At 39.6% G+C, this 144,179-nt stretch overlaps 7 protein-coding genes and 2 pseudogenes across 7 annotated transcripts; 7 read left to right on the top strand and 2 right to left on the bottom strand.

Moving 5' to 3' along the window:
- Positions 1-16,356: 16,356 nt before the first annotated feature.
- On the top strand, positions 16,357-18,388 carry LOC122661237 (clavaminate synthase-like protein At3g21360). The gene is made up of 3 exons (XM_043856580.1): positions 16,357-16,384; positions 17,267-17,522; positions 18,242-18,388. The coding sequence occupies exons 1-3, from the start codon at positions 16,376-16,378 to the stop codon at positions 18,316-18,318; spliced, it is 342 nt and encodes a 113-aa protein (XP_043712515.1). The 5' UTR covers positions 16,357-16,375; the 3' UTR covers positions 18,319-18,388.
- A 2,512-nt stretch (positions 18,389-20,900) lies between these two features.
- On the top strand, positions 20,901-23,930 carry LOC122661236 (clavaminate synthase-like protein At3g21360). Its single transcript, XM_043856579.1, has 3 exons — positions 20,901-21,305; positions 22,366-22,619; positions 23,573-23,930. Exons 1-3 carry the CDS (start codon positions 20,937-20,939, stop codon positions 23,907-23,909), a joined length of 960 nt encoding a protein of 319 aa, XP_043712514.1. The 5' UTR covers positions 20,901-20,936; the 3' UTR covers positions 23,910-23,930.
- Positions 23,931-25,621: 1,691 nt separating this feature from the next.
- LOC122661235 (glycoprotein 3-alpha-L-fucosyltransferase A-like) lies at positions 25,622-52,315 on the top strand. The gene is made up of 8 exons (XM_043856578.1): positions 25,622-25,762; positions 25,820-26,247; positions 27,872-28,038; positions 28,803-29,044; positions 50,664-50,768; positions 51,090-51,246; positions 51,474-51,692; positions 51,897-52,315. The coding sequence occupies exons 2-8, from the start codon at positions 25,822-25,824 to the stop codon at positions 52,150-52,152; spliced, it is 1,572 nt and encodes a 523-aa protein (XP_043712513.1). The 5' UTR covers positions 25,622-25,762; positions 25,820-25,821; the 3' UTR covers positions 52,153-52,315.
- An 18,304-nt stretch (positions 52,316-70,619) lies between these two features.
- Positions 70,620-74,633, top strand: LOC122663118 (ferredoxin--nitrite reductase, chloroplastic). The gene is made up of 4 exons (XM_043858818.1): positions 70,620-71,019; positions 71,887-72,241; positions 72,336-72,624; positions 73,886-74,633. Exons 1-4 carry the CDS (start codon positions 70,620-70,622, stop codon positions 74,621-74,623), a joined length of 1,782 nt encoding a protein of 593 aa, XP_043714753.1. The 3' UTR covers positions 74,624-74,633.
- Positions 74,634-82,346: 7,713 nt separating this feature from the next.
- Positions 82,347-83,612, top strand: LOC122663117. The gene is made up of 5 exons (XM_043858817.1): positions 82,347-82,437; positions 82,568-82,728; positions 82,814-82,889; positions 82,990-83,505; positions 83,563-83,612. Exons 1-5 carry the CDS (start codon positions 82,347-82,349, stop codon positions 83,610-83,612), a joined length of 894 nt encoding a protein of 297 aa, XP_043714752.1.
- A 12,816-nt stretch (positions 83,613-96,428) lies between these two features.
- Positions 96,429-117,880, bottom strand: LOC122662249 (annotated as a pseudogene).
- On the top strand, positions 97,987-101,574 carry LOC122663116 (disease resistance protein RUN1-like). The gene is made up of 2 exons (XM_043858816.1): positions 97,987-98,481; positions 100,660-101,574. The coding sequence occupies exons 1-2, from the start codon at positions 97,987-97,989 to the stop codon at positions 101,572-101,574; spliced, it is 1,410 nt and encodes a 469-aa protein (XP_043714751.1).
- Positions 101,644-112,144, top strand: LOC122663113 (disease resistance protein RPV1-like). Its single transcript, XM_043858815.1, has 8 exons — positions 101,644-101,803; positions 102,025-102,315; positions 102,563-103,825; positions 104,031-104,645; positions 104,931-104,984; positions 109,256-109,441; positions 109,613-109,701; positions 111,949-112,144. The coding sequence occupies exons 1-8, from the start codon at positions 101,657-101,659 to the stop codon at positions 112,142-112,144; spliced, it is 2,841 nt and encodes a 946-aa protein (XP_043714750.1). The 5' UTR covers positions 101,644-101,656.
- An 8,354-nt stretch (positions 117,881-126,234) lies between the features above and the next one.
- LOC122663112 lies at positions 126,235-128,160 on the bottom strand (annotated as a pseudogene).
- Positions 128,161-144,179: the final 16,019 nt, after the last annotated feature.

The raw sequence follows: 144,179 nt of genomic DNA, 5'->3' as shown, positions 1-144,179 counted from the left end.
CTCTGGACAGTCCAACTTCAACTTGAGATATCTTGGGCTCCCCAACTCCGAATTGGATGAAATTTGGGTCTATTTTGTGTGATTTTTCGCAAGGAACACAATGGTGAGACCTATATAAGCACCCCATGCTCCACGTTTTCTGAAGGACAGAATGGGTATTTTATTTATTCTTAAAGGAATCCTAGTCATCACCCTTACTCTCTCTCTCCTCCAATTTCTCAAGGGCACTTCTGGAATTCTACTTGGGATAGATTTATATTTTCTCATCTATGGAAGGTTGAAAAATCAAAGATGCTTTGATTTTATTCCTTGGAGAAGATATCTACAAAGAAAAGGAAGCACTTGTTAGAATTGAAAGTTTATTTTTCTGAAATGAGAAGCTATGTAAACAATCTTCTCTTCTTCTTCTTTCTATTTTTTCTTTTTCTTAGGATTCAAGGCATTGTAAAGAGGAAAGAGAAGAGAATATTCTCTTTTCTTAGGGAATATTTCTCCTACACTTCCATCTTCTCTCTTCTCCTCTCTTCCACCTATAAATACCCCCTACCTCTCTTGTAAAAATTGGCTCATTCACTTAGTGAAATTTCTTCTCTTCTTCTCCTTCTAATTTGTGATTTTTGGCTTTTCTAAGTTCTAGTTTGCTTTTATAATTTTTAGTTAATGGTTATAATAGGTTTAGTTTATGCTTTAATTTCAATTTAAGTCTTCAATTGGGTTGTAATTTCTTAATTCTAGTTTAGGTTTTAAGCCTTCTAGTCTAAGTTCTTAAGTTGATGACAAGACTTGAAGATTTAGAAGAGGAGGCCATGGTAAGTTTATGCAAGTATTCAAGCTTTTCATTTACATTCATGCAAGCACATCTAGGTTTTACTATCTAAACTCTCAATCTCATTCTCCATCTCCTCTATCTCTCTCTATCTTCTTCTTCTTCCCCCTCTATTTCTTTTATTTTAATTTTATATGGTTGTGGTTTATGGTTGCATTTTTATTCCCTTATTTCTTTTTATGTGGTTAGTATGTGTGGCTTTTATTCCTTTCAATTCGCTTTAGTTTGATAGGTTAGATGCTCATGTGTTAGGACGCCGATTTAATCCCTTAATTTTGTTAGATGCTTATGAGTTAGGATGCATTGATTTTCGTTAGTTTAATTAGTTTAATTTAACACTTTAATTTGGTTAATTTTGCATTACTTTTAAGTTAGTTAAATAGAGTGGCGTATATCTCCTCGTGTTCGACCCGTAGCTACGATTGACCCGTACGCTTGCGGTTTTATTTTAACTCAAACACAAATGTACGGTTCATCAGAGTCGCCGAGATGCCCACCAAGAAGCTTAAGCCAGCGGCGATGATCTCCTTCACCGAGGCTAACCTCGAAGGTATAAGTTTGCCTCATGACGATGCTTTAGTGGTGTAGGTAGAAATTACGAAGAGATCCGTCTATCGAGTATTGGTCGATACCGGCGCATTCGTGGACCTTATGTCACTAGATCCGTACCGGCAATTTGGCTTCGGCGATGAAGCGCTCAAGCCGGAGGGCACCACACTTCACAGGTTCTCGGGAGCTGCCGCGACCATCAAGGGCTCAATCAACCTGCTAGTAACGATTGGACAAGCTCCATGCCAGGCGACGATCCAGGTCAAATTCATGGTAGTACGGTCGATATAGGCTTTCAACGCCATACTCGGCCGCCCATCATTGACTGCTCCATCATCTCATCGACGCACTTGAAGATGAAGTTCCCTACCGAGAATGGTATCGACGAAGTCCGAGGTGACCAAAAGAAGGCACGGGAGTGCTATGCTACTTTTGTCAAGCAAAATAAAGGCAAAGTCTGAGGAATGGCAATGTGCGTCGAGCACCTCCCCGAGGATCAACGGGATGAGCTCATCGAAAGGAGAGGATGACCCGTGGAAGACCTGACCCCATTCCCCCTCAGCGAGGAAGACCCAGCAAAGGTGGTCCAGCTCGGATCATTACTGAACGAAGATCCAAGGAATCAGCTCAAAATTTTCTTAAAGGCGAATGCCGATGTCTTAGCCTGGTTGGCTGCCGACATGTCGGGCATACCAAGGCATATAGCTAAGCACCGACTCCACGTAGATCCGAGCAGAAAGCCAATCCAGAAGAAGAGAAGGAACTATGCCCTTAATCGACAAACCGCGATCTAGGAAGAGGTGGAGAAGCTCCGTCGATCAGGGTTCATCCGAGAAGAAAAATTCCCGACCTGGTTGGCTAACGTCATCATGGTCCCCAAGCCGAATGGGAAGTGGAGAATGTGTGTCGACTACACCGACTTTAACAAGGCTTATCCAAAAGATGAGTACCCACTACCTCGGATCGACCTCATGATCGACGCCACGGCAGGTCACGAGATGCTGAGCTTCATGGACGCATATTTCGGCTACAACCAAATCATGATGCATGAGGAGGATGAGCCATACACGACATTCCAAACTGACCAAGAAAATTTTTGCTACAAGGTCATGCTGTTCGGATTGAAAAATGCCGGAGCGACATACCAGCGGCTCGTGAACTATATATTCCACGAGCTGATCGGAAGAAACATGGAAGTCTACGTGGACGACATGTTAGTGAAGAGCTTGAAGGCCGAACACCACTTGGCCGACCTGAAAGAAGCCTTTGGCGTATTGAGGAAGAACCAAATGAAGCTGACCCCGCCAAGTATGCATTCGGCGTGACCTCGGGAAGGTTCCTCGACTTCATGGTCTCTGTCAGAGGCATCGAAGCCAATCCAAAAAAAATTAGGGCCATCCAAGAGATGAGCCCTCTAAGGACAATCCGAGAAGTACAAACGCTAAACGGGCGAGTGGCGCCGTTAGCACGATTCATGTCAAGGTCGGGCGACAAGTGTCTGCCGTTCTTTAAGGCCCTCAAGAACATCCAGAACCCGAAGGACTTTGTCTAGTCGGATGAATGCTAGCAAGCTTTTGAAGAGCTGAAGAAATACTTGGAGAACCCGCCTCTTCTCAGCCGACCCGAGCCTAAAGAGGAGCTTCAAGTTTACTTAGCCGCTACCCCGGTGGCGGTCAGCAAGATGTTGGTTAGGGAAGAAAGCCGAGCTCAAAAACCCATATACTACATCAGCCATGTTCTTGTCGACGCCGAGACGAGATACTCCGGGTTCGAGAAAGTAGCATTCGCTCTGGTCACGGCTGCAAGAAAGCTAAGGTCGTACTTCTAAGCTCATCCGATCACGGTACTGACCGACCAGCCCCTCAAGAAGATATTGCAACAGCCCGACGTTTTGGGGCGACTGGTCACCTGGGCGGTCGAGCTGAGTGAGTACGATAAAAGCTATCATCCAAGGACGATGATAAAAGGACAAGCCCTTGCTGACTTCATCGTCGAGTGCACAGGGCCCGACCTCGAAGTCGGGGAAGAGAAGACAGTAGAAGAGGTTGGGGCTATGGCCGACCCAACCTGGACCATGAATGTCGACGGCTCAAGCAACTTCGGAGGAAGCGGAGCTGCCCTGATCCTGGTGAGCCCTGAGGGGTTTTGGATTCAATATGCCCTAAGGTTCAAGTTCCCCGCCTCGAACAATGAGGCCGAGTATGAAGCCCTCCTAGCTGGACTTCGAGTCAGCAAGGCAATGGGCATAAAGCAGTTGAAGGTGCGAGGAGACTCCCAACTCGTGGTCAACCAGGTCAACGGAGACTATGAGGCGAAAGACGAAAGGATGATAGCTTACCTGAGCCAAGCACGAGATCTGATCTCCGAACTCGAGCACTTTGAGATGACCCAAATACCAAGAAAAGAGAATGCGGCGGCTGACTCTCTGTCAAAGTTGGCCGAGGCCGATCTCCAATATCTGAGTCGATCAGTGTACATAGAGATCTTGGAGAAGCCATCCTTACAAGAAGAAAGCGTAAAGCACATTGAAGAGGATGGGCCGACCTGGTTGGACCCCATTGTCAACTACTTAGAGAATGACCAGCTCCCGGAGAACCGAGACGAAGCAAGAAAGGTCAAGATCTGAGCTGCCAAGTACACCATGATCGACGGAGTGCTCTACAAAAGAGCAATCTCGGCACCTCTTCTCCGATGCCTTGGACCGAAGGGAGGCGAGTACGCCTTGGCCGAGGTACATGAGGGAATATGCGAGAGTCACATGGATAGCCGAGCTCTTGCATACAAGATACTTCGGTAAGGATTCTATTGGCCAAGAATGCAAGAAGAGGCCATGAGGTATGTAAAGACGTGCAAGAAGTGCCAACTGTTTGCACCAATTCCGAGCCGACTAGCAACAAAGCTGACCTCAATGCTGAGCCCAATCCCTTTCGCTATTTGGGGAATGGATATTCTCAGAGATTTTACCCCGGCATTGGGAAATAGGAAGTACGTGGTGGTGGTGATCGATTACTTCACTAAGTGGGTCAAGGCCGAGCCCCTGACAACCATCACCGAGAAGAACATGGAGAAGTTCTTCCGAGATAAGGTCATCTACCGGTTTGGACTACCAAAAGTGCTCATCACAGATAATGGCATGTAATTCAACAACTCGGCCTTCCGAGAGTTCTGTGAATACTTCTACATTGACTTTCGACCCATCTCAGTACTCATCCACAAGCAAATGGACAAGTAAAAGTGTCCAACCGAACATTACTCGCCGGCATTAAGAGAAGGTTAGATGAGGCCAAAGGAAGATGGGTGGAAGATCTCCCAAGTGTCCTATAGGCATATAGGATGATGATAAGAACACCAACCAGGGAGAGCCCTTTTCGCCTCGCTTATGGGACTAAAGCCCTCGCCCCAGTCGAAATTATGGCATCGTTATACCGAGTGCTCAACTTCGATGAGAAGACCTATGAAGATGGGCTGAGAGCCAACCTTGGCTTCCTCGACGAAGTACGAGAAAATGCCCTACTCCGAAACACGGCATACCAACAGAGAACGGCAAAGTACTATGACTCAAGAGTAAAAGAGCGGCACTTCCGTCAAGGGGACCTCATCCTCAGAAAGCTCAGTGCATCCCAGCCAAGGCAGCAAGGAAAGTTCGCACCAAATTAGGAAGCCCTGTACATAGTCTCCAAGCAAATTCGCCCAGGGACGTATCGCTTGCAAACTCTGGGGGGCAAGAAGGTACTGAGACCTTGGAACTCAAAAAATTTGAAGAAATTTTTTCAGTAACTTCCTCAAGTATCCTGCTCGGCAAGGTTTATGACGAGCATACTTGTATTCGGCTTCAACCCCAACGTTTGATTCAATAAAACAAAGTCTTTCTCCACCACTTAACGTATTTACAAGCTCCAAAATCAAAGTCATAAGACTGGTTCTCATAGACCTGGCCGACCTCTAAGACCGACCCTCATAGGTCGGCAACCAAGTCATAAGACCGGTCCTCATAGACCTGGCCGACCTCAAAGATCGACCCTCATAGGTCGACAATCAAGTCATAAGACCAGCCCCCAAAGACTGGCTGACGTCTAAACCAACAGGAGCAAACTCTCCCCTTGGCTGAGCTGAACAAAGTCTAAAACTAAGCTAAGGCATTACGCTTAGCCAGGGAGGCTGCTCGGCTATGCAGCTGCTTATGTGGTAGCCGATTTGATCTGACCGCTAGGAACAGCGAATTAATTAACCAAGGTGAAAGTCATCCTGACCTCGGACATGGCATGGCCGAATCGACGACCCAGTAAAGCATGGCTACAAAATAGCCAAGTCCTTAAGCTCGACTAACGGAATGGGTCGTCAGCTCGGCCACAGCATCAAGTGGAACAACATACACAAGAGAAAGTAGGCTAAAATTGCCGAGCTAAAACACTTGGACAAATTTTGAGAAAAAGAGATTTTCATTCAGTATAAGCCGACTGCTCGGCATAGTTACAAGGTGGGCAGTTCGGCCCACAAAAAAAAAACAATAATTACATCTCAATCTCCTCGACAGTAGACTTGGAGGCGACCTCGGTGACATCCACGGTGGTATGCTCGGCAAGGAGGTCTTGGGGCTCAGCATCGAGGGCGAGGGGGTCGGCCTGCGTAGGGTCCTCAATTGGCAGAGCCTGTGTGAACTCGGCTCCCTCCTCATCTCCCAACTCTTCAGCAAAAGTAGTTGCATCATCGTCAAAACGTGAGAGATTGAGATCGGGATAGGCCGCCTTGATCTCGGCCAAGAGATCAGCCCGGCCTGCCTCAAAACCCTCGGCGTAAGGAGGCTTCCTGATCTCATGGCACACGTCAGCGTACTCCTTCAATTGGAGGTAGTCGCTGATCGCCTTGTCTCGAGCCAGGGCCAGATCTTCTTTGGCCTTCTCCCTCACCTCATCGAGCTGAGCCTGCAGAGCCTGGACCTTCTCCTTCTGCCTGGTCATCTCGGCCCTAGAGCTCTTCACCTCGGCCTCGGTTGTAGTAAGCTTCTCTTGAGTCTCCTGACGCCTCTAAACGGCATACTGAGCATCCTGGTAGGCTTTTTTCCACCAGACGCCCAAGGAGTGGTTCTCGGTCAAGAGCTGCTCAAAATGAAGCATGGTCTCCACTGCCTTGGCGAAGCCCTACAAGAAAGCATTAGAACAAAAGTCAGGTTGGGTTACACAGGTCGGATCTAATCACAAGAGCCAAACAGGAAACTTACCATATTAAAGTCCTGAAACAAGGTGGAGAGGAGCTCGGGGTCAGACAGCGCCTCGAGCTTCTCCCTGCCAGCCGGTGGCCGACCTACATCCAGCCATTCCTTGGCATGCGCGACTGACGTCAGTGCCGAGTCCCCTGGGAAGAGGCGCCAGGTCGGCCTCACCGAAACGTTGCTAGCTGAGGCCCTCCCCAAGACATATCGGGAGATGTTGGGGGGTGAGGCCACGGGCGAAAGGCCACCACTTGTCAAATTGATCGAGAGCTTCTGACGCTTGGTATCTCTCGGTGGGCTCCTCTCGCCTTTTCGACCCTTCCCTTTCCTTGGAGACCCCACTGGGTCCGTACTCTTTTCGGCCTCAAGGCTGACCACAGCGTCTGGCGGGCTCGACAGCACAGCCTTGCTCTTGGGGGCCTTGGAGGACTCACCCCGAGACTTCTTCTCGGTATTTTTCTTCCTTCGGTTCGCAATGGTCTTTGCTTTTAGGCGAGCTGTATCCATTGGGGGAATATGGCCGACCACTGCAAGAAATACAAAACGTTAGAAACAAACCAAAAAAAGAAAAGAAAAGAAGACTAAGTAAAGGGGTCAACTCGGGCGACAGAAACGGGCTCGGCTCGGGCTCCTACCAAAGGTCATATGCCACCTTTGAAGGAACCCCTCGCCCTGAAGCTGGAGGACATCGAGGGGCGGACGCTGGAGGATCAAGTCGAGCGAGATCAGCTCATTTTTGGTCAGGGGCAGTACCCTGTTGACGTAGTTCAAGTTGATCTCCTTCCACTCGGCTCGGAGAGGGCTGTTTGGAATGGAAGCAAAGAAAAAACGAGGCTTCCAATGCTTATTGAAGCTCGGCGTACCGACCAAAAACTTATGGCTGCCCAGGGCCACACTCTTCCCAGATTGGCAGATGAAATAGTACTACCCCTTCTCGGGAGACTTCTTCAAGAAAAAGAGCCGAGAGAAAAGCACCACGCTTGTACCTCGGCCCATCTCGCAAAATAGGGCGTAGAAGCCGTACACATCCAGCCAAGAGTTTGGCACCAGCTGACCTGGGGACTGGTGGAAGTGGTCCAAGATCTAGTCCACCAGGCCGAGGATGGGGAGCCTGAATGCATACTTGAAAGGCAGCTCGTACAAAGCCACCTCGTCGGGCCTGATGTAGCAGGCCATTTCCCCTGGGTTAGGAGCTCGAAGCTGGATGTCCTCGGGGATGGCATAGGTCGTCCTGAGATAGTTGAGGTTGGCATCCGTGATCGTGCTCAGAACGGTGCCGACACTCCCTTCTTCGAGCTCAGGGGCGTCAGCGGACGAGCTGACCGAATCGACCCCCAGTTCTGAAGAATCGCCCTCACTTGACTTCTCATCATCGGATGAGGATGATCCAGAGCTCTCGGTTCGGTCCTCGACAATTGGTTGGGCCGCGAGGCCGGACTCCATTGGCAACGGAGGCTCGGCAACGGAGGCCTGATAAGGCTCTACTACATCGGGCTCGTCCGAAGTCGAGCCCAACAAGTCTACTGTGGGAGAACAAGCGAGGAGCTCTCGACTTGGACTCGTGCGCTCTGCCGCCCCAGCGAGCAGTTCGCCCATGTGACTACTACCAACTGACATACTGGGCGGAGAGGACTTACTAGTTGAAGAAGAGCTAAAGACGAGATGAAGATGAGCAAAGCAAAAGCAGAGCTGATCACGAACCAGAAAGCACCGAGCACTGCAGAGCTAAGAAATCCGAGCTTGTCGAGAAGTCAATAATTTGGAACAGTGAAGAATGAACAGGGAGGAGTCGCCTATTTATAACTCTAGGGCTAAACTGATCCAACGACCAAGGAGAGCTCAGCACGATTTAACAGTCCATATAAAAGGACAATTCGAATTCCCAAACCTGCCATTATGACTTTGCTGACGTGGCACTGACGCCCAACTATCAAACCGTACAATGTCAAATCCCAGACAAAATGAGCTCAGCTCGGCCGCAAGAATCTTTTAGATGAGCAGACTAGGAAACTTCACTCATCAGTGCCGAGCCGATCCCTGATGAGTGGGGGGCCTGTGATAAGGCATAAACACCCCACCAATCAAAAGCTACCACATGGCCGAATTGAGCTCGGCGGGAGACCGGGCCGACTCAATCGTCGACGAACTTTACTGCTTAGTCGAGCTCGTCGGACACATCCAAGTCAACCGGACGCTAAGCCCAACTTGTTCGGGTCGGACGAGGCCGACCTAGTGGGCCGAGCTCTTCGTCCGATCTCTGGCCGCACGGCATGACAGACTAGTACCAACCCAGAGATCCCCCATCGCAGCTGAGCAGCAAGCCCGCCGACCCCACGGTCCGAGCCTACTCAGGTCGGTCTTGATTGGAGCACCATAGCGCGGCCAAGCTCACACAACTAGTGATGACCCTCAGGTCATACAGGCCGGGGCCGAGCTCCTAAGCCGAGCTCTGAGGCCAACCTCGTAGGCCAAGCCCTCATCCACAGAAGCCACCATAACGTCCCACCAGGGATCGCGGGGCCACGTCAGCACATCCCGGGAATAATGGGATAATGATTGAGCCACGATCCCGGCCCAATATGAAATCATACTTTACATCGACTCTTACCTTAATAAGAGCCCAGCCCCAAAAATAGCTCTCCACTCCGCTCTACGCGAGAGAGCCTTCCAAAGAAGGACTCCTACCATACTAGGACTCTCCCAACCGCCTCATCTCATCCTCACTCTATAAATACCCAGGTATGGAGCACCATTCCGCATCTCACTTTTTACTAGCTGTTACGCTGTTGCACTGGTGATCTAACTTGAGCATCAGAGAGTCCTAGGCCGGAGCCACACTGGCTCTCTTGTGCTCATCACTTGGTCTTTGCAGGCTCATCCATGGGCGAACTTAGCATCAGAGATTTCCACACGCAATAGTCTTCATTCTCCATATTTTTTAGATAGAATAGAAAAGTGATTTGAATTCTCCATATCTTGGCTGCTTTGATAGGAGTCTCTATATTTATAATTGTATATGCAGTTACAATTTGAATATTTGAAATACAAGAAGAGATAGAGATAGGATTTGTTACGGTCATGTTTGGTTCGGTGAACCAATTGGTGATGCACCAATAGATTCATGATTCCGAATTAAAAAAATCGTTTGGTCCAAAATGATGATGAACTGATCCAAGTTCATGAATCTACCTGATTCACATTTTTTCATGTAAATGTGAATTATATTTGAGGTGGACCCATATTTGATTCAAGGAAAATAAGCCTTAATATAAATACCCCTCTTATTTTGTGCACCAATCTTGATTCCTATCCATCGAGCTGAAGAACGAAAGCCGTGACAGTCGCTGTTCGTTGTTGCCGAAGGGAGAAGAAGGCTGAAGAATGAAAGCATCGACTCTCTGTTCGTCGTTGCCGAAGGGAGAAGAAGCTCGTCGTTGCCGAAGGGAGAAGAAGATCGTTTTGCCGAAGGAAGAAGAAGGTGAAGGGAGAAGAAGGCCGTGGACCCTGCAACTGGAACTTGCAACTGGAGAAGAAGGCAAAGGGAGAAGAAGGCTTTTTCTTGCGATCAAGTGGGGAAGAGGAGACCTGCAACTCCACAGGAGATTCAAGGTGATTTCTCTCATCTCTCCCATCTCTTTCATCTCTCTCTCTCTCTCTCTCTATGTTCGCAACCCTTACAACTGAAACCATTTACCTGCGATTTTGCAAACCTAGGTCCCCCTCTCGCCCTCTCCCTCCCTCCCCCGATTTGTACAAATTGATTTCAGGTTTAGGATCTGAAATCTATTCTAAATCCTAAAATCTCGGATGCCTATTTGCACCCTCTCGTTCGAGTTACGATGGGAACAGGAAAACCTAGACATGATGGGAGTGTGATGTCTCTTCTCAGTGGAAGTCTGAGGAACCCCATTTTTAGGTTGGCATATTTTAGACTTTGAAAATGTTGTTCTATTTGTCATTTGTAAGGGAAGGTATAAGTGTAGACTTTAGATTAAAAAAGGACTTTGTTTTGATTTGGTTCATCCTCTGTGATTGAGTGGGGATTATTGTTGCTACAATTGCAAAGCAGCTGCGTAATAGCCTCATATTCTTTCAAAAATTTTCCAATTTGAAGATTTTGGGAGATGGATGGGAATGTTTGTACATTTTACGGCCTGTGTATGTAAATAAAAGTTGATTAACTGCAGCTCTGTCTTTTCGATTTTCTATACCCTGCTTTAAATTTATTAGAATTCATGGAATGTAGCTTCATTTTGATCATCAATTTCCATAGGTTTGCTTGTGTTAATTAAAAATTGTAATTGAAATTTATTTGCAATCTTTCCTAACTACTCATCATCATCACCTACTTGGTCAAATAACAACCAATTTATCTTCATCACTAATGGGTAGGAATGACTTATTTAAGTGGTGAGTCAATGGCATGGACAGATCCATGCATGTCATCAGCTTATAACCCAATTCAAAACTAACAAAAATGTCGTTTGTAATACTTGTGTGGCTGATGAGATGGGATTTTCAGATTTGAAGAGGGCTCTCAGCTTTGGGATTCACTGTTCAAGCACTGCAATATTGTAGATAAGGTGGGCCACATTGCCTCCATTATTGTGTGGCTGATGAGATGGATTTCTCCTCTCAATCTCCTGTGTCCCCCAATAATGGTAGTTAGGTTACTATTTCTGGCTTATTATAAGTGGGATTATTATGATGGACTTCTTCAAGTTCCCTACTAATTTTGGGAAGTAAGTTTCAGTCTGCACATCTCTTTTCTACCCTTCCATCAATTAGGTTAGATTTGGACAAGGAGAACATCTACATCAAATAAATGAGTGTTGGAAATTTGGAATTGAATTCATGAGTCTGATTCTTAATGCCTCCTTTAACCCCCACGAATGTCTAGCTAAAAGTTTAAGCATTTGGGCTTTTGGCATAGTAATTCTTTATGAAAGGGAAAGAAACTAGACTAAACAAGAAATAATTACATGATAGATTTGATTGAGCTTATTGAGCAAGAGAGAGAGAGAGAGAGAGAGATAGATGTGGTTCCTTGTCTCCACTGCTTGAATGGTAGATGTAGGAAGGATTGGTTGATGAGATCTTGAGGTTGTTCGATCCATGCTAGAGATGTGGTTCTTTGTCTCAATGTGAATGTTAATATGAATTGATTATGTTAGTCAATGCGAATGTGAATGGGCGTATGCAGGGGGGAAGTATGTGAATGGATTATACTATTGTTTAACCTAATATTTGCAGGACAAGTCAATACTTTTCTTTATATTTTCTAACAAGTAAATGGGTGTGCTGCTCATTATGTACTTGAATCATTGTCCCATCATATTGTTATCTCAATTCATCTGTTGTGTGCTTCTTTGATCTGTTGTGTGCTTAGAACCTAAAGCCAAATAATTCAATCTGTTGTAAGCTTAGAACTTAAAGTGTTTTTTGCTAGTAATACCTTATGACAGCTATAACAATGGATCCATGCACCAAATCCTTTTGAGAAAGTTAATTGAGTGTTAGTATCTTTGTAGGCCTAGTTTAGTTTACTCAGCTAGAGACTCATTTGGACAAATGTATTTCCTTAGTTCATCTTAGCTGCTGAAATACCCTTTTGTCTCCACTGATTGAATACTACTTGATGGGTCTTTAGCTCAAATTGGTAGAGCACTTGGAACATGAGCATGTTCCAAGGGGATGGTGGTTCGAATCCACCAAGGCCCTTTTTATTCAAATGTTTATAGCATAGTTAGTTATGGCACTAATCCACACAAGAACCCAATTTTTAATGGCATCTTTGAAATTTGACATATTTTTATAATTACTTTAGTTATATTAATGAGATATTTTAATTTTATGCTAAGGTTGGTAAGAGAGAAAATGATTTTACAAGTATTTTTTGGTATAATTTAAAAGGACTCAGGGTTACCAAACAGTTTTTCATATAAATCCAAATAGAATCCAACTAACAGACTCAAGGTAACCAAACAGTTTTTCAGGATGATTCAACTAACAGACTCAGGGTAACCAAACAGTTTAATCTGTCAGGACAATGGATCCATTGGTGCAACACCAATTGGTTCCTCACCAATATCAATGCAACCACCAATTGGTTCACCGAACCAAACACGCCCTACAAGAGTTATCTTAACAACCAAGAGAGAAAAGAGGAGAGCACTTGGCGGACTGATGGACTAATTCAACTCCCATCTCTACAATTCAAATTTGAATTTGAATTTGAGTTGGTTACGTTAATATTTTTTCATGATTTTTTATATTTTATTTAGTTTCTTTAGGCTTCATTCAGCCCTAAGGGCATTTTTGTCATTTTCCAACAAATTTTTATAAATTTCTGTGACATTTTTTTTATGTTCTTAAATGTGTTGAAAGTGATTGCTTATCTTACTTTAATCTTTCTTGCATTTTTAGCATTTGTTTTACTATTTCCATCCATCATGTATATTATCATAGTTTTTGCATCTTAGTGGCATTTTCTATAAATATGCTTAATTTCATTTATATTTTATTTACTTTGAGTATACTACCTTTTCTTTGTAGTCACACGCATCGGGTATGTTGTCTTTAACCTTAATCTTGTTTTAATTTATTTTAGGTTTTGTATTTTATTTTATTTTTACCAAGCAAATAAAAAAACTTTTTTTTTTTTTTTTTTGTAGAATAAGAAAATCAATTTAACTAAGTGGACCAAGGTGCCTATGCCTTTCATTGGATGTATCCTGATTCCTGATCGACCTTTATCCTAGTCTTTTGATTTAACTGGTCCCGTTAGAGCCATCATAGGGTAATGTTTGTTTTTGTGGGCTTAGACCCTAATCTAGGTGTTGACTCCTTATCCGCCCCCCCCCCCCCCAACCCTAAGAGGTGACGATGATCTTCAGAACAGATCTCTGTTCTCATACATGATTAGCTAATCATAAGAGAGAGAGAGAGAGAGAGAGAGAGAGGGGTTGGCAAAATACTAACAAGACAAGGGGGGAGTCCAGGTCATCATATGCAGCCCGGTTTCCTCTCCTCTCCTCTGTTGACCTCTCTCTTCATTCTCTCATATTTCAGTCCCTCATCTCCAACTGGAGTTTTTGAACCCCTAATATGTAAGTGAGTGAAGGAGATTGTCTCCTCTTTCGTTCATGCAAGGATTTGTCGATGCGTTCATTGGGTAGGTTCCTTCGTTGTTAGACTACTTAAATAGCTAAGTTCCATAGGAGACATTGCGTGTGTAGTGCTTGAGGAAACTGTTCTCTCCTTCCGAATGAGATGGAAGTTTTTGAATATCCTATACCAACGTGAGGCATGATTTAAAATCTAATGAGATTAGATAATAAAAAAATGTTATTAATTTTATACTTTTGCTTTTTTATTTGACATGACTAATAAGCACATTTGAATATGATTGAGAGAAAATTATGGTGTTGGAAACTTCTATATGTTTCAAGAGTACCAATCATAAGATACCATTTCACTATTTTGATAAAAAAAAATCCTGAATTTTAAAATGGATGTCGTTTTCCAACTTTTTGTATTGCATTTTAATAAATATTTTTTCCCACTTCTAATCGTTGTGCAATTTTGTATTGATTATCAATAAATCCCATAAAATATTTTACTTCGAAAATAAAACAACATAAATGATCTCTTCCTTGTTTAACCACTTGAACCCATGGATAGCATGATTAACAAGCAGGCTTTTGTTGGGTTGGGCTCGATCTCTGATAATTACATGGGTTTTCGACGAATTCCAAATATCCTAACAAATGCAACCTAAATGAGAATTGTGTCAATCTGAGGTGGCTAAAGGGAGACATCCTATTAATGGAAAATCTAATTGTTTTTTTTTTTTTTTTGGATCTATCCTACTTAAGAATCCATAGGCCAACTACAAGCTAAGGGGACGGCTAAGACAAACCAACAATCTAAAACTATCGGGAAGGGGGGGGGGAGGGGGTGAGAGAGGAGTTGGTGGAAAATCTAATTGTTCAGCATATATATTTGGCGTCCAAGGATGACACTACGTAGTACTGTTGTTTATTTCCAACTAAAAGAAACCACCCTTGAGAACTTCTTTTCCTCCTTTTGTAATAGAAGTAAGTATGCCTTATGTTCTATGGAAGCTAGAAAGTTCTTTTTCTTGATTTCTTTGTTTTCTTTCTGATTCGTCGAAATTCAGAGTTAGTGATGTAGTTTAATATATGTTAAATTAGGTGATGATCATCATCATTCATTGCCATGAGATTTGTGTTTCTTATTTTCCAATACCAAATATGCAAATCTAAATTCATTAAGCTTTAATTACAAAACATAATAAACAATTAAATATAACAAAAGGTTTTATGCACGGTTGTGTATGTACATGGTCATTTTTTTTTTGTTTCTCTTTAGTTTTATAAATATATTCTTCCCCCTCCCCTTCCCAAAATACATAAACTCTGATTGTACCTTCAACCATTGGATGGGGGATAAATGGAGATGTGTAATTAGAATTCTACCCCATACTATTCTAACGGTTGAAAAGTAGGGATGTAAATGGATAACCGAAATCCGAATCCGAATTCGCATCCGTATTCGTTTAGGGGCATCCGTATTCGGTTAGAGATATCCGGAAAATAATCCGAATACTCCGATTAAAATCCGTCCGTAAAAAAATCCGAATACTTAATAATAAAAAATTAAGTAAATAATGATTTCAAGGGTTTTTGAAGATTAAATAAGTTCTAGAATATGATGAAAAGAGAATCATGATCTAAGAGATATGGATTGAGAGTGAATTGTATCCGCTAGGGGGAGGAAGGTCCGGGTTACACAAGGCAGAGATGTAAACGGATGGTAGAAAATTCGAATCCGATCCGCATCCGAATCCATTTAGAGGTATCCGTATTCGACCAGGGAATATCCGGCTCCGATCACAGCCAATCCGTATCCGATCCGTTTACATCCCTATTGAAAAGCACAACTGTGTATGTATTCGACCGTACATAAATACTTGATCCATGAAATATAATAGACAAAATGTCTCAAAACAATATAAATAATTGCAAAAGATTTTGGCCCAAATGAATCTCAAAATAGTATAAATAATCAAGGATGGTTTTGGACAGAATTGATAATTCAGTGTAGGATTTTCTGCATTTTCTCCTCCTAAATTCTAGTGGTTGGTCTAAGGTAGAAAATGGTAATCTGTTTTCCATATTGTTCTCTTGTACATACAAATTAACAACATAAACAACCCTTTTGTTCACTATAAAATGGTTAAGGGTTAAAATGGTCGAATCTATCATGATAGGCAACAAATGTCTGATTAGGACTGACGTTAGCCATGGGATCATTTAAGACACAATCAGCTAAAGTGGACATTAAAGCCTATGAAACAAAACATCAAATATATCAATCAAAGTCTCCTCAGTTGTCATGACCCACTTGAGGTGACCTGGGGGTGTTATTCCACATGGATCTCATTGATCATGGGTACTCATCCACTTTTGGTGTATGGGATTCATATTTCATGGACGGTAAAAATCATTTAGGTTAGGGTTTGGGAGTATTATAAATACTTTTAGTGAGAGTAGCTGCAGTCACTTTTCTCTTTTCTCTTTTCTCCACAAGAAAGAGAGCTCTAAGGGAGATTTGGAAACTATAGAAGATTCTCATCACGGCTGTATAAATTTGATCGTGGATTCGCAACTGTTCTTCATCAACATATGCAGGTGCAAGGTACACATCGGTTCTTTTCTCTTTATTTTGTTATATCGTGTTCTAAGCTTATCAACTTCCATCACGAGATGGCCCTGGTCAGCTCTCTCTCTCTCTCTCGAACTCATTCAAAGCCAAGGGCGTAACTCGGTTCAGGTCCGGTTATTCGGTTTAATTTTAATTCGGTCCAAAAGAGTGTTAATGTGAACCAAAATCGAATCGAGAACTAGTTCGATTTTAAAACTGTGTACTTAATTCGAACCGATGGTTTAATTAGGTTTGGTCTGTATTTAGTTCGGTTTTGAGTTCCAATATTTAGTTCATATGAATGTGATTCATTTTGTTCTGAAAAAATATTAGTGTTATAAAACATAATAATATATTAATAATGTATAGCCTAATTCGGTTCGATTTTGGTTTGAACTGATGGTTCCTAAACTAGAATCAAAACTAATTCGAATCACATTTGGAACGAATATATTAGATTCGGATCAATTTAATTTAAATCGAACCACCCTTACTCAACACAGCGAGTGGACTCGGTTTGGTTTTGATAAGATTTATGGACACACTCTCTCTTACACATAATACTGACAATGGCGGCCTGGCCCGGTCCTGCCCAATAAGCCCAGCCCAGGAGTTGTTGGACAGACCTAAGTTATATAGTTAACGTTTATAGTAGGCTGATGCCAGCCCACACCCATGAAAGCTCACTTAATTCAAGGCCGGGCATAGATTTGATAATTTCAAGCAGGCCCAGCCCAATATAATATTTACATTTAGTTGTCCGATATGTATTGGTAGATATGTTCAAAAATCTCATCAATATTGATGCCCTTGTGTGTGCTCTCATTGGCCAAGTGATAAGGCAGTGAACTCTTGCCAGTTAATTAAATATAATTTTATAACTACAATTCACTTCTAAAATATTTTTGCTAAATTTATTGGACACCTATATTTGAAAATTTGTTTAAACAAAGATCAAGCAATTCTCTTCCAAGATATTTTTCTTCTGTGCTCATCCATCCCCAGAAGGTGGCAAGACATCAATAGTGCCTAGCCATATTATTGTAGAAAAAATGGAAGAAAGAGCACCAGAATTTGTGACCAAGTTATTGGAAATGGGTTGTGTTATTTGGAGGGGTCTTCCCAAAGAAATTGGCAATGGTGTCATCACTAGCAAGACATGGAAATATTTTCTACAACTATGGAAGACAAAGATGAAGCAAAAAAGAGGTACATGAAGAGTTGTAATTATTAATTCATAAGGGTTTTTCTAGAGGGCTCAATTATCTATTATGTGGAACCTCATTGGCATTGGGAATAATCCTATATCGGCTAACTCTGTGATCTTGGATGACTTTATATATCAATTGGACCTCTCCACCTAATAGCTTAAGTTTTTGGGTTAGTATGGTAGCGGAGCATCAGACCCATCATGGCAGATTATCTAATGTTTTTTTTTTGGCAAAAATAAGGAGGGGCCGACTAAGATAGTCTCACATTGTTTGGGTATCGAGAGAGCTTGTCGACTATAAGTAGGGGCCAACCCCTTCCATGTAGACGCGTTTTAAAACCATGCAGGTATCGGCCCAAAGCGGACAATATCACATGGACACAACGCTCCTCTCGAACCTTCACATTGGCAGTGTCTGTGGGAACCCCGGGCCATACTCAACAAGCTCACTCGACAGGGGAGGCCTCTATTATGGTAAAAATAAGGAGGGGGTGACTAAGATAGTCTTACATCATTTGGGTATTGAGAGAGCCTGTGGCTTATAAGCATGCACCAACCCCTTCCATGTAGACTTGTTTTAAAACCGTGCGGTCCTCAGCCCAAAACAGACAATATCACATAGATGCAACACTTCTCTCAGACTTTAACGTCTGGACAAACTTTTTTCTCAAAAATTTCAATTTAGTTTGGATTCATTTTGTTGTGGGTTTTCCTATAGGGCTCAAGAAAGTCTACCTTGTGGCTCTATCAATTTCAACAAGGATGGGAGTGCAGAACTTGTATATGAACCCATGAATCCGATCCGAAGATTTGAAGAAAGGAAGGTCTGGTTTAATACCATCGTAGATTTTGAGGGAGAATTCTGTTTCACCTTTGGGGATAGAAATGCTATTCCATCTGAAGCCATGGATACTTACAGACAAATCTTGAATGAGAATTGTGTGGATATCAAGTGGCAAAAGGGAGATATCTTGTTATCTTGTTACTAGATAATGGTTAAGCTTCATAAATATGATAGCAGTTGATTTTGGCTCAAATGAATCTCAAAATAATATATAAAATCGTGGATGGATTTCGACAAAAATGATAATTCAATATTGATTTTCTCTTTATTTTCTCCTTTTGGATTCAAGTCTTGGTTTAAGGTAGAAGATGGTATTGTTCTATTGTACAGACAAATTAACAACATAAACAACCATAGAAATACTGGATTTTTCCACACTATTGTTAACTTGCCTTTGCAAAAAATTATGTTGGTCAATTTGTGATCAGCATAGGTTGTTGGTGACTAATATATACCTGTTAAGGCTAAAATTTTTGCATTTCATTTTCGATTTATTTATACTACTTCAATTAATCCTCCGGATCTTCAATTTGGATCCTCTACTGCCGAGCTGCCCGATAGGACCGTGCTGCCTAGACACGGCGAGACATGCAATGACCACCTTACCCCTGCCCAAGCGCCTTGCTCGAGTGGGGGTAAGGCGATCATTACACGCCTCACCATGTCTGGGCAGCACGATCCTGCCGGGCAGCTTGGCAATAGAGGATCTGAATCCCTAGATCTTCCTTTTAATTACAGTTTCTTTAATTAATTGTGTGGTCTTTGAAGATGACAATTATGCTTTGATCTCCCCTCCTTCAGATGATGAAACTAAAAGCATTTTGTTTAGCATTGGTGTTTGAGCCATTTTTTTTTTTATCATCAACACTAGAATCTTATAAACAAAAATGTTATTAGTTTTTGTTCATAAGTTTTTTAGACTGTCACCTTGCCTATTGGAGTTAACCATACTCGTCTAAGTTAATTCTAACAGTTATCCCATAAAAAGAAAAAGCTATTTTAGTAGATATTTTCGTCCAAATAGTCTTTGTACTGCCTCACCAACCACTCCCGATGCAAAGAGTTTATTTGTGTTATTGTGTGATATTTATAAGCAGATTTCTGATTTTCGATCTATTTGCATTGTTAAGAAGTCCATGAAGATAATATTAGTAGTTGATAAATTGGCTAAGGAATTAGTAGAATTTTTTATGATTAAAAAACAAAAACATTGTGTTAACTTTAAAATGGATGAGGGTTGAAATGCAGTAATCCTTCGATCTATCATGATAAGGCAACAAATTTCTGATTAGGACTGACGTCAGCCATGAGACCATCTAAGTCTTTTTGGTAGAATGGGACCATCTAAGTCACAATCAGCTAAAGAAGACATCAAAGCTTTACCAGATGAAACAAATATCAAATATATCAATAAAACTCTCCTCTTCATTTCCACGACCTTTTATAAGGATGAGAGGGGGGGGGGGGGGTGTGGGGTCCATATGGGTGTCAAAGTTCAGCTCGAACTACTTGGACTAATCAAAATCAATTAGTTCAGCTTAGGACAATCCAAATTGAATCCTTATCGATTTGGTTTTATATTGGATTTTATGAAATCGATTGAAAATAAAACCAAATTGGATCGATCGAAATCTATAAACAAACCAAATTCAATAAAAATTGAGACCAAATCGATAGTAATCTGATAAGAACCCCCCCCCCCCTCCGGAAGTAAAAAATTCTCCATTGATTTCCTTATGTATACATGTAGGATTGAAATTGGATTAGATCGAAAACCCAATAATAGTCTGATTACAAACCAATAAGAAATCGGATTAAACTGAGACCAAAGTTGTTATTGGTGAAGCCTAATTTTGGTCCAAAATATACAGTTGAGATCTTTGGAGGGCCATTTCAACCTCGAAACGATCTTGGATTACCGAAAAATGGCATACGTCCCTGTTGATTTGGCAATTTCTGGGTCTAGAGGTATTCTTGTACTTCTTTGGGTTAGAGCTTCTCCATATAATGTTCTTATCTCTGAGTGGACTGTAAGAGATTGTAACATTTCCAGAGAATAGCGAGATTCGTTCTGTTGCTCGATTGTAGATGTAGCTTCTATCTTGGGGGTGAACCACATAAATCTTGTATATTTGTATGTGCTTGTTTTTTCCTGTTTTTCGTATTTTTTCTGCAAATTATCATTTTTGGTGTTATTTTCTGAACAAAAATTTTGTTAACTGTTTGATTTCAAATTCAACCAATAACCGATTGAAATCAACTCAACCCAATTAAATCTGAACCAAACCGATTGATTGACACCCTTAGACGGAAAAACTAAAGAATCCAGAATTTTGCTACTAAGTTATCACAAAAATAAAAATAAAATAAAATAAAAAATTTGCTACTAACATAAAAAACAAAAATGACCCACCTGTGGTGATGGGTGTGATTGTTGGTGCAGTACACATGTTCTCCACCGAAGATCAAGATGCAAACAAGTACCCATGGAGCCCACTAGAGGTCTCTTTAAAAGCAAACAATTAGAGGAGAGAAAGAGAAAGGGAAGTGGGAGTTGTGAAGGAGAGAGATGGAGTTTGTGGAAGGTAAGATAGAGGAAGAGAAGGTGTTTGGGGATGGATTGGTGTTCCCAAAGACACTGAACCCTCCAAAGGATGGAATTGAGGGAGAGATTAATTATGGAGTGAATGAGTTGGTAGAGATGGTTAGAGAGAAACAAGAATGGCTGAGTGAGGTGCTGCAACGACACTCGGCGGTTCTGTTGAGGGGATTTGGAATTGGTTCGGCAGAAGAGTTTGGGAAAGTGGTGGAAGCGTTTGGATGGGAGGAGATGGAGTACGATGGGGTTACAACTCGCCTCAAGGTTGCTGATAGGGTTTACACCGCCAATGAAGCTCCTCTTCATAAGCTTATCAACTTCCATCACGAGATGGCTCTGGTCAGCTCTCTCTCTCTCTCTCTCTCTTCCTTCCCCTTGGTAGTTGTAGTTGCCCTTGGGGGATCTGAATAGACCCAAAATAAAAGTGTAAATCAGTTTGGTTTTGGTTCAATCCAAGAGTGTTAGTGTGAACCGAGAACCGATTCGTTTATAAAACTGTTCATTTTGGTTTTGCCTTTTATTTGTTAGGTTTCGGTTCATGTGCGGTTCAGTTTCGGTTCCAGTATTTGGTTCATATGCATGTGGTTTTTTTTTCTCTGAAAGTATAATTGGGGTTCTGTTCTCTGTACCGTAGTGTAATCTGCGTTCAGGCACACAAGGGTGAGCGTAATGACCACCTTACCCCCTGTACAGGCTGCCTATGTGCCGACAGGTCGTAGGCTACGCTGCGGCCCAAAGAACATTCTCCCTACTATAATATATTAGTATATTTATAAAATGGCCTAATTCGGTTCGATTCGATGGTGCCTAAGCTAGAATCGAATTGAATTGAATTTAAATTCTATATTCTATAACCAAATTTGGACCAAATTTATTCAGTACGATTTGGCTTGTTCAGTATGGTTTTTATTTTTTATTCTGATTCTAATTTGACACCCTTACATAAATGCAACCTGTCAACTCGGTTTGGTTTGGATAGACTCATGGCACTCTCTTACATGTAATACTTACAATCAGTGGCCTGATCTGGCCCTGCCCGAAAAGCCTAGCCTAGTCTGTGTTTGTGTAGACCTAAGTTATATTAGTTTTAGGACTAATTTTCCCTCCACCCATAGAGGACGGTTCACCTACCTTCTTAGGTCACAAATCCCTCCTATGGTTTTCGTATGTTCTAAAATGCCCTCCTGAATCCTGATACCCTTTTCCGCCCTCTCCCGCCCTGTGGTGAATGGGATCTCATTCACCGTGGATGGAGGAAAACTTGGTCCTTAGTTTTAATGTTTATAGTAGGCTAATGCCAGCCGAGTGATTAGATACAAGTTTATACTTACAATTCTCTTCTAAAATATTTTTGTTAAATTTATTTGACATCTATATTTGGAAATTTGTTTAAATAAAGATCAAGCAATTCCCTTCCAAGATATTTTTCTTCTGTGCTCAACCATCTCCAGAAGGTGGTGAGACATCAATAGTGCCTAGTCACATTATCGTGGAAAAGATGGAGGAAAAAGTGCCAAAATTCATGACCAAGTTATCGAAAATGGGTTATGTTACTCGGCGGAGTCTTCCCAAAGAAATCGACAATGGTGCCATCACTAGCAAGACATGGAAATGTTTTTTCCAAACGGAAGACAAAGATGAAGCTAAAAAGAGGTACGTTGCAATTATGCTTCATAAGGAAAAGAGAGTTTCTCCACATGGTCCACAATTAAAGGTTTTTCTAGAGGAAAAATATCTTCTTCGACTGCAACTCCTCTCAAACCACTCATCCAACGGCGGAGAGGATTTAGACATGCATAACCAGATGTTGACACCTCACATATCTGTTATATGGTACCTTATTGGTTTTGGGAATAATCCCACATCAACTAATTCTGAGACTATAGATAACTTCATATATTAGTTGGGCCTAAAGATGTAAATCAGTTTGGTTTTGATTTTTTTGTTCGATTTTGGTTCAGTTCAAGATACAACATGTGAGAATTAAAACCGAACCAAAATCGGATAAGAGCCTATTTTTCAAACCAGAACGAAACCGACTCAGTTCAATTTATGTTCGATTTTTATTTGGTTCTAACCTGACGTGTATTTTGTTTGGACCCGATTTTAGGTGTTTGGGCCAACTTTTTACGTTTTCAACCTAAAAAAATAAATTATTCGTTAGGACCATAATCTATCAAACTTTTTCCACATTAAAAGGGAATATAATTTATCATCCACATTGACTAGAACATTAAAAAAAAATAATTTATTAATTACCAAAAAAATAATAATAATAATAATTTATTCGGTTTGAAAATGGGTAATTCTGTTTGTTCAACGTTTTCATTTACAAAATCAAAATCGAACTGAGAAAAGATTCCACATTTTTAACTCAGCACCGAACTAATTTGTTTGGACCGGTTTTAAAGTCGTTTCGGTTTCGATTCTTTATTGACATCCTAGTTGTGCCTTTTTCACCCAATTGCTTAAGCTTTTAGGTTGGTCACTTCAATATAGTACCAGAGCATAATCCTATTATGGCAGCCTATTTGGAGATAACTTTTTTCTTTAAGATTTCAATGAATTTTGGATTCATTTTGTTTTTATTGGGGGTTTTCCTATAGGGCTCAAGAAAGGCTACCTTGTGGCTCTATCAATTTCAACAAGGATGGGAGTGCTGAACTTATATATGGACCAATGAATCCGGTCCGAAGATTTGGAGAAAGGAAGGTCTGGTTTAATACAATCTTAGGTTATGAGGATGACTTCAGTTTCACCTTTGGGGATGGAAGTGCTATTCCATCTGAAGCTATGGACACTTACAGACAAATCTTGAATGAGAATTGTGTGGATATCAAGTGGCAAAAGGGAGATATCTTGTTAATTGATAACCTATGTACTCAACATGCTAGGCGTCCTGGGAAACCGCCACGTCTTGTATTAGTGTCTGTATGCAAATAAAGTAGACTTGCATGATAATATTTCCTCTCTCCTCTCACTCTCAATTTATAGATGAGGTTTGAAGTGTGATAATGAAGGGTGGAACTTGTTATCACCAAATAGTGAACTAAGAATTTGTTATCTGCTTTTTTGTCTTGATAGTATTTATGTGAAATGACATGAACTATCCTCATTGGGTAAAAAAATGTGTTATCATAAAAGGGCAAAAAAGTAAAGTTATGATTTTCTTTTCACCAATCTTGGTTACAACAAGATTTTTCCTAGATGATTTGTAGATTAGGGCTTACTTCAGTAATCTTTTAGTTGAAATGAAGTTTTTAAGGTATTTCCATTTGATCTATAGACAGTTATTTGAATGGGCTGGACTGGGAGTAAATTACTTCTAGGCATGTTCATTAATTCATTCATTTTGGGTTTTGTTTAGCTTGTAAGGGTCAATTGCCCAACCCACAAATATTTGCCAAAACCCAACCGGCTGAAAAATGAAAGAGTAGTGGTAGGATAACCCCAGGTAAGGGTGTCAACGTGGGACAAAATCGAGAACCGTCCCTGAATGAACCGAGCCAAATAAAATTTAATTACAATCCGGAACTAAAATGTAGGAACTGAATTTGGTTCGCTTCAATTGGCGTTCCAGCATTGACTTTTTTTTTGTACAATTCTACCACAAAAAAAAAAAAGTTATACAAAACAAACAAGTTTACAAGAAAAGCAAGTGTAAAACAAATTCAACCTACTTGCTTTGTAATATTTTTTCTTTTCTAAAGTGAATCTAAATAATTTTTCCATTTTATTTATTCTGTGAACCATGTAAATATTGTAGAGTTGGGCTCACATTCACTTACTTGAATGGCTCAAAGTTGTTCAGAAGGAATCCACTCCATGTGAGTCCCACAGAGTGAATTCCATCTGAACGGTTGTGAGCCATTCTCGTACGTTCATGTACGTGAACGGTGATCCTGACTCATATATTGTACTGTCACACATAAAATCATTGGACGGGAGAAAATCCCCATCAAAATACCAAAACACCATCGGATCCGGCTCCTCTCTAGGGAGCTCAGGGCCCAAGGGGCATCCAAGGGTTGAGTTGTACCGCACACATCTCGATGCATGCCTAGAGATGTGTGCGACACAGCTCAACGGATGGATGCCCCCTTGCGCATGTTGGGCTCCCTGGAGAGAAGCTCAATCCAAACACCACCTTCCCCCTCATTTGGGATCTTTATCTTTTCCGGCCCAATTTCCCTATTCAGTTTCCCAGTTCCTCTAACAAGGGGGATTGGTCACCCTATCCGTGCCCAAATACTCTGTCCGGATGAGGTCCACCACATCCTTATTACAGAACTGAAAAACTGGACCGGACAGGAACTGGAGGAGATAATTTTCCACTCATTTGACGAATCGTAGTCAATGGACTTTAGTCCCGTGCATAAATCCCATGACCCTACTTACTTTATATGGAAATGAAAGAAAAACAATAATAAAGATTAAAGACCTGCTGTGTGAAAAATAGTATTCTGTTTAGAGTTTAAAGACTTGAGATTTTAATTATAGATACTGGGACTTTAGGCTTCAGGGAGGAGAACGACTTTTAAACACTCTCAAAGTTTCGTCTCCCATTCGTGGATGGTAGTAGCCCCATTCATCTCTCAGATCGATAAAGTAAGCGCCAGCCGATCAAACCCAGACTCAGAGCATCAACACAAACCCAAAACTCATACTCTCTTACGATCCAACCTGCAAATCTAGCTGAAAAACCCTTCAATTTCATCTCCATCTCTCTTGGGATTGTTTTTGTTGAAGCTTTTTAAATTTTCAAGGTCCAGAATCGAATGGTTTTCCTTTACTTGTATAGATAGCTATATTTGAATCAAATAGAGAAGAAATAGGAGTGGTACCCAACTCGTTGATGGGTTTCATACCGTGGCAGCGAGGGACAAGAACAACGACGGCTCGTGAGGGAGTTGGAGTTGGTGTTCAAACCCCTACCAACAAGAAAAGATGGTCGAATCTGATGCCCATCTTTGTCACAATCGTGGTTCTTGCCGAGATTGCCTTTTTGAGTCGCCTTGACATAGCTGAGAAAGCTGCCATTGTCCATACTTGGACCAACTCCTTCTATTCCTCTGATTCCACTCTGTTGTCGACCGTCTCTTATTCGTCTGTCCATGGGGCTGCCTCAGTTTTGCCATTGCCAACACAGGTAGAAGCTTCATCTGGTGCTGATAACAACGACGGGACTGAGAATTGCAAGGAATGGTTGGAGAGAGAAGATGCTGTGACCTATTCTCGAGACTTTCAGACTGAACCCATTTGGGTTTTGGATACAGAGCAGGTTAGTTCTTCTTCTTATTCTTCCTCTTTTTTATTTTTTTTTTATGTTTCTCCTTTTTAACTGTGATTGCTTTGATTAGATGTACTTGCTCTATAATTTTTACTGCAAATATTGTGGCTTTCTGATTATTGGTCAGATTAAAAATTCCAATGGGGTGGCTCAATTGGTGAGGACCAACACGTCACAATTAAGAGGGTAATTATCAATAAAAAAAAAAAAAAGTTGGTCAGATTCGTTTAATATACTGGAGTCAATTATCATAATAAAATACCTTAAAGAGTTTGAATTTAAACCTTCTAGAATCTATTCCAAGAGTGCATACCAAACACAACCATTCTTAGCAATATTGGTCTACTGCAGTGTTTTTTCTGTCATCACACGTATCAAGCAGTCTAAGAAAATTGATATATTTGTGCCTTAGGAGTTCTATCTCTTTGAAAGTTGAAAAAACCTAGCATTAGGTTGTACAATTATTGAATTTCAAGTTGTCAACTGTAAAGTTTGTGTCTTGAGGAAATGAGAGGAACCAATAACTAGCACACAGAAAATCTTTGAAAATCATATTCTGGAGATTGGCTATCTGAAAACATTTAGAAAATGTTTACCGAGGGGGACAAAAAACTTTCATTTGTTGCTTAAATTTTTACTTATTAAAGTAGGTATGAAGAATGAAATATGTTCAGTGCAAAGACAGAAATGATATACATTACAATGTGAAGTACTGAAGTGTGATACTCCCAAGGTAACCGCTGGGTTGCAAATGCAAGGTTGGTACAATTTATCCCCTAGGCTGTGTTTGGTTGCTTTCTTAGAGAAAAGAAAATGATAAGAAAGGAAAAGTGATAATTTCCTCCACCTATTGTTTGGTAGTACCAAGAAGATCAGAAAAATATATGAAGAATTCCATCATTGTTGTTTGGTTGTTCAAGAATTGTAGTTAGCCAGTTAGTTATTCCAACCTTTATGATAGAGGAAGGAGAAGCCAGGTATTACCAATTTTACCCCAACTTTATTTTCCCTGCTTTTTCCCACATAATGGGTGAGGCACAAAACTAGGGATAACGTTTCCCAAAAGTAGTTAATTTGTTGCCAGATCTTTTCTCACCTAAACAACCAAATGACCACATCTCTGTTTTTTCTTTTGCTTTTCTTTTCTCACTTCATGCGGAAAAGCAACCAAACACAGCACTATTGTTGGTCAGACTTGTGGAGAATCCTATCTCAGAACATGTTTAAGTTGAATAAAGCCATTACTTGGAACTTCAGCCTATGCCACAGAGATTCCTTAAGAAGCTTTGTTACGGATATAAACATTAATGAAAAGTTTCCCTCTTCATGGTAACTAACCTGATACCTTTCTTGTTGAAAATTATGAAAAGCTTATTCCTACTAATGTATGTTTTCTTACTTGTGCTGCTCTTTAGCCTACTTATTGCTTTTGTCATCCCTTTGGAAGTATGGCTTGATTTCCAGTTGTAATTTACTATTGCAATTGTGGTTGGTGTACCACATTCATCTTTTCAAACTTACTTAATTGCATATTTTGAGACTAAGTGTCCATTTGAATTGTCTTATCGTAAATATATCTGAAGACCTAGCTGTGATATAATGAAATTCTATCTAGGAGTGGAAGACTTGTGCTGTAAGATGTAAGTTTGGGATTGATCATCAGTCGAAAAAGAAGCCTGATGCTGCCTTTGGTTACCCTCAAGAGAGAGGGATAGCTAGTGTTCTTCGGTCTATGGAATCCTCTCAGTATTATCCAGACAACAATGTTGATCAGGCACGACGGTGGGTAAGCACACTCTGAAATGGCTTTTTCTGCATTTTGGGACTTGCCATACTTGTATAAATTTCATTTTCTGTGGCCATTTCTGGCTGCTTTTATGGAGTGAAAAGATCTTCACTATTGCATGTTGGTTTGTCTATTTGGGTTTACTGATACATGACTTTGACTATTTATAATATGCTAAAGTTGGGACTTTGATTGACCAAAAGTGTGTAAAAGAACTGGGTATGGTGAAAAGTACAAAATTTAGGGTAATATATGACATTTTATCTCATTGTTATCATTTCTGAACCTTTTGTGAACCCTTTTATAGTGCAAACATATTTTTTTTTGTTTGAGTTGGATTACCATGATGGTCTGAATGGAAGTAGATTAGAAAGATTATAAACAAGAACGTGGGACAAATTTCCCCTATGTAAATTACTTTCTAGTTATAAAGTTTTGGCGAAAAAGGCAACTGAATTTGTTGGTGGTTCCATGTATGAAGAGGACTCCTTTTGCAGGCAACTTACCAAATGACAAAGTGTTGGCCTAATATCTGGGGTTGGCTACATGAATCATGTTACTTGAGGGTTATTATCCTAAGACAACATTTAGGATCAATGTCTAAATGATTTGACAAAAATTTGGTGCCAATAGCGACACCTATGCAGGACGCCTTTATTATAAGTTTTAGGACTGGCATTGCATGACAAATCTGGATAGTTGCGAATTAAATGACAAGAAACTCAAGAAAACTAACATTTGATAAATTTTCTTGTCTTAGGAAAGGGTATAATGTTGTGATGACAACTAGTCTCTCTTCAGATGTTCCTGTTGGTTATTTCTCGTGGGCAGAGTATGACATCATGGCACCTTTGCAACCGAAGACCGAGAAAGCTCTTGCAGCTGCCTTCATTTCCAATTGTGGGGCTCACAACTTCCGTCTACAGGCTCTTCAGGGTTTAGAAACATTGAATATCAAGATAGACTCTTATGGTAGCTGTCGTAGGAACCGTAATGGAAGAGGTGCATATTTTGACTACAACTGATGTTGTTTTATTATTTTTTTGGTGGAAATATGTTGTTCTATTATTTTATTGTTGTTAATTATTATTATGATTGTCGTCATCATCATCATCGTCATTTATTATTATTATTATTATTATTATTATTATCACCATCATTATTCTGGTAACTTTTTTTAGTATTGTGAATTTATAAGTTTTTTGGTTTTGCATTGTCATTTATCTCTTTCGTTGTTTATTTATAGTAGGTCTTCAAATCCTTTTGGTTATGCATTTCTTCATGTTGAGATTTTTAACTGTGTCCATATTAATGGTTCTTGAGACATCTACTCTACCCAAATCTAATTAGAATGGGTAATTCTTCATATGATTTTTTCATTGACTTAATCATGAATGTGATGAAATGATTGCCACATTCTTGTGGGACATGAATGTGATGACCTGATTGCCGCATGGTTGTTTTTTAAGAGAAGGCATTCTACATGGTTACTATTTCATCAGTATTTTCCCCCAACTTTCTTGGGGAAGTCTGATGTTAGGCTAAAAATCTATTAATTTCTGTCCTTATTTGCTACTGCACATGTTAATAAGATTATAGTTTCAAAATCAAACGTGAACTTATATTTTGATGTTTTCTGTGACTGATTCAGATTTTCCACAACGTGTATGCGAAAGGTGCCTAGAAACAAATGACACATGTGCACACATAAAAGTTATCTTCTGCTAAAAGGTTAACTAGGAATATTTAATTTATCGATAGCTATGTTGCCATATGCAAACCAGATATCAACTGGAAACCAAGTACATGTGCTTGTGTAATATTAATTAGAAGTTACGACCACTAGTTTATTTACATTTCTAATCAATATGTTTGCAGTTAAGACAGTGATATTAATGCAAAAGTTGACCTCGAATCAGGGAAAACCAGCAAGAGATCGATTGCAGCTAGGATCAACACAATAATGAAGAACAAATTAACTAACTGAAACTGTTATTGCTTTTCATATGAAAGAAGAAGTACCAAAAAGGTTAAGAAGAAGAAGAAGAAGAAGAAGAGGATATAGAGAAGATAGAAGAAGAAGGGGGTAGGGGATGGCTTTCTCAGCCTGGGTCTCTCACCCACAACTATCCCAGCTGTTGAAACAAGGATATTCTCCCATAAATGATGGCAACATCGCCTGAAAATTCTATTATCCAAAATCTGTTTCTAATACAAGAGGGTCTGGCTATGTAATGGAATACGTTAGCTTACAAAATTTAGAAACTTAAGAAATAGTAACTTCTAAAAATAGAAACCTAATGAAAATAGAAACTAGGCTTTATAGTTCAACCAACATGCAAGGAACATAATTAGAAACTAGTAAATATAGTAAATACTGAAAAGAAAGAAACAAAATTAGAAACTAGTAGATACCTAGACTAAATAACTAAGAAAGTATTACAAAAATAGAAAATAAGTTAATACCAGCTTCTAATAGAATATTCCACCAACATCCAGCTGCTAATCTTCACACGAGCTGTCCATATCAGCCCCCAAATCACTGTTCAAGTGAACAGTAACTCGGGTACTGTTCATGTGAACAGTAATTTTTGTTTTTTAAAAAACAATTCTGTCTTAGTTTCTTATCTTCTTCTTGCCTCTCTCTGGGCTGGGGCTGCCTTAGGTGATGCTCCATCGAACCAACAAGAACTTGCCACATCATCAGACCAGGCTGCCTCTCACAGCAGTCAAATCCCACAACCTTGCTGGCCTGGTTTTGGGACTTGTTCCTGTGGGTACATATGGACTTGTGATCTATATCAGATATATTCTACTCATGGAGTAGATAGAATGTTCAAGTTGCGTTGGAGGTTAATTCATTTTTGACCTCCTTAACTAAGATTACATTGTAGTTTGCACTTGGTTTATGGGAGGGAATGGGTCTACTCGATGTGAGGAGGTTCCTCTTGGTTAGATGGGAAGAGGTTACCAAACTTTCGAGCGTTTGGACTTTGGAGAACAAAAAAGATGACTGAAAGTTAGAGAAATGTTTATGGAGGTATGGCAATGAACAATAAGCCTTATGGAGACAAATTATAGCAAGGAGTAGACTGTAGTGTCACGGAGTCACTGCCTTATGTAGGTCTTGAGCTTGGAATGCTGTAATGAAGGGCCAACAGAGCTTCAATGAGAGAACAAATTTTACAGTAAGCGACTAGGCGCTGGTGAAAGAAATAAGAATTTGTTAAAATGAGTAGCCTGGAAAAGGAAAGGTATGTGATATGTAGCCAAGGTTATACTTTCTCAAAGATATAAAAAAAAAAATCAGTTTCTGTTGCCATGTTGAATGGTCAAGATATATGATGAGTGCATTAGGATCATTCAATTCTTAAATGAAGTTCCAATTTGAAGCAGCGACGCTGTAGAGGAGATGGACGGAAACAGAGTCTGGCTTATTTTCTGATCATAGTTGTCATTGTGACAAGGCGAACCAAGGTGGTGGCCAGCCGCCTAGGCAATGCCTGGACACCCTAGGCGTGAATGGTCTGTCTCTCTCTTTCTCTCTCCTCTCTCATGCAGGTCATCACCATATAGGGGAGACAAATATGAATGTCTGCAGAAATAGGTCCCACACTTTTTCCACATGGTAGGAGAAGAAAGAAAGAAAGAAAAAGACACGAAGAAGCACTGCAGAAGACTAGAAGCTGGAGAAAAAAAGAAAAAGAAATAAGAATAAGAAGGCGGAATGAGTAGACATGCACTCAGAAATCGGAATTGAAGAAGAAGAAGAAAATAAGATTAAAAAAAAAGAATAAGTTGGAACAGAGAAGAGGAAGAAGAAAATGAAAAAAAATACAGAAAGAAGAACTTACCTGGCACTGGTCCTTCGGTCAGCCGTCGCAGATCTTGGCTGCCCACAGCCAAGAGGGGATTAATGTAGTACTGAATTTGAAAGACTCAAAACAGTAGCCAAACAAGATCTTTTAATCAAAGAATAATTCAGATTCAGGGGCAATCCTAGGAGATCTAGGAGAAGGGTAGTTAGGTAATTATTCAACAAACAGGAATAGGAAAAACAGAGGAATCAATTAATGCTGAAATCAGATGTAAAATAATGACTAAACACAGATTTGGAATCAGTATATCAATGGAGAAAACAAACAGTAACCGATAGGGGTATAGTCAAAACTGAATTCAGAAATTAGGTCTGAACTTGATGCTCAATTCTGTATATAAGTTCAGAAACAAATAACATGTAGATCATGAAAACATTAACTCGATGCTTAAAACAGTAGCTAGGATGGGATAGGGGCAGAATAAGTAAAACTCTAATAATTCAAAATCAGCAGGTCAGAATATGCTTAAAGTCAAATTGATTTCATGGAAAAGGGTATGGAGCATTATCTTTATTTATCTCAAAAGTTTAAAAGATTCTAACGGTTGGATTGCTTAATCTCAAATAACATGTAGGATGTAATCTTCTAGAAACAGAGATTCTAGTTGCAGGAAAATAGAAGAATACTTGTTAATGAATGAATAAGATGATGGAATTATAAGAACAAATTATAAGAACAACAGAAAATAAGACCCGGCCTTCACACCGCAAGGTGGGTCGATTGAATGAAACACCGACCTACCTTGATCACACACAAGGGGCTTTCTTTGATTAAACACGAAGAAGCAAGCAGAAGCCGCAATTTTCTTTATTAAATTCGTGTACAATGCTGGCTTCCTTTACAAACTTATATAGAAGACTCAAAAACAGACTCTTACACTAAAAAGGAAAGGCTTAACCCAATCCTTGACTAATAAGGTAATCTAAATTGACGAGGAAAGTGAAATAATAAAGGAAACAAACTCAAAACATGATTGGACTTGTAGAATCCTAATGCAGCCCAACTAAAATACTTAATAACAATTACTTGCAACTTAAATTGAACCACGTAGCACCGGTTCAATTCAACTAACTCAAAATAACTTAAAGATAAACTAAGTTTAAGAAACTAAGGCAGTGTTTGGTATGCATTCTTGGAATGCATTCCAGGTCGATTTTGCATTCTCGGATGATAAAAGTAGTTGTTTTTATCACTCTAGAATGCATACCAAACACAGCCTAAGTCTTAACAAAGGAAATCCCGTATGCAATCTTATTTTCTATGTTTTAGGCACATAAAAGTGGCCAATTACATTAAAAACCCAATGGACCAAAGGCCCAACATTTAACCCTAGACTTATTCCTAATAAAACAAGCCCATTTTGGCGATGAATCTGCATCAGGGGTTTTCCATCCAACTCCGGTTCTTTTTCAGATCCTTGCTTGTCTCCTCTTCTTTTCTTTCTTTTGTTTTATTTTTTTAATTATTCTTTAGAATGATTCCATGCATCAAAGTGTACCATGACTGTATGCATAACCTATCAAGCAGTTAGAAAAATCATTATTATATAACACACACACACACACACACACACACACACACAAAAAAAAAAAACCGCCCAAACAATAGGAAGTGAGTTCGCCTTGCCCCTCCCAAAAACGCCTTGTCACCTAGGAGCCGCCTAGGCAACGCCTTGACAACAATGTTTCTGATGCAGTTATGCACACTTGGTCCAATAGTGGCATGTAGGGGTTTTGTTTATTTGCTGGGTTACTTTTTTTTTTGTGTCAATTTACAGTTATAATTTTATTCCTATTGTCAGTTACCATTGGAGGTACGTGTCAACAAGAAAGTTTATTCAATAGGAATCCTTTTTTGAGTCAACTTTGTCATTGAAGGGTCTATATATGTAAATACATATAACCATCAAGCTGATTGGATTGAATAGAATTTGAGATTTTCGATTCACAGCAGTTGTCTGGTAGCAGACCAGCCAAAGTCCTCTTTTCTTCCCTCTTTTACTTCTGGTTAATCCTCCTCCTCAGGTCAGTTTTTCCTCCTCTAGTCTCCTCTTTTTTACCCCCCCTTCTATTCTCTCTTTTCATGTTTCATCTCTTAAATTCTCTTCTACCGTACTCTGTTTTGGGGCAATATCTGCAGCCATATAGTAAGGGATTGATCTCCCTTGTCCCTCTTCCTCTCACTCTAAAATTATGTGTTGTTAGCACACTCCTAAGGGTGACACCCCCACAGTTTGGATCCGTCAGACCCTCCCAGTTGTGAGAACTGAACCCATCTTTGGGACCGGTTCAGGATACACTAAATCTGGTATTATACATACTTAGTTCACACAAAGTTAAAGTACAAGAACACTGAATAATACATGTTATCCAAATAAAACATTAAGGTGCTCAATAGTCAACACTAGCTCAATTCCATGCGGAGTTTCTTGGTGGGTCCAATCCACGAGCTGCGTACCACTGAATGTTTCGGAGTTGTTCCTCTGAATGTACCACATATGTATCTCATGACATGCTTTGGGCCCAATTGTTTTGATAGTCCATAACTGCCCATTTTTAAATCCTATCATCAACTTGTATAAAATATCCCAACCTAGGGAAGGGCTCACCGTGACTGTAAGAAGTTGGAGCCGACACTCATGGCTGGGATGGATACCCGAAGGGACGTCGGCAAAGGATGACTCAACACCTAACCGATCCCCATTGAGAAGAGAGGTTCACACACTGGATTAAGAGAGTTGATGTAGGTTGTAGATGCACCAAACAAAGCAAATATGCGAAGAAATCCACACTTTTTAGCCAAACTCCCACTCTCTGTGTTGAAACCACCGATCTCTTATGTTTCAATCGAAACTAGTCATTTATAAGTGCTGGTTTGGGTTGGTTCAATTGGTTTCGACCAGTTTCGGCCGAAACCAGTTGAAACCAACCAAGATATGGTACTTTTTAAACTCCCACCTTAACTCGTCTTGGTTTCTTGTTAAACCGAGATATCTCAGTGGTTTCGGTTTGGTTTCAACAGATTTCTTTTTCAATGCTTGTGAGATGCAAGATTTCTCTGAATGCCAAAATATTGTAGTGGGCTTAGTATTTTTGAGCTTGTGAGATGCTGGCGAAGGCCTAAGGCGGGAAGCTCAATCATATGTATTTTCTTATCTATCTTATTTTCTATTTCTTCTATCATGTCCCTGTGATATCAAGTAAATATTTGGAGTTTATTTCAGTTGATTGATTCCTTTTATGAGGATTAGTTGCAGACCTTATTTTCTGTGCATTATTCCATACCAAACCTAAACTTTTCTGCTGGTTCTAACAACCTGTTGCACCCCTGTTCTGACCTCCTTAGGCTGCTACTTTCAAGGGGCTATATCTCTACATCTAACCTTTGATTTCATGTTATATTCTGGGGTTTCTACCTAGTGATTAGTACCTTGCATCGATCAAAACTTGGGCTTGATAAGATCTGTAAATTAGGAGATCTTAGTAGTTAATAATTCTGAATCTAAGTTTCTATTTTTGAACTAGTAACTTAACCCCCTATCCAACATTGGTTTGTTATGAGATTTTGGGCAGTTCTCCTATACCAGCCTTAATCTTCACTTCACTTGGAGGCTGATCTGAATTGCCGATTGACTGGTATTAAATTTCTCCTATTCTGGTCGCTATTCTTGACCTGTGGTTCTGAACATGCTATTAAGCTAAGTTTGAATCCATTACTTTTGTTGTGAGAGTTCTGTCAATCAAAACAAATCCTGGTTACACCCCTTCAATCCTATCATGAAGAAAAAGATGAATAATTTCTGAAATTACAACCAAGGAGAGTTTCTGTAAAATTACTTAAAAATCCATGCATACTGATTTTATTCTCACTATTGTTTTAAAATTCGAACTTTGCCCTTCCCTTCAAAATTAATTTATTGTTTGCTCCCAAGTTCTATTTTCTTACCAAAACGAGTCCTACACAGTTCTAAAAGTTACAGAATTGCCACTACACCTTAAAAAATGAGTCTTATATTTTGTAGGCCCAATAGAGACCAAATTAGGGTTTCAAAATCCTTGGTTGCATTATTTTCAGTAAAATTATCCTACTGATTTCTGGTGTCCATTGATTTGACAGTCAGACTAGAGATGGCTGTGGGGTAACCTTACCCACCCACGCAAGAATGGCTGTCTCACGGACGTTACTTTCAGATAAATTGCAGACAGTCTCCAGTGTAGAGGACTGCAGCTTGCTAATAATTCTGCTTTGTGTAAAAAAGATGAGATTCCCTCCAGTTGTTCTTATAGTGCAATGTTTTTAATAAATGACCGGATTTCTGACCTTTGTAGCTTGATGGATTATCTGATGGTTCAAAGCTTCCAGTCCACTGGTTCAATTGGTTTGACATTTATATGCTCTTTGATTTATCTATGTATACCTAGGTTGTTATTTTAACACAAGATACATGGTGGGTTGGTGGTTCAGGTATTGGTTTTTGATGTTGCAGGTTTGAGTTCAATTCTTTACATGACCTTTGTCTACAATTTTTCTTTTTAAATGACTTGTCAAGTACCCCGTGGCCCTGGGGTCCAACTGTTTGGATAGATGATCTGAACGATTAGAACATTCAGATGGGTTGCTCATTGACTGGTCAATGTTTTACAAAGGATCTCCAATCCTGCGGTGATGTGGACCATTTGAGCCTGGTGGACAGAGTTCCATACATTCCGAACCCGATCACCCATTCCAATGTTCTCAAAGATCTATATTCCTCATTGGTCTCCCTACTTGCAATTGGTGGTACCTTTTCAGCCTAAGTAGGTTTTATTTAATGGTCAAAGGGCTATTAAATGGAGAAGGGAAGGAACCCTCATCCATGGTTCCCTACTGAGGCACATGAAGGAGAGACTGAAGTATCATTGATCACAAGAGAAAGCCCATGAAAATCCAAGGAAATGATGAAATTTTAGGCTGTTGGAATAAACACCACTACACACCTAATAAAATAAATAATACCTATTAAAATATCTGTCTGAAATTAATGAATACTAGATCTGCTAGATTGGATGGGCATGCTTGATTTTTGGCTGCTTGATCTGTAGACATCATAATGATTGGGAATCAATCAATTTGATTTCGGCCAAACAGTGTTAGTAATATCACAACCAGGAAGCTTCTGAAGGTAGAGAATATGCGGACTAGAAGTTTCAAGTTCTCTTTCTGTAAGTCCTACATTGACTCTCTGACATCTTTGGACGAGCCTGACTTCCCTTGTAAAGGGCATTTGAGTGAAAGGATTGCCATTTAAGGTGCACTTTTTTGTTTGGACAGCCACTGAAGAGAAAACTCACAATAGACCATTTGATTATAAATGTGAATGTTTAACTATTTTGCCTTGCTCTAGGAGAATCAGTGAATTGTGTGCTCTTGCATTGCCTTTTTTGCTTTGGAAATGTGGGATGTTATTTTGGATGGACTGAACATTGAACATTTGCCCATCCATGCCAATCACCCTTGAAGGCTACTGTGTGTTAGAAAGGAATGGGTTCTTTCAAGGAAGGGGCTCAAGGCTTTGCTAGGTCATTCTGGGTACAGTGCTAGGCTATTCCAATTGAAATGATTTTCAGGGAATAACTACTTCTCATGATTGTAGGAAGTGGAAGTATTTCCATGCACCCTTAATTTCCAAAGATATCAGAAGACCAGTGATAAATCCTATATCAAACATAAAGACCGGCTATCCTTATTAAAAAAACTCTACAAATATAATTTTTGGTTGGATAATAAAACTCTACAAATATTTCATAATCCCTACCAATGATTGAGGTGATCAAGATTGGAAATCAGATGGCTTCCTGGCTGATCCAAGTCCAAAATATTTGATTCTTATCTAGATCACCTGTTTGCTAAAACCTTGAACCCAGTGGGACTTGAAGGTCAAAAATAATATAACAGGAAACACTAAATTTCTAAACTTTCTGGTGTAGCCTAGGTGGCTAACGCCAGGACCAATTCTGGAAGAGAATATTATCTGGATCTAAAATAAATTACCTGTATGGTGATGAAAATGAATGATGGAGATGATGAGGATTATGGAGATGATGATAGGTGGCAGCCTAGAGTCCCACTAGTTGCCAAGCTGTAGGAGTCCCACCAAGGCACACTTTATTCTCACCAGTAATTTCTCAAAGAAAGGATTTTCACGAAGTTCTGGATTGCTGTAAAATTCGATGGGTGCCTTTGAGAGCAGCCAGTATTTGCATTATATAGAGGTGGAAGTCTTCAGTACAACAAAATAACATTAAAGAAACTCATTCACCAAAAAATAATTTAATTCACCAAAAAAAAAAAAAAAAAAAACAATTAAGAAACTCTTAGAATTCCAAAACCCCTTTGGAATTCCCTAGACATAACAATTCCTAGACATGGAAATCTGTCCCCAAGACATTGAAAACTACAATCAAGATATTGAAAACTGATAATGGGAAGGTGCTTAATTTTACCTTGGAATATGAATAGACAAAAAAAGAATCTGCTGGCCAGAGTTTCTACTGTTCTAGGAGTCCACGATTTGGCTTGGGTAGGACTGGATCTGAACCAGGCCAGGCTAGGTAGTGGGTCTGATCTTGGACTTGGTGTGGCCTTCCTTTCTAGAGTACTTCTTGGAGAAGTACTGATCAAGCCTTTTGAGGGGTCGGCTGCAAGATCAGATGGATACTCTACATCAATTCTCCCATGCTCGAAAAAAACTCGACCACGAGTTTTGCAAAATGGAGGAATCAACTTTGTATGGTGAACATCTGTCTTCAAACCATAACAGTACTCGGGCAGCTCATGGATTTAGGAATGTAGTCTTCAAGGCAAGGAGCTTTCTCTTCAAAAGTTTCGGGTGGGATCACGAACTCTATGTGATCCACTTCAATATCATTAGTTGTGTCCATTGGATCGTCCACGTATGTGTCTTCAACCTTCTGTGCTTTCAACTCTAATTTACGGTCTCCTCATTGGTTTCTTCAACCACCTCGTCAATTGTAGTGCCAAGTTCCACATCGTCCACTGCCTCAAATTTGATTGCTTCAAATTTGTCAATGTAAGCCTCGACATTCGAAACATCAAGGACTGGCTCTTCCTTGATGACAGAGATTGCTAGAACATCTTTAACATTAACCTCAATTTCAGGTTCTGGTTCCCTGATTGGAGGTTTTTTCTCTTGTTGATCTTTGGAAGATGAAGGGAGAGTGTTTGGTATTCCCCAACTCTGCTCAATACGAGTCAACTGAGTATTCAGCTGGTTCATCGACTCACATATCTGATTCATTTGTTCTTGTTTGTGCTGTTGCGCCATTGCCTTCACTCGATCAGTCAAGCACTTCAATGAATCGGCAATCTGTTGTTAAGTAACTGATGGAAGATCAGGAAAAGTGAAGAAGGAAAGGAGAAGATGAAGGTAGAAGAAGAGAAAAAGAGAAGAAAAGAGGAAGAGAGAGAGAGAAAAGATGCTCCAAGCACCAAATGACCAAACGTCAATTCATTTTCATTTTTCCATCCTTTTTTTACATGGCTGTTGGCAGCCTTTTAATACAATGAAAATAAATTGTTGGGGGGGGGGGGGAGAAGTTGCATCAACCATTTGTTAGAGAAGTTATAACTTCCTACTAACTAACTTAGTCAGTTAGTCCATATAGAAACCGACACTAACACATTCTAAAAATAAAAAATAAATAGACTGAAAATATAAAACAAACTAAGAATAAAAGATGCTATCCATCTCATGTGGGGTCCACCAGTTGGATCGGCCCTGTCCAAGATTCTCCTGCATCAGTAACAAATTTACTTCCTTGTGGTACGAAACTATTCTCGTTTCCAGCCATACTCTAATACCAATTTGGTGTAGCCTAGGAAGGCTATCACGTCAGGACCAATTCTGGAAGAGAATATTATCCGGATCTAAAATAAAATACCTGCGATGGTGATGCAATTGAATGATGGAGATGATGATAGTTGAAGATGGAAGGTAAAGGGTCAGGTTGTGGAATATGAAGGGTTGTTGAAGGTATGGAGGTAAGATGGTAGATGGATAGTTGGATAGGTGCAGCCTAGAGTCCCACTGGTTGCTAACTGTCAAAGTGCCACCGAGGTCACGATCAAAAGAGTCCCACGTTGATCCTGCTTGAGTCTCACAAACCTTCTTGCATCTCACAAAAGGAGTAGTTATATTTCGGATTTTTCTTGGATGATTGAGAGCTCACCCATGATTTCAATTTATAGATAAAGGAGGCTGAGCCTCAATTGATTACGTCCTAGTCAGCATTTGCAATGCCCAAACGAAGGGAAGAATTCCAAAGGCTAGAAGCTGGATACATGAACAACTAAAACATTAAATGGTCTTTTGGAATTCCTAATACATAGGGGAGGCTTCCAAAGACCCTAACTACTTAGCTAGGAAAATTAAAAGACTAATCAATACTCCCTAGGAAAATAAAACCCACTACATTAATTAACCTAGGAATGAAAATAAGCTACTAATAAGCCTAATCCCGTATGCCTTCTTTGTACCCACATTTTAGGCCCATTAAAGTGGCCCATTACAAAGAGAACACATGGAATCAAAGGCCCAATGCATACGTAACCCCACCCAAGGCTTATTTCCAATAAAATAAGCCTATTATGTGACTTATCTGTATCACTTTCTGAACTTGTCTTCAGTGGTAGAAACTGTTGTTAGCCCTATTACTCAGATGAAAGCGCTAAGGAAACAATTCCCGAGTTGACTCTTCTGATGCTGTGGTGAGTGACTGAACACTTGCTGGAGGGCTCTCAGTAGAGCTGGAATGCTGGATGCACTTCTAGATTTTCAGTTTGTCATCTCCACCCCCGCAGGCCCCATCTTATTCTTTATTGTTAGAAATCATTACTAACTAACCAGTAGAAGATAGAAGAAGAAAAAGAAGAGAATAGAGGAAGAGAAGGACACTGCCGAGAGAAGAAAACAGCAGCCTACGATAGAAGAAGATGAATTCTATCTCAGGCCTTGGGTTCTATTAATAATAAAGTCAAACTAATTAAGGTAAGCTGGTTAGGGGTTTATTAAAAATTTACACCTAAGCCCTCACCTATTACATCTTAACAAATAAAGACTTAAAAGATAGAAAATTACATAGAACCCCAAAGACCCAAAATGGCAATGACAAAACTACCCCTAATTCTCAACACTCCCCCTCAAGCTGGAGCATATAGATCTCCCATGCTCAGCTTGTCACAACAGGTTCCAAAATTAGGAGCAAACAAAGATTTGGTGAAGACATCAGCTAGCTGATTTGAAGATGAAACAAACAGAGTCTCAACTAGCTTTTTCAAGACGACATCGCGAACAAAGTGATAGTTCACCTCAATATGTTTAGTCCGCTCATGGTAAACAGGGTTACTAGCAATATATATAGTTGTCTGGTTATCACTATACATCTTCATCGGTGTAGGCATAGGAAATCTCATCTCAAGAAGAAGAGACCTGAGCCACATCAACTCAGCTATAGTGTGGGTCATAGCTTGATACTCTGCCTCTGCACTTGACCGCGCAACAGTAGTCTGCTTCTTACTACGCCACGAGACAAGATTACCCCCAACAAACGTACAATAACCGGTAGTGGAACACCGATTACTTGCCGATCCAGCCCAGTCTGCATCAGAATAAGCAACCAGATCCATATGTTGATTAGGACAATAAATCAACCCTTTACCGGGAGCACCCTTCAAATAACGAAGGATACGAATGGCAACATCCCAGTGAGCCTTCTGAGGAGTTTGCATAAACTGGCTTAGAACACCAACAGCAAACGAGATGTCTGGTCTTGTGGCAGTAAGGTAAATCAACTTCCCAACTAAACTCTTGTATTGGTGCACATCCTTGAGAGGATCTCCATCATCTACACCAAACTTCTGATGAGGATCCATGGGAATATCCACTGGCTTGGATGCAAGCATGCTAGTATTAGATAAAAGATCTAAAACATACTTCCTCTGGGAAAGACTGACACCCTTCTTGCTTTTTACAACCTCAATGCCAAGAAAGTAGTGAAGATCACCTAAATCCTTGGTCTGAAATTTCTGTTGTAAGTAAGCCTCTACCTCAGCAATGTCTGATACATTGGCACCAGAAACAATAATATCATCAACATATACTACCAGAATAACCAACTTGCCACCATGACGACGAACAAACACAGAATGATCAGAGTAACACAGTGAGAACCCGCACGATACAATTGTGGCATTGAACTTCTCAAACCATGCTCTGGGTGATTGTTTGAAGCCATAGATTGCTTTCTGCAATTTGCACACCTGAGTACTAGTCTCCCCCTGAGCAACATACTCAGAAGGTTGCTCTATATACATCTCCTCATGAAGATCACCATACAAGAAGGCATTTTTAATATCCAACTGAAACAAGGGCCAATTAAAATTAACTGCCATAGAAATAAGTAGGCGAACATAATTCAGCCTAGCAACAGGAGAGAAGGTCTCAAAATAGTCCACACCATAAGTCTGTATATACCCCTTAGCAACCAGATGGGCTTTAAGCCGCTTAACAGAACCATCCAGAAGATATTTGATTGTGTAAACCCAGTGACACTTAACAAGTTCCTTTTCAGGAGGTAGATTTACCAAACTCCAAGTGTGACGAGATAAGAGAGCATCCATTTCCACATCCATGGCCTTTTTCCAACAAAGAAGACGAAGAGCCTCAGAATGATTTTTGGGAATAGGGTTGGAAGACAAGGACAAGGCAAAAGTATGAATAGAAGAGGGTAAGTGAGAAAGAGACACATACTTATCAATAGAATATAAAGCAGTAGACTTTTGAGTGCAAGAGCGAGTACCTTTACACAAGGAAATAAGTAAGTCATCAGTTGAAGAAGAAGGTGGAGCTTCACTAGACGAAGAAGCTGGCAAAGGTGGTGAAATAGGTGGAGCCATTGGAACCTCTTCCTATGGTACTGCCCGGTTACGCCGCTGATAAACCTACAATGGTGGTGTAGGGAATGGGACAAGAGTAGGACAGGAAGAGGAATATCAACATGCCACTCATCCTCAGAGACAGAGGAGGAGGAGGAAGAAAAATAAGAACGGTCCTCAAAGGTGACATCAGCACTTACAAAATACCTATAGGCGACAGGGTCATAACATTTGTACCCTTTCTGGGTACAAGAATATCCAAGAAAAACACACTTAGTGGACCAGGGGGAGAGTTTATCAGAATGAGCATGTAGATTATGAACAAAACAAATGCACCAAAAAACAGGAGGAGGTAAATGAAAATTGGGCTGACCAGGAAAAACAATGGAAAAGAGGGACTTGTTGGCAAGAATAGAAGAAGGCATTCGATTAATCAGGTAACAGGCAATAAGTACCCCTTCACACCAAAATTGCTTTGGGACATGCATATGGAACATTATAGTGCAGGCAACCTCAAGTAAATGTCTATTCTTACGTTCCGCCACCCTACTTTGTTGTGGAGTGTAGGAACAACTAGTTTGGTTAATCATTCCATGAGAAACGCAGAAAGTAGAAATATCAAGCTGAACATACTCCAAAGCATTATCAGAACGAAAAATTTTAATAGGTAAACCAAACTGAGTTTTATTTCATTATAAAAATTTTGAAATACAAAGATAAACTCGGAACGATCCTTCAAGAGGTATGACCATGTGAGATGAGAATGGTCGTCCATGAAAGTGACAAAATACATGAAACCACTCCGATTCTTAACACGACAAGGACCCCAAATATCCGAATGGACTAAAGAAAATAAAGACGAACTATAAGCCATAGTACGAGAAGGGAAAGAGGCACGGTGATGTTTTCCCAACTCACAGGCTTCACACTCTAATCGAGATACAGACTTAAAAGAAGGAAATAATAACTTTAACCTAACTAAAGAAAAATGACCTAAACGGTAGTGCCATTGGAACGGAGACACCCCACCAACAGAAGCAGTAGCGGCAAACGAGGCAGGAGCACCATGGTCAAGGTAGTAGAGTCCATCTTTTTCACACCCTCCACCAATCTTCTTCCTCGTGTAAAGATCCTGAAAAACACAACAAGAAGGAAAGAAAGTCACAGAACAATGTAAAGCTTTAGTTATTTGGCTGACAGAAATAAGATTCAACGGTAACTGAGGGACATGTAACACAAATGAGAGACTCATGGAAGGAGTGGGTGAGATGGTACCATGCCCAGAAACTGGAGTAGAAGAACCATTTGCAAGAATAACAGGTGAAGAGGAATGTGTATGTGAATAAGTGGTAAATAAAGATGACTCACCAGTCATATGAGCAGAAGCCCCAGAGTCAATAATCCAGGATGAAGTAGTAGTGGTAAGAAGAGCAGGTGTACCTGCATGAGCTAGAGTTGCAGAAGAAGATGAGGGCCTGGTGAATGTAAGACTGGATGCCTCCAAGTGTTGTAAACACCGCAATATCTGGGAGAGATCATCACGATGAGGAGTTGTAGTAGAACCACTACCTAGTAGGGAAACCTATGGAGAATCACTATGGCAACACCATTACTACCTCCTTCAGACGCTGCATGATTGGTAGATTGAGGTGCCCAATCAGGTTTGCCATGCTTGTCCCAACAAAAATCAACTGTGTGACCAGTTTTGCCACAATGAGTACACTTCCTAAAAGGCTTATCACCCGACTGACCACCAGTGCCACGACCACCACCACGTTCTCCCCCTGAGTTACGTCCTCGACCAGCCACAAAAGCATAATTCTCCTTGGGAGTAGAGTCAGTTTTTCCAGGAGAAGAAATATGCAATAGGCGGGAGAACGTATCGGCAAGAGTAGGAACAGTTTCTCCAACAAGAATATGTCCCTTGATAGACTTCAAATCAGAATCTAGTCCAGCCAGAAATTTGGACACAAAAAATTCATTGCGCTATGCTTTTAATTTGTCAATATTGGTGGTGAGGGGCTGAAAAACATTTAATTCTTCAACAAGGCCTTTAAAAGTGTTGTAGTCTTGGAGAGGCTTGTTGCAATTTCAGTGGAAGGTCCACATCTATTTTTTTTTTAGAATGAGTCTGGTTTTATGTTATTTTGTATTCTAATTGTACAATTCCTTTGCTTGTGGGATCCTTTTACCACGAGAGGTAATGAAAAGAATTATAGAATGGATTGCAACAATGCCTAGATCATGGATAAATGGAAATTTTATTGAGATTGGATAGTCCAATTAGTAATAAAATTAGTAGTAGTGGAAGGGGCGGAAGGATTGCCAGAGCTGAAAAAGTTTCTCATATAAGTCATAGACTCTATTCATATTTTTCTCCTGTGAATAGGTATCCTTCAAATCATCCCACACCCTTTTGGCAGTGGTGTGAAACATCACGTTCGCAGCAATTTCTAGTTCCATGCTGTTCCATAACTAAATCAAAATAATGGGCATTGTCTTGCATCCAATCCTCATAATCTTTTGAATCAGAGGTAGGTGGATCAGAGGTAAGATACTTGAGTTTCTTCTTGGCCATAATGTAAACCTTCACAGCTTGAGCCCATAACAAATAATTCAAACTCCCTTTCAGCTTGATAAAGGTAATAGTGACATTTACATTGTCAGAGATGTAATCACTGGATTATTTTTATTCTCTCCCATAGCACCAAAAGGGAAAAATAAAACCAGTCAAATAAAAGTACCACAAGGGAACATGTTGGAATATGTAATCCAGAATACCGTGGGGGTATTCTGGTCTTTTTGGGGTAGTTTTATTCTTCTTATGTTATTAAGTGTAAGTGGGCTATGTGGGTTTTAGTCCCACATCGCCTAGTTTAGTCTCTTTGTAATTTCCCCTCTATTTATAATAGAGGGGCTTACCTATCAATGAATACAACACATTATTTTCTCTCATTCTCTCTTTCTAACCCACGATTCTGCCAACATGGTATCAAATCTGGTCTGATCTCGGTTAGAAAAAGAGAAAAAACCCTACTCCATCTCTCCAATCGACCTCTCCTTTTTCTCTCTCTCTCTCTCTCTCTCGGCTTCTCTTTCTCTGGTTTTCTTCTTCTTCTCCTTGTAAGGGGGCAGCACTAATGAGGTAAAATCCCTGACCAATGATTTAGTTGCTGCCCTCCTCCATTCTATCTACTTTTTTACAGTAAAATACTGCTGGAATCATCTTTGCGATTTTTAGTTTTCCAGAATTTTTTGGAGATCAACTTCCTATTACTATTGAAGGCTGACCTTCCACCATTGGAGCTCCCTATGCACCCTTCTCCAGCCCCTTTCTACCCTATTCCATTATACTCATTCCCTATTTCCTTTTTCTCTAAGCTTTAATTAATTCCAGCCACCATACCCTATTCGATCTCAACTTGTCAGGGTTTTTCAAAACCCCAACTCCAATCGATTTTGGTGTTTTCTTTTTCAGATGCAGCTGATCTTTTGGGGTGATTCCCTATTACTACAAGCCCTACTCGACCTAAGTTTGGACCCTTTCGATGGCTGGATTTGTTTCTCTGACAAAAATTCCTTAACACTGCTAATTTGGTTACTGCCAAAAACCTTGACTTTCGGGTTTCAGTTTTGCTAATTTTTGGAGGGCTGATTACTCCCACTTCAAGGACCAATCGACCTCAATATTGCACCTATCCAAGTTTTTTGAAGACCCCTACCCCAATCGATCTCTTCTTTTCAGGGTTTTCCAAAACCCTGATAAAAATCGATTTGGGCTAGGGATGTTTGCTGCTGTTCGAGTGCTTTGGAGGTGGTTCTAACATTAAAAGATAACTCTTCTTCATCGATTCAAGGCTTGAAGAAGGTCCTTTATCTTGGTGTAGTCTTTTAATGTCTTGCCTGCTCTACTGCGATTTTTTGGAGTCTCTCCCCTTTGAAGATCAGGTCTCACTCTTACTGGAGATTGATTGTTCACCTTGGAGGTTCCATTCTAGCAGCCTTGGTCAGCATCTATTACATGTCTACATCAGCAATTACAGCCCCCTTTCCCTAAATCGATCTCAATTTCAGGGTTTTCTAAAACCCTGACAACAATCAATTTTAGGGTTAGGGTTTTCCTATCAGGCTCATATTTTGAGGAGAATCTTATACATATCAGAGGAGTATTCAACCCATATTTCAACATCATTCATCAGTTATTTTTGGAAAAAATTCAGGTTCATTCTTATGGCTCGATTTTTTGCAATTATCAACCTATTTTCCTTGTTCTTATGTGGCTGGCTGCTTCAACTACCTATTGGATCTACTAAGTGATTATCTTATATTTGCTGGTTCTATTGACCTTTACCACCTACCTTGTTGGTTCTATTGATTGGCTTCTGTAAGCATGACTGGTTGACATGTTACTGCTGCCTTTATGTGGACTACTGCTGCCCTATTATTGAGACTGAGTATCCTACTATTGGAGATCGAATTTCTTTCATTATTGAAGACTCGAATCTATTACCCTGGAGATCAGTTTATTTGGGATTACAACAGTGTGTTCCAAGGTTATTGGTTGCAACTACGAATCTATTCAGTTATGTGAAGCTTTTTTGGTTCATATCCGGCTTACTTTGAGAGCTTGATCCTAGCCTTATTCACTAATTCAGATCTGATCCAAGTTTTTTGTTGAAGCTTCTTACATCTAATGCTGTCCAGATATCTTCGTCAATTCTATTTAGCATGTGGGAGTTTATAGTTTGGAATTTTGCACACTGGTTCTTCCTTGTGTGAAGATCGATCAAGTTTTTGAAGAATGGTGCCTTCTCCTTCTAAAAATCAGACCTGTTTTTTTTTTATAATTCAGATCTGATCATTGGAGATTGGTGTTTTGGAATTAGTTTGATCGATTGAAAAAGGTTGAAGATTACTGTGTTGCATTGTTTTTGTCCATGGTTCATTATCCCATTGCTCTTTTCACTTCACCACCTCCCAAAACATACCTTTGGCATATACCCATAACCCCTTTGGAAGTTAATGGTATTCTCTAATTTTCCATTTCTTCCTTTTCCATTACCCTTAGCACCTCTTGGAAAATTCTGGAATATTATGTTTTTGCCCCATCTCTTACATCATCTCTGTTATGTCCACGTGTATTACACGTGAGGGGGGGGATTATGTACAGTACTCCTGCAGACATTGTAGAAGTAGAACTTACAGGAACACTTGGTGCAAAACATAGAAGATTAGAGTTTTCACCATTGCCAATAGTTGTTTGGTTGAGTTTGCCGTAAGGGGGAGATTGAAGTATTAAAATATTGAAGATGTTTGGTTATTGCCTGCCTATATGAGGTTCTACAGTTGGGTTGATTTTTTCCGCTGCTTGATCTTTTCTGCTGCTTGATTCATTTGCTTGCTGCTCTAGTTGCTTATCTTCAAGATTATTAGTCAGAGATTCATCACTGGACAGCCGTTAAAGATTGGTGAAAGTTTGCTGCTTAAGTCTACCCAGGTTTTGAAGACCTATTTTTTTTAAGTTCTTGAAGGTTTATTTGGGAGCTGCATTCATCTGTCAAGCTGGATTTTGCTATAACTTAGTTGTTTCCCTTTTTTTGTTCAAGTTGGGCATTAGTATCTTGTATGCGCCAACTTGAGGGGGAGTGTTAGCATTATTAGGAGTTATTTTTTCTTTAGTTCAAGCTGGATCTTCTTTTTTTGCTTATTTGTATAATCCAGCTTGAGGGGGAGTGTTGGAATATGTAATCCAGAATACCTTTTTGGGGTAGTTTTATTCTTCTTATGTTATTAAGTGTAAGTGGGCTATGTGGGTTTAAGTCCCACATCGCCTAGTTTAGTCTCTTTGTAATTTTCCCTCTATTTATAATAGAGGGGCTTACCTATCAATGAATACAACACATTATTTTCTCTCATTCTCTCTTTCTAACCCACGATTCTGCCAACAGAACAGCTAGCCAACAAAGGGGGCAGCAACCACACACAAACAAGTCACCAACTGTTGCAGAATTCCAGAGTAATAGGCAGCAGAAAAAATAAGGAAGGAGACCTCAACCACAAGCAGGATAGAAGACCGGAACCAGCAGAACCAATCAAAAAGAAGAACCAAAAAAACAGGGCACTTCCGGCAGGAATAGGAGAGATTTTGCAGAACTTACAACCAGCAGGGTGGAAAGGCCTGAAGTGATCGAAGCTAGTACCTGGATGGAGGAATGAAATCCCAAAATATTAGCCTGAGTAAACAAGTGGAACAGAAACAGGCAGCCAACTGTAGAGCTCGAAAGTGCTCAGAAAACAGAGCATCCGCAGGTGTAAAGAAGAAATCCAGAAGCACTTGATCAATTCACCAGAACTACATAAAAAATAAGTTGAGTCTTCCTCTAGGCAGGTACTAGCAGCCCTCAAAAAATCAGAACCAGAAGATACACAAATCTCAAAGCAACTCACTTGTTTCTATTTTCTGAAAATAGAAACATAACTAGGAATTCCAGAAAATAGTAACTTTCCATCCTCCAATCGAAACTTGAAGAGATGGTCTGCAAATCACCAACTATTATCACAACTAAACACTCCATTCATGTGTATATGGAGTCTTCAATCCATCAACAGAAAAAGGAGCAGCAATAGGTGGCTGCACACCAGAGAATCAAAACCGAGGGAGGGATCAGCAGAAAGGAGATGAGAAAAGATCCTTCAGCTGATAAGTAAAGCTCTGATACCATGTTAGAAATCAAAACTAACTAACCAGCAGAAGATAGAAGAAGAAGGAGAGAATAGAGGAAGAGAAGCACTCTGCCGAGAGAAGAAAACAGCGACCTGCGATAGAAGAAGATGAATTCTATCGCAAGCCTTTGGTTCTATTAATAATAAAGTCAAACTAATTAAGGTAAGCTGGTTAGGGTTTATTAGAAATTTACCCCTAAGCCCTCACCTATTACATCTTAACAAATAAAGACTTAAAAGATAGAAAATTACATAGAACCCCAAAGACCCAAAATAGCAATGGCAAAACTACCCCTAATTCTCAACATTTATTATTGTGAAGATTGTGTAAGCAATGAGGAGGGAAAGAATACCTTGAGGGACAGGTTTGTGCAACATTTCATTTCATTGGGACCTAGAATTACCTTTACATGGAGACGTTTCTTAATGTTAGTTTTATAATTACCTTGGAACTCTTCTGAATAATGGGGGGGGGGGGGGAAACTAGTGATGTAAATAAATACTCAATTGCATACAAGTACGACAATTCAAGTGTGGCAAATTGCTAAGTTGTAACCAGGCTTTACTGCTTTAGGAGTAACTACCGCCACTGACTTCTACCTGATTGAGTTCATATCTCCTAATATTATGCGGAAAAATTACCAATTTTCTAATGTTCCCAATTTGTTGATTGGTTAATTAATGATGACATTTTCTCCATCCAAGGGAGGAAATTTTATTAAAAAACTCCATGAGGTGAGGGAGAGAAGAAATATTGTAGCTTTAGAGGGGAGTTTCTGTATCGAAGGTCTCCCATCACTTTAAAAGAATATGACCTGATGCAATGATGAAGTTCGTTTAAATATTCTGTATACAATATAGGAACATGTTAGAATATCTTAATTTATTTTGCAAGTATTGTGTGCATGAGAATCAAAAGCATCTCTTAGAAAAGTCAAATTACTTGTATGCTCTTACAGAATGGTTTACTGTGATGAATTTTTATTTTGATTCCATGCACTACTATTTGTTTAGATTGTATATACTGAGAGTTCTAGCAGCATCTGTTCTGGTGAATAGAGTTCTAAATTTATTTTCGTGATTTACAGTGGACAAAGTGGAGGCACTGAAGCGTTACAAGTTTAGCTTAGCTTTTGAAAATTCCAACGAGGAGGATTATGTCACAGAGAAATTCTTTCAATCTCTGGTTGCTGGTATGGCTGCCATAGTCCCCCCCACCCCCCACCCCCACAAATGATATATTTCTGTTCCATTTCAGAAATTTTTGGATATCTGAGTTTTTTTTTTTTTATAATGTATTGGACTGAAGTCTGAAACCTTTGAGCTGTTTGAAGGCCAGGTCAACTTGTTCTACTGGCTGAGCCAACCTGGGTTTTGGAATTATGGTTGGGGCTTCAAAATTTCTTTTTAGGCCTGGTTGAAATTGAATTTCATCTTCTCCAAATAGGTCCCCCCCCCCATACATTATCCTGCTATTGTTATTCTTACTTTTTTGTTAAATATTTTTTTTGTAGGATCTGTCCCTGTGGTTGTTGGTGCTCCTAATATCCAAGAATTTGCTCCAGCTCCTGGTTCAGTTTTGCATATTAAGGAGCCAAGTGATGTTCCTTCAGTTGCCAAGACAATGGAGTACCTTGCACAAAATGCTGATAGATATAATCAATCCCTAAGGTAACAATTTTGCCACTTATAAGAGACTGAACAATCTCACATGGCTATTTTTTTTTTTTGTCATTGATTATAAATAGACTTTTTTTTTGGGGGGGGGGGGGGTGCAGGGTGAGTGGGGTTTTAGTTTGGCTGATCATTCTGTCTCTTGCCATTGTGTAATTTCTCGTTCTTTTGTTTTTGTTTGCACAATGCAAATTGAATCTAATATGGAGGTGTGCAATGGATAGGTGGAAATATGAGGGTCCATCTGATTCTTTTAAGGCTCTTGTGGATATGGCTGCAGTCCACTCCTCCTGCCGCCTTTGCATTCACCTTGCAACAAAGATCCGGGAGAGTGAAGAACAGAATCAGAAACGTCCCTGCAAGTGCATGAAAGACTCAGAAACTGTGTATCATATTTATGTACGAGAAAGAGGGAGGTTTGAGATGGACTCGATTTTCTTGAGGTAATCTCATGACCAGTGCTTCTAGTCCAGTCCACCACTGACTCTATTAGGCTCATTTGTTTGATGACAATGTAAACTAAGAAGTGAATGCCTGGTTTAGTTTCAGGGTTGAGTTTGGTTGGAATTTATTAGCGATCCATAAGCATAGCCTTTTTACTATTTAAAAGAATGAAATTTGCTCGTGTTCTTTTCATTGGTGGACAGATCCAGCAATTTGACCTTGGCGACATTGGAGTCTGCGGTTCTCACCAAATTCAACTCTGTGAATCACATACCAATATGGAAAGAGGAGAGACCTGAGAGCATCAGAGGAGGGGATGAACTTAAAATCTATAGAATATATCCGGTTGGCTTGACACAGAGGCAAGCATTATACACTTTCAGGTTCAATGGAGATGGTGATCTGAGGAATTATGTTGAAAGAAACTTATGCGCAAAATTTGAAGTCATTTTTGTCTAGAAAAAGAGGAAGATGTGGCTTCTAGAGCTGCCCTCGTTTTCTAGCTTCAAGCTATTGAATCGTTGGTGTCTTTTTCAAAGAATTTACAGCTCCCTCAGAGGGAAATTAACAGGTTGTAGAGTGATCTGATAGGAATGCTTAGAAGGTATATTGTAGTTGTGTATTCAAAACAGTATAAACTTGACTTATCTGTTGTTGATCACTACCATTAAAATTCAATGTTGATGTGGCACTGATGTGTTTGCCATGACCTTCATTACTGTGTGTATCATGTCGTTCATTATAATCACAAAATTCAAACTAGTTTAGGAGATATCGGTGGGTCTGAGTTGTGGCACTGGTCACGCTCCTTGAGACCATAGTTCCACCTTATTGGTACAACTGGGTTGGTGTGAACCAGTCTCCCAAGATAAAACAGCCCCTGATGGCACCTTAGTTTAGGTGCACTCGTTGACTGGGCCCTGATTAGGATACCTTGGGGGCTGTGTTCAATTTCAGAAACGAAAAACCAAAATAGAGATGGAAAATTTTGGCTAATTGCAATTGAGAGAGAGAGGGAGCGTATAACAAATAGATACCTATTTATAGAGGTGATGGTGTCCTTTCAAGGCAACCCTTTGAAAGGGTATGCCCCTAGAAGGGATGGACTTCAACAGTAAAGATTTAATCGTATAGCATCTTAAGAGAAGATTCCATGGTCTTTGGTATGTGTATAATGTCATGTCTCGACGTACATACATCTCCATACCAAAAGGATATACATGTTCATTCAATGGACATGTATATAGGCTGCACGTGTGTGAAAAAGCGCCCTAGACCCCCACAACACAGGTGAAGGAAGAGTGTTTCCTCTAAGTGGCTTACACCCCTATATACGGGTGTCAATTTTGGACCAAAACCGGTAATCGGACTGAAACCGGCTCACTAGGAACCGGAACCGACCCACCCAATAACTTATTGGTCCAGCTCTGGATCTACCGATAAGTTATTGGTTAGGTTTTGGATCTACCAATTAGGAACTGGTAGAACCAGAATAAATTCACATCATAACCTTAATTCTTAAGAATCAAGGCCATGAGAGCTAAGGTCAAACCCTTTTATTTTTTTAGTTTTTCAATTTTGGCTGATACCACTTGTTTTATATACTATTTTACCAAAGATTTGGCTGTATATTTTTAAAGTCCATTTAGAAATTCTAACTTAAGAACATACCTTAAAATAATCCTAACTTATGAGGGTGGTGGTGTTTCTATTTATTAATTAATACCAAACAAGAGGTAAAATAAACTAGTTGTGATTTGAGAAAAAAAATAATGAATCATATTTCAAGTGATTGAAATTAGTGTTTTATTATAATATTATTAAATATATATAGCATGTGTTAGGGAATTTTTTTTTTTAAAATTTTGATTGGACTGCTTGGAACCGTTTAGAAACCGAAACCGGCCCATCCATTAGTTAATGGTTCTGGATCTCAAGTTTGGAACCGATTAGCTTATTGATCCAGTTTTAGTCTAGACCCCTTAGGAATAGAACCATTAAAAAATCAGACTGATAACCCAAAATCGGACGAATTGACACTCCTACCCTTATAAAACATCTTATATATTTACCTTTCATCTCGCCCATCTTCGAACAATGTGGGGCTAAACTTCCAAAGCAAAACACCATGTGGGGACACAAGACAATGCACATAAAATGATGTAAGATGCACTATTTTGAAACATGAGTTTGTTGGTGGGGGTGGGGAAGTTGTCAAACTTTCTCAAAAGAATAGTAAGTTGAGTTCTTTGGATGTCTAGGGTGGGAACCACCGTTTCAGTGGGATTCGTGTGGGGAAGTTGAGTAGCAATCATTAATGTGTACACCTTCCCCCCCCCCCCCCCCCTTGCATAATCACCATTGTTGCTCCAACATAGCCTCAAAATTGGGTTTAGAGTTTATTGACCACGACCCCAATGGATGGGAGGAGTGGAGAGGTCGGTGGCCATTTCAGATTGGAGCTTCCGTTAAGAGACGATCTGAATCGGCCATGACAACTTCAGTGTATTTCTCTTCTTGTTCCATACAGACACAGGATTCTGAGGTGGCTCTGAAGTGAATGCCAAATTAAAAGTAAAAATGGAGTTGATGCTCGAAGAGGATCAATGCCCATCTTCTCTATTTTCATTCAGAAACTCACAGAGAAAAAAGAGGAAAGGAAATGTTGCCTTTGGTGGCTTCTACATGGAAATCAAGCTGGTTGGCCTTGGGATATTTTTGATATAACTATTAAATATTTCAGTACTTATGACTAAAGAGCTATGATTATTGTTTTACATAGGCCTTCATAAATGTTATCTATTGCTACTAAGGCAGATTGGCTTGCCAACGACAATACATTTTCTAAGGATGTCGACTCTGATGTAATTTCCTTAATGTTTATTTTGTTCTTTCTTTTGCCAAAAAAAGGGAAAGGATTGAGTTTATTTTCACCATAGAGAGAATTTTCCTTCACCATGGGGTCTAGGATGCTCGGATGGGACCCTAAGGCATTTTCGACATTGGAGTCATGACAATCCTAGCTAATTAGTTATATGAAAAACCCTTTGCATCTAATAAAGTTTTTCTTATGAAAAACAATTCAATATGACGATGTCTGATTCTGGATTTGTAGTACATCATTTAAATGAGTTTAATATGGTCACTAGTCAATTACAATATATGGATGTGAATTTTGTGACGAACTTAGGGCTTTGTCATTTTTGTGTACTTTGCCAAAAAATTGGAATAACTTGGTTATGACAATGAATAATACAATCACAAGAAACTTGGCATTCAATGACGTAGTCAGTTGTATACTGAGTGATGAAAATCGTAGAAAAAGTCTTGAGACCTTATCTGGTACTATATTATCGGTCAAAACAAAAGGCAGACATCAAGATAAAGGAGGTAGTTTGAATGACAGAGGGGAGAGACGTTAGGCGAGGTTGCCATTGTTGGCTGTCGTCAGTAGTGGGAATAGGGACAGAGAGAAAAGGGTCTTATGGACGATCGGCCTTTGATGGGCAGAAGGCGGGTCATGTCAGTAACATCGGTGAGGAGAGCGGTTCTGTGAGGGTGGTCGGCACAATGATTTGAATGCACGCCGGCGTGGTTTAGGCCGATGGCAAGGTGGGAGTGGTGGTTGGCGGTGAGGTGAGACGGTTAGCAAGGTGGGAGACCCGATTGTAGGCAATCTCATAGTTGAAGGAAGAAGAGAGAGAGAGAGAGAAGGGAAAGCCGATCGAGGACAAAAGTGTCCAACAAGAAAGGTTAGCTTACATACAACTATACAAGCAATGTTTTGGTTATTCTTGTAATGCACATGTTTGTTGTGAGTTAATTTATTAAAGTTAAGTTTGGGTGGGTAATTTAGTAAATTGAAATCCAATTGTAGCTAATCTTGTAATTTTCCCTTAAATACCTGAGAATATTGTTATGCAAAATGGTCAAGCCGACCACTTAAAGAAATGCCAAAAACTTAGTTAAATCAAGGCATTTGGCATAGAGGAAGCACCGGGATTCAACCACCAGACTGGCGCGATCAACTGTAGAGGTTGAGCTATAGTTCGCAGAGGATAGTCCCAAGGGCAAGAAGTTTGCGCTTTGGAGATCTAGGGTAGACCTCCAAATGTCGAGATTGATTGTTGGAGTCGATCACAAATTACTCAAGATCAACCAGAATTTTTATCGTATGTGGTTCTCTGACCGGTGCGGTTTCCTAGTGCCTCTCACAAGAGGAGGGTGGACCCCATCTGGGTAGAGTGTTCGATCAGATGCCTCGGGTAGGTCCCACCCCCCTCTTGTGAAAGGTACTAGGGAACCGCACCGGTCAGGGAACCGTAGACGATAACGATTGGGATCAACCACCCTGAGTATAACAGTAAAAAATAAAAGCCGTTAAAGCAACAACTCTCATTGGAGTCGACTGGGAGGAGCTCAAGGTTGACCTCGAGCACTCCAACAAAAAAAAAATTGACAAGTGTTTTTTTCTGTAAGAGATTAAGCTATTTAAAGTAAGGGTGTCAAAACCAAACCAAACCAAAACCATTTACTAAATGGTTGGGTTATGGTTTCAAAATTGAGGTCGTTTAGTTAAACGGTTTGAATCGAATCGAACTGTTTAATCGAATAAACCGTTTAACATTCTTAAATGTACATAAATGTGACAAAAGCAAATAGAAACCGTTTACCGAATCGAACCGTTTAAAATCAAAACCGTGAAACTGTTTAATAAATAGTTCGATTATGATTTCAAAGTTGAGACCGTTTAGTTAAACGGTTTGAACCGAACTGATTACACCGAAACTAAACCGATTAACACCCTTAATTTAAAAAGGTTGCTTATTACACTTTGCCATTAACAACCTTAGGTCATTATCTTGCTACAACATTTAGTTTTTTGGGCCACATATATTTTGGGAATGAAGTGTTCACTGTCTTGTATATCCACCATATTGTGAGGGTTTTGTTGTTCTTGAATTGAGCATTTTCCTAGTAAGAGGCTTTATAAATTGAGTTACAAAACACAATCAACCCTGTGAAAGGTGTAGAGAGTTTGATCAACCAACAAAGGGACTGCGTTGTGAGTAACGAGCCCAGGGATAATTATTGGGTTTATTGTAAACCCTTGAAAACAATATTCAAACGGTATAATTGTCACCATAGGAAGAATCTTGATAGTGGAATTTCTTTTGTTTTTTTTTTTGATAGAAAGACTAGGGAATTCCAAGCAGGAGCTCTTGGGAGTAGATATAGGTCAAAAGGACCAAACCACTATAAATCTCATGTATTCTATAAGTGTGCTTGATTAGTTGAAAAAGTTTTAAAGGCTATTCAACACCCAATTCATCCTTTTTGGGATTGTATACCAATCAACAAATCCATGTAACGTTATTTCATGTATGGGCTAGTATCAGTCATTGTGTGGGTCGGATTACTGGATGGGTGTTGATTGACAGGTTAGGTTGGATGAAGCCCAGTATAGGAGTGATCTCTTAATAGATATTGTGGGCTTCAGTTAATCACCTTAAAGTGTAAAGATTAATGGGTCTTACTACAATTGGGTCTTATTATGGGAAATGTCTACTTGTATTCTATTTTAGGGTTAGTCCTTACTCCCCATCTATATAAAGTTTGCAACACCCATTAATTGCGATCAATTAATAATTTACATAGCGGGGAGTAGAGAAGACTAATAAGAGACAAAGTTGTGGAGCTAACGCTTGAGGAATTCTTCATCACCACAATATGGATCCAGGTATGGTTTCGATTAAATCTCCATTAATGCTTGTTGTATGTGTTTATTGATCCTAAGTATTTTCTAACATTTAGTATCAAAGCCAATATGTTGAACAATGTATTGTTCTTGTTGTTTGTCTCTTGTTATGGATGTTCTTATTTTTCATTGCATAGAGTTTTGATCTTGCTTTTACAAGTATTGTTTTTCTTCCATTTTTGGTCATTCAATTTATTAAAATTTATTTTTGACCGGCTAATGTTCACGTTCCCTGTCTTGTTTAGGGGTTCTTTTCTTGGGTTCTATTGCTGGTCCTCCATGGAACCTGCAAAAAAATTTATTTTTATTATTATTATCACTCAATCAAATGAAGGAAACTTGTTACCTTCTTGGAAAGAGTTACATATTTTATTGTCTTTCCTTACATAAGAAAGATGTGATTCTTTGTGCATAAAAAGGCTTTCCATTTGAAGCCAAATAGGTTTTATTCCTATCCTTATTTTAAGTTTCCAAAAGATTGTATTTATTTCGTTGTTTTAAAGAATCTTTCAAAATAGGTATTCTTTTCACTTTTGGTTTTGGTAGTCGGTGCAATTTGTCATCTATCACATATACATATAAAAACCAACGTTGCTTGATTGAACACAAACCGATTCGGGTCAGCTAGGTAAGGCAACATGAACCGGATTGGACCAAACCAACTAGACCATTTGGGTTGTGTCAACCCATCAACCTGGTTTGCTAACCCATTTGCTGACCCGTCGGGTTGACTTGGTCAACAGTCAGCGTTCACCTGTTGATCGAGTCAACTTCGTACTGGTTGTGTTGACCAAACCAGGTTTGAACCTCGCCCCTTGGTCTAGTTTCTTGAATGAACCTAATTTTTTTTTTTTTTGTAAAACACTTTTAAGTTTTTGTACAAACAGAAATATAACCATGGTTGGTATATTTTCTATTTCTATTTTGCTTCCTTTTTTTGCTTTCTGTTTACTTTTGGAATTGATTTATGTAAACAAAATTATTTTAATAGGTTTGTTTCTATTCTACTCATTTCCGATAGCAATTTATATAACCAGAATGTGAAATGTGTCTTTTCTACCATTATTTATGCATTTGATTTATATAAACAGAAACATAATTGTTTGTTTTAGTTTATGATTCAAAACTAAATGTAAATAGCCTTTTTTTTTTAATCCCCGAATATTATCTGGGACCCGGGGGAGGCCCCTAAAATTTTATTAATGAAAGTGGAACTAAAAGACAAATGCGGGGGGGGGGGGGGGCAAAGCCCCCTTAACCCAACCCAAACGAGAAGTCGCCGAAGGCCTCCTCGGAGATCAGACCCAAAGTGGAAAACATTGTTGGAAGTCGTCTCACACGCAAAATTAGCAAGTCAATTGGCTGTTCTATTGCTTTCCAGAAAAGCAAACTTGATAGAAGGCCGACTGGAGTTACAAATCGTCATGATTTCCTGGAACCAATACCACCCCTTCAAAAAATCACTTTTTCTGGTTAATCATTTTTACAATCGTGGCCGAGTCTGAGTTAACCCCAAAGTCTGAAAAGCCCAGGTCCTAGCACATTTTCAGCCCATCTCGCAATGTTCTTAACTCTGTCGTTGAGTTAGTGTATTCTCCACAGAAGTTAGAGAAAACCATCAGGACAACACCTTCCTGGTTTCTAATAATTCCTCCTCCGCCACCTAAACCTGGATTTCCTTTACAAGCACCATCCGCATTTAGTTTGAAAGATATAAAAGGCGGGCACCAATAAACTGGAATGGGAGGTTTCCGCTTACGGAGATTGTCCTTTAAGTTTGAAGCAAATTAAAATTAGATACTCTATAGTGCTAGCCGATTGCTTAAACTTAGAAGGATAAGGAAGGCTGTTCACCCAATCCTTGATTTTTCCAATAATTGTCCCCACGGTGCGAGGAATCTCACAATGTCTTCTATTGTTCCTTTCTTGCCAAAGCTCTCAAACAATAAGGGAAGGTAACAAGCCAGTAATAACACCACATTGGCTTTTAGAGCTAGCCATAACAAAATTTTGTTCCTCGCATCCTGGGTACGAGTCAAAGCCACATCAAATACATTAGAAAAATGAGCCCATACCTTTGTTGCAGTACCTCCCTCCACCAGGCAGTGGGTTGTTGTATCCCTTTTTGGGCTTCCGCAGCAACAACATTTGGATGCCAGGGGAATGCCAATGGATATCAAAGAATCATTGGTGGGGATCTTTCCATTAAGGAGATGCCAAATAAAAAATGCAACCTTCATTTGAAGGGATTGGTTCCAAATCCATTTGGCATAGGGGGTTAAGGGCACCTGTTGCCTTACTTCATTCCAGGCAGATTTAATAGTGAAACGCCCATCACTGGAAGGAGTCCAATCTAGCCTGTCGTTCTTGGTGGTAATAACAAAATTCCCATATGTAATGCTATCCCTCACCTCAATGGAATCAACTCGATTTAAGACAGTTGGATCCCACACATCATTCTCTTTCACAACATCCTTAACACACACACATAGGTCCACCTGTAGAGTGTTATCCACAAAATCGATAAGAGGGCTCACCTCAGGCCAGTTGTCAAGCCAAAAACTGACATTACTTGAGCCGAGCAACTACTTGGATTTGACTAGAATGAAATCCTTGTGGACCCAAGCGTTTCTCCAAGATTTTGAACTGATTCTACTCGGCTTAGCCATAACAAAATGAGCACTTTTGAAAAATTTTGCTTGAAAAATGTGCATAAAAAATTTTGCTTAGCCACAGGGAATTTTCTGAAATAATATGCCATAAACCCTTTAACCTCAGGGAAAGGCCCCACATCTTCCAACAGCTTAACACCCAGACCTCCTTCCTTCAATTGCCTGCACACTTTTTTCCAGCGCACCCAATGACTATGTTTGCCCCATTCTAAACTTCCCCAGAGAAAATCGGCACAGATTCCATAAAATTTGCCAATAACTGCTTGGATCCCACTTAATTGTTTCAACTTCATTATTTGATGACCTTTATAAATTTGTTTTTCATATTTCTGGTCATCTTTTCATGAAAAAAAAAAAATCATAACTCTGGTATTCATTTAAAGTTTTTTTTTAAGGCTGAGATTAAACTCGAAAGACACCTACAAGTTTGGGGATGCACAGCGGAAGTGTGCTGGACCCATAATCCACAGGTCCCAGCCTCCCAATACCATTAGTGGATATTTTATGGGAAAATTATTTGTACACCCCTTGTACTATTGTCCATTTGCTTAATACCCCCATTTTAAAAACTTACTTGAATACCCCTTGCATTTTACGATTTCATTCAAGTAGATCTTATTCGTTAGTCAGTCACCATTTATTGATGATGTCATTGGTTAAATTTTTTTTAAATGCCTAAAATACCCTTTAGAGTTATTCAACTGAAAACTATGAAGTTAAATGACCAACCTACCCTTTCTTCTTCTTCTTTTTCTTCTAACCACACTTCTTGCTCAACCCACCCCTACCCCTTGAACTTCATGCCATCCCTCCCCCCCCTGCTGTCCTCCTCTCCACCCTGCCCCTACCACACCCGCCACCCTTGCCTTGCACTCTCAATCATAATTTCATTTTTCTGAACTTATTGTCGTATTTTAAATAATTACCTGAAGTATAATACTCAAAGTAAGAGTTATGTTTGAGTTTGAATTCTCCTTATCGTTTCCTTGTGATAAGGAGTGGTATATATATTTGAATTTCAAGTGTATACAACGAATTACTTTGTTACAAAACATAAGGTATCTCTTCCTATCTTGTAGGAGTTAGAGTTTCCTTAAGAGATGGAGTATCCCCAACCGTCCTTGACTCTAGCAACGGTGTATTCAAAACTTGAATATTTGAATTCGAATTTGAGTTATCCTTTACACTCCCCCTCAAGCGAAACGGCCGCTTGCGCATGGTGAGTTTGTCCCGCAGCAGCTTGAATCATGGTCCTGGTAGGCCCTTAGTGAGGATATCAGCCAGTTGATCTTGACTTGGCACAAAACGTATGCATAGACGATTGGATGCCACTTGTTCTCTGACGAAGTGGTAGTCTATCTCGATGTGTTTTGTGCAAGCATGGAACAGAGGATTGACTGCTAGATATGTTGCTCTAATATTGTCACAATAAAGCATCGGTGAAGGGATTTCTGTTCCAAGATCAAGCAGTAATTGCCGAAGCCATAGTAGTTCGGCTGACGCATTGGCTACACCTTTATACTCCGATTCTGTTGATGACCTAGCCACCGTATGCTGTTTCTTAGAGCTCCACGATATTAAATTGTCACCAAGATATATGCAGTAGCCACTTGTAGACCTTCTATCATAGGGGCATCCAGCCCAGTTTGTATTTGTGTATGCATAGAGCTGGGTGCTTGGGATGGCCGAATTTGAATCCCCATGTCAATTGTGTCTTTTAAATATCGAAGTATCCTCTTGACTGCAGCTCAATGATCTGTTGTGGGAGCATGCATAAATTGATAGACCACGTTAACTGAGAAGGTAATATCTGCCCGTGTGAGGGTCAAATACTGTAATGCTCCAATTGTGCTTCTGTACATTATTGGATCCTCAAATGCTGACCCGTTACTGGGAACCAGTGATGTCGTGGAGCTTGGTGTAGCCATTGGTTTAGCCTCAATCATGTTGGCCCTTTTTAGCAGATCCAAGGTTTACTTCGTTTGGGACAAATGCAGCCCTTCTGAACTGCGCACTGCTTCTATGCCTAGGAAAAAAATGCAAATTCCCTAGATCCTTGATTACAAATTCAGTTCCTAGCTTGCTTATCAGTTCCTGCACATGTGGATGACTGGCACCAGTGATAATTATGTCATCAACATATACCAATAGATAGATGACATGGCTTCCTGAACTCTTAACAAACAGGGCCGAATCCGAACCAGACGGTTGGAACCCAATTGAGACTAGAAAGGTGCCAAGCCTATTGTTCCAAGCCCGTGGAGCTTGTTTAAGGCCATACAGAGCGCGCCTCAAATAGCACACATGGTCCGGATAGACTGGATCAACAAACCCTTGCGGTTGTGTCATGTACACATCTTCTTGTAGGGTCCCATTGAGAAAGGCATTTTGGACGTCCAGTTGTCTTAAGACCCATCCACGCGAAACTGCAATTGAGAGTACAGTCCTTATGGTGTTAGGCTTTACAATCCCTTCACGCTGGTGAAACCCCTTAGCTACCAGACGGACTTTGTAGCGGGAGGCTGTGCCATCTGAATTCCTCTTGATTCTAAATACCCATTTATTTCCAACCAAATTCATTGAGGCTTGCTTGGGTACAAGTTGCCATGTGCCATTTTTGAGTAGAGCATTAAACTCTTCGCTCATTGCCTCTCTCCACCGTTTATCCTTGTTTGCCATAGTGAATGGGGTGGGTTCCACCTCATTGGGTTCGGCTTGGGTAATGTAGGCTGAAGGTATTGGATGCCGAATGGTCATAAGATTTAATTTTGAAATCGGTGTTGTAAGTCCAGACCGAAGTTTGGTAACCATGGGATGCTGAACTGGAGCGGCTAAAGGAAGAGTTGATGAGTTCGGGTGTAAGGATGGTGGGTCCGAGACTTGGACACTTGTGGGTTCAAGTGATAGGTTATTGGTAATTTGAGTATTTATGGTCTCGGTGGGTGATAAAGGTGAAGTTGGATTATCAAATGGTGGATTATCAATTGGTGGTGGTAATTGTTGATGGTTTATTGGTATGGGTGCAGAAGGTGGTAAGGCTAATGGGTTAGGTGGAACAATATTGTCACTAGTGACAACAAGTGGCGTTGATGATGGATTAGGTAATTGTGTTGGTTTGGCATGGGTGGCATAAGGAAAACATGCCTCATCAAAAATGACGTGGCGTGAGATATAGGTTCGGCCCATTGACGGATCAAAGCACTTGTACCCTTTATGACTACTGCTATAACCAATAAAGATACACTTGGTTGATCTGTACTGCAATTTGTACCTGCTGTACAGACGCAGCTAGGGATAGCATGCACTGCCATATGTTCTGAGCAGTGTATAATCAGGATCCTTCTTAAATAGCACCTTATAAGGTGATTGATTATTTAAGACTGGTGTTGGAAGCCGATTTATCAGATAGACAGCAGTCTCAAAGGTTGATGCCCAAAATTTCATAGGAACTGAAGATTTCGCCATTAGAGTCAATCACATTTCAACTATATGACGATGCTTTCGTTCTGTCCTTCCATTCTGTTCAGATGTATGTGGGCAAGAATATTGATGAACTATACCACTGGCTTTAAAGAACTTGTCAAACGATTGATATTCCTTTGCTCCATCGATCTGATTGAAAAAACTTCAATTTGCATTTAAAAATGTTCTGAACATGTGCATAAAATTGCATAAACACAGAGAAAGCTTCAGAACGATAAACAAGTGAAAAAATCCATGTGAATCTACTGAAGTCATCTACAAAAAAAATATAATATTTAAATCCTTGAACTAATGCAGTTGGTGCAGGCCCCCAAATGTCGAAGTGCACTAATTCAAAAGGTGAAGTGGCTACTGATTTATTGACACCAAAGGAAAGTTTGTGAGCCTTTCCCATTTGGCATGAGACACACACTAATGGAGTGGATGATGCTTGCAGTGGTAAGGAAGCTTGATGAAGTAGATGATTCATACACCTTGATGAAGGGTGACCTAGCCGATCATGCCAAACCGACTTTGTTACTCTTTCGCCAATGTGAACGGTGGGCAGTAGGGATGATGTTGAAGATGGAGATGAGTGAGGAAACCTGTAGAGCCCATCTTTAATTGGTCCTTTGAGCAGTATGATCCCCGTACGTGGGTCCTTCACATAACAACAAGTACGATGAAATTCCAAGATAATATTGTTATCAGTAGTAAACTTACTGACAGATAATAGATTCTTGTAATGTTAGGCACATGCAATACATCATTTAGACGAAAATTGCATAAAGAGGATTTAATAAGAGAGGTGCCAGTATTTTGAATGCTCAAACCTGCCCCGTTTCCCACACGCACTTGGTTCGATGCAATGTAAGGGGAGCTTACACTCAAGTTGGCCATATCAAATGTTATGTGGTGTGTTGCCCTTGAATCAGGGTACCACGCTGAATCAAATGAAGCCGATGGAGTGGCTAAAAGTGCTTCAAATTGCACAGGACCAGCTAGTGGAGCTGGTGTTTGATAGTTCTGATTGAACCGGTTGTAGCATGTCGCAGTTGTATGATTAGTCCTATGACATATTTGGCAGCCAGCATTTCCTTGAGATTGGTTTGCTTGCTGCTGATTGGTGTTGGGATTCCTTCCACGGCCAACATTATTGTAGTACTGTCGACCACCACGACCTCGGCCATACTGGTACGGCCACACTGATTGTTGGAGTAATGGTTGGTCGTGTTCTTAGCTGCAATATTTGCCTCTGTTGTGGGCAAATCAAGAGGAGATGTCCGTTGCTCTTTTAGAATTTCCTGGCTGAGCAACATGCCATCGAAGTCATCCAGGGCTAGTGGTTCTAGCCGAGTGGTTATGGATGTTGCAAAGGACTCATATTCTTGGTCGAGTCCTTGAAGAATGTTGAGAATTATGTCTGATTCAGACATTGGATGAGCCGCAGCGACAAGGTTATCCACCAAGCTCTTAATGCATTGCAGATATTCCGCCATAGACAAAGTGCCTTTCTTCAACTGCAATAGCTGATATTTCAGCTGCATTATTCTCGCTTGAGAATGAGAAGCATATGTTTTCTCAAGAGTACTCCACGCTGCATGTGATGTAATGAGCCCAACAATTTGGGCAAGAGTTGTCTCAGTTATGGAGGATATAATCTAGTTCAGGATTATTTGATCCTGTTTTCGCCATGCATAATAAGCCGGATTAGGAGGGCGAGGATCGGTGGAAGTAGATGCTGGAGATGGTGATAGAGTTTGAGGTGGTGCGGGTGTGCTACTATCGACATGCCCGTAGAGATCATGGGCATGCAAGAGAGGTAGGAATTGGGACTTCCACAACAAGTAGTTGGAACGATCCAGTTTGATGGGGAGCAGGGAGACGATGTTGGTGGGAGAGATGAGAGCAGTCTCGGTGGTGACGGCTGGAGTGGTGGTGGAGGAGATGTTTGAGTCGCCCATGGCTCTTCTTTGACGTTGGTCGAAGGCTACGATGATACCAGGTAAGAGTTATGTTTGAGTTTGAATTCTCCTTATCGTTTTCTTGTGATAAGGAGTGGTATATATATTTGAATTTCAAGTGTATACAACGGATTACTTTGTTACAAAAGATAAGGTATCTCTTCCTATCTTGTAGGAGTTTGAGTTTCCTTAAGAGATGGAGAGTATCCCCAACCGTCCTTGATTCTAGCAACGGTGTATTCAAAACTTGAATATTTGAATTTGAATTTGAGTTATCCTTTACACTCAAGAATGTTGAGGGTGGAGATAAGCTTTGGTTCAAGTGAAGGAGGTGCAGCGATGATTGAAGGAAACAAGTTCTAGAATCTCTCCTAGTTACAGAGTCAGCATTTCTCTCTGTTACCCTTCTTGGTTCCACTTCTTCAAACGTGAGGGATTCTCCCCCTTTTTTATGTAGTCTCCAAAAAGTGGAGGAGCTACCCAAAACGTGAAGAAGAGAATTCCCCAAATCTCTATCACTCTCTATCAAAATGTGAAGAATAGAATTCCCCAAATCGTCTCTCCCAGCCAAGTGTAAGAGTTCCTTTCTCTAAAACCCTGAAGAGGGAGTCCTCCTTTTATGGCCCTCCAAACTCCAAATTCGTTGGGCGTTAGTTTTCTTTTCAATATAAAATTTGAAAAATTAGAGCCAATAATGGGTTTCAGTTTACAAAACTAACCACGCCATGTTTATTTAAACAAATTACATTCGTCCAACCGGTTCTAAAACCTCCGATTAACCTTTTCACCGGCAGAATATTCTGATGAGTTGTAGGTCTTTTCCCCTCCAAAAAGTGGGACCCCCCCTCATCTTCGGAAAATCCATCGAACTCAGAGTTGTGATATTATCTACAGGGTAAAGGTGGCAGGGGTGGAGAGGAGGACGACGGCAAGGGTGGCATGAAGTTCAGGGGGTAGGGGTAGGGGTAGGGGTAGGGGTGGGTTGCAGGAAGAAGAAGAAAAGAAAGAAGAAAAAGAATAAGAAGGGTAAGCTGGTCATTTAACTTCATAAGTTTCAATTGAATAACTCATAAGGGTAAAATAGATTTTCCCATTCAACCACTAACAGCAGACTAACAACGTCAAGTTTCAGGGGATGTCAAATAATTGTTTGAAAAGGTTGGTGTATTAAGCAATCGGGCAAATGTACATGGGGTATATAAGTAATTTTTCCATATTTTATTGATTATTTTGAGAGGTCAGAGTGGACTTGTCAGACAATGGAATTTGAAACTCGATGAGGTTTTCACCTTTTGTTTTCAAGGAAAATGTAATTAATTAGTATATATTCTCAAGATCAGTGGGCTTGAATTTATTTTTCTCATTTTATGTTAATGATATATTTTCATGATAGTTGGAGGTATTGTGTCATGAAAGATTCACTAACAAAAGGATTAGTTCGATCCTTTGATGCATTTTGTTAATGGGAGTACAGTTTTACTGATACAGACATTGTTTGTTATTTGTTGATTTCAATAATATCTTGATTTTATGCTTTATTATTGTCACCTGATGTTTATGGTCATATTATATGAGTTATTTGTGCATCCACTTGTTGCATTGACTGATAACAAAGACAGCCTTGAATGATAGTAGAGGAATTATGTAGTGTTATCCCCCTCATGTGTCAGAGGTTGTCTTAGATGATACACATTTTACGTGAGCTAGTACAGTCCCTCTGTTTGAGGATTTGGACTAGTGTATATGGACTTGTGGATCCAGACCCAGTGAGCTTCAGGTTGAAGTAACTATAGTGGGCTTCTATATGAAGTAGCTAATTTTTGGTAGTTCTAGTGACAGTTTGCCATGTGAAAGAATGATTTCAATGAGCTCCCAATGATGGAGTAACTAGGGATTTTAGTTGGAATTCAGGACTAATTTGGATTTGACATGTTCGATAACTGTGACATGCAATTTTCATACCACTGTTTTACACGTGTGTAGCCCAAAAGTGGGTGAAGGTGCAAGCACTTTGACGTGTAGTGTCCCATGTCGACTTAAAATATGACGATGCTTACGATTGGGTGTTTGTGTTACTGCTTAGACCAAGGGTATAATGTTTTAAGGTGAGTTACTTTCAATACTTCCTATTTATGTGATCACATTTTATCTAATCCAAGGTTGGAGCAATTACATGCAACTGCCCAAGTGGGAGAATGTAACGTTATTTCATGTATGGGCTAGTACCAGTCATTAATTGGCAGGCTGGGTTGGATGAATCCCAATATGAGAGTGATCTCCTAATGGATATTGTGGGTTTCAGTTAACCACTTTAAAGTGTAAAGATTAGTAGATTTTATTACAATTGAGTCTTATTATGGGAGAAATATACTTGTATTCTATTTCAGAGTTAATCCCTATTCTCTATCTATATAAAGGGAGCAACACCCATTAGTTGCAACCAATTCATAATTTACATAAAGAGAGAAGTAGATAAGACTGACAAGAGAGAAAGCTGTGGAGAACAAGAGAAGAAGGATAAAACTAGCGCTTGAGGAATTCTTCATCAACACGATATAGATCTGGATATGATTCTAATTAAATCTCCATTAATGCTTGTTATATGTGTTCATTGATCCAATATATGATTCTTAGTAATTTCTAACAATCCAATCATATGAAAGGATTCACAAGCAATTGTTTACAATTTTACATCATGCAATATAAAATGGCACATTGTAACTTGCCTTTTGTTTACCAAAAAGAAAATTTATAACTTGCATTACATAATCGTTTAAAGATTAAATATGTTAAATCCATGAAAAACAAAGCCAACCGAATTTGATGTAAAACAGAAAGAAAAAGTACCAAATTCTAAAATATTCTGAAAATATCCAAGATTTCGATTTTTGGGTCTCCTGAATCGAAACTGGATTTTTAAAAATTCAACAAGATTTAAAAACTTGATTAGGAGAAGAGGAAGGAAAAGGGCCTGACTGCTTGTTCATATATAATTTTTTTTTGTTTGTTTATGTTTTAGTTAAAAGTCAGATGGGAGAAAAAACACAACCTGATCGTGTAAGGTGTGTAGTGTCAATGCCTAGACATAAGGCTGCACGAAATGACCGTTGCATCTTCATGAAAAGGCAAAAATCTTTGAGGATGTGACGATCATTTTGCACGACTTTATGTCTGGGCATAGGGGCCGTACGCTGTACATGATCAGGTAGCATTTTCATTCCCAAGTCAAATATATGAGTAAAATTTTACAATATTGAAACTTTTATACCTATATTCTCATGTACCCATACGACAATACACTTCGATAACTTTTTCATGGGTTTGCGTCAAATATGGAATCTACATCGTGGATGAGCTTCTATCTCAATGGCGGCAACTAGCCAGTGGAGGTCTAGCATAAATTCAAGGAGACGTCGAGTGTTCAACTCTCATACCCTCCATCCTCTCTAAGTAATAACGGTAAGTAGCAAGTAGTATAATAATAAGTGGGCCCTTTTTTTGGTCCCATTGTGGACTTGCAACCAAAAACTAAAAAAAGATTCCACATCTTTTATGAGGTCCAAACATGTGATACACTTGTGAGGTTTGTTGCACTATGAATATAGGAAAAGGGAAAGAAAATGTTAGTTGGGCATGTGCCATGTCCATGTGCCTAGACACAAGAGCGTGTGGAATTATCATCGTGTCCTTGGGAATTTTCGTCTCTCCATGGGGGCACGATGATCATTCTGCACTCCACTGTGTCTGGGCGTTGGGGCAGTGCACCACACCCACCCAAGTAGCGATCTTTCTCCCATAGGAAAATTAAGGGTTAAAAAGGGAACCTTCGGATCTACCTTCCATAAAATTTTAACGCATTACGATTTGCCACATGGCAGAATATGTTTTTGATAAAAAAAAAAAAAAAATTTTCTTCCGATCAACCTTAAGGGATAAGAGGAACTGAGAATGGGAGAAAAGGAGGAGGATAGCAAACCCATGAGGTCATGGACCTCTTGGGATGATGGAAGGAAGTATCAATATTGGATCGGTTGGATCGTATCGGTATTGGTTGAGATCGATACTTGGTCGATCTTGAATCGAATATCAATATCTCTGATCAAAGATAAAATAGGATAAAAACATAATTTTTAATAAAAAATAAGGTTAAAATTTTCCGATCCAAATTGATATCGGATCAGTATCGGGCTCTGCCGATACTGATATCTCAATCCCTGCTTGGAGTGTCCACATTCTTCTGACAGGTTTCAAAATAACTAACTCAGTAGTTGTTTTCCATCAAATGTTTAATTAGGTGGGAACATCAAGAAACAAACCTGCCCCAACCTTCTCCTTAAATAAATAATCAAGCAAACGCCTTCGTTGAAAATCTGAGAAAAGTATAAAAGAGCGTGGCCAAGTGCAGTGGTTGTGACTCTTGGATTGACGAAGAGGCGAAAGCCAAACGCCCCAAACTAATCCACTTTCTCTATTCTTAATTTTTGCTGTCTCTCATGCCACCCCTCACCCTCTGTCTCCTGCTTTGCAAAAAAAAATAATCTCCTCGTCTTCTTATTTCTATATAATAATAATCTTGGATTAAAATAAGAATGAGAAAATATGGAATCTGATTGCATTTTTGGACGGTTGAGATTTGTCTTAAGAACCTCTGACAGGTTATTCCCACCGACTTCATGTGAATAAAAAAAAATTAAAACATAATTCTCATGTAGTGAGCGTGATTCTTGTAATAAGAATCAAGTCACACAGTTAGAATCAAAGAGTGGATCCCACCTCTCTTTGATTCCATCTGTGCGCTCAAAGCGTACGAAAATGATTTATTATTTTTGTACGCTGCACTCGTTCTCACTTTCTCTTGGGTGTAACTTTTCTGTCTCTTGGCACTCTCCAAAAGCCAAGCATAGTAACGTTGTCTCCATCTGCTTCGTCTCACAAAAGGCTTTCCGGCACTTCCCCTTCTTACGCACTATATGGATGATCATATAATAAACTGCTAACAGTTCTTCCCTTCCCTACACCACACTTCTTCTTTTCTGTGCTTTCTTTCACAGTTGTTTGTTCATCATCAAAATGTCTTCTTCGTTGCTGCAATTTCCGGCACATACAATTCCTTCTCCGTTTCGATCCACAGATCGGCGGAGGAGGGTAACACCAGCGTCGGCGGTCCAAATTACGAAGGAGAAGGGGAAGGTTGTATCACCTTCGACGCTGTCGGTAGATGAATCAAGGCTGGAGGTGAGAGTGGAAGAGAGGGAAGGGTATTGGGTGTTGAAGGAAAAGTTCAGGGAAGGGATAAACGCACAGGAGAAGATGAAACTGGTGAAGGAACCAATGAAGCTTTTCATGGAAGATGGAATTAACGAACTGTCACAGATTTCTTTTGAAGATATTGAGAAATCCAAGCTTTCTAAAGAAGATATCGATTCCCGCCTTAAGTGGCTCGGCCTCTTCCACCGCAGAAAACACCATTGTAAGTCTTGTTAGCTTCAAAAGCCCTCTTTTTGTACCAATTAAGAGAGAAGAAACTCGTTGCTTTAAAGCTATATTATCCCCTTAAGAGCTTTTGATCAGGTTCATTACGAATTGGGCTAGCCTGTTTGTTCTTCCATTTCAAAACAAAAGCCTAAATTGAGAAATCAAATGCAGCCCAAACAACAGAAAAAGGGAAGGGGGGGTGCAATGACCATTCCACCCTTCCCCGAATACTCTGTTCGGGTGGGGTTTATCCCTTCTTATTACAGACACTAGGAAATTGGACCGGTAGGGAATTGCCAGAGATAATTTTCCAACTAGGGAAGAGGCATGATGGGAAATCGTAAAAAACGAGAAAAAAAATATAGAAAAGAATGAAAATCATAAACAACAATCCTACAATACACACAAGAATTTACATGGTTCGACAAGATTATGTGCGACTAAAGTAAAATGAAATGTGCTTAATTTCCAAGAGGGCTCTTTCAGATGTACCTCACTATATATAGTGAAATCCTATGGGGTAGCTTTAAACTTCGAGGCTTCAGGTCCTACGACCTCTTACCTTCTTACCGCTTCTTTGGAATTAACCTGTCCATTTATGCAAATGACGGAATACAAGACATTCTACCCCAACAAATATCAAGAATTGAAAAAAAACAATTGACTTTTGAACTCATCTTGTTTGTGAAAGAATCTTGTTTCCCATCCTTTTTTAATCCAGATCCTCAACACTACGCTGTCGGTGCTGCATAGACGCACGACCCTATGTCTGTGCAGGCCGGCGCAGGCCGGGCGGCATGCTGTAGAGGATCCAAATTGATGATTTTGTGACTGACACCGATTTGATTTAACTGGTCTTTAGATGGTAGATTCATGATGAGACTGAAGCTGCCCAATGGAGTGACAACCAGCGAACAGACTCGTTACTTGGCGAGTGTAATTCGGAGATATGGTAAAGAAGGATGCGCAGATGTGACGACAAGGCAGAACTGGCAGATTCGTGGGGTTGAGCTTCCTCATGTACCTGAGATCTTACAAGGCTTGGATCAAGTGGGTTTGACAAGTCTCCAGAGCGGAATGGACAATATTCGAAACCCAGTTGGGAACCCACTTGCAGGCATAGATCCACATGAGATAGTCGACACCCGACCTTACACCAACCTCCTCTCCCAATTCATTACAGGGAACTCTCGTGGCAACCCTGCCGTCACCAACCTGTTCGTATTATTTCCTCAATTAATCTTTCCTTCCTTTCATTTAATTTTCATTTCAATGTCTCTTATATCTTCGTGATTAATTTAATGTGAGCAGGCCAAGGAAATGGAATGTTTGCGTGGTGGGTTCTCATGATCTCTTTGAACATCCCCATATCAACGATCTTGCTTACATGCCGGCCACCAAGGATGGACGCTTCGGCTTTAATCTGTTAGTGGGTGGATTCTTTAGCCCCAAGCGATGTGCTGAGGCAGTGCCTCTTGATGCATGGGTCTCTGCAGAGGATGTGATCCCTATCTGCAAAGCCATATTGGAGGCCTATAGGGATCTTGGTAACAGAGGGAATCGCCAGAAAACAAGAATGATGTGGTTGATTGATGAACTCGTGAGTAGTACCTGAATCCTAATTCTTATTTATTGTTGGGATTGATGTCTTGTATTTGGTTGTTTGCAAAAGTGGGTTGATTTCGAAGGGCAGTTAAGAGGTCAAGTGTTTGGGGAAATCGACCCACTTTGCGTGTTAATCTATGTCTTGACAAACTAATGGGTCCATGCAGCTAAGGGTGTCAATTTAGAATTGGAAAAACAAAAAATGAATCGAATCAAACCGAACCAAATTAAATAGGTTTGATTTTGGTTTAAAAATCTGAAATCTTTCATCGATTTGATTCGGTCTTATAATTGAAACCGTTGAACTGAACTGAATTACATATTTTCAAACCGAATAAGGAACTAAATAAGTCATATTATCTTTTTATGTTTTAATTAATGTGGATGATAAATTTATTCCATTTTAATGTTTAAAAAAACTTTAGTGGATTATGACTCTAACAAACAAGGGGTTCTTTTGTTGTAAAGATGTAAAAAATTTGATCAAACACCTAAAATATGGACCAAATCGAGTACAAACCAGGGTCAAAACGGAATAAAAATCGAATCGAAACCGAATTATGTCGTTTCGGTTCTGATTTGGAAACACATGCTCCTATTGGGTTTTGGTTTCCACATGTTGCGTCTTGAACCGAATCAAAACCGGTCCAAAAAACCAAAATTATATCCAATCATGGTTTTAGTGCACGGTATCGGAACAAGTATCGATAACCTTCAAAACTGATATGATACCGATATGGTATCAGCTGTATCGAACAATTTTGCCCCTGATTTTCCTTTAAAAATGAGTTTCGGCATAGTATCGGTATCGGTGACTAGCGAAACCAATACATATCGCCTGATATGGGCGATACGATACCAATACCTCAGACCATGTACCCAATTGACACCCTTACATGCAAGCCGACCCTGAGAAAATTCTGTTAGGACTATATGGGTATTTTGGTAAATTTCTTATACAGGGTTTCGCTATAAATTTGTAGCAAGGGTTCTTTCTCTACATGCAATCTAAGAGAATCTAAGAGAGGCCTAAGGACGAGTGACTGTAACCCTATTCTCCATTGATAGTAGATCCAATCTCACTATTGACGTAGCCCGTAAATCTATGTGTTCGATAATGTGATTGTTGTTTGGATTTCCATTCTTTTTTTTATCGATTTAGGTTCATGTTTTTCTACATTTATCACAGCTCCATTGATGGATTGGATTGAAATACACCTGTATAATTAATGTCTAATCCCAATTATGAATTGTAGGGAATTGAGGTGTTCAGATCAGAAGTGGTGAAGAGGATGGCAGGACAAGAGCTGGAGAGAGCAGCAGAGCAAGAACTGGTGCAAAAGCACTGGGAGAGAAGAGACTACTTGGGCGTCCACCCACAGAAACAAGAGGGCTTTAGCTTCGTGGGGCTTCATGTCCCTGTGGGTCGACTTCAGGCCGACGACATGGACGAGCTAGCTCGTTTGGCAGACAAGTATGGCTCTGGTGAACTCCGTCTCACAGTAGAACAGAACATCATAATTCCCAATGTTGAGAACTCCAAGCTCGAAGCCCTGCTCAAGGAACCACTTTTGAGGGTAAGGTTTCTGCCTGAACCTGAAATTCTCATGAAAGGACTAGTGGCCTGCACTGGAAGCCAGTTCTGTGGTCAAGCCATTATAGAGACCAAGGCAAGGGCCTTGAAGGTGACAGAGGAGGTGCAGAGACAGGTTTCTGTGACTCAGCCGGTGAGGATGCACTGGACTGGCTGCCCCAACACCTGTGCGCAAGTGCAGGTGGCTGATATTGGGTTCATGGGGTGCTTGACTAGGGATGAGGAAGGCAAGTTATGTGAAGGAGTTGATGTTTACTTAGGTGGGAGGATTGGGAGTGATTCCCATTTGGGTGATGTTTATAAAAAGGCAGTCCCCTGTAAGGATGTGGCATCTTTGGTTGTAGACATTTTGATTAATCGCTTTGGAGCTGTTCCTAGGGAAAGGGAAGAAGAAGATTAGTGGTTACTAGTGTACAAAGTTTTAACAAATTTGTTAATTTGTGGTTCATTTCTCTTCTTCAACTTACTTCAAGTGGATACTAGATATATAAGAGTTAAATCATGCAGAGATAACTAATTCTAAACAAGAAATTGAGTGAATAATTAATAGGATCAACATATTGAATCATTGAACGCGATATCAACTAATAGATTTTACAAGAAACTCGTACTTGGATCTATATTGTTTAATGAAGAATTCTCGACGACCGTACGTGGTCTTTCACTCTGTTGATTTTGCTTGCTCCCTTGTCCACGTCCACACAATTGTCAGGATTAGAAACTAATAGACATTGTTATTATTATATAGATTGGAAGCATGGATCAATCCTATTAGACTGAGCAAGTGATGCTTCTCCCATAATGGGTTTAGTTGTTATTATGTCACATATAAGAAATAACCTTTACACATTGGAGCGGGTTAACTAGAAAGCCCATTACCCAGTAAGGAGACCATCTATTGTATTGAGTTCCATTCAACCAAACCCATCAGTTAACGCTCATCCACTAATCCATATCCATACAATGACTGAATGTTAACCCATACATGATGAAAATATTATAGAAACATCCCTCAAAGAAGATAATTTTATTGGTTTAAGTGCTTTAACTCGTTAGGGATGTTGGGCTTGAGACCATTTTCTGTGCAACCATGGGGTTGAAACAGAGTTTGGTGTTTGGTCAAAGGAAGAGGGAGGTAGAGGGGGTTAGGGAAAGGGCGATAGGATCTCTGAGAATTTAGGCCTCACAGCTAGAGATTTGGTTGAATCAATTTGTTAAATTTATTGGTTTCCTCTAACAGTTTTTAAGTTGGAGCTTGATCTGTATAATGCTTTGTACTGAGCTTTGGTATTTTATTGTTTGTGCAACAAACTCAAGAAACTAATGGCTTTGTGAAATTGCAAATTAAAAAAGCCAAAAGCAATCAATAAAAAACCGTTACACAAAAGTCAATGATATTTAATGTGGCTCTCATACTTCACATAGACAGGTATGCCGATCTTATCTAGATGACTCCCATCTATCTAAGGTCAGCCCCAACCCAACTCAAATTTCATTTTGGGCCTCCAACATACCACCAAAATTTTCTATTGGGATGGGCTAGACATGAGCAGAACTGGCCCATTGTGTAGCCCAATGAGAATTTGAAATGAAATCATTATGCAACCCAATTAGAAATTTAGAATTTGAAATGAAATGGTCTAATTTCAATTTTCCAGTGGCAACAAAGTGAAACCAATATTTATGGTTCTGTTGGTTAAGTTTCATTCAAGGAGGATTGAAAAGCCAGAACCTAAGGCCAGATTTGGCAACATTCAAGGAATATTTCCGGAACCGTGTACTGCTGGACACTCCCAAAAAGCCCCAGGAATGTTGCCAAACCGGCCCTAAAATGAATAGGTCTTGCCTAATGTAGATGTTGAAATTTGTCACCCCAACAGTTACGATTAGGGATGTAAACGGATCGGATTTGGGTCGGATAGTGCTATATCCTCATCTGCATCCGATTAGCTATCAGACGGATTCGGATAGTACTAAATGGATACGGATCGGATATTTTATCAGTTTACATGTAAATATAGCTTTTCGGATAGCTATAGCCTATCCGTATCCGCATCCGTTTAGCTTTCAGACAGATTCGAATAATGCTAAACGAATACGAAAACGGATTTCAACTATTCATTTACACGCCTAGTTATTATAATCAGACCTAGATAGATATAAGCATTTCCCACAAGAAGGGTTTGTCTTTCCACCATCACCATAAGATCGACACCCAAAACTAGCAAATAAAAGTGTGTCACATCATCAAACCCCCCCCCCCCCAAAAAAAATGGTCTCCTAGGACTTTGCGGCTGTTCCTGTCACACCACAATATGGAAAATATATTCGTAGAGCTGGGGGTGTAAGTGGTACTCGTATATCCGTGGAGTTGCAGAATCCCAGGGGTCCCTCCCAATGAATAGATGACTCCTCCCATTTCTTAAGAAATGTAGTTTTTGTTTTGGAACTTGTGCCAAACTCCGATTTTACCACTTTTTTTTTGTCTTCAGACACAACCAGATGGTCAATCTGCCTGCACCTAAGCCGAGAGATCTTATATATTCGTTCCTCGAAGCAAACGGGCCCTCTCCTTTCGACCCTAGGTATAATTCGTTCATTTTTCCCTTTAATTGGGCAAAATGTAGATCACTAAAACAGTAGTATGGGTTAGTGTAATAATAATATGCATCACTGATCAAAAACTCGGCCGAAACCTGTCGAAACCATCGAGTTATCTGGGTTTCAACAGATTCCGAGACGAAATCCTGCTGGAGTTTTAAAAATCACTTAATTCGATCGGGTTTCTCTGGTTTCGGCCAGGTTTCGATTGAAACCTGGTCGAACCATAACTTCATTAGTTATGAAGATCACCAAACTCAATCGAAAGCTTCATTTGCTTCAAAAACTCGATAGAAAGCTGGAAAACTCGGTGGTTATGACCGTGGAGACCCATTTTGCAGTCAGATTTGTGAATTTTTGCAGCATTCTTCCCACTAATTTGCTACCAACACCTTGGATTTGCATCTTGGATTCCATTTAACTCATGTCTTGAAGAAGGTAATAGTTTTTTAAACTCAAAAAATCAATTTTTTTGGTAAATACATGGTGGAATGCTTTCAATTTTTTATATGTGAGTTACAATGACCTAATCTACAACTTTACCAGAGTGGAATTTTTTTTTTTTTTATAGTTGAATTATTTTTTAAATTTTCTGTTCATAAATGTCATTTTCCTACAACATTTATTTGAAATAAATATGTCTTATATATGTTGGATGATGATCAATTTAATATATGTAAGGCATCATTGGCCGATCTACGGTGTGACGGTGTTGAGTTTTTTTTCTGTTTTTATTTATTTATATATATTTTTTTAATTTTAAAATATAATTGTTGACATTAAAAAAAATACATAATAAATAATAGAAATATGTTGCTTTAGTTTAACAAAAGGTAAAAAAAATAAGTAAAGTCTGTAGAATATGTTTAACATTGTATTTGATTATAATTGTTATGTTCTTTAATTAATTTTTGTTAAATAATAAATTAATATTTATTAATAAAAAATTTTAAAATATTATTAAAAAGTAAAAAAATAGCATAGTTTGGGGAAAAGTTATAATATGATTTGTTGTTGTTTAGGAGTCATATACTCATACTTATACAATGTTCTTATTAATAATCTATAAGTTCTTCTTGCAATAGGATTGTAAATCCTAATACTGAAATATGGGGGACATTGCATGGCAGCATGGGAGACCCCTTTCAGCTGACAAGAAAATGTCTTAATGTAAATATTATAGGAAACAAATCATGGGAGGTGAAGCCACTAGATTGAAGGCGCATCTTGCTAATAGGGATAGGAATGTGACAGGATGCCCTAATATGCCAAGTTAGATAAAGTTTGCTATGGTTAGTCATATAAAGGGTGGAACTGCAGCTAGGAGGCAGAAGAGGGCAATCAGAGTGGAGTTTAATGAGGCAAGTCTAAAATAGTTTCCTGATTTAGGAGACCAGGATTATGATGAGGATGAGTCAGATGAGTTTGATGATTGTGAAACACCGACAGAGGCTGCATAATTGAGGAGGAAAAAGATGATGAACAGAGAGCAATAAAGGATTGATGAAGAGAGATGATTACAGATGGTTAGGGGAGCTAGTTCATCTAGACAGGCTAGAGGAGCCAGAACTAGAGCAACCCCGTAGGAGGAGGTTGAGACAGAGAGAGCTAGAGTTCCATTGAGGAGTACCCAGAGTGTGAGGGCCCCAGACCCAGAGCCAGTACCAGCCCCATGGCCCCTAGCCCGACAAGCCCGAGCTGCACAGCCTGCACCCCCACCCCTAATGAGGGACCCAGATGTTGAGGTACTCCGGACAGATCCTACACTTTTTCGACAGCCACAGCAAACAAAAGAAGTTAAAACAAATGTGGACTAATGTGAAAGAGAAAATGGGGATTGCTTTCTCCAAGTGGGCTTTCTACCACAGGATTCCTACCAATGTCGCCCAAGGACCATACTATCAAGGTATGTTGGATGAGATAGGTAAGGCTAGATCTGGAGTGAATGGACCAACACCATATGAGATGTACAATGTCCACTTGCCTTATCACAAGGATGATCTTATAGAGTACATTGATGGTTTGAAGCCTAAATGGGCGCACTATGGAGTAACTATAATGTGTAATGGTTGGACTGGACCCAGTAGACAATCCATCATCAATTTTATGTTGAACTGTGATGGGTGGACTATGTTTCTTAAGTCTGTGGAAGCATCAAAAGAAAATAAGGATGCAAAATACATCTACAATTTGTTGAAAGATGTAGTCAAGGACGTGGGAGTAGAGAATGTGGTGTAGGTGATTACAGACAATGGTAGCAACTTTAAGAAGACTGGGGGAAAACTGATGGCGAATCCCAGATACAAACACTTTTGGATACCATGTGCTGCTCACTACATCGATCTCATGTTGAAGGACGTGGGGAAATTGAAGCTCGTGAAACGGGTGGTGGAGATGGCACGACAAGTAAGCACCTACATCTATAATCATGGATTTACATTGTATATGTTGAGGACCAGGTGTGGTGGTGACCTAGTGAGGCCAAGGATTACATGGTTTGCAACCAATTAGATTGCACTTCAAACCTTCGAAGCTAAGAAGGCTGGTCTTAGGTCAATGTTTGCTTCTCAAGAAAGGTTTAACTGGGAGGGGTCTTCAACTAGTAGAGGTAAGATAGCCCAGATGTTATACCCGCACCCCGGATCATAATTAATTATTATTTCTTCCCCGTGACGTGTGGTTATCACTGCCACGTGTTGGTGAGCTGTTCTCACTGGTGGTCAAACCTAGTTACAAATTATTGACCATGATACGGGCTTACCATTGACACCCCATGGCAAAGGAAATAGTAAGTTCTAGCCCTTAATTTTATTTATTTATCCTTTTCCTCGATGCCCTCGAAGTGCGGGTCAAGATTTAGACCGTCCGGGCTATTTTAGTTGAATTGGGAATATTCTATTTGTGGGTCCCACTTATTTAAGGGAGCGTGTGATGGGCTTATAATCCCATGGTGGATGGACCCATCCCCAAATGGGTTCTTTTCTATTTGAAACCTGTGGGCAAACCCATTTAGTTAAGAGGCCCATTCAATTTGAGGGCCCATTTGACTCTATTTGACCCAAAGATGGGTTAACCCATTCCTTTACTCCTAAATAAGACCATGGGTCAACCCATTAAGCCCTCTTGACCCATTTAACTTAAACTATCCATTTGGCCTAATGACCCATTTATCTTGGATCCACCCATTTAGCTATTTGACCCATTTAACTTAAAGTACCCATTTAGCTATTTGACCCATTTAACTTAAAGGACCCAAGCCCATTTTCTATAAATAAGACAAAGGGGGGAGAAGCATTCATTTTCATTTCTTCTCCCATCTAACCTAAATCGTGGAGGAGAGAAAGAGGAGAGAAAGGAGAAAGAAGAAAGAAGAAAGAAGGAAGGAGAAAAGGAGGAGGAATGGAAAAGCTTGGTTGAAGGCTTGAACCTCACCTTGTGGAGCCCTCACGTGGAGTTTTTCTACATTGGGGAAGGTAAGCCATTGAAACCCACATCTCTTCATCTATTTTGAGTTTTGAGGTTTGGAAAATGGGAGAGATTCGACCTAGGGTTCTCTTGGAACCTCTAAACCTACACTATAGTGGAATTATTTCACTCCATTACAACCTCTAAGCCTAAGCAATCTCTTTCCATTTGAGAAATTTAAGGTTTCTACCCTATTATGTCATAAATTAGATTATCTTTGTTTTTCCTCTTAAATCCATGGGATTACATGGACCTAATGAGGTCTTAGAACCCTAATGGACCTAGGAGGAAGCTTTCTTGAAGCCTCCCTACCTTTAAACCCCTTGGAAAATGAATCCCTAGCAAGAAACCCTTCAATTTTCGATTCTCGCAGTATGTGATTTTACATGTGGTTTCGCACCGAGAAACCACACCGCAACCACCCTTGGCAGAGACCTTCCTAAGCCCCCGGTTAGCTAGGATTTACATGTGGTTTTAGACCCGCAAGAAAACACCCCGAAATTACCTTCCGAGAAGGCCCCGTGAAGCTCGGATTTACACTCGGTTTCGTTCAAACCACATCCGCAATCGACCTTGACTAAAACTCGTCCCGAACCCTTGGTTTCCTAGGATTTACATGTGGTTGCGAATTTGGGCATGAAACCACTCCCGCAACCACTTTGTTTCCGAAACCTTATACTTAAGTGATTATGGGAGACCTTTTGGGGATCATTTCCTCGCTCGTTTAACCTTATTTCACTCTTTGTTTAGGTTAATATATTCATCTTGTGGCTTATTGCTTGATCGAGACGACAACTAATAATCTTGGTGCTTGGCGTATACGTTGTGAGTGGGTTTGGTTGTTTGGGCTTGATATTATTATTGCATTGTATATTATGTCATCATTATAAATTATTAAGCATGCTTGCGCATATTGCATACTTTTATATATGAATGTTATGATGTTAATTGGAGATGCTTTACTTTGATGGGTCTCGGTAGTTTGGTGGATGCTTGTTAACCCCGATCCTATATATATTTATGAAGAAATTATGTTGAATGTCATGTTGAATCAGATGTGTCGTGCCGCGCTGATAACCGGGCACTAAACCGTATGAAAAGTTGATGCGCCCGGATTACCTCTCGGGACGATAGGACTTGCATGTAGTTGTGGCTAGGATTTTACACCCTTATGCTACGACCCTTACCAACAGGGGTTTAGGTGTTGGGTAATCGCACACCGGATTCTCGTGGAGGTGGGAGAGGCCACCATGGTAGTATTGGTTATCGTGGGTCCGCCACCGAGTGGTCTTGGAGGCTTCGATCGGCGTAGGTCCTAGGTGACAATTGAGGTTTCATTGTGACGATAAGTTAAGTGACCCACATCTCCCGAGTTGTCACAAGAGCATATGCCATTGACTTAGTTGTGATGTTAGGTGGAAAATTTACTTAACATATGCATGCATCATTGGACTATGTGAATTGTGTGTTTGTGCATCCCCATCCCCTCACCGGCTCAAGGAGAGCTAACCCCTCGTGTACACAATTTTTAGATTATGATGCAGTACGAGGAGCCGAAAGTCGTGTTAGAGGAACATGGCAACGGGTGTCCTTGTGACGATTGCGCCACGGGCCGTGAGAATTCTAGGGACTTGTTTCCTTTTGTTTATTTTAGGCGTAGGCCCATGTAAAAACATTTACAGTTATACCCTTATTAATCATTATTAGATGGTAATGAAAATGGGTTAACTACAGATTTATCATCTAGGCTTTGATCATCTTGTAACTATTGATTTTATACGCTCCGCAAAACTACCGATCATTTGGAATGTAATATTTCTCTTTCCGCACTCGATATTATATTGTTTTAATATTAGTTACGATCGTACGCTGGGACACCGTGTCGTGATCCCGGCAGCTTAGTAGGATGACAAGCGTTGTCCTAGTCACCCTTATAATGTATTTTATCCCTTGTTGGGATGGGGGCGTGACACCAGACAACCATCTTTAGTGATAGGTTCTGAGATGATTTGAAAAATGTTGTAAAAATCCTAGACCCTCTAGTTACAGTGTTGAAAATGGTGGATCAACAGAGGAAGGCCACCTTACCACGCTTATGGATTGCAATTAAAATGATGAAGGAGCAAGTGGAGGCAACTTACAGAAAGAGTAATCAAAAGTTTCTTCAGATTATCCAGGATCAATGGGAGAAGTAGCTCATGCATCCACTACCTAAGGCTGGTGAGTTATTAGTTTATTAACTTCAATTCAATTGCTTACATATGTCATCTTCATTTAGACTCTAATTGTATAACTTTGTTGTGTTTAACATATCATCTAAACCCCAAGTACCACTACAAGCATCAAATAGAGATACAGATAGATTTGATAAATGCAGTTCATCGAGTGGTGGAAAGGCTTGAGGCAGATGCAGATGCCCAGGTCATCATCAATTCTGAGGTGAGAACCAACCATTGTTTAGTAAGTAAACACATGCAATTATGTTTTTAGGTATTAATGTTAATTTAAGGTTGCATAATGTCAGATGAAATTTTTTTGGGATGCCACTGGGAGTTTCGGCCGAACAGTGGCAATATCAGCTCGGGAAACTACTTATGTTGGTTAGTATTGCTAAATTAGTCTGTTCCATTTAAATTTAAGTATATAACTATATACTCTTATTTACTATAACTAATAATAATCTTTAATGTTTTCTTGCAGTTGAATGGTGGTTGCAATATAGCACTGATTCCTCCAATCTAGCGAAGATAGCACGCAAAGTGCTATCTCAAACAAGTTCTACCACTGGATGCAAGCGTAATTGGAGTACATTCAACCTCATACATTCCAAGAGGCGGAATAGATTGGGTACAAAGAGGTTAGAGGACTTGGTTTATGTGTATTACAAGATGAGATTACGAGAAGAGCACATGCGATTGGACAGGGAACATAATACAAGCTCAATTGAGTTGGCAGAAATATTCCAAGTCGATGACAATGATGAGAATCCCCTTTATGAGTGGGTCAAGGATCGAGGTTCTCCTTTATTAGATGAGGATGAGGGTCGGCCCAACAACCATATTGCTTCAGAGACAGGTGGTGATGTTGATGACTATATGACAACAGAGGGCAAAGTTCATTCACAGACCCAACGTCCGTTCAACCCACACCCTAGTAGTATTGGAGCTGATGATGATGATTGGTCAAATTCCTCTGATGGTGGTGGTGGTGGTGATGGTGATGGTGGGGGTGGAGGCTGATGGTGGTGATGGTGATGGTTAATCCCTATTTGAGCTAAAAACTCCAACCAACCAAGAAATCACAGATGGATTTTTTTATACTGAAATAGGGATCTTAATTATTCTCTGTAGAGTGAAGTGGCCAAGTGGGAAGTTCTGCGTTCCCAGCCAAACTCGATTTTCAATACTGAAATTTCAATCAATAAATCGCAGACAGATTCGTAGCGGCATACATATGTTCTCTATAGAAAACCATCAAGACACTTGTAATTGTTTCATGATCGACAATCGAGCTTACCCTTTTTCGTCTTTGTGCTTCTTTCTACTTCCGCTGAGCTCCACAAGGACTTTCCTGCTGCACTTGGGATCATCTTCATGGAGAACCGAAGACTGGAGGTGGCACGACCATGGTCTTCTTGCTTGAACCAAAGAGAAAGTCAAGGATGGTTCGTCTTCTTCCATCGCGTAGCAGACCGAAGAAAAGGCCGACAAACAGTACTAGGTACAGTGCAAGAAGCAACATTGTTATAAAAATGGTTGAATTTACAGGTTTACCCTTGATTTGGGAGCTATTACACCAAATGTTCATTAAAAAATAGCACATAAACCAAGATAAATGATTTGTGGCCGCAAATCACAAATAATTCTTCAATTATTTGTGATTTTTAATTTATTTCAATTTGTAATAAATAAAAATAAGTATTATAAATTATACCAAAGATTTATAAAATAAAAATAATTAAATAAATACAAATATAAACTATACCAAAGAGAGCCTAAGACCCTAGGATGGTGAGTTAACCCTCCTCCACAGGTGGAAAAAAACTTTCATCAAAAGGAAATACAAAGAAGATAGAAAAGAGAAAAGAATAGTCCAAGATAAGTCAAATTAACATTTTAAAAAAAAAAAACGGAAATCATTTAACATCCTCTTACATCGTATCAAGGTTTTAAAAGTCGATGTCGATCCAATTTGGATTGGAATCGGTTGGAATTGATCTAGAATAGATTGGAAACTTGGAATTGATACAAAAAGCAATCAGAATCGGCTAGGGATAGGCAGAATCCTTGAAAAGATGTATGAAGAGAGGTCAATTTGAATGGAATCGGATCGTTCACAGCCCATCCAATTCCAATTCCAATTCGATCAATCCAGATCCGATTTTAAAATCCTACATCCGAAACTCTCTTTTCCCTAATTGTGTGGTCCTCCTAACGACGAAAGGGTTTCCTATGATTGCTCTACTGGTGGCATAGAAAACCATTTCCATAAAGAAAATAAGAAATCGATCGCTTCATTGTCGTGAATTGACACACACCTATAACGCACATCATTACCAATCAAATAGAGATGCTGGACTTAAAGCCAACCAATCAACGATTAGGGGGCCCATTGTAATCTTTATCTAAACAGAAAAGTCTTTGTGGAAGAAATCTATATGAAACCATTCACAAGACGAAGTTAATCCTCCATAAGGGGTCTAGACTCGACCACGTCGTCGACCCTGGAGGGCTCGGCCATGCTGTCGGCTACAGTGGACTCGACTAGGGCATCGAACCTGGAGGGTTTGGCCATGTTGTCGGTCACGGTGGACTTGGCCACATCGCTGATCTCGTGGGATTCGGCCTCGTCACCGGTCGTGGAGGACTCATGCGTCTTACGGTTCCCCTTTTTTTACCAGGACAACTGGGTTTGGATCGGCTTTGATCAGGCCATGTGTCAACCGTTGATTGGCCATCATTTTGTGAATCATCACTTTCCACTTTATTGTTCCGGATTTATTCGTTACAAAAAATTGTATTTAGAAAATTTGTCAAGGACTGTTTTAGGAACAAGTTTTCTTTCACCACGTTGTGAAGGTTCACCACATCATCCTAGGATTCACAAACCCCTAAAGGGTTTTAGTACATTCCCAAAAATACTCTCCCGTTATCCTCTCACGCGTATCTAAAGGTTCACGGTAGATGGATTCCCATACACCGTTGTTTAACGAAAACTCGATCCTTTTTTTATGTTGTGGTTTTTTCTCTCGTAGCCTAGGGGAGTTGGGGGTGATTAAAACCTTTGTCAACCAAGTTCTAGATGTGGCACCAGCCAACGGTAAACAAAATATACAACCATCCAAAAGAACTCTGATTTGGAAAATCATATTTTATGACTTGGTCAATCCAAGTCATGACTTGTATTACAATCGATTTTTACAATTTTTTTTATTAATATCAATATTGGCTGTGGATGATCTGATTCAAATCGGTTTTGGCTGGAGATGATTCGATTCGGATGAGTATAAATATCGGAATGCAACAAGAGGGGGTTGCAATGGGATGCAATATAAATTAAAATGAACAAACAATTTCAATGGACTATTGAATAAAAAATTGAAAATGAAGTTGGATTTAATTAAAAAAAAATATTTTAAAAAAGAAAAAAGAATGCCACCTTCTTCTTCTTCTTCTAAGGTAGATTTATTAAAATTGATAATATTATTATTATTATTATTATTATTATTTTGTTAAACTAAGATAGATTTATTAAAATTGATAATAACCATGTGTTCAAACATTAGCTTCAGACTCACAAAACCTGTGAAGCCAAGGAATAAAATTTGGCAAATCTATCACATACATGATGGACAGAACCTTCCTGATTGCTAGGGTTTGATTCAAATACTTTCATGTCCCTTGTTATTCTTAATCTCATTATAGGGCTTTAGGTAAGCTTTGGGGGCCCACATGAGACATGAGACTATGTGAGTCAACCCCTATTTTTTCTGAAAAAGCAAGGACAGTGACAAAATTTTATTAAAGCTTCTTCATGTTGGATCCTTTGTTTGAAAAGTTCACATGAGAAGTTTGCTAGATAGCTATTGGTTGTAAAATGAGGCCCACTAATACAAAATCACTTTTATAAAACCCACCAAATAGACCAACTTCTCACAAAAGCAAGAAACTTGCCTCGAAAATTCATTCTTTTGTGGAATCCACAGTTCCACAGTTCGACACTCGTCAATAATCCATGGAAAACGCATTTAAAACATATTTTCCATTTTTTTTAAGACATTGGATTTATTGAATAAAATATCTTACTTAAGTGATTATATCTCTCTTCCGAACTCCAATTGACCTTATTCTTTTACCGTAAAGCTGAGTTGAAAGGAAATATTTCTCATAGTGTTGCCTTCTACTTAGGTTTAATGAACAGACCCCAAAATTGAGCTACAAACTAATGCATATGTTGACAAAGGTTTCTAAAGCGACAACTCCCAACTGTAACTGAACATGCATCATTCTGAGAATGTGTTGGTTATATCAACAACAATTAATAACACCATAGCCAAACAACATTGCTCAGTACATTTGGCATTTTACACCATTTAAAACCGGTATATCCAACTCTCTCTCTCTCTATTTTTTTTGGCCTACGTACGATCGGTAGGTGTCGAAAATATTGATACGGATCGGCCAATTCAATGACTAGAATCATGGACAATCATAGCGCTATGTTGATCACCATAGAGCTTTGAAGATCGCCATAACGTTATGCACCGTAGCGCGGTAGATCACGATAGCTCTATGATTGCCATAACGATAGATCGCCATAGTGCTATGTTGATCACCATAGCAATAGATCGTCATAGTGATAGATCGCCATAGTGGTAAATTGACATAGCGCACTACAACATTGCGCTATGATGATTGCCATAGTGATAAATCACCATAACCCAATATGTTGTAGTGGTAGATAGCTGTTAGAATTTGGCTTGCACCCAAATCCCACACCCACAAGGAATCAGGTTGGGCCTACCCGCAGGGTTATGAGTGCCCTAGACGGTCCCTCCTCCTATGAATGTAACATCAACATTTTGAACTCCTTCGGGAACGGGATGTTCATAATTTCATTGGAGAGGGCCTTTTTCCTGAGAAGATCGGATTCTCGAACTTGGCTGGTCCTTGCATCACTTTCTGGAACTGTTTCTAGAGTTCCTTCACTTGCTTGTTGAAGTCTTCATTCACAACCTCCTTTCTGCGAGGATCTTCCGGCTGTTGTTTGGAATGCTCCTCATTCCAGTCTTCAATATGCTTCAGATGCTTCTCGATCGCGTGGCTTCATGGATTCCGACCTGAGTCGGTTGATCCAAAGTTGTTGCACTTGTTGTGATGGTCAGCCTGGGATTCAGGGGTTGGAGCCCCATGTGAGTTGACTTGGGCCATCACCTTGGAGTTCTCTCAGATGGTCTGAGTCAACTCTTGGAACTACTATTATAGGGCCAGGAATTGCTCTTAGTTTACTGGGGCCTACGGGTCAAGCTGTTGAGTGCTCGGGGTGACTTGCTTGCGTTGTTGGTATGTCCACCGGTAGCTCAACTTCAATTTTACCCCCACGGTCAGATTCACATGGTGTTGGTAAATGAGCACATGGCAAGTTCGGAAGGTTCTGTTAAGAATGCTAGGTTTCTAGATTATTGTTTCCTTGGTTTGATGCAGTTGCACGGATGTTTCTGGAGACTACCATATTGGATAAATATTACTCTCTCTATATATATATCCCACAAATGACGTCAATCTGTTGCTGCCATAATCTGGTTCGATGACGTGGAGACCTACAATAGGGTGATTGCATGGAAGAGACTTGGAGCGGACTCTGAGGGGGGACTCTCCGATGCTTAAGTCAGTCTGACAGAATAGTTAAGTATAGAGGGAGTACGGAGAGAGCAATAAGTCAGAGTGAGTCTGAGTGTGGATCTCATACCTGGGTCCCTCCTTTACTATATAAAGGAGAGAAGATTATCGAGGTGGTTATTGAGTCCCCCTGGTGGATCTCATACAATCTTAAGCCTATTGCTCTTCGGCTCCACTTAAACGATTGTTTTTCTGAAGTCTGACTTGGCATCAGATGTTGGGGAATTGCCCAATCATAATCTCACATTCCCAAGTTGCTAACAATTTAGTTGTGATGATAACAAACACTTGAATGCACTTAATATTTATATGAAGCTTTATAGTCACATATACTACATCATTGAGAGCAACAAGACTTGAAGAAGAACCAAGACTCTGAAAACAAGACAAGTCAAATTTATCAAGTCAAGTTTAGCAAGTCAAGCCTCTCAAGGCAAGACAAGCTTCTCAATTAACGAAAAATCAAGAACAAAATAAAAGTTCAAGACAAGTCAACACAAAGTCTCAAGGAAAGACATGCTCAAAGATTGAAGATAAAGATTCAAAACATGCTTGTGTGCAACATTGAAGTACATGCACACACTTGCATCACACGTTTGCATATTCATTTAAGCATTGTCTAGACATAGCCCAAGGACCTGTAAAAATATCGAAAATAGGTCTAAAGACCATTGGTGCAAAAGCCCCAAAAGACTCAAGGCCAAAAAGACAAAATCGGCCTGAAAGAGCACCAACCGATCTAATTGTTCCAGGAACTGGTTTGACCGGATAGAGGCAGAATACTCTGTTCTCTACCAGGCTGATAGGTTTGGAACCAGTCTGACCGGTTACCCCAACCGGTTGGAGAATGTCTAGTCGGTATCAATCCGGTTTGTCCAGCCAGATCCCTAACGACTATATTTTCATAATTGTTAGTCCAACAAATTTGACTAGTTCATGATTAGGTCAACTGGTACAGCTAAAAAGTGACTGTTATTTGATCATTAGAGATTCAAATCTCTCACCACTTTTGGATATAAAGAAGCTACTAAAAGCCAAACTCTACACAGAATTCTAGGCATTGAATACCACTCTTGGGAGAGACTTCGAAATAGTTTTTTGATCATTATTCTATTCATTTTAAGTTGAGAGCCTCCATTATAACACTTTGATTGGATTCAACTCAATCCATTGAAGGCTTGTATTGAAGCGATTGACCTTTTACACTGAAGAAGCCTTTAAAGAAGATTTAAGAAAGCCTTTGTTTGTGTGCATACATCTTCATATCATTTTGCATAAGAAACCTTCTCCATATAGGTAATATCCATCCTTTATTCATTTGGTTATATTATTTCTTAGTGTTGATTTAAATGTTGGGTGAACTCTTGATCAAACTGTGTATATCATCCTATATTGTACTTAAGTGGTTGCACGGATCCTCTTATCCTTAAAAGATTATGTGCATCATCTTAGACTGTACTTAGGTGGTTGTACTAATCCTCTTATCCTTAAAAGATTATGTGCATCATCCTAGACTGTACTTAGGTGTGTACGAATCCTCTTACCCTTAAAAGATTACGGATTCCCTTATCCTTATAAGAGTGTATAGGATTCTTTTGTCCTACAATAAGATTGTGTAAAGGTGTTGTTTCCCACTTACTGTATTGAAAGAAACATCTAGTGGAATTCTTTCAAGTGGTGGGAGAAGTGGGCGTAGACTCTTGGAATCGAACCACTATAAATCTTGTGTCTCTTGTGGGTTGTTTATTGCTTTAACTTTAATTGTATAATTAATTTTGAAAAAGTGCACAATCCATTAGATACAACCTATTCACCCCCCCCTCTAGGTTGTCTCACATTGGAGTGGGCATTGAAAAGTCCCTAGAGCCCACTCCAATTAGCTCTTCAGCATTGTTTCTTGTCTCTCTGTGTGTAGATTTATCTCAGGCGGATTTCAACGGCAACACCATTTAACAATTAAGATATTTAAAGAGTAACCCTACATATGCCCTGGTTTATTTGTTCATATAGTTGCAAAGTGCTGGAAAGTTATGATAACATGATTGAGATCTATCACGTCAGAGACTCGGAGCACGTTTGTCTTTCTTGTTTTAAAATGTCAAAGATTCTTCAATTATTCTTCAATGTTAACATCTAAAACTAAGTGGATCATTGAGAAGGATTCACCCAAAATCTGAAGATCATTATTACTTCTACTATAGTTGAAGGTCATAAATACTCTCTACTTTTTAGTTGATGGAGGAATTTCTTTTTCCTTAGGCCACGTTTGGTTGGAAGGGAAATTAAAGGGAAGGAAACTTTTTCAAACAAAAAAAAAAAAAACTTTTGTAATCATTATCTTATGTGATTGCATAAATTATTTAAGGGTCTCTTTGGTATCACTTTTCATTTTCATTTTCTGACAATTTTTCATTTTTTCATGTGTTTGGTATCACTTTTGAAACTTTATTTTACTTAAAATAATTGAATACACCCCCAAATTGATAATAGAAGAGTCTATTATGGATTATGGCCAAAATCTGTTTTTCTTTTATTTGTTTACTCTTTAATAAGTATGTGCTCATATGACCCAAATATGAGGGGGTAAAATAGACGTTTTCTTTAATTTTTAGAAAGACAAGCCCCCGTCCTCCTTCCAACAACAATCAACACCAGAAAATCTTGACCCAAATATGACCTGGGCTATTACTCCGATGGGAAGGTGCTTGAGGCGGACTGCACTTTCTCGCTTGTTGCGGTACTGGCCGCTATACCTAACAAAGAACAGAGAGAGAGGGAGAGAGAGAGAAGAAACCTCTTTCGACTTTCGGAGTTGTCCTCTATTTTGGAAGTCTTAACCCTAGGTTTCATATACGCTGAAGGGTTTCTTTGCCGGCCTCCACCTCAAACATAACTTTGGTGTATTTCGAGATCAGATCGTAATATTGAGTGTAGAACTCTAGATTTTGTGATTAGCAGTGACTATTTGCATAAGTTGGAGATCTATTAGGTTTTAGCATACAATCTCTGGTTTGGGTCATTTACAATGTTTATTGCCTTGTCAAGGATGTCTAGGTGCTTTCCTTATCCTCCTCTGGGATATGAGAGGAAAAGTGGTGCCCTGGACGAAGCCGTGATTAATTTGATTAAGTTCCAGAAAAAAAGAGAGAAGGCCAAAAAGGAAAAGAAGAAAGAGAAAAAGAGGGAGCAGAAAGAGAAGGAGAGAGAGAAATGGATAAAGCCAAGGAGAACGGAGGTGTTGAAGATAAAAAAACAGAAACATGAGAAGAGGCACTAGAATGAAAGGGGCAACAAGTTAGAACATGGGGTAGGAGATCATCCGAAAAGAATAGAAGAGGAAGCAGAACAATTGGAGAAGAGCGGTCTCACTGAAGAGTTAAAAAATGTTATGGAAATTATTTACACATAGGTAGTTACCAAACGGTTTCTCATTCTATATTCTTTTATGTTTAGTAGCTATCAAACAATTTTTCATTTTTATCAAAAATAATTTTTATTATTGATTTTTTTTTAAATAGATCATAATAAAAATGAAAAATGATACCAAAGAGGTCCTAAATTTCTTATCATATTTAATAATGATACATTTTATATGTAATTTTTATTTTACTTTTTAAGGCAAAGGGACATGAATACAAAATACGGTGAAATTTAATAACCAAATATGGTATGATTTGAAATTAGTAATATAGTCACATGGATAATGATCACTAAGATTTATTTTTTTTTAATTTAAAATTTGAGCGGGTGGTAGCGGCACGGCGATGAAATTCCTGAAACTCACCACTAAATGTTTATTTTTTAACCTTTTAATTGTAACCGTTGAAAAAAAAATACCATTAACCTGCTGACCGTCACAGCCGGTTTCTTCTTTTTCCTGTTCTTTTTCTTTTTCACTGCAGGGGAGTGTTTCAGGTGACATGGAACGGAGAAGAAAGATTGACGCTGCGTGGGAGGGCGGAGGTGGGAGGAGACAATACACAGGGCGGTGGTGGGAGGAGGGAAGTCGCAAAATCTCCCGAGTTATCTCCTCTCGGCTCATCTTCCATCAGAAATCATCGATTCATCTTCGCTAGAGAACAGAGAAATCTAGAACTCTGTTCATATAAGAAATTTCAACCGACATAGATCCTCCAACCTACCTTTTCTCTGTAGAAATCAGTACAGAGAAATCAAGAAATTTCAAATTCTAACCTAAACTCCATCTTCCCTTTCATTTAGAAAAAATAAAAATAAAAACAAACCTCCATCTTCCCACTGACAATACACAGGGAGGGCGGAAAAAAGAGGGTTTAATGGATGGAAAAAAGAGGAATGACAGAATCAGGGATGGAGAAAAGAGGTCTTCTACTTCTTCTTCTTTGAAATCGAGGAAAAAAGAGGGTTTTAAGAAAGAAAAAAAAAAATGACAGAATCAAGGATGAGAAAAATGAGAGGTGGGCGCTGCATTTTTCTCCCTCTGGTTCGTTTTGATCGCTGCTGCAAGATGAATCTCTTCTCCTATTTTCTTCTCTGACTCTATTACCACAAATCTTAAGATAGTCATTAAGGAGATGGAGGGTTCTGGGTTCTGGGTTCTGTGGCAATCGATTGGATCTGAAACGTCTTCTCCGGGAGAGGGGTTACAGAGATGGGTTTGGGTTGTAGGTCGGTAGCTAAAGAAGCCGATATGGGAGAGCCGGTTGCAGGTTAAAAATTCAGCGGTTAAGATCAACTGATTAAATCTCTACGGCTGAGATTCATTCGTCGCCTTTAGTGGTGCGCTTAAGGTACTTTATCAACCGCGTTGCGATTTTTTCTCCTCCAAATTTTCATTTCTTTTCCTTTTAATTTTCCTACGACTAAATAAAGCCTAAGGTCATGTTTGTTTGACAATGAAAAGTGGAAAAGGTCAAAAGGGTGGAAAACTTGTCCTGTTTCCCACAAATGTGATTTCGGAAATTTTCAGTTAATCTCATTAAATGCATTTATTCTTGTCTGGTGAGGTGGCACCCCTCTTTTTCCCGGTTTTGGCTCCTATCCTGTAGTGGCGGGAGCTGGAGCGTCTAGCACCACCTAGGATATAGACACATGGCATGTTATTAATCCAACGGTTGATAGAAAATAGGCAATTTATAATCTCATTCTCCAATAACCCGACTCGAAAATTCTGAAACCTAGATTAAAACTTTCGTCTTTCTCTCAGCCCTTCCCCCTTTCTTTCTGTTAATCTCCATCAACCCTAGGCGAAGGACTCCATCTTACCTGGTTCAACTGCGACAACAAGGCTAACCAGGTTAGCTCTTCTCCTTCTCTCTCTCTCTCTCACATTTTCGTTCTGAAATCTAACAAATGCATTTAGTTTTTGGTACAAGGAAGTGGGAGAAGATTTTGACTACTTGGAAGTCATACAAGGAGTCTGATGAGACCCACCCTTGAATTTGGTACAGGGGAAGTGGAAGAAGATTTGACTAATTGGAAGTCATACAAGGAGCTTCACCATCTGGATGAAACCCGCCCTTGAATTTGCATGGTTCCTAATCTATGGCTGCAATCCGTGCATCATATCATGATGCTTTGGGGAGCATTTCCATTGTTGTTCCTATTATCCTGTTCAAAGACCCTTCTTTCTATAACCTTTATCTCAGTGGATTTATTTTCCAACTACTAATTCATCTCAATTGCACCAGCCATGCAATGCCCCAAATTACTAATACTCTGCTTCCTCCCTAGATTGACCTATTGGAGAAAATTTTTGCTTCAACAAAATAAGGTTTCACAGTATCTGATAGAAATTCTCTTACTCTTCTTTGATCCTTTATTCATCTCGCTATAAATTTGACTCTGGACAGTGAGAATCACCTATACATATATTGATTCTATAACATTGGGCAGTTATTTTGATGATTGGTGTCAAAAACTTCTGAAGCTTCTGATCAATTGTTTCAATTAGTCATTATTCTGATATTGCTTTGCAGCTTCTAGTGGATCTTCATTCTATCCTTTCCCAAATTTTTTAACCAAAATTTTCTTTCACCCCCCCTATACCAAAAACAAAAATGCATTTGTTAGGGTTTCAGAACGAACATGAGAGAGAGAGAGAGAGAGAGAGAGAGAAAGAAGAGCTTACCTGGTTAGCCTCGCCGTCACCGGTCGTCGTTCACCGTTGCACCAGGTAAGATGGACTCCTTCGCCTAGAGTTGATGGAGATTATCGAAAGAGAGGGGGAAGGGACTAGAGACAGACGAGCGGAGGTTTTAATCTACGATGGGTTTCAGTATTTTTGGGTCGGGTTATTGCAGAACGAGATTTTGAGAGATGGAAAGTGGATTATAAATTGTACATTTTCTCTCAATTGTTGGATTAATAACATGCCATGAGTCTATATCCTAAAGTGGTGCTGGATGCTCCAGCTCCCGCCACTGCAGGACAGGAGTCAAATCCCTTTTTCCCACCCAATTCACTTTCAAAGTCCTACCATTTCCTCTTTTTCTCATTGAATCTCACCCCATGTCCATTTCCTTTCTCTTCCACCAAATCTAACCCAACTACAAATTGCATATTTCATGTTATCAAAAAAAAAAAATTTGCATATTCCATTATTTCCTTTCCTTTGCTTTCCTTGTCAACCCAGCCCACAATATGTGAGACCCATCCTCACAAGTTTCCCACCCTTTTTATATGTAAAACAAATGAGGCCTAAACCATTTGTGTAAGGAAACTCGGTGCAGAGAACTATTGCAAAACAATGGAGCATGTATAGAAAACGAGGCAAGATAAAGAGCTCCAAGCATGGCTAGTAATCTCAGATCGGATAGACCGATATCGGCCAGATTAGATCGGTATCGATCGAGGCCGATCCTGAGATTAGGCTGATATGGCAAGGTTTGATTGGAATGTTCCCTGGATCGGCCAACTCGGTTGGATCGGCCAATCCGATCCAATAGTTGTCATTTTTTTGTTTTTAAAACGCATAATTTTCTTTGTCCCGAGCCTTTCAAGTTGTGATTCTCGTAGTTGGGGTTTCAAATCCGCGAAAAAAAAAGGGGGATCTTACCGTTTTTGACCAAGGAATCGATTAAGAGAATATTTCATTCGATATAAACATTGATCTACTTTAGGTAGTTAGGGTTTGAAAACCCAAATTTTCATATTTTTCACTTCTTCTTTATTGCGAGTCTTTCACACCGTTGTTTAAAGATTTAGCTTCAAATCCACGAGTGAAAAGAGAAGATCTTACCATTTTGGACTAGGAATTTAATATGGGAAGATTTCATTCCATGAAAACATTACTTCGATCCCACAAAAACTGAAGGTTTTTTAAGATAATGGCAATAATAGGTGATGTTGAGGAGGTGGAAAAGATAAGCTCGACCTAAAAAATATAATTAGGAAATGATTACCATATTTTCAGTCTTGTTTTTATTTATTTTTTTAATTTTTTAATATTTTGATGATCGATACAACAACCGATCCAATAAAACTTGAATTTTAATCATTTTTGGCTGATTCAAGACGATTTTAGACTGATTCATGACCGATCCCAAAATTAGGAACCTTGGCTCCAAGCCAGCCGATAAAAAACAAGAAAAGGCAAGGCCTTGCAAGGTGTGGTACTATGGTGTCGTCAAAAGTCAAGACCGACCAACTTTTGCACAGAAATGGTATCAAGAAAAGATTCTATTCCATGGACTAGAAACTTTAGCTGTAAAGGTTAAGAACAATTTAAAAAAAAGAGTGAGTGGTAGCAGCGCTACAGGTATTTTCGTTAAACGCGACACTAAACACACCATCTAAAATCTAAACCGTTGAAATATTTTTCTTTAATCTTAGTCGTTCATGTATTAACTGGTTACACCGACATCCGGTTTCTGAAGAAATAGTTGTAGGAAAATGCCGGTGGCGGTGGAGGCAAGTTGGTGACTGCCGCCGATGGTGGTCGTGCATTTATAGAGTTTTGGGGGTGATAATCTAGGGTTTCTTCTTTTTCCTACTCTTCTTCTTTGTCGCAGGGGAGTGCTTCAGGTTTTGGGGGTGATAATCTAAGGTATCAAATTTTTCCTGCTCTTCTTCTTCGTCGCAAAGGAGTACTTCAGGTTTTGGGGATGATGTTTCAAATTTTGTCCAATTAATAACACACCTAGCAAGGTTTCAAATTTCATCTAATCAATAACACCCCTAGCAAGAAGAACAAAGGAGTTGTAGTAATGGTTTACTGCAATAGTCCATCGCTACTGCCCTCCTTTTTTTTTGTTTTTTTATTGAACTAACTCTCTTGTTCAAAATATTGCGCAACAGAGAGAAACACCAATCGCAACAAAATCTGGTTCAGGGACTCGTTAGAGTTCCCAATTAATAAATGTACCAATTACAATAAACATTAACTTGCCATTCTCTTGCAAGACCAACTCTAATTTGTCCCAAAAAGGGCTAGCTTGCAACACCTTAAAACCCTAGCTTTGTGCAGCGCCAGTCCCTACGTTTTGCATTGTACCTGATGGTGTTATCGGTCCTCATGCGGATCCAATGAGGGATGGACCTGTTCTACCTCATCTTCTTCGCGAGCTTCTTCTTGATTTTCAAGGTTTTATCCGACGGCATCTTGGCTTATGATGCGGAGCTCGGGGACGAGGGGGAGGAAATCGGAACAGAAGCGATAGAACCCTTTGCTGCCCTATAAACATCTGGAAAATGTTTAATCCCAATCGTGGAATGGTTTACTCCATCGCTGCAAGCACCCCCGCTGCTCCAATCTCCTTTATAGAGACTACTATTTCTCCAATTGAAATGACCCGTTTCATTTAGTAAATGGGTTGAGTGAATCCGACCTTCGCTTCTACTGTGTCGAGAGGGAAGCGCAGTAGCAAAGGTGAATGACATCATCTTTGGTGATTTCGGTTGGGGTGAAGAGGCGAAACCAGAGGGTTTTGGGATGCGTCGACAGTGACGTCGAAGGTGTCCAGAGGCAGCCACTGTGGGTGGTTTGGTTTGAGAAGAAATCTACTGCAACTCCAGGAAGATAGATGTTTTCGCCAGAGAAGGGAAACATTCACCGGTCTTTTCCAGGAAGGATGGGTGAGGTCGATAGCCGAGGAAGAAGAAGACGGTGGAAGTTGATAGCTGGTTGAATACTTTTATATTTTCAATGCTTGAGATTTAAGATTATTTAATCAACGATTTAGATTAGAGTGGTGCATTTAACGTTGCGTTTAGCCGCGCTGCAATTTTTTCCCGTAAAAAAAAAAAAGGAAAGGGCAGGGGCCACGTGCAGACGACAACGAATGACATGAGAGCGCTAGCATGTCAGGGAATAAGATTTCTAAATTTCATGAGGGTAATGTGATCATTTCACACCATTACAGACAACTTTTCTCCTAAAAACAAACACCATCACCATTACATAGTGAAACGTCACGCTCAAAACAAAAAGTTGTTTCCAGCACTCCAGATTTATTATTTAAAAAAAAAAAAAGAAAGTAAATCATCTTATAGCCCACCAAACTGGAATATTTGAAATCATTACTAATCGGGTCTGCAGGATGCCAGGAACTTTCCTTCTACCCGAGTAGGTTCATAATTCATAAATATCTTCCTAATTTTTTTAATTTTCCAAATATACCCTTGAAGATTCCAGTTCTTTAATACCAACCGTGGGTACTAGAAGGAAATTTCCTGCATACCGCGTAGCAGCAAATTAAAATTTCTGAGATTCATAAAAGATTCATAAAGAGGAAATAACTCAAAATTCAATTTATTGAAAGAAGAGGCGAAGAGGAGAGATAGAAGTGTTCTTCCACATCATCTTTGCAACTGAAACTTCATGACGGCACATGATGGAGCTTCCTCCTCTTCCTGCTCCACTTCCGGATCTTCTTCCACTTACGATGTGTTTCTCAATTTCAGGGGTGAAGAAACTCGAAATAACTTCACTGGTTTCCTTCACAGTGCTTTGGAAAGAGAAGGAATTAATGTGTTTATAGATAGTGAAGATCTATGGGGTGGAGAAGAGATCAAATCATCGCTCCTTAAAGCAATTCAGCAATCCAAAATCTCGATTACTGTTTTCTCTAAGGGTTATGCGGATAGTAAATGGTGTCTCATGGAATTGGTTGAGATAGTTCGATGTCATAGATCTAACGGTCAAATGATTCTTCCCATATTTTTGAATGTTGATCCAAGAGATGTTCGTCATCAGACTGGAAGTTTTAAAGGATCGTTTCAGAAACACAAGAAGAAATATGATACAAAGATCACAGAGACTTCGAAGGAAGCATTGACTTTGGTTGGAGGAATTACAGGATATGATCTCAAGCAAGTAAATGAGTAAGTCTTAATCCCAACTCCAATCCCACGAACTTCTTTTGATTTATTTCATATCTTTTCTTTTTTTTTTTCTTTTTTGTTCTTTTTTTGTCAATTTTTTTCTTTTTTGGTGGACGGGGTGGGGTCAATTTTTATCCTCTCCTGTTACAGGAATCGTTATCATCTACGGTTCCCTGACCGGTGCGGTTTCCTAGTGCCTCTCATAAGAGGGGTTGGGACCCATCCGGGCACCGGATCGAACACTCTACCAGGTGGAGTCCACCCTCTTCTTGTGAGAGGCACTAGGGAACCGCATGCGATAAAAATTCCCTGTTATAGCACGGTGTTGTAATGCATCATGCGGCAACTGCAAGGCTATGTGCACCATGTGGGACCCACTATGCCACATGGCCTCTGTAGCGACGCACGATGCGTTACAGCACTGTATTGTAATAGAAGAGGATAACGGTTCGGTGATGGGTGGTGTCAAACAATCTCATACAAATATGCAAAATGCATGTGTTTTTTTTTTTTTTTGGTAAAAATATTGAGAAACTTTATTAAGATCAACGTGAATTACACATGGATGAAGTTGAACATAAGTACTTCGGATCTATGGATCGAAATTTGACTAGATGTTGTGCATGTTTCCAACAGTGCCTTGGGAGTCAGCTACACTATTAACCTCCTTTAAAACATATGTAAACGAACAAGAAGTAAAATAGGGCGACAAATGGAGAATATCATCCACTAAAGTAAATTAGGAAGACAAATATGCAAAATGTTAATTCTTAATTTTCCCTTATCGGAAAGAAACGCCACCGGTTGTGCGGCTCCTTGACACAGGGTGTCAAATTACCATCGCACCCCTGCAACCCCGAAAATGACTAAGGGTGCGGCAAAATGCATGCAACCCCAAAAATGAACATGAGATGCGGCAAGGTCATTTCGCGCTAACCCCAAAAATGACCAGGTGCTTGGTCATTTTGTGCACCACAATGTCGGGCGCAAGGCAGCGTGTCTAGCACAACCGGGTGACCAGTGTTCTCCTTATCTGTAATATCTGTGGAAGGATTTAGGAACTTACTTCTTATTTAGTTGTCTTGTTTACGAAAAAAAAAAAAAAAAAAAAACCCTATCTTGCCGACGGATAGCAATTACCACATTGTTGTATGATAGTTGTGCACATGTGCGAGATTAATTCGTTTTAAAATCCTCTACAAGTCTTGCGGTGCCTTGTAGTTTTGGCAGAAAGCTCGACACGTAGAAGATCTTCATCCAATGGTGCAAGCTCCATTGATCCAATTTTTTTCTTTCTTCTCGAGCTCAAGGCACGTTGGATGTTAAATCTTCCACAAGATTAAGGCATTGCAGAGGATTTTTTTTTTCCAGGCTTTTGTGGATAAAATCACAACATCATCTTTCCATGTGTAGCAAATAGACACACCGGACCAGATATTTTTCTCGGTCTTGAGTGATAGTCTTGGAAAGTTGGAAATGTTTTGCCTATATGGGAAAAAGGAGTTTATCATTGTGGGTCTTGTGCTCAGACACACAGGCACCCACAAGATGGCCATCCCATCCCTTTGAAACCCAGATATCCCACCCCTATAGATGTTTCCGCATTGACCTACGTTGGCATTGGGGCCATGCTTCCGGACAAAAAACTCTCTCATAAATTATAATTCTGAGACAAATAAGTATGTATGCATAAGATAATATACTAAATTACCATAATTTGAAGCTTAAGCCAATATATATGTATTATAGGAATGAATATGTATTTCTAGTCTGTCTTCTATTATTCTTAATTGAAGATTTGATAATCAATCAAACATCTGAATGTTGGCCTGTTGGGTTTGCCAAATGGCACAGTAATAGTTGGAGTACCATAAGCAGGCATAGACATACATGGGATACATTCCAATACACTATAAGGTGTCTAATTAAATATAGGCTCCAAACAATATCATCTATATCTAATGGTCGGAATTGCCTCATTATCTATCCATGGGGTAGAATGATCAGAGTGGGTCGTTTAGGAAGCCTTTCCGCAAAAAGACGGTGTAAAATAATTTTTCTTTTTTCATTTTAAATGAAAATTTATATTATTCATTTCTTTTCAGTTCAATTCAGATTTTAACCTCATTAGTTACTATTTTATTCTTTATTGATATGAAATAATTGCAAGAATCAATCAAAGCTAGTCAAGTTAGTTGTTGAAAGGGCTTTGAGTGAATCGAGAAGCTATCGCTTAGTTGATGTTAAAAACCCTGTTGGCTTAGATGACCAAGTAGAAGATCTATTATCTCTACTAAATCTTGGCTCCGATGATGTTCGACTTGTGGGAATCTGTGGTATGGGCGGCATTGGGAAGACAACTGTTGCAAAAGCACTCTACAATCGAATTTTTAAAAGCTTTCATAGGATTAGTTTTCTTGCAAATATTAGAGAAGAAGCTTTGGGGCCAAAGGGTTTAGTTTCTTTGCAAGAGCAACTTATTTCTACCGTCTCCAAAAGGAAAGTTGATGACAAAATATGGAATGTTTATTGTGGTCAAGAATTGATAAAAGAAAGACTGCAAGGAGAAAATGTTCTTCTTATTCTTGATGATGTGGATTGTCGTCTTCAACTTGATGCTTTGGCTATTGAATCCAATTGGTTTGGTCCAGGAAGTAGGATTATCATAACAAGCAGGGATGAACATGTTCTAAATATGGCTAAAGTTGATGAAGGTAAAATATACCGGCTTAAAGAATTGGATAGTGAACAATCTCTTCAACTATTTAGTTTGCATGCATTTTCAAGGGACCAACCTCCTGAAGATTATAAGCAGCTTTCCCAAGATGTGCTACAATTGGCGGGAGGATTGCCATTAACTCTAGAAGTGTTGGGTTCTTCTCTGTTTGGCGTAAGTGAAAAAGAAGTTTGGCATAGTATGTTACGAAAGTTGAAAAGAATTCCAAATAGGGAGGTCCACAAAAAATTAAAAATAAGTTATGACAATCTAGAAGCTGATGAGAAATCTATATTTCTTGATGCTGCATGTGTTTTTTGTTGGATGGAGGAAAGATGTAATTTCATTATGGGAAGCTTGTGGGTTTGACGCAATATCAGCAATAAAAAAACTCACTCAAAAGTCCCTCATAAATTTTACGAAAAGTGTATTTTATACCTATCGGGGATCCATGGGCTCGTGTGATGAGCTAAGGATGCATGCTCAAATTCAAGCCATGGGAAGGGACATTGTTATGGAAGAAAGCCCTACAGAGCCTGGTAAGCGTAGTAGGCTATGGTCTCATGATGAAATCTCGGAAGTATTAGAAGAGAACAAGGTAATCTTTTTTTCTTTGGGCCCTTTTCCATTTTTATGTAAGTGTGTAATCCTATCTTATTGAGAAACATTCATATGAAGTACATGAGAACTAAGCATAATAAGTATAGAGTGCATTCAATGAATAGTCCCTATAGATACATCTCTTTTTTTCCTTGTTTTTTTTTTAACTTTCTTAATTGATTTAGTGTGCATTAACTTCTAATTTTTATTACACTACAGGGAACTCAAATGATTGAAGGCATCCTTCTATTCTCAAGTCAAACATTTCCGAGTGTTAGCATACATAGGAAGGACTTTGAAATGATGTCCAACCTAAGATTCCTCTATATTGATGAAGCACACTATAATGGAGACTTTCTGCATCTTCCTTCTAGCTTAAGGTGGTTCAGTTGGAGATACCCTTTGGAAATTCTACCAACCAATTTTTATCACAAGAAAATAGTCCATATGGACCTATCAAGAAGCCATTTTAGACATGCTTGGATGAACAAGCCTCAGAATGAAAAACAGGTATAATATTTGTCCCCTTTTCCGTCTCATCTTGTTATAACCCTAACCGGTACTGTGCCTGGGTGTGTACCTGCGCCTAGACAACCCAACGTGAAAAGACTGGTGCTGCCCCCTGGAAAGGCGGAAAGGACCAGGGGTAGCTCCGGTCTTTTCGCATTGGGCTGTGTCTGAGTGTAGGTACACGCCCAGGCACAACACCAGTTAGCGTTCCTTTTCCCAATCTTATATTCACCTTTTTATTTGACAGTTGTTCCAAAAGTTGAAAGTTCTCCATCTCCGGCATTGTTATCATCTATATGAATCCCCAGACTTTTCATGGTTTCCTTACTTAGAGACACTAGATCTTATATGGTGCAAAAACATGGTTAAGTTACACAAATCCATTGGTGATCTAAAATCTCTGGTTGTGCTTTACTTGGATGAGACAAAAATTGAAGAACTTCCAAACGATATTTGCAAGTTGAGTTCTCTCAAATCCCTTACTCTCTCTCAGTGCTCGTCACTCAAAAACTTGCCTGAGTCAATTGGTGATTTAAAATCTTTGGATCAACTTTTGTTGGATGGGACAAAAATTGAAGAACTCCCAAACAGTATTTGCAAGTTGAGTTCTCTCAAACGTCTAACACTCAGATCCTGCTCATCACTCAAAACTTTTCCTGCTTCAATTGGTGATATAAAATCTCTAGTTCAACTTTCATTGGATGGGACAAAAATTGAAGAACTCCCATACAGTATTTGCAGTCTGACTTCTCTCAAATCTCTATCACTCAAATTGTGCTCATCACTAAAAAAATTGCCTGAGACAATTGGTGATTTAACATCTCTGGTTGAGCTTTGGTTATGTGGGACAAAAATTGAAGAACTCCCAAATAGTACTTGCAGGTTGAGTTCTCTCGAAAGGCTTGATCTCGATGGATGCGAGTTACTAAACTTGTTGCCTGAGTCCATTGGTGGTCTAAACTCTTTGGTTGAACTTTCTTTGGACCGGACAAAAATTGAAGAATTGCCTAATGGTGTTGGGTTGTTGGAGAAACTAAAGGTATTAAGTATTATGGGTTGTGAAAACCTAGTCAAGCTACCAATATCTGGGGGGAGAATGAGATGTTTGCGTATCATTAACCTGATAGGAACAAAAATTTTACTATCACCAGATGAATTTCTAATGCTCCATAGTTTAGTGGAGTTAAGAATAGGGAACAAGTTTGAATCTTCACTCCCATCCTGGGTTAGTGGTCTTCCACAGCTTCAAAAGGTACTATTGCAAGGATACACAATGCTTGAGTCAGTCCCAAAGCTTCCCTTGACTTTAACCACCTTGGGTGTTGTAGATTGCCTTTCATTACAGAAACTTCCAGATTTGTCAAGCCTTAAAATTTTGAGGAATTTAAGCCTTCGTTATTGTGAAAAGTTGGAGGAGATTCGAGGGCTTGAGGGAACAGAATCCTTGGAAGATTTGTATGTGTATGATTGCGACACAATAACAGATACTCCATGGAAGATAAATGGCCAGGTCATTTCTTTAGCTTGTTTGTCCCTAACTCTCATTGGAATTTTAAGAAATTAAGTTGTGATTGGTATGCATTTTAGGTCGATTTTGCATTCTCGGATGATAAAAATAGTTGCTTTTATCTTCCAAGAATGCGTTATAAGAATTCATACCAAATACAGCCTAACTTTCAATTAGATTCTTTGCTATAATGTCCTCTTATTTACAGGGAAAACTTCTTGTTGATGGGTTACGGAGAAATGATTCCTTGAAAGTTAATGATGGGATATATAAAGGGCTAATTTTGTGCCTCGTTTTTGCCTTCACCTTCCACGAACAACACGTACAAGAGAATCTGCAAGAGGGTGAGCTAGTAAACATTCAGCTACATCTTGAAGCTTCAATTCGTCAAAAAGATAGAAGGACTACCTGTTGTAATATTGGTCTTCTAATAAAGGGTATTGAATTTACGACGAAGCGAGATCTAATGTACATTCACCATTTCAAAGGGTTTGATTGGTTTGGGCTTCCATTGAAAGGAAGAGATAAAATTGAGGGAATAAGAATTGAGGCTGAGCTAGTAAGAAAAGGCTACCAACATAGGGATTTCATCAATTGTGAAGCGAAATTCTGGAAGCTCTTGTTGGAAAGCACAGAATCTGAGCAGCAAATGCCTGACCAAGAATCTAGTGCAAGGATGGTAGCAGATTTCTTCAAGTGGTGGTCATATGGTGATGATAGAAGGTCTCCTTCTAATATTGAAGGGGTTTGCATAGTTTCTGTCCCCTCTTCATATGATGATGGTGAATCTTCATGTGATGAGGATGAAGGGTCCCTGTTTGCCGTTTCTTCTTTAGGAGAGGAGTACTAATTATACAACAGATCTCTTCAGCTCTTTAAGCGTTGGGTTGAAGGATCTGATCGAAATTTTCATTCTCTCAAGTGCGATGCACTGTCCAGGAGGCATTTAAAGTCATTTAAAGTGCATCCGAGGTACCAATCATGTATGTAGACACCCTTGCAGTCTATTCCAAATTTTTTTTTACTCATCCCCAAAATATTTTCTTTTTCTTAAAAAAAAAATCTAACCATCTGTATAATTGTTTATGACATCAGTTTGATTGATCAGGGGCAGAAAAATCAGTTTTTTGTTCAACCACTTGGACGTGATGTGATAGTCAAGGTATTTTTTTGCTAATTAATGCACACTGAAATGGTATTTCAATGTGTAGGCTTTAAGGGCTAAATTTTGTAACAGTATTCTCTAACATCATTTTTTTTCTTTTTCCCATTTCTTTCATTCCGATCTAATTTTTTAGATTTGATCCTTTGATTAGTTTGGAGTGGTTATTTTTTTTATCCTGTATAATAGGGGTGAGAGTTAACAATGACATTCACTATTCGTCAAACTTTTCAGCCAAAGATCTTCAAAGAGGTGTCATGTAACGGCTCTTAAGCTGAGGAGTAGCGTTTCAACTCGAAAGTCGGCCCAGCCCGAAGCAGAGTGAACTATCTAAAAACCAAGTTGAACAAGCCAATGATGCTTAGCTGATTGTTTTGGATGATCAACCGCATTGGGATTGAGACACGACCGCACTCCCACGGGAGGCAGCAATGGGAATCTTAGACAATGGGCGAAAGCCTGATCCAACAATAGTGTGTGAGTAAAGAAGGGCAATGTGATTGCCATCATCACCATCTCTCGCCCTATCAGTTATCGAAGGGCTCCAAGAGCAGGTCAGACTCAACCCCAAGGAGTTGTTTATTTGTATTTGATTAGTTGTTGTTTAGCTCTATGGTCTAACGAAGGAGTCCAAATCATCTCATCTTGTTGGGTGTAGAGGCAATTTTTTTAACCAGCGCCTCCTTTTGGGTATGCTAGTACTAATAGTCCTCTCACTACCAACCAGCAGACATCATCTGGATGGGTCTTGATGACTCTATATGGTCTTATCACTCTAAGCAGTGATCCACCGTCTCAGTCCATCACTAGGGCCTCGACACTAAAACTTTAATTGACCTTGCTCACCACCCATGAAAAGAAAGACTACATAGTGTGAGGACAATGATATGACAATGGGAGGATTGCCACTTGTCCTCCACCTCATCCCTCCTTGGGGGGAGAAAAGAGAGGTGAATTGAATATTGGAGTCTCACCTAGATTACTAGGGTCTAGGACCTACAAAAGAAAAGTTAACTCCTAGAATGCCCATTGAGAACTGACTCGTCTATTGGTCTCGGTAAGGGTTAAGTTACAGTCCGGAGAAGGTATTAGACATCCCAGTCCGCCAAGACAAGCCGGTCTTTCTATTACTTGGATAACTAAGGTACAACATACTTTAGGTAAGAAATAACATAAAGTGCAAGAAAGGATAAAAAGGATTAATGTACAGGGGAAAATGAGGAAAACATACATGGAGGTTTGGCTGCAAGATAAGGGTTAGTATATGTGAAAGCAAAGTAGAATAGATTCGTAGAGAGTCAAAATATATTACATGAGAAACATCATACATGGATGAATCAGACGATGATGACAAGATGTTGAAATAATATAGTTAGAGTAACATAATGATAGAGACATGGAGAACGAGGAAAAATCAAGATATGATGATCTATGGAGATGTAAACCTATCATGCATGGATGATCATGGGGGCTTGAGAATCATAAATAATTATGAATGAATGAATGAACATACTATGTATTGTGCGAAAGATAAGGAAATAAAAACAACATCTGCGAGCATCAAAATTATGGAAAGCACATTTTGGAAGAGACATGATTGGGGAGAAGGAGATGTGTATGAAAAAGATCTATCCTAAGGAGAGGAACATGCAATAGAGACAAGCATAATGAAAACTACAACAAGAGGGATTGTGTGTGTAATCACCATCTAAAGAGATGGGATCACACACCTCCCTTTGAGATGCACAACAAAAAGTGAAAAATAAGTCATAATTAAAAAAAATGTGGAGGAAAAGAGGAGAGTTTTACCTAGTGGAGATGAGACTAGATATCAAAAAGTTGGAAGCTTCCCTTTGTGACTCAGGGGAGAAGTGTTTGAGGATTGTATAGCCTCTTATAGGGGCTGAGTCGACTCTCTCTTGAACAGCACTTTATCGTAGCACTAAGAACTCGCCAAAAAAATGGTGATTCTAAGCTTCTAACAAAGAGTCTAAGAACCAAGGACCCTTCTCAAGTGTAATCCCAAATTCGTCCAAGGATCGAAGTTTTGATCTTGGCATCTTGTGAGGTGCCTTTGCATCGACGGTGGGGGTTTTTCCTACAAATATGACCAATGGGGTGTGGGCATGTGTTTTATCACCAAATTTGAGGTTTCTTGGGGCCTGAGGAAGCCAAAATACAAATCCAAGTTGTCAAAGTAGGGCATTGTCGCAAAAAGAAACAAAATCTTGGCCAAACATGGCAAGTTTTGGGTATTTGATATTATACACGAGCTGACATCGAAGAGGGGTAGAGTCAACATCGACATGCCTTCATTGAACAAGGCTCGATGTGTACTCAAGGGTTGTTCAATATTGGTTGGTCATTATGAATGTCGAGTGTGCATAGATACTCAAAGTGCACTAATAGACATTAACAAGAGGATGGTCAATGTCAATGTTAGGGTGGCCATGTCGACTCAGGGCCTTTAAATGTATCCCCTAGGTTTGAGTGTCGACAATGCATTTTGGTTGCTTGGGCTGGTTCTGTGTTGGACCAGACTAGTTCAAAATCGAACTTTGGGTTGGGTCATGCCCTTCTAGGGATGGTTTGGAATATCCAAACGCTCGTGTTTCGGATCTGGTGAAGAGTCTATTAGGTTTTCTCTCAGAGGTGAATGATTTGTGGACGAATTTGGGGAAGTGAACACTTGCCCTACATTTGTAGATACCCAGACTCTACACCTTGAAGGGTCCTCATCATCGTCATAAGAAGCCTTGGGGGTGACAAAATGAAGTGTCTACAGAATGCCCCTCTTTGATTGAGACTGCGGAATAGTTGAAAGTCAAAGAAATGATTCCTAAATACTTCAGATAGTCGGGGGTTGAGCGGGATCTTACTAGTGCCTTGCTTATGGGCACTAGAGTATGAAGGGTGATGGCAACATAGTTGTGTAACGTCTACATCGGATGTGTGAATGGGGTCAGAGCGGCCGTTTTATGGGTAACTCTGGATGGGTTCCAGGATTGCTGATAGTATAGGCTTTTCTGTTAGAGGTCTAATCATAAATGTCAATGTATGGGAGATTGTATTGTCGTAGTATTGGGTGCAATCAGGGTTTATCGTTGCATGGGCAAGTGTGTAGTGATTGTGTACCAACTGCTGTCATTGCTTGGGCATTCTGGGGAAATTATCGTTGTAAGGGCATAATGGGTAATAATTGTCGATTTATGGGCGAAGTTGGGGCAAATTTTCATTATATGGGCGTGATCGATGTCATTGCATAAATTCTGGTTCACTGCTTGAACGGGGTCGTGGGCCACTAAGGGGTGCGTTATGGTGTGTTAAATGAGCCACGTCACCGCGTTGGTGGACCCACCAATTCAAATTTTAAAATTTGGCATGAAAACAAAGGGATTATCACTAAGAGTCGCCATTGTCGATAGTGAAAGCCTGAGTCAACATCAACTTTGAGAAATCGATACTGCGTTGATGTCAACTTGGGTCAGTTCCATGTTGGTTTCTAGCGGTCCCACCCTTATGAAATACGAAGAGTCACGTCGGTTTTGCATTTCCATTTTGTAGCTCTTCGAGCTCTTAGGGTTTCAAAGGAGTTTTTTCATTATTTAAGGCCATTCTTGACCATTTGTGCACCAAATCAGTTGATTTTGGTTGCATTTTGATCATCTTCTTTCGCTCTTCCATTCTATAAAATTTCAAAAACCCCATGGTTTTGGGATTTTTCCTTCTTTCTCTAGTTTTCCTTGTTTCTTTGCCCTTCTCTTGTAATGTCAAGCCGAGACATGGGTAAGAGGGTGATGATAGGTGAGGAGAAACCTCCTCCCAAGAGGTCGTGGAGTTCGAGCATTGTGATCTGTGAGGCAAGCAACGCTGCTACTCGCCTAGTGCCTCCATTGGAGGTGGCTCAACTATTCGTGTCCTGATGCATGCTCTTCTCTAGTCCTTTGGGGTATGCCTGGTACCTCAGAGATCGGGCCTACTGGCAGTAGCCCGATGTTGATAGGCCCTGTATGCCTAGGGCCCCTCCCCACTTTGTCCTAGAGCTAGAGAGACTCTCCAGGAAGGAGATGGAGAGGTTCCAAAGGGGGTTGATACTCAACCCTTTGTCAAGATGAACTCGTGGGGACGCCAGCACGAGTATAAGATGAAGGAGCTAGTGTGTCTCTAGTTGACTCCTGTGGGTCCATGGGTAAGTCTTTTATATTTTTTAATTCATTGGGTAACTGTCTTTTTCTTGACTATTTACTTGACCGTGTTTTGATGCTATGCAGGCTACCGCCATCTTGAAACCCACTAAGACTGCTACTATTGTTGTTGTTGCCTCCACTAGTAGAAACGAGGCTTCTTTTGGATCTCCTCCTGTGGCTACTTCTCATTGTGCTAGTGGTACTGCTGCTCCGATTATGTCCTCTGCTATGCCATCATACTCTCACAAGGTTCCAGATGCCTTCTTGTTGGTGCTAGGATGGTCGTACATCAATTTAAGCATGGATATAATCTTCCCTAAACCCTCGTGAACTGTAGCTGGCTACCCTTACAATTGTGACTTCGTAAGTATCCAACTTTACTTGTTGGTAACTTATCATGGTTCTGATTCTATCACTGACTTGTTTTGTGTGACTGTGCAGGTTCCCTGGTATCAATACGACGATTTGTTGGGGATGGTGGCTAGCCTCAAGGAGATAGTGGAGTCTCTCAGTGAGGGGTGGCCCAACTGGTAAGTTCTTTGTTCTCCCTACATGGTTAGTATGCAAAACAAATTATTGATGTTGATGCTAGATGCAATGCAGAGGACGATGTTCGGGGGTACGAGGCGATGACTACCCGACTACAGAGGAAAAGGGATGAGGCGGTGGCTTCTTCCAGAGCTGCCCCGATTGTGGGCATATACAAGTCACCCTTTAGTGTCTCCAGCTACAATTCAGGCCCAGGCTAGGGATGGTGGTGCCATGGACGGTGAGGACAGGCTGAAGGAGAGGAGCAACGAAGAAGAAGAGGATGAGGAGGATGAGGATTAGGAGGAGAGGGATGGTTCTGGGAGCAGTAGCTCTTCTTTTTCTTTTTCTTTTTTTTAACATTCCCCGTATTTTGTATCCCTTCCATGGATGATGAGTAATTTTGGGCCTTCGGCCTTGTAATGATTTTTTTAATGTTTTTTTGCTTTAATGATATTTGATCCCAATTTGGGACTTTTAATCATTTGAATGAATGGAATAATTGGAATGTGTTGTGTGGATGTGGATATGATGTGGAACGGTTCATTGTGATGGTGAGACAACAAGAACCTACTAGTGCAGTGCGGATTGTCCAAAAGACAATAAACAACGCTTGGCTGGGATTTGACAACAGTCGACATTGACCTGCTATCGTTCGACACTAATAGAGGTTGGGTTGACATTGACCCTAGGTCCATCGATATCGACCATTCATTTTTGAATATCAATGGCTCATCCCCATTGACAAAGACTTTGTTCAACTCTCAACCTTCCTAGAGTCGACATCGACCTTTGGGGTCCAACAATATGTTGATGTCGGCTAGACCCTAGTTCACTTGCGACTCGGGCCTTTTCATTGTCTATCTCGGGTTTCCAATTTTGATTGTTTCCTTTTCCCTCAACTCAAGGACTGTGTTTTCTGATTTTGTTTCCATTCCTAAGTACTTGCACGTCCTTTTGGGGGTTTTTAAGACCTAAGGAAGTATAGGAAACCTCCCATTCTCAACTTGAGTTGCTCTTAAAGTTCCTTTTCCTCTTAGGAAAGTGTTTATTAGCTTTTTTTCTCTTTTTTTCCTTTGTTCTCTAGTAGCCATGGCAAAGATTTGAGTTTGTAGATTGACTTGATGTTAACAGACGACTATGAAGCCCTGAGAAGAGTACACCTTCAACAATTGGTGAGAATAATGAGAATGGTTCTGTCATGGGATCTGATCTGTGGTGCTTCACATTTTTTGATCCCTGAGATACACGTGTTTTTCTTTGGCACTACGGAGATCTGTCCTACCTGTGAGGAGTTTTGTGCATGTTTCTTCTCTCTGCATCACAGAGCTATGATCAGTCCTAATTTGAACGACGACTGCTAGAAGGATATCATGTCCTTTGGATTGTAAATGCATCATTCGCTACACTTTATGCATGGTTCCCATATAGATGTTTTAGTAGTGATTCACCTTTTTGATGATCATCGTGAAGGAGACCATGCTTTCATGGAGTACCGGAAGAGGGACCCTCTATTTTGTGTGATTTTTCAATTCCTTCTTTGCTCTGGTACCCGTGGTGCTTCCCTTGTACTGATGGAGGTTGTCAAGAAACTACAATGAGGCTATGATATCATCCCTACTGTTCTTGTAGAAACAATGTGGGGATTGGATGTTCTGAGTGGGAACCTTTCTCCTTGTAGTGAAGATTTCTCTGGTAGTCCCTACTTGCTACAGGTATGTTTTTCTTTTCTTTTCCATCTTTTTCAATAGCCATGTGTTTCGTAGGGTTACCTTGACCATGTTCTATGGCAGGTGTAGCTTTCCGAAAGGCTACAACTTGTAAAGCCTTTAAGGGGAGATTTCAAGATCAAACTCTACTTTCTCCATTCTTTGATTATGGAGTATCATTGTCAAACATTTGGGAAAGCACTCTTTCTCATATCTCTTCTAGTGATATCCATTGGAAGTGTTCTTGGTGGCCTGTAGATGCCCCAGTATTAATTTCCTCGGGATGCAAATGTTCACCTAATGGGGTTATCCCATACTTCTTTCTATATACCCAATCGACTAAGTTGGCAACATGGACTGACACAGTATGTTCCTACGGAGTTAGTGAAATTTTTTCTACCAGAGCAGCTAGACCAAGAGTTGACTAGGGAGATCATAAGTCTATGACGATTGAAAATAATCTTGAAGAATGTAGACATTTCAGGGAAGGATGAGATGATCACCGAGTATGTGACGTGGATCAAGTCGCAGGGTGTGAAGGTACTGGGTGAGAGGAAAGACAGAAGTAGGTTTACATGGGGTGAGGAAAGAGGCTTCAAGTTCTTCAATCTCTAAGTGCTCTAGAGAGGCTGATGAGGACGATGGTGGAGAAATCGATGATCCTTCCATCTTGAAGGCAAGGATTGCAAAGTTACAGAAGAAGGTGGATGACTTGAGTCGTCGCTCAGGTTTTTAGGATGTTTTGATTACCAACATTAAAATGAAAATGCGGAGCATTACATCATCCTTCATATTCCAAACCAATATTAAAATGAAATGCAAGGTATTACATCATCGTTCACTTTTAAAAAATTACAAAAATAAAGGAGTTTTATTTTCAATAGATTTTTGAACTCTGTTAAATTAGAGATTTTGAAGGAGACAGAACCAGGGAGGTTTATGTTGATAGAGACCCAAATGTTGGACATAAAAAGTTCTAATTATATGATATATGTTTTGGATATGCAAATCATTGTGTGGTGTGTGTTTGGGTGCACTAACATGTGTGTTAATGTACTAAGAGTTTGATGATACCCAAGCAACTGAGGTGGAACCATTGAAGACAAAGATAGCATGTTGTTTGGAAGAACTATTGATGACGGATTTCCGCGAATAGAAGATGGTCTTTCATGGTGTTGAAAGATTGAAGAGCTGAAAGCAATATCAAATAGAAGAATCTTTCAAGACAAGAATTAGGATTTGAACATAATTGATTTATGTATGTAACCTTAATGTATATAACCAACTGGATGAGAAAAGCCCAAAGAAAAAGACATGAAAAGGACCTTAATGAACAAACCCAAGAAAATAGGTGGTTTGACCTAGAAAAATATTTAAGTCTATTGTCCATGGTCTTCCGTGAACAAGGACAGATGACCATGCTTGAGTGAGAAAATAAAATAATATGTCATCTCATACAAAAACCGTGCTTAAAGGGTTAAGTCCACAGAAGGACCCAGCAGTCTTCCAAAATGAATTTCTGTCTATGTCTGAAAGCAATTAAACTATGTCATCTCAGGACAAATGGTCACAGTCTTCCGTGCTCTACTTTTGTCTAAACCCAAAGGTAACAGTCTTAAGTCTTTACAGCTGCGGTCTTTCTTGAGAATCGTGTGATCATCCGTGCAATAGAAACTAATGCTACATAGTAACCTTTGACTAATCATTAATGGAGCACTAGGACTCTAACAACTTGTGTGGGATTCCTACGCATCTTCACTAATGTTAAGGAACTCCAATAGCTAGTTTTTCTTGGTAAATACATATTAAATAATGGAGACCAAAATGATTTAATACTTCCAACAAACTTCGAATAGAAGTGGACCTCCAACAACTGGTTTTCCTTGAAAATGAAAAGATAATTCAAATAGTTAAGATATGAAACTTAGCTCGACTTTAACAACTAGTTTGTTGACCCCAACATATAGTTTACTACCTATAGACAGGCTAAGTCATTTGATGCCAATATAAGAATCAACACAAGCATACAAAATGCTACATCGTACACATAATCTTGAGAAGTGTTGTGAACTGAGCTAAAATCATCTACATCATATTGAGAATGACTATCTTGTGAGATTCTACTGTGCTGAAGTGTTAAGCTACTGCTTGAAGAAAAAAATATCAACTATACTGATTTGTGAAGATTCTGCTTGAGGGCGGGCCTTAGTGCAACGGTAAGGTTGCTTCATTGTGACTAAGTGGTCACGGGTTTGAGTCTAGAAATAGCCTCTCTATGAAAGTAGGGTTAAGGTTGTGTACATTATGTCCCTCCCCAGACCCAGCAGTAGCAGGAGCCTCGTGCACTAGGTATGGCCTTTTTTCTGCTTGAAAGAAGAAGCAATTAGAAAGAGCCTCACAATCTCATTTCTTATACTTTTTCTTGTGGATGTGTCTGCATCATTGTGAAGGAAAACATTGACTTGTGTAGTTCGGGTAGAAATCTTTGCCTTGTGTGGCCTGGGTAAGGAAATTCTTAGCATGTGTGGCTTGGGTCATCAATTCGAGGGACTATGATTGAGTGCAGATTGGCTTGGTTCCTACCAGAAAGGAATCTGATAGTGGATTAAATTCTTGGTCCGCGATCAAGTTAATGGACGTAGGATTATTTGGATCTGAACCACTATAAATTGTTGGGGTCTCTCCATTATTTCTCTCTACCTCCTCTTGCACTTGCATTTGAATATTCTTTTGCATTACCTTTAAGTTTCATATATATCTTGCAAAATGATTTTGTCACCCAATTGACCCCTCTTGGTAGTTGCTATTTGATCTTACACTAAACATGGGTCTATCTACATGTGACAAGTTATATATATCCAATGTTTAGTTAAAAATGTCTTAATAAAATCCCACATAGGGCTGCACTTACAAGTGCATGTGGGCCTTTACCATATATCAAGCCCAGATCAAGGGTCTAGCTCAGGCCAAACCCAATGGGCCAACCTTTGAGAAGGGCATTTTCAAAAACAGTTTTAGAAATTGTTTATAGCTTATGGTTTATAAGTTGTTAATTGCCATATTGAGAATCTGGAAGGACCATGATATTGCATGCATGGTGGTTATGAGATTTTAATATTTATCTCCCTAATGTAGATGACAATTTATATACATGAGATGTAAAATAGATTCAAGGGTTTTAATTTATTTGAGGCTGATATGGAGATGAAGATCCCCTTTAGAGATGGTGTTCAAGGAGATGTAGAACCCCATCGGAGATAGAGATGGGCATAGTCATGGAGATGACTGCATCACTAGTTGCATAAGATGTATAGTTTTTATATTGTATTAGATAATAAATTCTTTTTTTGGTAAAAAGATAATTTATTGATGAAAGGAGCATGAGCCACCTAGCGCCTCTCCCTCACATAGGAGAACGAGCCAGGGAGTGGAGACTGGCCAAACAGTCAGACATACAACTGACAGAGCCTTCCTGGCCAAGGTATCAACTATGGAGTTGATATGCCTTGGAATACATAAAAAAGAGCATTCATAAAAGAGAGATAAAGAGTCTTGATATCTTCAATGATTGGCACCGCAAGGAAGGAAGGCAAACGAGTAGTTTCCTATAGGCACTTAACTAACTCCGCACAATCTGATTCAACCTGAATCCTTCTGTAACCCGCAGATAGAGAATGAGTTAATCCTGTACGGATGTTGATAGCTTTTCCAAGGAAAGGAGAAGCGAAGGAATAATACCACGCTCATCTCTTAGTAAAAAACCAATCCCCTAGTCATGTCTTCGGAAGAGAGGCGTCAGTATTAAGTTTAACCAGACCTGGGGGAGGTGGGCGCCATGTTTGTTCCATTGGAATAGTCGGTGTGTGAGAGGATGATTTGGGTTGAAACCAATGGAGGGGTTATCAAGAGGAACTCATTACACTGCCTCTTTGCCACATCAATAACTCTAGTTGGAGACCAAACCTTGTGATTTAAAATCAAATTATTGCGGGCTTTCCAAAAATGTCAACAAATAAAAGCCGCCAAAGATAGTGAATCACGCGCAAGCTTCTTATCCCTCTCAAATATATTATCCCACCCTTGTAGCCATTGACTGAATTAGGGTCCTGATTTGTTGGTGGCGAGTATAAAAGGGAACTCCCAAACCAAATAGCACGAGCAAACGAGCAATCTAAAAGTATGTGATCAATAGTTTCCTTATGATACCCACATTGCTGGCAAGAAGGATCAATCAGGACCTAACGACTATGCAGCCCATCACCCGATGCCACACCTTGAGCACAACATCGCCATAGAGATTCTTGATTTTTGGAAGAGCACGCACCACCCATAGTCTTTTTCAAATATAATCTAGAACTTGATGAGGCACTGTTGAACTAGAGGTAGAAGCCGAAATCAGCTCTGCTACTTGCCGTTGATTTGCAAGCAAATGGTATGCCAATTTTACCAAGAATACCCCATTAGGAGATCCGCCACAAACTTGGACATCTGTCGTGGGAAATAAACTGAACGGGATCTAAGAAATAGCAATTTTATCTTATGGGTGGAAGAATTGATCAATTAAATCCATGTTCCACTCCCTGTTAACAGGGTCAATAATATCATAAACAACTAATAAATTCACATTGATGAGTGGGAGTAATGTTTGGAGGATACATTTCTATCATCCATCTTGGAATCTACCATCCCAAAACCACCATATTTATTTTGCTTTTTTTTTTACATGTAATGTATGTTCATGATATAGACACCTCATTTTGTCACCTACGACTATGATTTCTCCGAGAAGTCGAATTCTCGATGTCTCCCTCAAGGTAAAGCTCAACTTATGGGAAAAAGGGACCAAACTGTCCTCACAAAATTTTTTAGAAAAATTTTTTTTTAAATTAGCTTGAAGACAAGCATAAGTGATTATTATTTTAATTTTAATTTTTTTTTGCTAAAAAGATCCTTTGTATTAAGAGAAAGAAATAAAAGAATATATAACCTAGGAAAAATGAAAAATGCCAGGGAAAAGATAAACTTCAATAAAACAACGAAGCAGAGACTGATGAAATCTGGAAAATATGGGAGAATGACTTGTGTTAGTGTGACACAGGCTAGCTTTATTTATAATAGAATAGAGGAACATTCCAGAAGAATACAAGACCAAAATACCCTTATGATAGTTCTACCCTTGTACCAATATTACAACACTCCCCCTCAGGTTGGTGCATATATATCTATCATGCCCAACCTGCTAACATTAATGGAAACAAATAACCTAGGACTCAATCGTTTGGTAAGAACATTTGCAAGCTGATCATCTGAAGGAACGAATGTAATCGACATCTGACCACTATCAAGTTTCTCCTTGATAAAGTAACGATCTATCTCCACATGCTTTGTTTGATCATGATGAACAAGATTATGAGCTATGCTGATTGCGGATTTACTATCATAGTACAACCGTATAGGCTTCTCAACCTCAATTCCAAGATCTTGCAATAAACCTTGGAGTCAAAGGGCCTCATATGTACCCTGGGCCATAGCCCTAAACTCGGCTTCTGCACTAGAACGAGCCACAACAGTTTGCGTCTTGCTTCTTGCATCTCCAGGTGACAAGATTCCCCCCAACATAAGTGCAGTAGCCAGAAGTAGAACGTCTGTCATCAGGTGATCTAGCCAGTCTGCATCGGTATATGTCTCAATGTTCATGTGACCATAGGGAGAAATAGCAACTCCCTTTCATGGAGCAGCTTTCAAATACCTCAAAATTCTGTAGACAACATCCAAGTGTGTAGAATAGGGGTCATGCATCTACTAGCTAATCAGACTTACTGCAAAGGCAATGTCTGGACGAGTGTGGGACAAGTAAATCAAGCATCCTACCAGTTGTTGGCACTACTCCTTATTTACAGGTTGTCCTTCCTTCAGCCGAAGGTGACAATTCGGTTCAATAGGGGTGTTTGCTAGCTTGCATCCCAACATACCTGCCTCAGACAATAGATCCAATATGTATATTCTTTTAGATAATGAGATTCCTTTGTTAGAGTAGGCAACCTCAATACCTAAGAAGTACCTAAGCATCCCCAGGTCTTTGATTTCAAACTCAATGCCCAAAAATTTCTTCAAAGAATCAATCTCCTCTTGGCTGCTCCCAGTGATGACTCTATCATCAACATATACAATCAACATAGTCACATGTTTGGTAGTCCTCCTAATAAATAGTGTGTGATCTGCATTGCTCTGTTTGAACCCAATGGAGACCATTGCTTTATAAAACCTACCAAACCATGCCCGGGGAGACTGTTTCAACCCATAAAAGAGCTCGATTGAGCTTACACAACTTTCCTTGAGTCTTTGGAGAATCAAATCCTGGTGGAATATCCATGTAGACCTCCTCAGTCAACTCACCATGCAAGAATGCATTTTTTACATCAAGTTGAAATAAGTTCCATCCTTGATTTACTGCATAAGACAAGAGAACCCTCACAGTGTTCATCTTGGCCACTGGAGAAAACGTCTCCTGATAGCCAATTCCATACGTCTGGGTGAAGCCTCTAGAAACCAGCTTGGCTTTATATCGTTCAATGCTCCCATCAGCCTTATGTTTCACTGCAAACTCCCATTTACACCCTACAACTCTCTTTCCCGGTGGAAGTTGAACCAAATCCCGCATGTTATTTTTATCAAGGGCTCTCATCTCTTCCTTCATAGCTTCTTTCCAATCCAAGTGTGCCACTGCCTCCTGCCAAGAATTAGGAAGAGACACAAAAGACAAGGAAGCAAGGAAGGTCTAAAAAGTGGGAGATAATAGTCATAAGAAACAAAATTTGAAATTGGGTGCCGAGTACAACTACGTTTACCTTTCCTAGTAGCAATAGGAAGGTCAAGAGTAGGGTCATAATCAGAAGAAGGAACAAATGGAAGCTTACCAGAGGGCTCAGAGATGGTAGAACTTGGAAATCTGCAGTCAATTTTAGTGCAAAGATGATAGTAGGCCTATTCTGGTTAAGATTTTCCTTCCTGCCATACGTCAGTAGTGACTTATCTCCCTGAACCTTTTTTCCATCACCCGGCTGATTACTTTGCTGAATAATGGGTTCAGTGGGCACAGTAGGGGACACAGGAGTCTCCCCCTGAACAAGAATCACACCTTGCTGTTCCTGACTAGTAACCCCATCCTCAAGAACATCCTCTTCTTCCCAAGGCAGATCTATGGGAATTTGAAGGACCTCTTCCTGGTGAACAGACTCCCCTTGAAGAGGGACAAGGTAAAAGAAAACATTTTCTTGAAAAATAACATCCGTGGAAACAAAAATTCTCTGAGAAAAAGGATGGTAACATTTATAGCCTTTTTGGGTAGCTGAGTATCCCAAAAAATACACCTAAGACCCCTGGGTTCTAATTTTTCATGCACATGATGACTCCAAACAAAAGCAACACAGCCAAAACCCTTAGGGGTAACAGGGAAAGTGACACTATACCTAGAAAAGTTTCAATGGGGCTCTTATTATCAAAGACACAAGATGGCATCCTATTAATAAGAAAGGTTGTCGTGGTTGGCAGCATCCCCCCCTCCAAAACCGAACAAGGACATTCATAGCAAACATCAAAGACCGAGCAACTTCAAGGAGATGTCGTTTCTTCCTCTCTGCCACTCCATTTTGAGGTGGAGTATCAACACAGGAAGTCTGGTGACCAATCCCATGGGCAAAAAAATAAGACTGAAATGCCCTAACCAAATATTCAGTGCCATTATCAGACCTTAAAATTCTAATTTTAGCATCAAAATGTGTTGAAACCATGTTATGAAAATGCTGAAAAATAGAAAAAACATCACTCTTCTGGTGCATTAAATAAACCCAAGTAGTACGACTAAAACAATCAATAAAAGTCACAAACCATCGAAAACCAAAAGAAGAAACCACACGGTAGGGGCCCACACATCAAAATAAATTAAACTAAAAGGAATTAAACTTCTATTTTCAGATACTGGGTAGGTAGATCTAGTTTGCTTTGAAAAATGCAAGCATCACAATGAAAATTGTTCAAACTATAATCTTTAGAAAATCTAGGAAATAAGCTAGTAAGAGTTCTTAGCGGTGGGTGTCCTAATCGACGATGCCACGTATGTAAATCAGCAAGTGCTTTAGATCCAGATCCTGGGAGGAAGCCACGTTAGATAATGCAGTAGGGGGCTACTCTAACAAGTACATGCCACCTTCCATCTTACCACAGGTAATCGTACTGCCTATTTTCAAGTCTTGAAAGACACAGTGAGAAGGAAAGAAAGTCACTTTACAGTTGAGATGACGGATAATTCTACTAATGGATAACAGGTTAGTAAAAAAATGTGGGACATGAAGAACCAAAGATAAAGAAAGGGAAGGTGAACAATTTATAACTCCCTTGTCAGATATAGGAGAGAGGGATCCATTAGCAACTTGAACTTTATTATTACCAGCTAATGGATAATACTGGGAAAAATGCTTTGGAGAACTTGTCATATGATCGGTAGCACCAGAGTCAATAATCCGAGAAGTGGATTTGACAGAGGAGCTCTGACCACAAAACAAAATACCTGTAGAAGGACCGACAGAGGAAGGAGCAGTAGTAGCAGAGGCAACACTAGCATGGGCTGAAGGTGTTAAAGTAGTAGATTCCAGCCTTGACATCAAACTCCGCAAGTGGCTCATCTCATCGATAGAGAGGGATGTACTGGTGGAACTGGAAGAATCATCCTTAAAGATAGACTAATGAGCAACACTTCCTCCATATTTGGGCAAACCACGCCCACGGGACTCAGGTGGACGGCCATGAAGCTTCTAACAATGATCATTGGTGTGACGCTCTTTCCCACAGTAGTCACACTTAATAGGATGAAGCCTAGATAGGGCAGCAGAACCACGAATCTAAACAATAGGAGAAGCCACAGAGGAATTCAAAGCCCCTTTAGAGGGAGCCGTATAAAGGGCAGCACGCTCTACTAGAGGAGGGTGTACTATAGCCTCACGTCGGCTTTCTTCAGAAGCAATAATAGCATACGCCTGGGCAAGAGTTGGGAAGGGATCCTTGTTCAAGACATGGGCACGAATTGGATCATACTCCATGTTCAGTCCGGCCAAAAAATCATACACCCGAAGCTTTTCTTCCCGTTGGCGATAGGCAATAGTGTCAGCCTGACATGTAGCATTAAACTTCCCATAGAAATCCAAAATTTGCCAGATACCTCTCATAGCATTGTAGTACTAGCTAAGAGTAAGATCCTTTTGTTCCATTTTATGTATCTTTCGACGGAGTTCATAGCACTGGGCATCATTACCAACCTTAGAGTAGGTTTCTTTGGCAACACACCAGACATTAGCAGCAGTCTCCAATAATAGATAACTCTGAGAAATCACAAGATCAATGGAACTGAGGAGAAACGACAATACCAGGCACTCATCGAGCTCCCATTTATCCTGGGCCTTCTCTGTAGCAGTGGGACGAACAGTGGTACCCATCAAATGGCCTTCCAAACCACGGGAACCAACGGCAAGTGACACAGACCTCGACCACATGTGGTAATTATTGTCATCCAGTTTGACAGAGTTAGTCTAGAAACTAGGGAAATCCTTCTCACAATGCACACAGGTTCCCCCTTGCCCAGAAGAGATGGCAGAATTTTCATCGTTAGACATAGCCACAGGGAAGAGAAAAAAATATTACAAATCTTCACTTTACAAAGCGGCATACAAAAATCTCCAAAATAAAAGGAGATTTAAGGCATAGGTGAAGAAGGCAAATAACCCTTGGTGGGATACACTCACCACCAAGTGAAACCGAAAGAGATAGACAGGGAAGGGGACCCCTGCAGCTTAGGATGGAGAGGCAGAAAAAAGTGGGAGGGGAAAAAATGGAAGGAAAAAAGGGGGTACGGTGGGGTTCTCGAGAGAAGAGAGGAGGAAGGCGGAAGGGTTAGTGGAAGTGGGAGGCGAAAGTGGTGGTGCTACTGCTACGGTAGTGGTGGGTGAGAGGCGGTTATTTGCTTAGTCTTGCGCATGACCAAAAATCCTAGGTCGATTTTCCCTTGCTCTGGATACCATGATGAAATCTGGAAAATATGGGAGAATGACTTGTGTCAATGTGACACAAGCAAGCTTTATGTATAATAGATTAGAGGAACATTCTAGAATAGAGTACAAGACCAAAATACCCTTCTGACAGTTCTACCCTTGTACCTATATTACAAAAGAGACTCCCACCTACGGCAAAGCCATTAGCTGAAGAAACAACCCACCAAGCAAAAGATTAAAAGGAGATTCGATATCGAAGTCTTCCGAGAGCATCCACCTCTAACTCTCTAACGATAGAAGGAGGGACAGGCTGCATTACAAATGAAATACCGACCATTAAACAATGGTGCGAGAATGGTGCAAATCAGCCACCGTTCCCCCCCCCCCCCCACACACACACACACACAATGCCAAACAAGCTTATCTCTTATTGGACTTTTTCAACAAAGTTTACATTGAAAGCTATGTCCAATTCTTACATCACTTGATATTGCTCAAAACAAGCTTTCTAATGATATATTGCACGTCAAAATCGGACTTGTAGATTAAAAGTTATGACCGTCGGAATAAAATATTCAAATTCAACCAATTTTGGAGAGCCACAACACAATGAAATAACCTATACTAGCACTTGTGGACATGTATAAGCCCAATGTGGGTCTACACATGGCATATAAAAATCCTCAACCACCTATAAAAATTGAATATTGTCATCCTAGAGGATTCTTGAGACGATGATGAATTGAGTCTAACACTACTCTCAAAGTTTGAGCGGCAAAAATTACCGTTTCACCATTGAAATGAATCGGGTGACATAAATTTTTCAAAATTGATCAAAACTTCTAGGATGAGTTTTGTTATGTTATTTTAAGCTCGAATATACAAATTTGTGCGAATACAACGTTGTTTGGGCATTATTTTATATAAGGGAAAAAATTCTCTGTCCGGGAGTGTGGCCTACACCAGCATTCTCATGAGTCTATCTCTCTCCTTCCAATGTGAAAAGACACATCTGCCCTTTATTTTAAGGAGGAGAGAGATAGACACATGTGAGTGCTGGCGTAGGCCACACTCCCTTACAGAAAACTATTTCCCTTTATATAATTTACCATTTTACGGATCCCCACTTTGAGTACAGTTTTTCTCTCCATATCATTGGATAGTACTTGAAAAGGTGATCCCAACGAAATGTTGTTCGCCAAAATCGGACCACCAGATCAAAAATTATCGCCATCCGAAGTTTTCGGTCGCAAAAGTGATTTTCCGAGCAATTTGGCCAACCAAGGTCTGCCACTCGGCGTCGCCGCTCAAAACCGTTGGAATCAAGTAACAATTCAAATGGCTATGAATAACGTTAAAGGTAACCGGTCACAATTCCATTTCACTTCATTTTTTTACTTAAAAAAATTTATTTTCTTTTTCATTCTATAAAGTTTTAAAATGTCTGTATTGTATATTTTTTTATTTTTATGTTTTAATTATGGAAAGTATCTTTAATCTATAAAACTATAATCAATAAAAGTAATTAGATAAAATTTTTCAACCTTGTCAACTGATACAAAATACTTAATAACACTATGATACATTTATACAAAACTTCTATCCCGAGCACACATAATGGAGTATATAGGAAAACCCTCTTTAGATTTGTCCAAGATCTTTGGAATTCCTTCATTTCTTTTAGGGGTGGCTTGTTTTGGATACAACACATTTGATGTTACAAGCTTGTATATAGGGATGTAAATGAATAGCCAAAATCTATTTTCGTATTTGTGTCCGTATCCGTTTAGCATTATCCGAATCCGTCCGAAAGCTAAACGGATACGGATACGGATAGGCTATAACTATCTGAAAAGCTATATTTACATGTAAACGGATAAAATATCCGATCCATATCCGTGTTCATATCCATTTAGCACTATTCGAATCCACCTGAAAGCTAATCAGATGTGAATGCAGATATAGCACTATTCGAGCCAAATCCGATCCGATTACATCCCTCCTTATATGGTTTTGAAATATAGGTGTCTCCTCCTAATGGAGGAACCAATAAAGTACAATCTATAAACCCCGCGTGGAGTCATAGTAACTAGGCACGAGCGACTGTTTATCAAAAACACAAGTCTTTGCAACCTGTTATTAAAAAAGAAAGAGGGTTAGGAATTTAGGATCAACAAAAAGGATTACTACTTTGTCCTAATCAACCGACTTCATGGATCTGGCGGTGCCAAATTTTTACTATAAATAGAAGCCCCAAGTTCGTTTGAAAATAGTTCAGAAAAGGAAAAAACCAATCTGAAAGTCCTAGAAAATCCATAGAAATTCCAAAAATTACGAAAACAATAAATAGTTTTCAAAAATCCAGAAATACTCAAAAAGTCCAAAAAATAGAAAAATGCCCAAATCGCCCCTCGAGCTCAAAATTTTATTGTGAATTCAACGAGACTGTCTGAACTCTCTGAACAAATGAGTCTGTGAGGCTTCTTTGACCAAAACAGTTGATTTTCTCCCTCCTCCCCTTTTAATCATTTAATTAGTTTATTTAAAATTATATAATTATTTAGTTTTATTATTTCAACTTAATTAGACTAATTAGCAGTTGATTAATTAATTTTAATTTTCATAAAAAGAAAAAAAGATTAATTAATTATGTTCGAAGTATACATACTCTCTTTTCTGTCTTTTTGCAAAACGTTTTTTCATGCTGTTGTAATGACGAAATTTCTGTAAATATTTTCAAAATTTTCTCTTTTTACACCAGAATTTCGTCAAAAGTGAATTTCTTTTCATATAAATCCCTTATGGATTCCGTTGGTCAATCTCGGCCCTCAAAACAAAATCTTTTTTCTATGGGAGTCTGATTGACGCACTATCAGTGCCATTAGACTCTGCTTGCTATAGACAAGTGTTCAAGACCCTGAGATATTCAACATCATGGCCAATCCCTAGTGGAATCTATCTGGCCAACAAGAGCTATCCAAATGAAATCTTTTTGCTATGGACTCCCAATGAGGTATTTCATGCGTTTTTGACATGTTTAATTTTACAATTAACATGATTTTATATATAATATGATAGCCTATTCATTTCATAGCTAGTGTAGATAACCTCGCATAGCTTTATAGCTGCAGATGAAAAGCCCAACCAGGCCCAAATATTTTCGGATAGGTTTTGGGTGGGCTCGGGTTCGTTGGGTCAAACATGCCCCCTTGCCCCCTTGCTAATTAAAAACTTAAAAATAGAATATGGTTTACATTTGGTTCTTTTTTGCTTCTAAGAGCAGATGAATATATAGCTGCAGATACATGAATCCTACGTACTATGTATATGCTGACCCTTGCGAAGGTTAAAGATAGATCAAAAATAAACTTTCAGATCTCAGAAAATCCTAATGAAGATGAATTGTATCCTGAGGCTCAAATTACTAGTTTGTCTCACATACACCTTATCAGTGTAGGACGTCACCTTTTACCAAACATTCACGGGGATGCATGTCAATACACACGACGGTATTTTTTTTTTTGATGAGTGCGGCCAATGCCAACGCTTCCATGTTTCTCTATCTCTTTTTGTTTCTTGTGAAAGACACTTATACTCTTTGTTTTGAGGAGAGAGATAGACACAAGGAGCACTGGCGTAGGTGGCCCTCCTAGACAGGGATTGGGCTCCTCTCCAACACACCCTCGAGTTGGAGATCGTCCAACAAGGCAGCTGGTGTCGACACATGACCTGAGTAACATTCGGACGGCGCGGATCAAGCTAGAAATGAGGATTTCAATCCTTCTCTCTGTCGCATGTGCAACACGCCCAGTTGTGCTTCATCTATCCGCGCCGTCCAAATGGCACCCAGGCCATGTGTCGACACCTACTGCCGCGCTAGACAATCTCCAGCTCTAGGATGTGCCGAAGAGGAGTTGAATCCCCGGACTAGGGTTACAATAGGGTCGAGTTTGATCGGACCTTTTAAAATCCCAGCCCAACCTTGAGTCCCCTTAGTTGGGCCCAGTCCCTGCCCAGCCCTAACTCAGGACTAGAAAAATCCAACCCAAACCTGCCCTCAGGGTCTGGTCGGGCTGATCCTGATTGGCCCTGACCATGGGGGGGAGGGAGATGCATGGTCTGGCCAGGCTAGGAAGAAGAAGAAAGAATGAAAGAAAGAAGAGAGAACGGGAAGATGAAGACAGGGTCAAGTTAGGTCATGTCAAGCTCAGCCCAAGGCCTCAACCCTGTATCGGCCCAGCCCTGATTTAAGGCCAGAAATTTTCAACCCTGACCCACCATCAAGGTCAGAATATCTAAACTCAGACCCTCTTCGGGCTCATGGCAGCCCAAGGCTATCAGGGCCAAACTTTCGCCCCTACCCCGGACAAATAACCACTTCCCTCATTGAATTAGGTTCTGCATTTTCACACATGGTCAATTCAGACTACTTTCTAGATATTCAACTCTTATGATTGACATATCACTCCTCCACGTGGTAAAAATAAAGCATTTGAGAGATATTTTTCCAGGGAGCGGCTTTGACAAACTTTTCCCTATTCTTTTTCTTGGATTTATTTTGTCTTTTATAAGCTTGCTACCATGCGTACACCTTATGTATGACATTAGTTCCTGAATAAAACTAATACTCTCTATATACAATACAAAGCAGAACCTGACTGCCAAGTTACATTTACAACCTTCAAAACAAAGTAAAAATGTAAACCCAAATCAGAAACAAAGTAACCCAAGTAAATGAATTAAGACTTCTATATGCAAATTAAATATTGTAAGTATCTTCCTCTATCTATGTATAGAAACTGTATCCATCTTCACAGTAAATTTTGAACTGGTTTACCACAAGGAGGAAAAGACTCCAGAATCCATCTATTGCTACTAGAACTAGCCATCTCCCCATCTGAGATAACCAAGGAAGGTCCTTTAGACTGAACTACTGGGCTTTCTTTGCTGATGATGGATGTAATGGCAGCTGCAACAGCAACCCTAAACTTAGGATCTGAAGCGATTGCGGTCACATTCTCGGCTAATGCCTTATCTTCTTCAACCTTCCAACCCCTCTCATCTACTCCTTGAGAGGAAACAAATGTGTCACTAGCAACATTGTGGTAGCTTGAGCTACTAGTTGCCCAAGGATAAATCACTTGTGAGGAGCTAGGGATGTTGAATTGTTGTTGTGGACCACAAGTAATGCCATTGATGAGATCAAGAACAATCCCTTTAGATGGGTCATTACTACAATTGATGATGCTATTGAAAGCTGAATGGGGAGAAGGGTTTATTGAATGAAGGTTATGGAATGGATTGGTTGCTTGGGTGTTGCTGATCATGTTGTAATTGGCTTCCACTGATGTTGTTGAAGCCATTGCAGTTGCACCCACTGGTAGTGGATGGTTGTGAGTTCCTTCATATGTTGTTATCAGTATTGACATGTCTTCTAGGCATCTTTGCACCTAATTACCACATTCAATAAGATCGAATTCATTGACGACTCATATATTATTGGAAAGAATTTTGAATGTACTTCGAAATAATGTACAAATAATCCATAAATTTGGCTGGAAACATAGTCAGATCTATGTTCGAAACAGGAAAGCCCGAAATGTGATTGCTTTTTGATAGACTTCAGAAAGTGATTCCGGGAGATTTGACTGTCAGATTTTGACGAATTCATTGAAAAGTTGGAATTGTTATAATTACCTGTTTTCTCACTGGGCATCCAGGAGCTACTGTGCATCGATAATAAGCTCGAGGGCAAGGATTTCCTTTCGCGATTTTCTGCCCATATTTCCTCCATTGGCAGCCATCATTCATCTACATCAATTCCAAAGATTTTATAATAAAAACTCTATTTCATTGATGCTCAATAGATAGGTTAGTGAAGTTTTTAATTGAGACAAGTGTAGTTTTAACTCACAGTGGGTGCTTGACATCTTGCTCTTACTGAAACTCTTGCTTTTCTATTGGGTGGTGCTGTAGGATGATTTGTAATCCCTGCCATTTCCCTCTTCTGGAACTTATTCTGTAAAGGAACCAGATTTGTTATCTCTTCTTTAGATTCTTCTCTTCCATGTTTCTGCACATGGGTTTGTAGTCTCAATGACAATCCCAATTCCCCAACTTCTCCAGCATCATCAACTTCAGATGGTAATGGAGGTGTTTGTTTTTTTACTTCAATAATTTCAAATGCTTCCTTTCTGTTCTGTGGATTCTACACCAAACAGAGATTTCCAATAAAATAAATATATAATTTAAACTGGGTAAGAAGTAGATTTACCTTTTTTGGATCATTTTGTTGGAAAACTGAGAATTTCATTTGGAGCTCATAGTAATCCTTCATTGTTTGCTCAACTACCTTCCTCAATACTTTGTTTTCTTCTTTCATGCGGTTCATCTCCATCTGAAGAGAACATAACTGTTACAAAAGGACAATTAGTCTTTGAGATTAATCAAGAGAGAGAGAGAGATTGTGGTATTGTTAATATAGGTTTTGTTTCTGCACCTCTTGGTGCAAATTTTCTTGCAATGAGTTGTCATCTGATGCATCTTCTTCTTCCTCTTCTTTTGTTATCTTCATTGGATGATCATTCTCACGTAATTTACGTTCATGAGAAACTATTGATGCTTTCTCTTCTCCTCCACTGTCTTCTTCATCTTCTTGAATATCTAGATTCAGAGATAGATCAATTTTCACTGCTCTTTGTTCTCTCCCCATTGAAGAGTAGTTGCAGACTCTCTCTCTCTCTTTCTCTCTATCTCTCTTTCTCCCTCGTGTGCCTCTAATATTAATGCGGCTTTTGAGGCACAAAAGTCAATTTCCTCCAATCAAAGACGTATTGTTAGACACACAATGACGCATCTAGGTCTTGACTTTAAATGGCTATTTTAAATAACTGCATTTAATAACTCTAGGGTTTTTTTAAAAAAAAATAATGCATGAGAGCATGAGCTCATTAAAAACAGACAAAGCCTCACCTGTTAAGCATAGAAATTAACCTCACATTTAAAGAGTCATCATAGTTCCTTTATACCTAATTATCTATACCTAACAATAATACAAAATAATAAATAAATAAAAGTTAAATAACAATTTAATGAAAATTATTATTTCAAAGAAATACATTACGTGTAGTAATGTAAAATGAAAACTAATCATGATTACAACATTACTTAGCCGTCAAAAGACTCAAAACCATGAAATAATAGTCGGTGGCCAGCTTGTATAACGCGTTTTTCTGGCATTTAATTAGGGTTATGTTGCAAGAGATAAAGGTTCCCTCACATATGTGGAAATTGCATTTTCTAGGGGTCTGTTTGTTTGCAAGATAAAAAGGGATGAAAAATTTGTGAGGGTAGGTCTCACATGTGGGCTGGGTTGACAAAGAAATGAAAGAAAATGAAATAATGGAATATGCATTTGTAGTGGGATGAGATTTAGTGGAACAGAGAGGAAATGGACATGGGTGGGATTCCATGGAAAAGAAAGGATATATGAAGAGGAGAGGGATACACTCAAAATAACTTTTCTATGAATAGTGTGGTAGGACTTTGAAAATGAATAGAGTGAGAAAAAAAGGGGTGTCACCTCACCAGACAAAAATAAATGCATTTAATGAACTTGTGTGGAAGTTTTTCACCCCATGTATCCAAACACACACATCCTTGGTATTTTGTGGAGAAATAGTATATTTTTCCCACCCATTTTTGCCTATCCCACTTTTATCCGGCAAACAAACGGGTCCTTCATGTTCATTTGTTTTGAAAATTCACTATCTCTAATATACCAAATGGCTAAATGAGGTTTTCGAAATTTCAAAAAATAAGAGAATATATGGTATATATGCATAAACATACATGAGGATTCATGTCAATATATTGGGAAGTATATATATGATTGAATTTAAATCTACAATTTGATATACAGCCTATCCTCACTATGTCATGTCTATCGACGGTTTGTAATTGCCACATCATCCTACCACAACATGACAGAATTAGGAGTCCTATGGAGAAAAGCCTCTCTACATTGAACTGTGTAAAACCACAATTACCATTTTCTTGAACACTCATACTTGTAAAGATGGAGGTTTATTGCACACCCTAAAAATGAAAAAGGCAAGAGACCATTTTCGTTTGATTATGTGGTGCCTAAATCAGCATGGAGACCAATGAGAATGCATGTAGGTTATCATGAGTTATTGATAGTATAATAAAATAAAATAAAAAACTTAATCTATTCAAGAAATAGATTCTAATATCACCCCCATCATATTGAGGGAATACGAGCCAGGTACGAAATCCCATAATAATTAAGAAAAGAGCTTTGGGATCATATCTTTGAAAATATCAACAAGAAGACTTCTCTTTTTCATCAAAAAAATAAACAAGAAGACTTCTCTCTCTCTCTATAGGCTGTACTGAGTCTACTCTATGATTAAAATCTATTTAAATATCATCTCTCTGTTAACGTAGAAGAGTTGTAAAAATATAACCCAAAATATAATATATATAATATATAAACTAAAAACTACTGTTAATAAATAAAGAAAATTTCACTATTTTCTTCTTTAATACTGTTCTCAGAGCCTCCCAATTGTAAGATTCTGTAAATTCATATGTAACGCTCACAAACTCCACAGATTAATAGCTGACTTCAATTAACCGGGTCGATTTGTAAATATGAATAGGGAACCAGTTTTCTGTACGGGAGTGTGGTCTACGCTAGTACGCCCATTTATCTATCTCTCTCCTCCTTAAAATAAGGGGCAAGGTGTCTTTCAAATGGGAAGGAGAGAGATAGAATTATGGGAGTGCTGGCATAGGCCACACTCCTGGATACAGATCTTTTTCCCATATGTATATTAACTGGGATGATGTTAAACTTGAAAACCATATATCGGGAAAGAGAATACCATCTGGTCGTGCAGCGCACGCCGCCCCTGCATCCAAACACAGGGGCACACAAAATGACTGTTGCATCTATTGTTATTTCCATATTTCAGGGGGTGTGGCGATCATTACGTATACCTCTGTGTCTAGGCGTAGAAGCAGCATGCTCTACGTGACCAGGTGGCATTCTTTCTCCCATTTCCGATTGATTTTTTTTCTTGTTATCTCACTTAGTACCACTTGATACAAAGACCTTCCCTCTTTAGTTCACCCAAAAAAAAAAAAAAAAAAAAAAAAAAAAAAAAAAAAAAAAGAGGAGAAGAAAAAAGGAAAGAAAGGAAAGAAAGGCCTCCCAACCAATATAAAATTATATTTCTCATCATTATGCCTAGTGAAGTATAATGCTTCTCTTACTGAAAAAAAAAAATTATAACACTTCACTATTTATCCCATGGTAATATATGGGGTAGTCCATGTGCTAGAGGACCAAGCAAACATCTCATTGGTACAATTTAAGCTGAAATTGAGTAGAAAGTAGATAAAATTACAAAAGATGTCAATTGTATTTTATATTAATCTCCATTTAATAGTACTTCAGTAATTTTACTAAAACTTTGAATCAGAGTTTGAGAATCTTTCCTTGCTTACATTGGACTAAAATTTGGCCATTGAGATATATGTGAGGTCTTCAATCTCATGGACTTACATATTGCCAAGTGATTGATGTAGAAAAGATTTTCGAAGAGAATTCTTGGATCGGTCGGATTGACAAAAGTCCACACAATCGTCTCAAAGATACTAAGTTTTTAGTTCAACTTCCGATGGCCATAACTTTTCCTTAGGATGGAGTTATTGGAGCCATGATATCTTTTCGGAAATGGCAACCAATGCTTTACAAACAGGAAATAAATTCATTCATTGGACCAACGTTTTAGAGCCAAATTCGCATGTTTAAGGGGTATACGCAGCCTCCGAAGTGTTGTGTGTGATTTTAGGTTATTAGTTTCCAATTTATTTTCTATATTATTCTGTTTTTTGTTTTATTTATGTTTTTTTTTCTTTGTAATTGACCTCCTTATATAAGGGTCACTTTGAACGAAATAAAAATAGCTTAATTGTTTTATTTTGTTCTTCTTCCTCGTTGGAACTAGGGTTTTCGTTACCATAAGTATTCGAGAGTCATGAATACTAGAACGAGATCTAACCTCCATAATTCTTACTACGTCAATGACAAATAGTGAAGAGTTATACTTCACTACGCATAGTGACACCTAAAGAACCCAATTAAAAAACAAACGAAAAGTAAAAGTTAGGAACTACAAATCCAAATTAAACATCCCTAGCACTATCGATGCAGACTCTAGTTGAATTTTGGTATTTATAATTCACATTATATCATTCTCTCTTAAAGGTTATCTCCTCAATGCGTTGAAACTTGAAGATGTCAATTTAATCTAATCAAAGCAGCCATGTCTCTTGAAAAAAATAAAAATAGCTACCCACACATTGTGATTGTGAGAGTGTGAGATTGGTATGGCGTGATGGTCTTTGTCATTATTTATGGGTTTTGTTAGATATAAAAGATTGGGTAAATTACCCGTCACTCCCTGGTTGTCAAACGAAACTCAGATCATCTCCTGGTTTAAACTCCAATATGATAAATTAGTCTCTATCGTTAGTTTTATGTTGTTAAGTGATGATGTCAGTCAGTTAAATAAATTTAAATTCTTAAACTACCCTTAACCAATGTTGAAGATGAAAGAAGGATAGTATTGTAAATTTAGTTTTAATATTTATTAGTACATTGGTAAAATAGTCATTTCACACCAATAACTAACAGCAGACTAACACCATTACTGTAGAAGGGATGATTTAAGTTTTTTTCAAAAACCAAGGGATGATATGAGTTTCGATTGAAAACCGAGGGGTAACATGTAATTTATCCTAAAAGATTTAACTTTTTACACGGTGGAGATGGTAGATGGGAAGTGTGGACTTCCGAGCAAGCGTCGCCGCTGCCACTTCTCCGGCCGACAGACAAGTTGAAATCTTCTCTTGGTTTGGACGTTTTGGTGATCCCAACAGGTCAACGGCCCTTCATAATATTCAAAACTAATTGGCAATTACTCAATCCAGATTTCTTACATTTGTATTTAAATAATAGATAGATATTATAAATACCTAATCTATATACATACCCTCCCATGCACCTCATCTAATGGATATAATAACTAGGTTTCCCATTTATCATTAAATCATGATCACATGGCTTTGGGTACTTAGTTAAGGGATTCGGGTCCTCTGTAGCGCGACACAGCGTCTAGCGCACCATCTGATAATCTGCAACGTACGGATACGCAGCCCAATATATAAGTGGGGTGTTGGGCTGTGTGCCCATGCGCTGTAGACCGTCGGATGTGCACTACACGCTGTATCGCACTACAAGTGATATATCATTATGTCCTTTTCAAATATTATCTCATACTTAACTCACTCTATAGATATGTATAAATTTTATATTTAAAATTGGACTAGAGATCTGATCTACTTGGTCACATGGTCTCTACACAAGTGTTTGGGCCAATGGGTGAGCACGCATGAATATCTACCAAGGGGGCAAAGACGTCATCTCACGGCGTCCAATGAGAACGCATACCACCAAGTAGAGATCTTTTTCCCATGATTTAAATAAACCCCTTACTCTTACCCTATCCACCTAGGCTAAATGACATAAAATCTCTATCCTTATCCCCCAAATGAGAGTTGAACATGGCAAGTAAGATGGGTGAACATCTTTTGTCTTCATTGACACACATTGGTTTCTTTTATTATCTCTAATTTGACCTCCACCACCTAAATTGCATCAGCACACCTGTGGCCTCCAAATACCACTTAGAAATTAATATTTCCTAACAATAGTCCTTATTGATTACATTAGCCAATTTTGACTAACAATGCTCACAATTTTCAGTTATTAAAGAAGTTCATTTCGAGTTCAATGAAAAGCAGCTACACATTTTGATGCATCTTTACTCCAATGTTTATAGCTGATTGAGTCTCGGCATTTCGATATTTGTTTATTTTTCGTATGATTTATGTTTTGTGGATATGTCTAATGTGAAAGCTGGTTTTGCTTTTGGATCTTTATCCTCTCAAATGCGGTGTACTACTCGGTGCACCTTAAAGTGTATCTGACAATGGACAGTGTATCGATTCATCTTTAAAATTCATCAATTCATCTTTGGCCACCGTGGGATGGAACACTTGAGAGGATAAAAAGTCTTTTCTTTCTATTTTGATGGAGTCTCTTGATGGGAAGGGATCTTTTCTCTCTTAGGCTGATGGGCTCTGTTGAGTATTAATTTTTAAAGATAAAGTACACGTCACCTCTTGGTTTTTAAGTGAAACTCAGATTACCTTCTGGTTTTTAAAAAAACTCAAATCACCCCTTATACAGTAACGGTGTTACTCTGTTGTTAGTTATTGGTGTGAAAAGACTATTTTACCCTTGTACTAAAACATTATAATTAAATTTACAATACTACCCTTGCTTCATCTTCAACATTGGTCAAGGGTAGTTTAGAGATTTAAATTTATTTAACTAGCTGACATCATCACTTAACAGCATAAAACTAACGATAGGGACTAATTTGTCATATTGGGGTCTACACCAGGGGGTGATTTAAGTTTTTTCAAAAACCAGAGGGTGATCTGAGTTTCGTTTGAAAATCAGAGACTGACGTATAATTTACCCTATTTGTAATGTATAGTAAATACTGAAATGTAAAGGACGTTGCGGACTTATCTACATTTTGGGAGAGCATCCTTGCCTTAGCCTGCAAACATTAAAAGATCACTAGGTCCAGAACTAACTGGGATCCTTATGTGATAGGGTTGTGTGGCTTCTGCATATTCTCTCAGACATGCAGCAATAGATGGATTTTGCTACCCCTTATCATCCGAGCTAGGATCCTTTCGCCACTACTATAACCACAACCCAACCACATCCAATCAAGGTAGGAAAGGGTGGCTATAACTCCTTAATTAACTACCAGTCACATATGAGCACTTAATCACGACATCGAAGGCAAGTGGACAGGTTGATGTGGTAATTTGGGTCACATCAGTCAACATTCTCTCACTTGGTCTATATTCTCAAGTCCCAAAAAAAATGTGATAAATTGAAAACCTAATGTATGGTTATATTATAATATCTAGACTCAATCTTTATGGATTCTTAATGAGTGGCTGCAAAGATGAAACAGAGAGCACAAGAGAGGAATGGTGGTGTTGCGTCAAGAAATCGCCGAGTGGTCCGCGAGTGCCACACCGCAAAGTGGACCAAAGGGGCCAACAGAGAGAACCGTGTGGTCCCTAGGGCTCTCCGATGCCAAAGTTAGATCTCCTGGCGCAAATAGATGAATAGTGATTATTCAATATGAGATTAGATGTCCTTTATGGGGTTGTGTACCTTTGTCTTTTATAGTAGCATATGGAGGTGTGGAGAGTCCCGTTTGATTGACGATTGTGCCGTTGAGTGGATAGAGGCCCGGGTAACGGGGCTCTATCCTGATTGGTCATCTCCCGTGGGAGGGAGTGTCCTGGTGGCATCGGGATCCTTGGTGGATAGATACCCGCGTGTGGTGATAACGTCCTTGGTGCTTGAATCCGTCTGGATGACGTGACCTCTAAGCGGCGGTCTAGAGTCCTGGTAGTGACATGAGTCTTAGTGATACGATCGATCGTAGATGGGTGGCCCCACCTCACGTGCCCACGATGTTGTGCACGGGTGCGGGCCGCGCTGGGTGAGGCTGCGCTGGATGTGTGGTGGGCGCCTAGGTGAGTGAGGCGCCAAGTGGTGGCCGCGCCTGAGTGAGGCCGCGCCTGGTGAGGAGGCCGTGGCGTATCAGGTGGCTTCCTATTTGGAAAGTGCTTCATATGGAGAGCCTTTGGTTAGGTGATGCGGATCTGCTACAGATCTTCTTCGAAGCCTGATTCCTTGGAAATCCTTTGTAGGGTGTGAACCCTTCATGCCACGTGTTCAATTCATTTTGACAAATGATATTTACGCGTATCAACATCAATCTGAAATATTTCAAGAATAGGAAATCCATTTAGTGGGGTGGTGTGGCGGGCTGGTGGCAGGGATGTGGTGGAGGTGGCGATGATGGTGGTGATGGGGTGGCGGTGGCATGGTTGTAGCAATGGTGGCAAGGAGGTCGTGGCATGGAGGTGGAGCCGATGGTATCAAGGAAGTCATGGTGGGGAGGTGATGGCAGTGGTGGCAGCAAGGAAGTGGTTGTGGTGGCGGTGGTGGCAAGGAGGTGGCAGTGGTGGTGGTGGTGGCCTGGTGATAGTGGTGGTGGGGTGGTGGTGGCAGTTGTGGTGGTGGCAGTGGTGGGAATAGTGGTGGTGGTGATGGCGATGGTGGTGGACAGGTGGTGGCAGTGGTGGTGGCGGCGGTGTGGTGTTGGTGGCATGTGATGGTTAAATCATCAGGAAAAGAATGGTAGTGATTTATTTTTAACATGAAATTATTGCTTTACCCATCAAATTAACATGTGCTCATGAAAGAACAAGCAATCAGTTTCAATTTCAAAATTGAAAAAACTCCTTAGTTATTTTAGAATTTCTTTTCTATTTGATTTCTATATCACTTAAATAAGGTGTAAAATCAAAGCAAACAATTTCTAAAATAGAAATAACCCCATCAAATTGAAATAGAAATCATACCAAATCAAGGCCCAAGAAATTTCCAAAAATCAATAGCTGATGTGGCATCCTCATCCATGCGCAGATGAGCTCGTTGGTTATCCATGCACAAGATGAGTTAGTCAAGTGGTCTTGGCTGGCTCCATGCTTCTCCTTTCGGGCTTTAATACATTCAGACCATCTTAGCACTTTCGAATGGATGTGTTGGGCTTCAAAAACCTCGGCCATGTAATCCGGGTTTGCATCAACCACACACATATGCATAATATTCAACTAATTAAGACATGTTAAATAAAACCCAGGATCATTATCTTCTTAGGTTTCCTGTCCGGTATAGTTGTCCAGTTCCTCTCATAGGGGGCGGAAATGACGACCTAACCACCTACCTAAACACACTGCCTGGATGTGGTTAAGCTGTCATTTTTGCCCCCTATGAGAGGAAACGGACAATCGGACGGATCAGAGAGCCTGACAGGAAAAAAATTCATAAACCCAATAACATAATATGTGATCAATTTCTAATATTGGAATTAACAAACTTACTGTAACAGTAGTCAACACTTCACTAATCTGATTTTATAAATCAAAACAAAGACTATGTTAGCCCATAAAGAAAATGAACCTTGCATTACAGACTTAATAGGATGTTAGAGAAAAAAAATTTATGCCAAAGACTATAAGACCAATAGTGTAAAGGCTGAAATACAATAACGAGACGAGGTTTCCTAGTTGCATTCTAGATAAGGAATTTAGAGTCATCGCCTAGTTAAGCAATATGGCAGGATGATTCAATTATTCGATTTCATCTCGTACTCATATGTCAAGTTTTAGTCCAATCAGAATTTGTGATGTGATAAAAAATGTATAAATAATCTAGAATTTCCAAGAAGATGAACGGACTATTGAAAGAGTTTACGAACATCTATGAAAAATTATACCGACACTTAAGAGATATATATAATTGAATTTGAGTCTAAAATTTGATACATGATCAAGCCAACGTTCCCTAAATATTCAATAATTGAAATTGCTTCATCTCTCTTCGATATGAACGAACTGGGTGTGCCAACTATACCCTTATCGGCACCTAGTTATGCAATGTGGCAGGATGATTCAACTATTCGAATTCATCCCCTACTCATATGTCAAGGTTTAGTCCAATCAGTTGGTGATGTGATAAAAAAAAAAATTTATATATATATAATCTAGAATTTTCAAAAAGATGAATGGACTATTGAGAGAGTTTACGAACATCTATAAAAAATTATGTCGACACATGAGAGATATATAATTGAATTTGAGTCTAAAATTTGATACATGATCAAGCCAACATTCCCTAAATATTCAACAATTGAAATTGCTTCATATTTCTTTGATATGATCGAACTAGGTGTGCCAACCACACCCTTATATGAGCCACCAACTAAGAAATATTTTGCCTAATAATATAATAGAGACATTGAGTGTGATGCATTACAATAGCTAAGGAAACATTTTTCCAATAATATCTTATGCCTCTTCAACATGTTCACTTGCCAAAAAGGATATTTTTGTAGGACCTTTATCCGCTGTTGTGCACTGCAGCATTGCTGTGCCATCATGTGGGGGCAGCAGCGGCCATGTGTGCACAGCGGGCCCTACTGTGCACACATGGGCCATGACTGCTGCTGCGCCGCACGATGGCACAGCAGCGGTGCACAGCAACAGAAATTTTCATTTTGTAAAGGCATCCATACATTGTTCAAGACACCCAATATTGATCTAAGGAAACGTTTCTTAACTGAAGATCAGGTCAAGCCATGGACTCAGTCTTGCCAATGACTTTGTCTAATTTGAAAGCCAGTTAACAAAGAAGACTACGGCAATGATTGACCTTATATGTATTTGTTTGGAGGAAGAAATTTATTAAAATTCCAAAAAAAAAATACAGACATACATACATACATAAAAGAAAGGATCAAGTACCCCTCCACCCATGGTGAATGGGATCCTATTCACCAAGGGATGGGAGAGGACAGAAATGGGTATTGAGAGAGGATTTTTGAACATACGAAAACTCTAGGAGGGAATTGTGAACCCTAGAATGGTGGGTGAACCGTCCTCTAAAAGAAAGGCTTACTTAGTGAGACTTTTGATTCTACCCAGGCTGATGGGATGAGTATCACATCCACATCTGTAAAAAATTTATTTTAAATGATTTCACCCTGTGGAAAACGTGAGATCCTCATATTGGGGGCATTTTGACCGAAAATTTTTTATAGATAGACCATTAAATTTTCAAAGAAAATTAAGAGCATACCTAGTGCACGAGGAAAAAAAATCAAAAAATAATTTCAAAGAAAATTAATTAATGAGACCATCCAGAATTTGCTCTCATTTCCTGCACTTAACAAGGAGTGCTTTTAATCTCCACCAGAGATTGTCTATATGTCATATCGGATAAGAGATCTCTACTTGATCGCATGGTCTCTATAAAAGAATTTGGGCTAATGGGTGAGCATGTTTGGGTATCTACCCAAGGGGTAGAGACGTCATCTCACGATGTCCTGTGAGAAAACGTAGGAAACAGCACAAAATAGAGATGTTTTTCCCATATCATATTGTATAGTTACTCTCAAACGGAATTTTTATCAAACGTATGGCCCATCATGTAATAGATTTCTTTTCTTCTATATTTTTAGATGTCAAAATCAATTGAGGAATGATGTAACAACTTTAACTTATCACATAAGTTATCCCAATATGGACAACTTGTCCACAAATTCTTTGCATCAATTAAGCTGCCATATGGAAATTTAGAATGTCCAAAGGAGTAATAGTATAATCAAACCCTTGCCAAAGTTGGGGGTTGCAATAGGTATCCATTTATCTGTCCTTCGTGTGGAGGGTAAGGAATTTATATAAAGAGGTAGGTTATGTAAGGGTTAGGTTCTCTTGCGCATTTAGCTCAATGGGGATTCGCAAGGGTAAGAGAGTCTTGAAAGGGATTAATAGGTTTTTTTTTTCTTTTTTGTGGGTAGGAGGGAGGGGGGGAAGGGGTAAGGGGTGTGGGTGTGGGTAGGGATGTATATGAATAGTCGAAATCCATTTTCGTATCCGTGTTTGTATCTATTTAGTACAATCCGAATCCGTCCGAAAGCTAAACGGATGTGGATACGAATAGGCTATAGCTATCCGAAAAGCTATATTTAAATGTAAACGGATAAAATACCCGATCCATATCCGTTTAGCACTATCCGAATCCAGCCGAAAGCTAATCGAATGTGGATGCGGATATAGCACTATCCGAGCAGAATCCGATCTGTTTATATCCCTAGGTGTGGATGTGAGTGTTGGTGTGGGTGGTCAAACAACTAGGTATCTCATCTTTGTGTATGAATTATAATTTATAACCACAACTCATCTCATCTAATCTATTTAAATATTTTTAATTCTTAAGCCCATAGCCCATTCAAAGTTCGCATCCCCAATGTTTTCGAAAAGCTTTATTTTTCTTTTTCTTTTTCTTTTCTTTTCTTTTCTTTTCTTCTTCTTCTTCTTCTTCTTCTTCTTTGTAATGCAAAGTTAAAAATCACAATGTTCAGATTGTCAACAAACTTACCCCTAAGTTTACCCACTCTGGATTTCACAGCAAAATGATGGGCTACTGAAACTTACAATCTCTTTCTTAAGCAATATTAAACCCAATATTGTTAACTAGAATATTCACATCATAAAGAAGCGAGAATAACTCCCATGGCTACCCAGACCAAGTTCTCTCAGTGATCCAATCTGTCATCTCCTTGCAATCTGTTCACACCTCTAACTCTTCTCATTCCAACTCCAATGTACCCTGCAGTCCTTGTTGTTTCTTAGCAACAATGTTGTTTATTATTGGCCCAGATGAAATTCCAATAGAAGTGTAAAAAACCCTAGAAGTGTAGGGTTTATTGGCCAATCAAGTTGTTTAACAGGATGCCTAATGAATGGAGGAAAAGCATTGTAGTTCTGATTTATAAAAAATAAAGGCAATATCCAAAACTTCAATAACTATAAAAGCATAAAGCTAATGAGTCACATATGAAACTTTAGGAGAAGGTCATTGAAGTCCGTTTGGAAAGAGACTTATATCTCGGTTAACTTGACTTGGCTTCATGCTAGGTAGTGTTGGAAAACACATTCCTCCATAAACTAATTTTGATGATAACAAACATTAAGATTAATACTAATAATCCAATCTTTAAGCAAACTTCATAGTCAGACGTTGGGAGCATCAAGCATCCAGGAAAGACTTGATCAACGGAGCTCACAACAGAAGAGTTAAGGAAAAGAAGAAATTTGAAGATTGAGGAACATCTTCTAAAGGAAGCCAAGACAAAGACTCTCCAAGAAGATTCAAGTGCATTAGAACACATTTCATTACATGTGCATATCACATTACACACACACTGCATTCACATGTAAGAGACCCTAGGAGGAACTCATTCCCATGCCCTAGACTCAAGAAACATGGCCATTAAAGTATTAGACAAAAACCTATAGAAGTCCCCAAGCAAGTGGACCAAAAATCCCTTTGACGACAATCAAAAGCAGGACAACGTCGCTGCCGTCGACCTGCTGAGACTCTGTCGGTCGACCTCACGCTGTCGGTCGACCTACTGAGAATATAAAAATACAGGTCATTTCCGTAGCACAGCCGTCGGTTGCAACCGACGAGATCTATCGGCGACCGACACACGTAGGTCGATCCATAGGTCGACCGACAATCGACCTCGCCCCAAACTTGGGCTCAACGGCTAGTTTTCAACGGCTAGATTTTTGATGGTCGACCGACAACTTTTATAGGTCGAATGCGGACTAAAAATATGACAGTTTTATATCCGTTGGAGAACAAACAAACTCCAACTTTTGGCTCTATAAAACACATCCAAACAAGGAACAAAACACATCCTTGGATAGAAAAAGTGCATTGTACATTTGAGAAAGTACAAAAGTGAGAATTTGTCATTGAGCTAAAATATTCAATTCAAGCTCTTCAAAGAGATATTACCAAGCTCTTAACTCTCCACTCTCTCCAACTCATGCCATCAAGGAGAGTCATCTAGGAGACTCAAGGTGCATCACTCTCATTCATATCATTGAGCACCATCACTCAAAGGGTAAAAGTGTCACTACTCTTTGATAGGTATTTATACCAAACTTCTATTGTATTTACTTGTTTATGCTTTTGATTTGATAAAGCATTGTTGTATTAATCTAGATGTACTTAGATTAGTACAAGGACCCTCTCATCCTTAAGAGATTGAAAGGATACTCTTGTCCTGGAACTAAGATTGTAAGGATCCTCTTATCCTGTTAAAAAGAGTTGTAAAGTGTCATTTCCCACCTATTGTATTGAAAGGGAAATACTAGTGGAATTCTCTCAAGGTTGAGAGGAGTGGATGTAGGCTAAGTTAGCCGAACCACTATAAATCTTGTGTCTCATTTACTTCTTTTTGTATTTAATATAAGTGTGCAACTAATCGAAAAAGAGGCAAAATCCACTAGTGGTAACCTATTCACCCCCTCTAGGTTACCCAACAATTGGTATCAAAGCGGGAGCTCAAAACTAAGACCATATTGTCTTTATATTGTGCTAAAACGATCCATGGCATCATCATCATCTACACACCAAATTGAGGGCTCAACACTTCTAGGCCACCATACTTTGATGGTGAAGGATTTGCCTACTCTGGAAGTGTAGGTTCAAAAATTATGTGTGTGCTCATGATATTGATGTATGGACTGTGATTGAGGAAGGTCCTTCCAAATCATAAAAGAAGTTGGAGGAAGAATTGTACCTAAGGAGAAATCCGAATGGACACCATCGGATAAAACACACATACAACAAAACTACAAAGCTATTGCATTCATGCAATGTGCTCTTAGTGAAAAAGAATTCAATAGAACTAGTATGTGTAACACAGCTAAGGAAATGTTTGATACTCTTGTGGTTACCTATGAAGGAACATCACAAGTTAAACAACTCAAGATTGACAAACTTGTTCATGAATATGAATTGTTTAAAATGCTTGATGATGAAAGTATTTCTAACATGTTTACTAGGTTTACTAACATTGTTAACAAGTTGAAAAGCTTAGGAAAGGAATACACCAAAGCGGAGAATGTAAGGAAGATCTTGATATCACTACCCTCCAAGTGGAGACCAATGGTGACCGCCATCAAACAAGCAAAAGATCTAGAGGTTCTACACATGGATGAATTGATGGGTACTCTACAAACCCATGAAGTTGAACTCCTTGAAGATGATAAAGTCATAGAAGTAAAAGAACCAAGGAGAAAGTCCATCGCACTCAAGACCTCTTGCGAATCCGAAGAAGAAGAAAGCGATGAAGAGGATATAGAGAAAGAAATCTCTCTAATCACAAGGAAGTTCCAAAAATTTCTAAGAAAGAGAGGAGGAAGATTCTACAAAGGACAACCATCAAAAGAAAACAAAGGTAAAACATACACAAAGGAAAAACCCTTCAATACTAACAAGGACATTGTGTGTTATAAATGTAGAAAGCCCGGACACTTCAAAACCGAGTGCCCCAAGCTAAAAGGAAAGGAAAGCAGAAAGAAAAAGGCTTGCACCGCCGAGATATCATGGGATTCAAGTGATAGTGAAGAAGAAAATAATGAATCCGATGAAGAGACCGTCAACTTGGCACTAATGGCTCACAACAATGATGATGACGAGGTAAACTCTCCCTATCATAGCTCAGTGTCAATTTGCAATGATAATTTAGAATATGAAGAACTTCAAGAGGCCTTTGAAGAACTTTATAATGTAAGTCTCAAGAGGAAGCTTCTAAAAGGCCTTAGAAAAAGAAGTAGCCAATCTTCTACACAAAATTGATGAGTTGACTTCACATGCACACAACCTAGAAGAAGAAAATAAGAATCTAACTTCCACATTGCACACCTTTACTAAGGGCCAAAAGACCTTAGATACATTATTAGGAAATCCACAAAAGGGACCTCATAATAAAGAAGGTCTAGGCTATGATGGTAAAAGACCACATCAAGCCAAAGGAAAGGGAAAGATGAGAACTCCAAGATGGAGAAAATCAAACCAAGGCCAAACCTCACATCCCATTGTATGTGAAAATGTCATTTACCCGGACATGAAACTTGCATCGGTGCTTATATTGATGGTAAGGTGATATATAAAGAACCGGATACAAAAAGGAAGCATCATGCATTCTACTATACTTCTCAAAAAGGACCAACAAACCTCAAAGAGAATTTGTGCCCCAACGGCCACAAAGACAATATCCCAAGCCTAAGCCATTTCAACCATATAGGCAAAATGCTTCATATATGCCTTATGCACCCCAAAGACCTCAAAATCACTATACACCAAATACATACACTAGGCCCTATGATCACCAAAGGGCCTACATCAACAATAAGTCTTACACATCACAAAATTACTATATTCCATATAGACACTATGAATTTCAAGGGCCAAGAAGAACCCAAAGATCATATGGACATCAAAAATCTACATCTATCACACCTACAATACAAAGTCAAAATTTCAGAAGAGCTTGGATACCTAAGGGTATGATCGATCCTAACCTCAATGGACCCATGAGATTATGGGGACCAACATATAATTGATTGCTTTTGTAGGTATGCTTGAAGAGCAGTGAAGCAATTGAATGGTATATTGATAGTGGATGCTCCAAGCATATGACGGCCAACCCCAATCTATTCACCAAGCTAAACAAGTACAATGGAGGAATGGTGACATTTGGGGACAATAGCAAAGGAAAAATCATTGGCATCGGTGAAATCACCATTGGAGGTACAATCATATCCAATGTATGCCTAGTTGACAATTTAAAGTATAATTTGCTTAGTGTGAGTCAACTGTGTAATATAGGATATAGTGTCATTTTCAAAACCTCTCATTGCTTAATAAAAAATTCAAATGATAAGACTATCTTGAAGGGAATTAGGAAACACAATATCTATATCTGCTTATTGGATGAAGCAAATTCTAGTAATACATGTCTTGTGACAAATGATGTTGATCCCTACCTATGGCATAGGAAACTAGGACATGTTAATGTAAAAGTGATTAAGACCATTGCATCTAAGAAT

Source organism: Telopea speciosissima, chromosome 5 (genome assembly GCF_018873765.1).
Source record: "Telopea speciosissima isolate NSW1024214 ecotype Mountain lineage chromosome 5, Tspe_v1, whole genome shotgun sequence".
NCBI lineage: Eukaryota > Viridiplantae > Streptophyta > Magnoliopsida > Proteales > Proteaceae > Telopea > Telopea speciosissima.
This window is presented reverse-complemented; position numbering and strand designations above follow the sequence as displayed.

Excerpts from the sequence above, each read along its gene's own strand:
- LOC122663117 (XM_043858817.1), top strand. The coding sequence starts at position 82,347 with ATGGTGGATCAACAGAGGAAGGCCACCTTACCACGCTTATGGATTGCA. Across the intron at positions 82,438-82,567 it reads GGAGGCAACTTACAGAAAGA|ACTCTAATTGTATAACTTTG; the intron begins GTAATCAAAAGT and ends ATCTTCATTTAG. Across the intron at positions 83,506-83,562 it reads TGGTGGTGGTGGTGGTGATG|CTAAAAACTCCAACCAACCA; the intron begins GTGATGGTGGGG and ends TCCCTATTTGAG.
- LOC122663118 (XM_043858818.1), top strand. The coding sequence starts at position 70,620 with ATGTCTTCTTCGTTGCTGCAATTTCCGGCACATACAATTCCTTCTCCG. Across the intron at positions 71,020-71,886 it reads CCACCGCAGAAAACACCATT|ATGGTAGATTCATGATGAGA; the intron begins GTAAGTCTTGTT and ends ACTGGTCTTTAG. Across the intron at positions 72,625-73,885 it reads TGTGGTTGATTGATGAACTC|GGAATTGAGGTGTTCAGATC; the intron begins GTGAGTAGTACC and ends TATGAATTGTAG.
- LOC122663116 (XM_043858816.1), top strand. The coding sequence starts at position 97,987 with ATGACGGCACATGATGGAGCTTCCTCCTCTTCCTGCTCCACTTCCGGA. Across the intron at positions 98,482-100,659 it reads CAGGATATGATCTCAAGCAA|AATCAATCAAAGCTAGTCAA; the intron begins GTAAATGAGTAA and ends AATAATTGCAAG.
- LOC122661235 (XM_043856578.1), top strand. The coding sequence starts at position 25,822 with ATGGGTTTCATACCGTGGCAGCGAGGGACAAGAACAACGACGGCTCGT. Across the intron at positions 26,248-27,871 it reads GGGTTTTGGATACAGAGCAG|GAGTGGAAGACTTGTGCTGT; the intron begins GTTAGTTCTTCT and ends AATTCTATCTAG. Across the intron at positions 50,769-51,089 it reads CTTTCAATCTCTGGTTGCTG|GATCTGTCCCTGTGGTTGTT; the intron begins GTATGGCTGCCA and ends TTTTTTTTGTAG.
- LOC122663113 (XM_043858815.1), top strand. The coding sequence starts at position 101,657 with ATGGGCTCGTGTGATGAGCTAAGGATGCATGCTCAAATTCAAGCCATG. Across the intron at positions 109,442-109,612 it reads TTCCAGATGCCTTCTTGTTG|GTTCCCTGGTATCAATACGA; the intron begins GTGCTAGGATGG and ends GTGACTGTGCAG. Across the intron at positions 109,702-111,948 it reads AGTGAGGGGTGGCCCAACTG|GTACTGGGTGAGAGGAAAGA; the intron begins GTAAGTTCTTTG and ends CAGGGTGTGAAG.
- LOC122661237 (XM_043856580.1), top strand. Across the intron at positions 17,523-18,241 it reads AAAGATGAAGCAAAAAAGAG|GGCTCAAGAAAGTCTACCTT; the intron begins GTACATGAAGAG and ends GTTTTCCTATAG.
- LOC122661236 (XM_043856579.1), top strand. The coding sequence starts at position 20,937 with ATGGAGTTTGTGGAAGGTAAGATAGAGGAAGAGAAGGTGTTTGGGGAT. Across the intron at positions 21,306-22,365 it reads TCCATCACGAGATGGCTCTG|ATCAAGCAATTCCCTTCCAA; the intron begins GTCAGCTCTCTC and ends GTTTAAATAAAG. Across the intron at positions 22,620-23,572 it reads AAAGATGAAGCTAAAAAGAG|GGCTCAAGAAAGGCTACCTT; the intron begins GTACGTTGCAAT and ends GTTTTCCTATAG.